At 34.4% G+C, this 140,843-nt stretch overlaps 15 protein-coding genes and 1 pseudogene across 27 annotated transcripts in view; 9 read left to right on the top strand and 7 right to left on the bottom strand.

Annotated features, from left to right (window-relative positions):
* Positions 1-4,540: 4,540 nt before the first annotated feature.
* On the top strand, positions 4,541-9,655 carry LOC100266220 (mitochondrial outer membrane protein porin 2). Its single transcript, XM_002279614.5, has 6 exons — positions 4,541-4,751; positions 4,840-4,907; positions 8,413-8,523; positions 8,612-8,698; positions 8,784-8,992; positions 9,069-9,655. The coding sequence occupies exons 1-6, from the start codon at positions 4,703-4,705 to the stop codon at positions 9,373-9,375; spliced, it is 831 nt and encodes a 276-aa protein (XP_002279650.2). The 5' UTR covers positions 4,541-4,702; the 3' UTR covers positions 9,376-9,655.
* A 2,824-nt stretch (positions 9,656-12,479) lies between these two features.
* LOC100242242 (large ribosomal subunit protein uL24z) lies at positions 12,480-13,218 on the bottom strand. The gene has a single exon (XM_002284419.5). It carries the CDS (start codon positions 13,092-13,094, stop codon positions 12,654-12,656), a length of 441 nt encoding a protein of 146 aa, XP_002284455.1. The 5' UTR covers positions 13,095-13,218; the 3' UTR covers positions 12,480-12,653.
* A 2,685-nt stretch (positions 13,219-15,903) lies between these two features.
* Positions 15,904-16,726, bottom strand: LOC100854153 (molybdate transporter 2-like; annotated as a pseudogene).
* Positions 16,727-21,502: 4,776 nt separating this feature from the next.
* Positions 21,503-24,224, top strand: LOC100261015 (BTB/POZ domain-containing protein At3g49900). The gene is made up of 4 exons (XM_002279635.5): positions 21,503-21,873; positions 22,001-22,070; positions 22,576-23,094; positions 23,386-24,224. The coding sequence occupies exons 1-4, from the start codon at positions 21,737-21,739 to the stop codon at positions 24,181-24,183; spliced, it is 1,524 nt and encodes a 507-aa protein (XP_002279671.2). The 5' UTR covers positions 21,503-21,736; the 3' UTR covers positions 24,184-24,224.
* A 6,631-nt stretch (positions 24,225-30,855) lies between these two features.
* Positions 30,856-36,328, top strand: LOC100264525 (adenylyl-sulfate kinase 3). 4 transcript variants are annotated; one of them, XM_002284440.5, is made up of 7 exons: positions 30,856-31,372; positions 31,647-31,766; positions 32,579-32,728; positions 32,806-32,924; positions 33,054-33,138; positions 33,721-33,767; positions 34,584-34,976. In XM_002284440.5, exons 1-7 carry the CDS (start codon positions 31,168-31,170, stop codon positions 34,680-34,682), a joined length of 825 nt encoding a protein of 274 aa, XP_002284476.3. In that variant the 5' UTR covers positions 30,856-31,167; the 3' UTR covers positions 34,683-34,976. The 4 variants fall into 4 exon arrangements, with proteins under 4 accessions (XP_002284476.3, XP_059594640.1, XP_010652708.2 ...); XM_059738657.1 differs by lacking the exon at positions 34,584-34,976 and adding an exon at positions 35,363-36,328 and having other exon boundaries at positions 30,861-31,372; XM_010654406.3 differs by having other exon boundaries at positions 30,861-31,372; positions 34,570-34,641.
* Positions 35,774-38,239, bottom strand: LOC100855004 (uncharacterized). The gene is made up of 4 exons (XM_003632439.4): positions 38,030-38,239; positions 37,581-37,725; positions 37,408-37,478; positions 35,774-37,318 (listed from the first exon to the last, which is right to left on the bottom strand). The coding sequence occupies exons 1-4, from the start codon at positions 38,237-38,239 to the stop codon at positions 37,094-37,096; spliced, it is 651 nt and encodes a 216-aa protein (XP_003632487.1). The 3' UTR covers positions 35,774-37,093.
* A 339-nt stretch (positions 38,240-38,578) lies between these two features.
* Positions 38,579-48,953, top strand: LOC100241654 (peptidyl-prolyl cis-trans isomerase CYP65). Its single transcript, XM_002276803.5, has 11 exons — positions 38,579-38,706; positions 38,797-38,859; positions 38,975-39,078; positions 44,176-44,267; positions 44,374-44,463; positions 44,581-44,656; positions 44,739-45,112; positions 45,589-45,845; positions 45,975-46,263; positions 48,208-48,321; positions 48,435-48,953. Exons 1-11 carry the CDS (start codon positions 38,579-38,581, stop codon positions 48,639-48,641), a joined length of 1,794 nt encoding a protein of 597 aa, XP_002276839.3. The 3' UTR covers positions 48,642-48,953.
* A 2,687-nt stretch (positions 48,954-51,640) lies between these two features.
* LOC100263197 (protein SHORT-ROOT) lies at positions 51,641-54,275 on the top strand. Its single transcript, XM_059738656.1, has one exon. It carries the CDS (start codon positions 52,544-52,546, stop codon positions 54,026-54,028), a length of 1,485 nt encoding a protein of 494 aa, XP_059594639.1. The 5' UTR covers positions 51,641-52,543; the 3' UTR covers positions 54,029-54,275.
* A 4,975-nt stretch (positions 54,276-59,250) lies between these two features.
* On the bottom strand, positions 59,251-71,743 carry LOC100854050 (uncharacterized). Of its 2 annotated transcripts, none has more exons than XM_019221361.2 (3): positions 71,260-71,743; positions 70,022-70,609; positions 59,251-60,354 (listed from the first exon to the last, which is right to left on the bottom strand). In XM_019221361.2, exons 2-3 carry the CDS (start codon positions 70,577-70,579, stop codon positions 59,503-59,505), a joined length of 1,410 nt encoding a protein of 469 aa, XP_019076906.2. In that variant the 5' UTR covers positions 70,580-70,609; positions 71,260-71,743; the 3' UTR covers positions 59,251-59,502. The 2 variants fall into 2 exon arrangements, with proteins under 2 accessions (XP_019076906.2, XP_010652702.2); XM_010654400.3 differs by having other exon boundaries at positions 70,022-70,527.
* Positions 71,744-73,246: 1,503 nt separating this feature from the next.
* On the bottom strand, positions 73,247-76,840 carry LOC100855167 (uncharacterized). The gene is made up of 9 exons (XM_003635382.4): positions 76,379-76,840; positions 75,932-76,116; positions 75,269-75,544; positions 75,112-75,170; positions 74,825-74,861; positions 74,546-74,617; positions 74,313-74,463; positions 74,051-74,215; positions 73,247-73,743 (listed from the first exon to the last, which is right to left on the bottom strand). The coding sequence occupies exons 1-9, from the start codon at positions 76,562-76,564 to the stop codon at positions 73,342-73,344; spliced, it is 1,533 nt and encodes a 510-aa protein (XP_003635430.2). The 5' UTR covers positions 76,565-76,840; the 3' UTR covers positions 73,247-73,341.
* Positions 76,841-81,561: 4,721 nt separating this feature from the next.
* On the top strand, positions 81,562-97,937 carry LOC104878586 (pentatricopeptide repeat-containing protein At5g67570, chloroplastic). The gene is made up of 15 exons (XM_059738655.1): positions 81,562-82,078; positions 84,020-84,101; positions 84,193-84,225; positions 84,338-84,459; positions 87,738-87,899; positions 88,046-88,136; positions 90,300-90,691; positions 90,834-91,031; positions 91,968-92,049; positions 92,147-92,338; positions 92,438-92,551; positions 94,245-94,338; positions 94,415-94,572; positions 95,760-96,197; positions 96,967-97,937. The coding sequence occupies exons 1-15, from the start codon at positions 82,041-82,043 to the stop codon at positions 97,759-97,761; spliced, it is 2,991 nt and encodes a 996-aa protein (XP_059594638.1). The 5' UTR covers positions 81,562-82,040; the 3' UTR covers positions 97,762-97,937.
* A 372-nt stretch (positions 97,938-98,309) lies between these two features.
* On the top strand, positions 98,310-99,333 carry LOC100260435 (uncharacterized). Its single transcript, XM_002271446.5, has one exon. The coding sequence runs from the start codon at positions 98,605-98,607 to the stop codon at positions 99,100-99,102; it is 498 nt and encodes a 165-aa protein (XP_002271482.1). The 5' UTR covers positions 98,310-98,604; the 3' UTR covers positions 99,103-99,333.
* Positions 99,334-101,975: 2,642 nt separating this feature from the next.
* LOC100854718 (telomere repeat-binding factor 1) lies at positions 101,976-108,203 on the bottom strand. 7 transcript variants are annotated; one of them, XM_059738652.1, is made up of 7 exons: positions 108,079-108,203; positions 106,966-107,137; positions 106,443-106,657; positions 104,998-105,082; positions 104,346-104,429; positions 103,540-103,889; positions 101,976-102,348 (listed from the first exon to the last, which is right to left on the bottom strand). In XM_059738652.1, coding segments are annotated over exons 2-7 (885 nt in total). In that variant the 5' UTR covers positions 107,116-107,137; positions 108,079-108,203; the 3' UTR covers positions 101,976-102,347. The 7 variants fall into 7 exon arrangements, with proteins under 7 accessions (XP_059594635.1, XP_059594636.1, XP_059594631.1 ...); XM_059738653.1 differs by having other exon boundaries at positions 106,966-107,133; XM_059738648.1 differs by having other exon boundaries at positions 106,966-107,133; positions 107,880-108,197.
* An 820-nt stretch (positions 108,204-109,023) lies between these two features.
* LOC100250742 (NADH dehydrogenase [ubiquinone] iron-sulfur protein 4, mitochondrial-like) lies at positions 109,024-116,028 on the top strand. 2 transcript variants are annotated; one of them, XM_002265668.5, is made up of 5 exons: positions 109,024-109,329; positions 110,918-111,006; positions 114,164-114,293; positions 114,782-114,811; positions 115,749-116,028. In XM_002265668.5, the coding sequence occupies exons 1-5, from the start codon at positions 109,171-109,173 to the stop codon at positions 115,803-115,805; spliced, it is 465 nt and encodes a 154-aa protein (XP_002265704.1). In that variant the 5' UTR covers positions 109,024-109,170; the 3' UTR covers positions 115,806-116,028. The 2 variants fall into 2 exon arrangements, with proteins under 2 accessions (XP_002265704.1, XP_059594629.1); XM_059738646.1 differs by having other exon boundaries at positions 109,107-109,329; positions 114,782-116,028.
* Positions 116,029-116,906: 878 nt separating this feature from the next.
* On the bottom strand, positions 116,907-130,154 carry LOC100854039 (probable amino-acid acetyltransferase NAGS1, chloroplastic). 2 transcript variants are annotated; one of them, XM_059738643.1, is made up of 11 exons: positions 129,607-130,154; positions 128,586-128,867; positions 127,934-128,021; positions 127,596-127,804; positions 127,345-127,496; positions 126,172-126,625; positions 125,121-125,218; positions 123,552-123,663; positions 123,214-123,373; positions 117,835-117,907; positions 116,907-117,179 (listed from the first exon to the last, which is right to left on the bottom strand). In XM_059738643.1, the coding sequence occupies exons 1-11, from the start codon at positions 129,934-129,936 to the stop codon at positions 117,029-117,031; spliced, it is 2,109 nt and encodes a 702-aa protein (XP_059594626.1). In that variant the 5' UTR covers positions 129,937-130,154; the 3' UTR covers positions 116,907-117,028. The 2 variants fall into 2 exon arrangements, with proteins under 2 accessions (XP_059594626.1, XP_059594627.1); XM_059738644.1 differs by lacking the exon at positions 128,586-128,867.
* Positions 130,155-138,223: 8,069 nt separating this feature from the next.
* The window catches only part of LOC100245611 (T-complex protein 1 subunit eta), a 9,451-nt gene continuing 6,831 nt past the window's right edge, over positions 138,224-140,843 (top strand). The window contains exons 1-4 of the mRNA XM_002265964.4: positions 138,224-138,504; positions 138,639-138,899; positions 139,687-139,812; positions 139,897-140,100. Coding sequence (XP_002266000.2) covers positions 138,490-138,504; positions 138,639-138,899; positions 139,687-139,812; positions 139,897-140,100 — 606 coding nt within the window. The 5' untranslated portion in view covers positions 138,224-138,489. The remainder of the gene's footprint in view (positions 138,505-138,638; positions 138,900-139,686; positions 139,813-139,896; positions 140,101-140,843) is intronic.

Below are 140,843 nucleotides of genomic sequence, written 5' to 3'. Positions count from 1 at the left end.
AAAATTTGTTTTGATTTGATACCACTCTCACACCTTGCACTGAAAACAATGTTTTACCCTTAAATGCCCAGTCAACTATTGGGGCTCAACGTATTTCTATGAATAATTTTTTAAGAAATTCAAATTTTCATTGAACTTTTTGTAATCACTTAACAAATTTGAGATCAAATTAAAGAAACTAAAAGGAATTATTTTATTTTGACATTTTCACAAATATATAAATTAATTTAATTTATGGACTAAAGAGAAAATGATAGAATCTTCATAATTAATTTAAACTTACGAGAAATTAAATCTATCGTATAACTTAAATTTGTTACAAATAAAATAATGTATGTTATTTGAAAGCACATAAAAGAAAAAGACATGTATCTTCTATTGAATAAAGAAATATGGATTTTGATCATTAAACTAAAATTATTAAAAAAAAAAAAAGTGAATTTGATGGTTGGAAAATAAATATAAGAGTTCATCTAAAGGATAAGATGAAAATTATTTAAATTCGATTGCCAAAATTTTTTAAATATTTATTTTAATTAAAAAATAAAATTTTAAGAGAATAGAGAAAATTATATATGATCCTCCGAGGCTCCTAAATTTTCAAAATAATTCAAAAAGGCAAAAGGTACATGTTTATAGCTCTTTCAAACTTTGTCCAACTCTTAGAAGTTCATTTAAAAATTTATAAAACTTACTTTAAAAAAGATTTAAGACCTTTTTTAAAGAAGATTTCAAAGCATCTTTAGAACTTTAAGGGAAAAAAAAATGACTACCTTTTTTAAAGAAGATTTCGAAGCATCTTTGAATATTTGATGCTTTAAGTATGTGGTTGTATTTGGTTATGGGAAAGTATAAAGGAAAGAAAAAAAAATATTATGAAAAATAATTTTTTCATGTTTGGTTGTATTATAAAAAATATTAAAAAAAACGTATATAATTAAAATTAATTAGAAATTTATGTATTTTTAAATTATTTTGTCTTTATGTGAAAAAAGAAAAAAAATTAAATGAGTTTGAAGTAACATATAAAAATGATTTATCGAACTTTAAATTTATTTTTTATTTTACTTCACTTTTTTAGTTATACTTTTTCTTTATTTTCTTTCCCTTACATTTTCCCTTAAATTTTTTAAGAACCAAACATAACCTTCAATTTTAAAAAATGTATTTGTATTATTAAGAATTTTCAAAGTTTCAAGCTTGATATCCAAATTTGTTAAAAAAAAAAAAAAAAACTTCTCATATTCATTATCAAGCTACTCAAGCCCTAAATCAACATTATTTAAGGGTCTAAGTAACGTCAAAACCAAATTCAATTCAAAACTGAAATCACCTCAAGGTTTAGGTCATATTAAGACCCTAAGTCAAGCAAGAAACCAAGTTGTCCTAAGTCTAAAGTCATACAAAGGCCCAACTCAAATTAAGGTATTGATCAAATCATAAGCCATGTCAGGCCCAAGTTACCCAAAGCCTAGTCACACTAAGGCCCAACTAAAGTTAAAACTAATTCACCCAGAAGCCCAAGTTAGGCAAGGCCCAATTAAACCAAGGCTCTACCCAAGTTGAGGGATAAGTCAAGTCAGAACTTATGTCAGGTTGGCCCAATTCAAGTTAATACTCAAGTCACATCAAACCAAAGTCTAAACTACACTCAGGGTTATAACCCCAAAGCTTTAATACACTTTTCGATCATAAATTAGTCAGTTATAAGCCATGACATGGTCTAATTTTTCACAAATAAAATAATGTCACGTAATAGATAGCCCATAAATAAAAGAAAGATAAATTGCCTTTCGGCTAAATAAAAAAAAAACAAGATTTTTGGTAATTGTATAACTATACAAATAAATAAAATGATGAATTTGATAATTAAAAAAATTATAAATTTTCATGAAAAATATTAATTGAAAACTACCTAAATCTGGTATTTTAAATTTCTGTAAATATTAATTTTAATTAAAAATATTTGATTATTTAAATATGATTTTTAAAAAATTTGTAAATATTAATTTTAATGAAAGTATAAATATTTTTTTATAAACTTTTCATTTGAGATTAAGTTACAATCCAAATATGAAGGAAAAATAATTGAAAATGACTAAAAATATCCTTTGAAATATTGAATTTTTTATTTTTAATAATAGAAAATTATCCCTGATTTGGTAGCTACTTTTTTAAATAGTTTTGAAAAATAATTTTTGAAAATAATTTTATAATATTTTATAAAATGAATGTTTGCTTTGAAAGGTAAAATATTTTTAATTTATTTTTTATATTTAAAAATTAATTTTTATATTTAATTATTCTTTATATTTATATAATTATTTTTTAAAACAACTCCACACAACCCAAGGCAACTATCAGCAGGAGATCCTTATAGAGACAGCACCTCACAACCCAGGTAAGTCACAAAAAATTTCCTTTTATGATTTCATTTGTTACTAACAACCCTTAAGCGTCAAAGATCTTGTGGCTTTCAGAGGACCATTCTAGTTTGTTACTTTGCAAATGTTCAATTGAAGGGACCCACAAAAAGACCTACTCAGGGCAACAATGGTTTGGCTAATGGAAAGACGGGAGCCTGCCTTGAATGGATAATTGAACTCAATTAGCTAAAATTTTGGGAAGTGTATTAAATTTCTAATTAATAATTTTTTTTGTAAAGAATATTGTATAAAATATTTTATAGGTTGACATATTATTGTAATATTATATTTTTTTATAAAATAAATAACGTTATTATAAATATTTGAAGTCATGAGATAAATATGAATTTTTAGAGATTATAGAAGATTGAAAGAGATGTGACGAAGAATAAAAGATACTTAATAGAGCAAAAGAGTTCGTGGTTTAGGATGTGGATATAAAAAGTGAGAAAATATAAGATGGTTCGATAACCCAATAATTATATATGATTTTGTCATTTGTAATGTTCTTTATGATATAATGAAAAAATTATCTCTCATTTATAGATGTAGATATGGTTGACTGAATAATGTTAAAACCTCATATACATATGTATTGATTATTTTATTTTTATGTTGTTGAATTAATATGTTTGTGTTAAAAGCTTTTGTTGGCGTAAGACTCAATGCTTTATAAGCAACATGCTCCAAGAAAGCTTTGAATCAAAGTTCATGTTTTTAAGATTTTTTTGCAATGGAAGGTGGAAGTGCTTTGAAATAGGATTTTTTTTTTTTAAATTATTTAGTCTTATAATTTTGTTTAGAAAAAAAATAAAAATTCATCCAGTTTATTTTAAAATGCATTCAAATCTTAAATTGGATGAAGCATATGACCTCAACAAATTGAGGAAAACTAGCTTTTTCAAGTATGTGTTAAAGATTAAATAGTTTTCAAAAATTCAAAACCAAGAGTAGGTTAGTTGATCACTTGATCGTTGAGCAAGAAAATGAAGGATTGATTGGTAGTGTATATTAATCTTGTAATTGGTTAAAGAGAACCTTAACTCACTAAGATACCAAATTGATTATCTCACTAACAATCCCTTACTAAATGTAATGATTTGATCAATCAATGAATTGATCTTAACCAAGGTATGAAATATCGGTAAATTGGATATATTGATATTTGAATTTTAGTGGATATATTGTAAATATATAAAAAAAATATTGGTAAATATTGTGATAAAAACATCAATCAAAACAGAAATGAAATGACTAAAAATTAATGAAAATACTTAAAAGACTTAAAAAAAAAATGATAAGAAAAATAACAATTATTTTATAAATGTAATTGACATGAGTATGATTAAAGATAATATTTATCAAATATTTATAAAAAAAAAAGCTTAATTTCCTTTAATGTATTTACATTCATTTATTTTTAAAATTAAAAAAATATTTTTATTAAAACACGTTTTATTACATTTTAAATAAAAACCTAAATTAATTTATATAAAATATTTTATTTACGATTTAATTTCTAAAATTTCATTAACAAATATGTAGTGACAACTTTTCTATTAACGTTACTTTATTTAAATAATTAAAATTATTAATAATTTATCTTATCAAATTAATTTTAATTTATAAAATTTTAGAACTTCATTAGTTATTTTTTATATTTTAGAAAAATTTGAGTAAAATTATATTTTTAATATTTAAAATAAAACATTTAAAATTAAATAAAATTAAAAAGATAAATATAAAAAAGTTAAGAGTAGAGTGATAGTAATTTTTTGAAATGAGATTAAGGAGATAAATGTGAAAAATAGTTAAAAATAAAAGGATAATATAAAATAAAATGATAATATAAATTTAAAATAAAAGATAACTTTTATTTTATTTTATTTTAAAAAAACAGGATATATATATAAAAAAAATGGCGTTTTTTGAAAAGTCCTAAAAAAAAGTGGCGATTTTTTTTTAAAAAAAATTGCCCATTTTTTGTCGCCGCACCACGCGCGTCGTCCCACGCTCAATTTGATCGCCGATTTTTCGATTTTCTGTAGGTATAGTTTACCGCCACACGATGCAGCCCCTCCATTTAAATCCACGGTCGACATTTCGGCTGTCACCACAACCGCTCACAGCCAACTTTTACACTCGGCTTTCGCAATTTTGGTGGTGACCACGAAAAAAAGAAATACGAAAATTCTTCGCATCTCTCTCCTCTTCCCACCTCCTACCTCCAATCTTCCCATTGCGGCATTCGGATACTCCCCTTCCTTTCTGCAAACATGAGCAAGGGACCAGGACTCTTCGCCGATATAGGGAAGAAAGCCAAAGGTAGTCATTCTACTCGCACATGTTCTGAAATATCTGGTGCTCATATTTGATTTGATTGTGAAACCCTAGTTTCTTAATTTGATTGTAGATCTTCTCACGAGGGATTACATCTCCGATCAGAAATTCACCGTCTCCACATACAGCGATACGGGAGTGGTAGGGATTGAATCTCTAACGATCTATCTCCGTGTTATTTTTTTTTTTCTTTTCTAAATATTGTTTTGAAGATGCCTAGACCAATAGTTTAGGGTTTGACGGACAATTATGACGGTAGTTTTGGATCGCATTGGGATCGACTATTTTTTGCGTAGACTGTGCATTTAATTTCAATAAACTGTAATGGCAGGAGTTATGATTTAACTTTTAGCTGAATTTGAAAGAAGGTGTGTTAGTGCTTTTAGTCTCGATAAGATCTTGTGACCTTTAACCTGTTTCCTGTGTAAATGTTTCATTCTCATTTATTAGGAATCGTCATTCTTGTAAGAATTGATGATAAATTTGCTTAGGTTGGAGTGGTCGCTGTTTTTGGCTTATGGTTGATTTCGAGGTATGATGTTGATTTGGAAAACCAGGTTGTATATGCATTCTTATAATGATGGATTGTATAGACATTGGAAGAATCAAGAATTAGTATAGAGGCTTTAGTGGAAGTTGAAAGTGGAATAGATTGTATGAATATTCAATTATTTAATTTATTTTTGTGTTTATGTGATGTCACTCAATTGGATTCTTAAATTATTTAGCTTTACAAAGTTTGATGTTGTGTATAAGTAATCAAGTTTGAAGGCTATCTGTTGATGTGTTTTCATTTAAAAATAATCTAGAATTTGACAAGCCTGTTTGATTAAAATGACAAGTTGAAGGTGCAATTTTTTTTTTCTTTCCTATTTTTTTTTTTGGGTTAATGCCTAAGCATGACAAAGTGTATAGGTTGAAGCCTTTTTCTTGATTTGAAAAAGGGATGTCTGGTTTCATCCAATGTGCGACAGGGTTAAAGTGAACCATGTTGAAATTGTTCACTTGAGAAACTTATTAATTATTTGAGAAAATGAACATGTGCCTTTTTGTGGCTTGTTCATTACAAAACAAAGAAGTTTCCCCTCTGCAACAAACCTGAGCCTACAATACTGGATTGTTTTGATATGGAAGATGGAGGGGAATATGATTGTGCTCTTTATAACATTCTTTTGTAGTGAAGGAGAAAATATGTCGGGGGAACTGAATCACTGTGCCATAATTTACCACTACCATCCTATAGGTTTAGGGAATAAGGAAATGTTGATTAGATCAACTGACATTGTCAAGGAAATTTTGTGATGTAGTTTTGAGAAGCATGCTATGATACCCGGACTCTCCAATTGCACCTTGTGTAATTGTGTCAACACAATGTGAGTGTGAGAGCCTTGTTGGATACTCCTACTTTGCTTCAGATGTGACTATTTGGTTTTGATCGATTTATATTTCCATTTCAACTTCCTTAGCAAGGATAAAAGAGAAAAGGAGAGTTTTTATCAAAGATGTCTTTATTTTTTTTATTGATTTCTAGTTGATTTTGTTTTCCCATTATTATGTTGTAGCCAAGTGTTTACATCCATCATTGAGATACATCTTAGCTAAGTCTCCATATCCTAAAATTTGTAGGTGTGAAGGATTAGACACCTAGACATTTGCCTATACTTGGCACTAATAGGTTACAAAAAATTACTATTATTATTATTTGGTAATATTAGGAGTACAAAGGAAGGGATAGGGCTAAGCAACACATTAGTATTATCATTGTAATTTTTCTTGGTTTGATTTGCTATAGAGAAATAAAGATGGCCTCCCTTCCAAACCCTTGAGATGAAACCATGTTGCCCATAACAATGGAGTGGGATGAACAAATGGACAATGCTTCTAACTAATGTTTGAGTTAATTTTTAGTTTCCCAACTAAAGAGGATTTTATAAGACAACTATAGAACCATACTCTTTATGGCATCGGAAATGATCGTAACTGGATGTTAATGAAATGGACAAGTTGACCACTTGTTGAGATAATGCAATCATATACATCAGAATGCCAGATTTGTAGTTGTAAAGCTATCAAGGAACCAGAAAGCACATTCTGATCCATTGCAATTGGACATGACAGCTGTAGGATTTGTTGCTGAATATTCTTGGGATGCAGTTGGTTTTTTCTAGAGTCAATTAGGGAGCTTCTGTTGTGCTGAAAGATTCAAGGCTTGGATAAGTGGATGAGGAAGGCTTAGTGAGTGGCACCCCTTTGCCTATTTTGGTGCATTTGGAGAGAGCATAATGATCAAACTTATAGTGAAAAAGAGCATTCAGATCAAAAGCCAATTTCATCAAGTTCCTTTTAAAGTAATCGAGGTCCTTGCTAGGGTTGACTATTATATGTTGCTAGACTTCATTTGTAGTCTAAATTGTGGATAGATGGACATAGTTTTGCTGTTTGTTGGAGGGGTATGTATTTTCTTCTTTCTTTGGTCCCTTTTATATACCACCATATAGAAATGGTGCTTCCCCTTTTGTTTGGTGCCTTCTATATGACTTTATGTTTATCCATGAAAGCAGAAGTAAAAAAAAAGTCCCATAGTTGTAAGGAATTATGGAATTGAGTAGTTGGTATATGCTATCAGGACATAGGAGAAGAGTGGGTATATAAAAAATGTGCTTTTTTTCTTGTTATTCATTGGGAAACCTTTTTGGAACTCTGTTGTTATGTAGTGAGATTTTAGATGGATTCTCTATAGGAAAGAAATATGTGGCTTTTGATATGGTAATGTATTTATTTTCCCTGCAGGAATTTTGATATTCCTTTGTTACAAAATCTTTAGGCCACATTTGTAGCATGCCAGAGTTTCAAAATTGTGTGTTTAGGATCTGTGCAAGACAGGCATGGTTGCAGGTGTCTACAGGGCAGTTGTGTTTATTAATGGTGAAATGTTCCAGACATGTTAATAAATAATCTACCACTGAGATTGAGCAAGAAACCTTGAAGTTCAATTTGTACGTTCCAGACATGTTTATTCTTTTGTATGTAATCTTTGGTCTTGGGTCAAGATTTCTTTAGTTTTGAGCCCTTCTTCTCTTGTAAGTTTTTTAGACTAGTTAGGCTCTAAGTAAGGGAAGTTGGTGTGTTGCTTTCCTTTCCCCTTAGGGGTGTGTCTTTGGGCTTGTTTGTATACTCCCTGTATACTTGGAGGGCACTGTTTTTGGTGCTTCCTCTTTTCGTTTAATATACTTCCTTTTTATCTATCAAAAAAAAAAAAAGAAAGAAACCTTGAAGTTCAATTTGTACACCCTGCTCAATAGACTAAGTAATTTTTTTGATGAAGCTCTAATTCCAAATCAGTGCACATGTAGCCATTTCCATTTTCCATAGTGTACAATAGTTTTGTTCTTTCTTAGTGCAAATATTAGTTATACTACTATTTCACCTGTTGTTATTTGTATCATTTATCACACCTAATGGTATTTATTAATCTCTAATATACAAAATTTAACTTTTGGTCCTTAAATTTGGTATTAATGGTTTTGGGCTCATGCTTGCTTCCTGACAACATTTGGTGGCGGTTGTGACTGTCATCTATTTGTATTTTTTATCCTGTGCAATGTGAACTGGGAGCAACAACTGAATGCCAACTACTGTTCTTTAGGCCATCACATCAACTGCAGTGAAGAAAGGAGGACTCTCAACTGGCGATGTAGCAGTGCAATACAAATACAAAAATTCTGTCATTGATGTAAAAGCTGACACAGGGTCAAATGTAGGTCACTTGGTTTATCGGTTTTAAAATTTTTACTAAGAGTTTTTGTGTCTGCAATAAGCATCTTCTGCTTTCATTGTTATGGCAGATCAATACAACCCTTACATTCACAGAGATTATTCCATCCACTAAGACTATTGCCTCATTCAAATTTCCTGATTACAATTCTGGCAAGGTACAAATCATCCTCTATGCTAGGTGAGATTTTATATACATATGTTGAGTTTTTACGTTCTTATGTTTGCCATTTGTTTATGCAGCTGGAGGTTCAGTACTTCCATGATCATGCAACACTCACTACATCAGTTGCATTGAATCAGTCACCAGCAGTTGATCTTTCAGTCACCATTGGTACCCCAAGCATTGCTTTTGGTGCAGAGGCTGGTTATGATACTACATCTGGTTGTTTTACAAAGTATACTGCTGGCATTAGTGTGGCAAAACCAGATTCTTGTGCATCAATAATTCTGTAAGCCCCCATCCTCTCTGGATGTTCATCTCTCTCTGAAATAGTAGTATAGATTTTAACACTGGCTCTCTCTCAGCGGTGACAAGGGAGACACCATAAGGGCATCATATGTGCACCACCTGGATTCACTAAAGAAGAGTGCTGCAGTGGGAGAAATTAGTAGAAGATTTTCCACAAATGATAATACATTTACAGTAGGAGGGTCTTATGCAATTGACCCCCTAACAAACGTGAAAGCAAAGCTCAATAATCACGGCAATCTCGGGGCTCTCTTGCAGCATGAGATCATACCAAAGTCAATACTGACTCTCTCTGGCGAGTTTGACACCAAGGCGCTGGACAAAACTCCTAGGTTTGGGCTGGCCCTTGCTCTCAAGCCTTGAGTGGTTTTCTGCTGTTGGAGTATTCTGTCGTTTGAAGTCCATACCCTTTTTATTTTTCAGTGGCGCCTGAAAGGGAGCTCTTAATAAATAATTCCACAATATATTCATTTCTAGGTTTTGGATTGTGGATGGATTGTATTTTTGTTCAGGCCTCCTACTTGTGGTCTTTTTTTCCTCGTTTTCTCATCATTTTGACATAGATGCAACATTTTCTTACCCTCCAGTGGAGGATTGTTGGAGAGTGGTAGTGCCAAATTTATTGGAGACTGCTTTATTGCAATGTGCCAGAACATTTTGTTTTGATCGTGATCTGCAGGATTCTCAATGTGAGAGTTATTTCGAAAATATTAGTAATCTCATATATATATATATAATGATATTTGGATTTTATCAATATATCAGGAAATATTGAGAGGTATTTTGACAAAAAATAAAATTGATGAGACAAAATTAGATCCAAATGCTGAGAAAAATTTTAAGAAATGATAGAAGAAATAATAATAGATATTTAAAAATTATTTTATTAAAAAAATTAATATATGTAGGATATAATTTCTTATAGTTAATGTTATGGAATTTTGTAAACATATATTTATTATTAAGTTCTATTAAATATTGTTTAACAATAATATTTATATTTATATTTTTTATATTTTATCATCATGTAAATGATATAAAAAAAAGTCACTAATTTTTATATTTTTGATAATCAATTAAGTAAAATTAAAAAATAAAATAATTAAAATATATTTATTTCTTAAAATATTTTTTTAATATCTTGTTTTTATAATGAAATTAAATACATGCATTTGTGCATTTTTAATTTTATGTGTGAATCTGCCCTAGTGTTTAATGTAAACTTTTTGCCTTCGGTTCGATTCTCCCTTCTTCAAAGTGCAAATCAACTTTTAGTTTTTAAGGTTTAATGTAAATTTTTGACTTGGGTTCGAGTCGCGCCCTTCTGCAAAGTGCAACTAGTAAGAGGAGTGGAGTGAATAGGGTTCCACTAAGCATGTGAATAGTGAGGGGTCCTTAAATGAGAAATTTTCATGATTTTCCTCAAAAAATACCCATTTTTCTAAAAAAATAAAGATCGCAATATCGCTGATATTTCACAATAATGCGATTTTTTCCGATTATTTTTTCCTACTATCGAGTTTTTGGACGAAATATCAATGATAGTTTCGACATTTCAAACCTTGTTATTTTCGGAGTAAATGTCTGCCCCAAACTGATTTGGTTAAGTTTCATGTTTCAATTGGCACTCTTTGGTGTTTTACCGTTTACAGAACGAAATCACAGTATCCATAGATGACTGAAGCTATAAGTTTTACTCCTCTGTCAGGGGTGACCAACCCAATAGCCTTATATTTAAGAACAAATTTAATTCTTTGTTCTCTGCAAAATGGTTTACCTTCAAATACACGTTCTCCAATTTGCGTCGATCGCAAAACGGTTCACTTCCGTTCACCTGTGAGTCATCATCTTACCAGTAAAGATACGTGCATTAGTGTCCAGTTCACCAATGAGTCAAAGTATAAGAAGCTCTTCCAATGAAGAATATTGGGTTAAACCCAGCAACTGGTTAAATAATAACACTTTGCCCCCAAAGCTCATAGTCAGTCAAATAAGAATAGAATGCCTTGCCCCCACAAACCTCATATTCGAAGTCCCAAAATTCAATACTTTGCCCCGTAACTTTAAACAACAATTTACCACCAAGTTTGCTTGTTAAACAACAACAATTTGAATAAAGACAATCAAAATATCACTTTGTAAATGGATCTGAAAATCACAAATTTCAGACATATATCTCTCGAAATAAGAAAATCAAACTTCTCTAAAATCTAAAATAAAAAATCAATACAATTGGCCAATTAAGAAACTCCACTTCAAAAATGTCCGTTTGAAGCTAGTTTTATCCAAATTTAAACTAATGTACAAAACAGAGTAATCCTTTTTATAATCATGGAGGGCTGAATTCAAACTTGCTTCCAGAACAGAGCAATCCTTTTTATAATCATGGAGGGTTCATAAATGATGTCGAAGTACTATTCTTCAACAAACTAGAGGGATTAAAGTGTCAAACTTCAAATATAAGGTAACAAAGTGCAAAACATGTTGAGGGATGAAGTGTTAGATTTTGAATACAAGGGAACAAAAGAATACAAAGGAACAATAGTATAAAACATGTAAAAGGTTGAGGGGTTATAACCAAACATAATTTATTCTAAGCTCTGACCTTTATTAAATTTAACATTCATGAAGCGCATGTTTCCAGTTGATTGACCGGAATCCTGTCAAGGGATATGTATTTCTTTTGGTTTCTTTTCTATGATTATTTCACCCACCATTTCACACCTCAAATTAACAGAAGGGGAGCTTCATGAGAGATCAATCCATGAAGGTACTTCCTATTTGGATTCCTGCACTATTATTTCTATTTCTCGGTATGAATGAGCGCACACCTGGTTTTGACCATCAGTCTTTTATGTGTGCTTGGTCTCATCCTTCAAAACAAAAGAAAAGAAAAGAAAGGAAAAAGCTTTTGAAGAGTTCAAAAAACATGTTAGTTTTGGATAGTTTTTATTTTCTAGAGGAAAATTTGTTGCTCAAACAGCATGCCCTTACAGTTGCAATTATACATATATAACCAGACTCTGCAAAGCAAAGCATAATCCTCGGTTGTAAAGTCCAACCAATAAATGAAAACCGATAGTCAGTAAGCCTCACCTTATTTGATTGTATGATCAAGAAAATGTACCTTACAACCTCACCAGACGGGAGTCCAAACACTCACAGGTGAAGTGAGATTCAGCCATCTAGGGCAATGCATAGAACAAACACAAACTTGATTATGTGTTCCCACGTCTTCCATTTTGGAATTTGAGGAAAATACTTACAAACAAGTATTTCCTAACTCTAAGAAAGGATTACAGGCAGATGCATAGCATATTACAGGCAGATGGAACCCAAAACAAAAGGCCTTTGTTTGGATTCAGGAATGAATAGGATATTAAAGGCTCCCTGTTAGTTAATATATCGCACGGAAAAAGAAGCTAAACAAATCCATTTGCTAATTGAGAATGCTAGGCACAATATCATACCATAAAGAAGTAGGAACATTCCATTAAGGTATCATAAAATCCATATTTTGGCAGAGAAAACGTCTGAACCTCAACTTATAATGCAAAATCCTCAAAATAAACCATCCAAACAAAACATGATAAAGAGCATCTAAGACAGAAACCTGTTACAAAAAGACAAAAACGAACCGATCAATCGACGCTCTGCATGATATCCTCCGCGGTGAACTTGGTGCCCTTGTCCTTGTCGGCGGCCGCGCGACCCTTGGCCTTGCGATCGAGGAGTGACTTGCGGTCCTTGTCGAGGCGTAGCTTTGTGATCACGACCTTGGAAGGATTGATGCCGACGTTGACGGTGGATCCGTTAACCTTCTCGCGAGTGATCCGCTCGACATGGATGACCCATTTCCGGCGGTAAACTTGAACGACTTTCCCCTCACGGCCCTTGAAGGTTCCCCGAACGACCTGGACCTCGTCGTCCTTGCGAATGGGCATGGAGCGAGCGTTGTACTTGCTGCGGAGGTCGGTGGAGAGTGGTGCGCTCATCAGCACTCGCCGGACACTCGACGGCGCCGTGAAGTGAGCCTTCCGACTCTTCCGGCGGGAGCTTGAAACCCTCGGATTGTACTTCATCTTGGTCCCTCGCCTCTCTCTGCAACACCAAGTGACGGCAACCAGAAGGGTTATTAGGGTTAGGGTTTCTGGATATTTATAGCGGTGGGTTTTGTTTCACGAAGTGCTCAACGACGTCGTTTATATGGACAAAGGAAAAACGACTTCGTTTTATTAATATTTTAAAACGAGATTGCTTGGATTAGTAATTCAAAAACGACGTCGTTTGGATTTAATACCAATTAAAACAGGCACAATCAATACCCAAATAAAAAAATGAAAATTCATATTAAATGGCAGTGAATTATGAAACATTTTTCTGATGAAATCTTTGATAGATTTGATGAAAAAAAAAGGTCTAAAATATTTGATAGAAATAAAAACATGTTAAAAAAATTATCATGATTTGTAATTTTCATATTATTAACAATCAATTAAATTATTCTTAAAAGTAAAATAATCACAATTCATTTACTTGTTAAAATTTTAATTCAATATTTTATTTTTCTCATGGATATTTATTTATATATGTGTATTTGTTAAAATAATTTAATTAAAACTAAAGCCTATGTATAAAATATATATAGTTAAGTTCATGTATGACTTGTAGGGCCAAAATACCTTCTTGGCTTGCATCTCTTGGAATGCCCAGGAGGCCTAGGTTCGATCGTTGAAAATCAAGTCTTAAATTACATTTGAAAAGTATTTTTTATTTTATTTTTAAAAATGAGTTTAGAAAAGTTAAAAACAAATAAAAAAATAAAAAATATAATGAACTGCTTTTAATTTTGTAGATATTATCCAGATTATATCCAAGAGATTTTTACAGCTTTAAAACGCGATTATATGATTAAGGAATCTCGTACATGTATAATGTTACAAAATTTTCCTCCTATACAATATATATGAGCTCATCTTAACCACATAAACGTATTTTTAAAGTCATATATTAGGTTTAAAGTGAATAATATTTATATGGTTTAAAGTGGGTGTTTAGAAATATTATTGAAGTCAATATGACCCAATGTGAATCTTTGTTTATTCAACTTTACAAAAAGTGTTTATTTACCTAACATTACATTTATATGGGATACAACGAGGATGTTGTATTTATATGACGATATTTATAATATCTTATATCAGATAAGGAAAGAAGTTTATGATATTATATATGTATGAATTTTGTTTAATGATGTAAAAACCGATTTAGTATTGTTAAGTAATTACAAGTGTGATAGAACATTTTAATACACCATTTTAACCAAAAATGGGTCGTACCATTTTAAAAAAAAATTAATTATATATTTTATGAAATTAGAACCTAGTAAATGTTATACACTAAAAAAAATCGATGTTAATGCTACTGATTTTGGTTTAAAAGCAAAAAAAAAATAAATAAAAATTTAAAGCACAGAGAATTAAATCTTGTTTGAGAATATTTAAAAAAATAGTTTTTAAGAATCATTCTTGAAAATATTGATAAATTATTTTCAATAACAAAGTTGTGTTTGAGAATTCACATATGAAAATTAGTTTTCTCAATAACTTATGTAGAATATAAAAGTTTCAAAATATAATTTATATTTTTTTTGTTGAAAAGTGTCTAAAATTCCTAATTAGTATATATTCATTTTTTTATAAAAAAATATTGTATACAATATTTTCTATATTGATATGTCTGTATAATTTTACATTTTTCTTATAGAATAAATAAAATTATTAGCAATATTTTTATAAATATTTTAGGTCATGAAGGGAAAAGGTTATGAGATAAAAAATGAACTTATAAAGTTTATACAAGGTGGATAAAGATGTGAGGAAGAATATGAGACATTTGGTGGAGTAAGAGACTCGTGGTTCATGGTTAAAGTATAAATATAAGGGGTGAGGAAATATGAGATGTATTGAGAACTCAATAATTGTATTTGGTTTATGTCATTTATAATATTCCCTATAGTATAGTAGAATAATTCTTTCTTATTTGTGGATATAGACATGATTTATCGAATCACATTAAAAGTCCATGTATCTTTGTATGAATTGTCTTACCTTTGTATTCTTAAATTAACATTGTTTGTATTAAAACTTTCGTCGACACAACAATAGCATTAAATCTCAAGTTAAAAAGAATAAAGTACATGAGATAATGATAAAAGAAATTTTAGTTGAAGGTAAAGTAAAAAACATAAATAGAGGGAACGATCATGAGATAAAGGTGGAGTTGTAAAAACTACACAAGATGAATAGAAATGTAAGGAAGATGAGAGATAATCGATGAAGTAAGAGAATTGTGGTTTAGAGTGTAGACATAAGGAATTATAAAATATGAGATATTTGAAAACTCGATAGTTGTATCTGATTTCTGTCCCTTGTAATATTCTTTATGATATAGTGAAATAATTTTATCTCAATTGTGGACGTAGACATGATTGGTCGAACTATATTAAAACTTCTTGTATCTTTATGTGGATTATTTTATTTTTGTGTTATTAAACTAACATTGTTTACATTACAATTTCCATTGGCATAACAAATTGGTATCATAGTTTATAATGAATATTTTTATAAGAGCTAAAGGCTATGTTTGGTTCCCGGAAAATGCAAGAGAAATAAAATTGGAAGGAAAGAAAAAGGTAAAGAAAGTAATATAAATTTTTTCGCTTGTTTGGTTATCCATGAAAAATTCAAGGGAAAAAAAATTATTTTCTTTTGTTTGGTTAACTATGAAAAAGAAGTCAAGGAAAAATAAAAGGAAAATAAATTCAATAATTTGTCTGGTTATCAATTTATAGAATAATAAAATAAATTTTATATTCTTATTTTCTAAAAATCAGAGGAAGAACCCAATTTTCCAATCTTCCCAGAGATGGATTCTAGATGGACCAAATCGAAGATCCTTCACAATTGAAGGGTCTCGAATAAAGCAAAGCACCAAGCCTAGTATAAAAACAATTAAAGCAGTTGGAATTGACGACATAATCCGCAATCTCCGTCGCACACGATGACAAGAGCGATTCACAGAATCATTTTATTCTTCATGAACACCCAAGGAGATAGCTTCATCGCCAAAATCACCAGAACCAGTGACCAAGACCAAGAACAGAATAGAGAAAAGGGCAAGTGCGATTTTGTCGAGGTCGAGCCAATTTCTAGGTGGATCGGATTTTCCGGAGGAAAAGTCCTGGTTGTAACGGATGTATTTGATGGCGGAGAAGGCGAAGGCGAGGCCCTAGGAAAGCTGGACGCCGCGGACGATGGGGAGGGGGATGAAGCGGTAGAGGAGGGACATGAGGCCAGTGGTGCCAAAGATGAAGAGGGTGGCGGCAATGGAGAGACCCGCGACAACGATTTGGGGGAGGGAGAGGAGGGGTTCGGAGATGGCAACGGTAGCGATGGACTTCATGGGCTGGATAGGCATTGGGATGCTAAAGAGAAAGTCGGTGGAGATGTTGTATAGAGCCGTGAAGATGAGGGTTGTGGAGAAGTCCAGGTGGTTGACCAATGTGAGAGTTAGGACGATGGGTATGTAGGTGCCCAGGTTGCCCACAAAGCCCCCGAGCTCAACAGAGAGTGGTTTTGAGACGGAGGGAGCTAAACCACCGCCGACTGGGGCGGAGGAGAGGGGTGGTGGTGGAAGGTGTGTTGTCAGCCATGAAGGCAGCGCAGTCAAAGTGTAGCAAAGGACTGAGTTTGTGAAGAGCGCAATCGGTGAATAGCCCGATAAATTTTCCCTAACTTTTTCCTTCTCTTTTTCTCTTATTTTTCTCATTATTTTTTAAGAAAAATAGTAGGGAAAATATCATGATATGTTCCATCATATTTTCCTTTATATTTTTTTTCCATCATATTTTCCATGTAATCCAAACTAAAGAAAATAATTTTCCACATGATTTTTTTTTTTCCTTTCCTTAGCATTTTACGGGAATCAAACATAGCCAAAGAGAATAGGGTATACAAGAGGATAACAAAATGATTTTTTGTTGTATCATAGTTTATGATGAATATTTTTGGAAGAGCCATAGAAAATACACTGTACAAGAAGATGGCAAAAAGAATTTTTATTGAAAGTGAATCCCTTATATCATGGAGAGATCCAAGGTGAAAATGGTTGAAAAGTGTCACAAGTTCTTAAGTAATATAAATTTATTTTTGTAAATAATATTATATAAAATGAGAAAATAAAGGTTTTGCTTAATTAAGAAAAACACCTAAAAGGGGGGAGGGGGCGGTGAATTGAGTTTTTTAAAAACTTTTTCAACACAACAAGTTCAAGCATAATATAATAAAAAAAATAAAGAGATAGAGTTAGAGAATTCAAATTCGGATTTTATAGTGGTTCGATACTTCCTTGCCTATGTCCACTCTCCTCAATCTCCTAACTGAGTGAGGGTTCCACTAATTTGAAATTTCAACCAAGCTTCCAATCTTTTTACACTTGGATTCCGACTCCAATGGGCTCTTACACAATATCTTCAAGATTCAAACCTTTTGAAGGCTTTAACACTTAGTTTTTACAAGAATGAATCCCTCAACCTAGCTTAAAGATAGCTCAAATACAAAACAAAGTTAGGATAACTCACAAGGGTGCACTAAAAGATATGCAAGTGACGATTTAATGCACTAAGAAAGAAATTAGAGCTTTCAGGCCAAGAACAAGTAGGTAGACAATTGATTGCAAATGTTCTTTATGTTATGAATGAAGTGGAGCTCTCAATTTATAGGTTTCTAAGCTTGGGAGCCAAAAACAGCAAAAGACAACCTCAACCAGTCGAGCTAGGGGTTGACTGGTTCACTAGCCGTTGGAGCATTTAATGTTTTGGCAGGTTATCGTTGCCTCAACCGGAGGTCGACCAGACCTTGACCGGGAATGGGTGAACCTCAACCGGGAAGAGGAAGCTACTGGATGAGAGAGAGTGTTTTTGGCACTCCTCGACCGGACCTCGACTGGACAAGGGTAACCGGTTGACTGGTTTCCCAACCGGTTGAGCCGGTTGGCCAAAACCTCGACCGATTTAGCCTTTTGGCCCCGAAAACCTATCCTTTTCAATTCCTTTCTTTTCTAACACTTAGGCAAGGTCTTTAGGTGAATTAATATGCCAATTTTAAAACGTTTTGCCTAAGGTACATTTGATAAAACTCGGGTTTTAATTAAATCAGAATTTTAAAGGATAAACCAAGTTTTCAAAGATGCATGAAACGGTATGAAAATCCTAAGTGCACCCATGCATTCTTTTTACATTTGTTTCCTATGATCAAAAGTTTTCCAAAAGCTCAATCTTGTATCAATTTGGTCATTTGATGAATTTTCGAATTTATACCTGAGATTCTTTACCATTCAAATCAATTAGTCACTTAACCATGATTTATTATCATCAAAACCCGATCAGGAGAACCCTTGGGTTAACATAAAATATTTCCTAAATTGATATGTTATTATAATTTTAGATTTCCTTATAGAATAAGGAAGACTATCGGGTCATGAGATGAAAATAAGCTTATAAAGATTATATAAGATGGATAACAATGTGAAGACATATGGTGGGTATTCGTGGTTTTAGTGGGAAAATGATGTTTGGGAAACTCAATAGTTACATTTGGTTTTCGTATTTTATATAATATAATACAATGATTTTATTTCATTCCTGAATGTAAGCATAATTAACTGAACCACGTTAAAACCCATATGCCTTTGTGTAGATTTTTATGTATTTAAATTAACATTATTTATATTAAAGCTTTTTAATTGATATCGAGAACAATATTACAAAAAATAACTAAAAATGCTTTAAATTTGTTCTTAAAAACACACATTCTCAAAACATATTTTTAAAAACTGTTGTCCTTAAGAAAATTTTCAAAACGTGTTTTCTAAATTTAAAAATATATTTTTTTATTTTAAAGAACAAAAATATTTTCAAAGACAATGATTAAACATATTCTTAGTTTTCTTATAATACATTACAATCGTTTTTTTATATTTGACATTGAATATAATTAAATTACTCTTAAATGTTCTAAACTTCATAAGGACAAACAAAGAATGGAGGATGAAGAGTTATAAATGGTTTACATCTTTTAAAATAGAAATATTTGGTTAAAATGGACTAAATAATTCCTAAATTGTGAATCTAACCATTTCCACATATTTTTTCTTAAAAAATAACCAATTGTTAACATAAATGTCTTTTGTCATTTCAAGTATTTACATATAGATTTTAAAAGAGAGAGTTATTTTTATAAGAAAATAATAAGTTCATTTTTGTCCAAATAAGGTAAAAAAAAGGGTAAAAGGTTAAATTTCAAAAATTGAGTTTTCAAAGACCTTTTAATCAAATAACCTTTTAAATTATTAAATGCTCTAAACTTAAAAAAAGACTGAGCAAAAAAGTGAGGATGAATCTCTTTCTAACTTTCATTTTTTCGGAAAACAAGATAATTTTTTAAAAATAACTTCCAAAAATAAAATTTTATTTAAGAACTCTAATATGAAGAATAAATTTCTCAATTTATTCTCCATAAAAAAATACTATACGCTTGTCACTTATATTCAATACAAAAGTTTTCAAAATATTTTTTATATTTTCAATTGTTATTCACTGTAGTCTACAAAACACAACTCAAAAGACCTCAAATTTATTTCAAAACAAACCCTCAAAAAATTGTTTCTATAAAAAAAAATTTGTCAAATGTATTTTTTAAGTAAATTATTATATGTTTTGAATAATATAAAACTATTTTTAAGCATAGTTTCTAAATTTGTCCTTGGCTTTGTTATAATATTTTTCTTTTCTTTTTTTTCTTTCCTCTTTTAAAAATTATATCAACTACGCATTTGTAAAGTTAGAATCAATTAAACATTTTACACTTCAAAGGAATCGGTGTTAGCACTATATTTGAGTTAAATGATATTCATTTTGTTGATGAAGATGGGACAATGGTTTTTTATATGGTTATGATCAAAAAATTTTTTCCTATTAGGCCAATTTAAAATTATTTAATTTTTATATAATAGAGGAAAATAAAGGAAATAAATTTGAAAAAGCATATAAAATAATTTATTAATTTTAAGTTTATTTTTTACTTTGTTTTTTTTTTTTTTTTTTTCACTTTTCTTCTCTATTTTTTTTTTCCAATTTTTCTAGAATAAAAAATAGCCTTTATGTATTAATTTTTTAGACTTAAATAGTTAGACCTGTTATTTCTAACTACAAACAACTATAACCATTTATTGAAAATTATTAGACATTAATTGATATTGATTTTGTTGATGAAAAACAAAAAGGGTGAAATTATTTTTTATAATCGGTTTTTGTTATGTTAGACATGATTACAATTTTAAACCATTATAATCATAACCCACTTAACTATTTATACCAAGCTATTAGAACCATTCATAGATCTAAATGTTAGAACAATTTATAAAGTATAAGGAGTTATCATTTTTATAAATAAGTATCTTTAATTATTTATATGATGTTCCACATTAGATGAGGGAAAAATTTTCTCACATTATATAAGTATGAACTTCTTTTAATAATGTAAATGTGTTTTATAGTTATGAGGTCCCTTGGACCCAAAGTGGACAATATTTACATGATTGAAAGGTACAATATTTGAATTAATAGATAATATTTTCTTTTGTATTTGTATGAATTGAAATTATTACATTTCAAATTCCTTCCTACTTCCTTCCAAGGAAAATCCCGAAGTGGATCTCTGTCAAACTTATCCATGTGGTTATGCATTCTTTGAATAGAAATCTATTTTTTTAAAAGATCCAAAACATTTGTGCTTTGGTGGGTCTCTGAGACCCTTTTGATAACCTATGTTGTGTTGAAGGGATATCTATATGATCCGATAGATTGAGTGAAGCTCACAGTAGCAATCATAGGTCCTATTTTAGTAGCTCATTTAGAAAAGGAATCAAATGAATCCATGCTGATTTTAAGCTTGTAATAAACTGACATTTTAAAAAATAATAAACAAAATTGACATAGCATCTGTATATTAAACAGAAAATCTGACTATTGATATATTTTTTCCACTGAAGCTAGATTCTTTAGTAAAGATTGGAAGACATGGCTAATCACTTTCAAAGCCAGCAATTGACTACTATGAACCATCTCTGCAAAAATACATCCTACATAAATAGAAAAAAAAAAAAGAAAAAAAAAAACAAAAAACTCATGAATATGTCATTACCCTTTCAGTTACTGGTTTGAATTATATTACCAAAATTTTTTATGAGTAGGTCAAACTCTTTAGGAAAAATGTTAAGTGAGGGGAGTAATGGAGAGGCTATAGAAAATGGAGTCAATATATATAAGGAAGTAATTGGTATTTTTTTTTTAATTTATTGAAATTAAGTAGTGGAAAATAATTAATGAGATGGTGGAGAAAAGGAGTGGAGCAGTATCCAAGAGAATTTTGGTAGGAATCCGTAAAGGATTTAGATTATGGAAAAGACTTGAGAAAGAGGAGTAATGGGTAGCATTTATGATTTCACATGGTGGCAATTAATGCCCTAAATATTTATAGCTGAATAGGGAATTTCTCACCCATCCAGAAACCCTAATTGGCAATAACAGCAGCAGTGAAAAAGGTTTGAAGACTCTGAGTGTGTGTCTTAGGGAAGAAGACGAAGAAGAAGGAGAAGAGAGGCCATGAAAGCTTGGAGGCATTTAGGGTTGGTGGAGACCATCTATGAGGAAGAACATGAAGATTCTTCCACCTCCACCCCTTCGCTCTCTCTCTCAATATCCTCTCCTCCTACACCTCTCCATGCCAGAGTGGAGGCATGGTAAATTTTCGTTTCTTTTTCCTTCCCCTTTTTCAAAAATAATTTTCCTGACTCGCTCTAATGTTCAAATCTTCTCTCTCTATCTCTCTTCTTTTTTTCCTTTTGAATTTGTTCATTTTCATATCAGGGCACTGGCCACAGGGTGTGAAACTGATGTCTTGATACATGTTCAGGGTTTATGTTTCCAACTGCACAAGGTATTTTTCTTTAATTCATCCCTGGGTCTTTGATCTACAATTTCTTTGTTTATTTTTATTTTTTTTGTTTTTTATTTTTTCCTTATGCTTCCATGAATTTCTCTTATTTTATACTATTTCTTGGGTGAAGGGTAGAAGCCGCCAACTGGGTTTTTATTTTCTATTTTTAATTAAAAAATATAATAAAAACAACACATCTTTTTCTTTTTGCTTTAGCTAAAATTAGAATTTTTATAATAATTTTTTCAAAAAATAATCTTGGGTAAAAGTACAATTATAGTGAAATATTGTGTAATAAAAAGAAATATTATTAAAAAATAAACACATGTTAAAATAACAACATGTTGACTATAAGTCTATAACCAAAATGAAATCTATCTATATTTAGAGTGACAATTTAATTAATTTCTCTGAATTAAAGGCCCCATTTTTGTAAAACATGAGCGGTGCTTTTCCGCAATTAATGAATTGAACAGGGGCATTTATTATATTTCCCTTTTTTTAGGATCCCCTCGCGTCAGGAAGCGCTTACCTGAAACGGGAGCTAACGGGCGTCGCCGAATTAACCCTGTCCCCGCCGTTAAACATAACGGCAGAAACGTTCACTCTCGTCATCGACTTCTGTTACGGCAGCAACCCGGTGATAACGCCTTTCAACGTCGGGGCTCTGAGAACGGCGGCGTCGCTGCTGGAGATGGCGGAGACGAACGGAGACGGTGTCGAGAACTTACAGCAGTTAGCGGAAACTTACTTCTGTAGTGCGGTGGCTGTGAACCGAGAGTACGCGTCGATAATTTTCCGATCGTGCCTGCAACTGCTTCCAGAAGCAGAAGAAACGGCGTTACTTGTCAGTAGATGTATTGAGGCGCTGAGTTCGATGGAAAACGGGGATGCCTTCCTGAGCTCTGTTGACGACGTTAAGACGGTGGGAATCGAGGATTTTCAAGTAGTTGCCGATTCAATGCATTGTCGGTTAACTCGGAGTCACGACATCCTGTATAAAATTGTCGATCTCTATGTTAAGGTAATTAAGCCAATTTATAAAATATTTTTAATTTTTTAAATAAGAAAAAAAAAAGATTTAAAAATAATAAGTTTTTTTTAATATATTTAATTTAATTTATTTTCTTTTAATATATAAAAATAAAAATTAAATAATTTTAAAATATAGAAAATTTTGGTTAATTTTATTTTTTTTTCCATATTTTCTAAAATAATTTTTTTTAGTATTTTTTTCTTTGGCAATTCCTGGAAAAATCATTGGCTTATTTTCCTGAGTGTTTTTCTCTTGCTTCTTGTTTAAATTTATTCACAGGAGCACAATGAGAAGATGAGCGAGGAACAGAAAAATCGAATTTGCAATGCAGTAAACTGCAACAAGCTGTCACCTGAGCTCCTCATGCATGTAGTGCAGAACCCTAGAATGCCATTGAGATTTATAATCCGAGCCATGTTGGTGGAGCAGTTCAACACCCGCTCCATTTTCTCCACCACCGCCCAACAGCAACCGCCACCGCTACCTCATCCCCGGCATCACGTCAGAGGCGACCTTGGCTCCATCACCCTCGGTGGAATCCTGCAGCGAGATGCAGCCCTTCGCCAGGTTGCCCAACTCAAAGACATAATGGGGGCCACAGTCACAAGAATCAAAAGCTTGGAGGAAGATCTCACGGCCATGAAGAAGACTCTGGAAGAGTCTGAGAAGCAGGCGAATGCATTGGGCTCGGTCCGGTCCGCGAGTTTCCGTTTGAGCTCAACCAATAAGATAGAAAGAGGGGAAAGGGGATCCATTTCTTCTGCAAGCTTCAGGTTTAGACTCAAAGGGGAGACCACGGTGGATGGAGTACTGTCTCCTCTCTCGGAAGGGCTCTTCAATGAAACTCCAACTCCAAGAACTAAGAAGAATCTCCGCGCAAGGCTGATGAAGGGATTAAAAAGCGCATTTCGGGTATCTACTAATACTTCTGCATCAAAAGGCAACAACATTGATGGTAAAACATCAAGCGGAATGGATGGAGATGGTTCAGGAGATGATGAAGAAGTTGGAAACGAACAGGTAATTGTTATGAAAGAGAGTCCACCTTCTCACAGGAGGAGCAGCTCCTTAGTGTAAAACACAGATTTTCTATATGTAGGTGTGATAAGTTGATCTTATATATTGTTCTCTGCTGCTCTCATAGGCTTACCAACCCCATAGCAAAAAAGGCATTGTCTGCAAACCAAATATGAAATGGGGTTGATGAATAATTTGAAATCTGAATAGAAGATGAAGGTTGATTGCCATTAGGCATGCATTAAGGGAAAAAAAAAGAGTTAACTTCATTTACCCTTAAAACTTTGACTAATCATAATTAAAGTGTATTTGATAGTTGCTTTAGAAAAGTTTGTATAAAAATTTTGGGTTTAATACACTTTACTCTCTCAATCTCTTATGTTTTGGTTACTCGTATTTAAAATCGAATATGTTGCACTCGAGCTTTTTAAATATCCACTTTGCCTTTTTCATTGCTCAATATTAGTTTCAATGGATGGAAATGTCCCATGTTACAAGTAACCAACTAATTAAGGGTAGATTTGTAAATTCTTAAATCCAAAAAGCCCCAAATAGCTCTCCCTCCCTTGTTCGTGTTCGTTCTTTCTCCGGAGCTCTAACCCTCATAAACCTTAGAAGCCCTCAATAACTAATGTAGGCATTAAAGGACCCATCCATCTGACATAACAATTTTTATAATTTTTGTACTTATACTATTATATAGAACATTTTTTATTTTTTATTTTTCAGTTTTTAAAATAATATTGTCAGATTCTAAGGATATCATGCACCATTTTTACAAAGATAGGCAAAGACATTTTCTATTTCTTGTTAATAATGTCTCTGTCATTTATCATCTCAATTTTGGCATAAATCTAGAATAAGGTTTTAATTAATCGTTACAACATGAAGTTGACTTGAACCCGCCTAAATTGTCCAAATTGGTGGAGGCCGACTTGGGATTACAACACGCGTAATGATAATTTTGTCACCTGCGACAAATTATTTTGAAAACAATATTAATTTTAACATATTTGATTTGAAAATCTCATTAATTAGGCAAATTATGTTAACATGCACAATTTATAAAATATGAAGAAAAAGAATACCTTAAAAATTAATTTTAATGGAGAATGCTTAGGGAAAATAATTTTCATTTCACACACTTGAATAACGTCTACCTTACATTATTTGAAAATGCCCTTCTATATATTTTGGTTTTAAAGTAACATTGTTTTGATCTTAAAGCAATATTATTTTGAGCTTAAAACATTTGTTGGTTGAATAATTTATCATCTTCATGTAAGTTAGACTGGTATGAGTGACAATTCATATATATATATATATAGATAGAGACATTTTCGAGTAATGTGAAGTAAATTCTGGTGCATGAAATAATTAAGAATTATTTTTCCCAAAATGCACTTCCCATGAAAATAACTTTTTTTGAGTTTCCTTTTCATTCATATTTTATAAATAATGCATATTTATATACTTCTCCCTAAGTTTTATTGTATTTGAATCATATATAATCATATTTGTATCATAATAATGTTAATGCATATAATCGGTTTAATAAATAGATCGTGTATAAGTTTAATTGCCCAATCTACCTAACTTATTTAATCAAGTGAACATGATTTGCTTAAAGTTCATTTAATTCATATAAATTTATTTATTATATAAATATAAATATAAATATAAATTAAATAATTATAATTATAAATATTATATATTTAAAAAATTAGATAACTAATTAGAGTAAAATTTTATATATTTCATTAATATAAAATATTAGAAATATTTTATGTTTAAAATATTAAATAAGCAAGTGTATATTAATTTATTTTATATGTTATAAATATATTATTATTGAAAATTAAATAATTAAGAGGTCAATGGACTTTTTTTTTGTTTTGTGTTTTTAAAAACATAAAATTAAAATAAAGAAAGAATTCTTTCAAACTTATCTTAAAAATTGTTTTAAAAAATAAAGGTGTTAAAAAAATTTTATTACCTCAAATTTTAAAAATTTTAAAAGTGATTTTTAAGTATATAGATAAGTTCATATTTTTTATATATAAAACTTACCATTTCTTATATAGAAATTACTACTATTTTTATTTATTTATTTAAATAAAAAATAGAAATTACTATTAGTTTTTATTTTTAAAAACAAAAAATAGAAAAAGTCCGTTCATATGAAATTAAAAGTTAAAAACCACTAAAAAGATATCTTAAAAATAGTATTTTTATAAATTTAAAATCTTAAAGAGGTTAAACGTGTGTTATAATCATATTAATAAATTAAAGTAATGCTAACTAATTATTTGTGTATGACAACCTAAAATCTTACATGGTGGAACTACCTAAAAGGGTGGTGAATAGTTAGTCCTTTAATATATGTAAAAAATTTAAAGTTCTATTGTTGGGATATAATTAATCAATAAAAGTAAAGAATATTCAATCCCACAAAAGACATAATATTTATACGAAAACCACTCACAAAACCTTTTAGAGACTTTGTAAATGTAAAAATCATAAGGTTAGCCAACTGCAAAGTTAAATCCATTTAATATGAAGAAATAAGTACACAATTTTACCTTAGGTGCTCTTTATTGGATTCCTCAATAACTCAAGGAGATGCAATCTTGCTACCATAAACTCAACGAATTTTGATTTTTCTTTGTAAGACTGTTGGGTCAAGTGAGTGATGACCTAAAGCTTAGGCGCATCCGTGTGAAATTGTATCATATGAGATATATATATATATATATGATAAAACTTAATGGTCTTAGACATGATTTAAAAATCTTATTTTGTAAAAAAAGAGAGTTAAGAAAACTTGAAGAACTTTAGAATCTAGTAACTTTGGGTAAATCCATTATAAAGCAAACCTAATTAAAGAAAACATCAAAGAAAAAGGGGTAAATTGAGCCATTGAAAACTTATAAAAAACTATTCAAATTAAACAATAATTGAAGTAAATAGGTAAATAGTAATGGGAAGAGAGATGCAAATGTCCCCCACGTCCACTCTTCTCAATCTTCCTTTTGAGTGAGGGTTCCACTAGCTAAGACTTTAAACCACACTTTCAATTTTGTATGCTTGAATTCATGACTCCAATGGACACTACACCCCTTTCAAGTTCAATAATAACTTGAAGTTTCAACCACTTAATATTTGATTGATAAATGAAGTCTTACAACTCTGAATCCTAGCACAAGTTCGGTTCAATATAAGAAAAAATTGGGATGAAATAAGACAGTGCATTAAATGGATTTGCAAGTGAAAGAATATATACACTTGAATTGAGAGTTTTGCATGAGAGAAAATGGTAGGTAAACATGCTAATATAAGTGTCATTTACCCAATAAATACATATAAGCTCTCCAATTTATATGTTTGAGGTTAAGAGAAAACAACCTTAGACACTTGAAATTGCAAAAATATGTTTGGACTAGTTGAGTTTTGATTGGAATGATTAACTAGTCCTTAGAGCATTTAATATACAATAGGTGATCATTTGTCCTTTTCAAGGTTCGATCGACCCTTGACCAAGAAAACTAGAAGCTCTACTAGTAGCACTAAGGTTTTGGAAGAGAGAGAGAGAAGATTTTAAACATACTTGTTCCGTTCTTGACTTGGAAAACCTAACATGTTTAACTGATTCCTAATTGATTCGATTCGTTCAGGGTTTTCTTGATTGATTGATCTTAAAACAATGCAATTTTTTTATTTTTTTTATTTTTAGTCTTAACTTTCCAATAACTTAAGCAATTTATTTAGAAACCTTTTATAGGGTATTTTTGAAAGATTTAAACTAAGGTTTCAATATGAAAAACATGTCCATTTAATTTTAAACATTTAAGCTTCTTTTTTAAGAAAAACTAACTATAAATGAATGTGTTGCAAGTGCATGAAAAATAATTTAATCCTAAATGCACTCAAAAGATTTATTTTACAAAAGTTCCTAGACCTTATGAATTTTCACAAATCCATCTCTTTCTGTCTTCTCTTCTTGTCTTTTGAATCTCTTCAAAGTATACTTTAGGAAGTCATCAATGAAACTTAGAACTTTACTTGATTTGAATTATTTGTAAGTCTAACTTTTATTTTGTAATTATCAACACTTAATTAGGAGAAACCTTGGATTAACATCTACTATTAAGTATTGGAGCTCCATTTAAAGCCATTTAAGCACCCTGATATAATTTTTCATTTTTCAACGCTAGTTACCCTATTTTTTTTCCCTTTTCTTTTTATATAGATTTTTAATTAAAATTATCTTCTATATTAGTTTATTTTTTATTTTTGTATAAGTCTACTCTATACCTTTTAAGTCATTATTTTCAATTAATTCAGTCACACTTATTCATATAAATTTTGGTGCAACCTTGAGTCTTTGTAGAATTAGAGGAAAATATGTAAATTCCAAAACTACAATGAATAAAACAAAATTGTCCACATAATTAAATAATATCAATGTCAATCAACTCAATTCATTTATTAAATATTAAATGAATCATATTTGGATTGAGTTAGATTTTCAGTATTTCTTACCCCTATTAAATTCAAGAAGATAAAGTTAAAAAATAAAAGTTATTGAGATTAAAATAATTATTTATTTTTCTTTAATTTTCTTTATTTACTTACTATTTCCTTTTCTTTAAAATTTTTGTCATCCCAACAAAGTCTTCAAAAAAAAGTTATCAAATGTAAAAGTACAATGTCAAAACATCAAGAAATAGAGTAAATATAAAAATAAATAAAAAATAAAAATTCAAGTTTTGATAAATAAAAGCCATTTTTAAATAATATTTTATGTTTAATATTAGCTCATGTTAAATCGGAGTTGCAGTCAAAATTTTTAAAAAATATTTAATATTATAGAATTTTATTAAACATTAAATAATTTTTGTACCTAAATTAAAATAAGATATTTAAAATATATATTTTTTATATTTATATTCAATTATTATTTAAATTACAAGTTTTTTTTTCTCTTTCATAAAATTACTCAAACAGAAAAAAAGGAATAAATTACTGATCAGCGGGCGCCATGTCAGCTTTCACTATAATTTCACCTTCATCTGTTTTCAACTCACCTACCCTAAAAAATTAGGTATTATCATCCTTCCATATACAAGTGGCAACCACGTGTGTCATATCCGAAATTAAAGTGACACTTAATAAATATTTAAAATTTTTTTAAATTATATAATATATTAAGTTAGTAGATTCTTACTATATTCTAACTTTTCTAACATATCCACCTAACTTAACTTTTATAATTTTGTAACACTTACCTGCCAGCTCATCATGCACATCGCGTTGGAACCCATGCAATTATTTGTGTTGTCAATAACTTTTATTAAAATAATATTTTATTTCATCCAACTCATTAATCGATATAACAATAGGTCCATAGTTATAATAAACTAATCAAACTTAAACAGTCCGTGTAGGAACCCATGCAATAATTTTGATTAAAATAATATTTTATTTATCTGCTCTTTTGTTTTATAATTTCATTTTGACATTCGAACTTATAATATCTGTAATTATTATATTTAAGGAATTCCATATGGGATTTGTCTTAAATTTGGGAGTGTTATCCCTTCATTTGGAAAAATTTCCTTTTAACGTATTTTTAAATTTTTTAGGATTAATTTATTAAAATGGATGAAAAGAGTTCAAATTTGTAAAATTAATCTCTTCCCTTTTTAAATTTGAAGTGTAACTCAATTTTGACATAAATACCCTTTAATATTTCTATTCTTTACATGTATTTTAAAATAAAAGGTTATTTTTGTAAGAACAAGTTGAGGACATTTTTGTCCAAAATGAATTTTTGATTGAAAAAAAGTGAAAGATTAGTTTTATAAAGAAGTACTCCTAAATAACATAAGCAATTTGAACAAACAATCATTCCTAATATTTTTTAAATTCCTATTTTTTAACTTTTAACTTTAAGCCAAATTAATATATATATTTTTTAACAAATAGGATATTTTTTTCTCTCCTTTTAAGGGGTTGGGTAAATTATAAAGATAAATTTGTAACGTATTTAAAGAAAACTAAAAAATTCATTTTAAACATAAGGGATTGATTAACAAATATGGATCTCTTGCTTTAAAAGAAACTAAAAAATTATTATACAACCAAATAAGTTATATAGTATAAATAGTTTTATTAATTTATATTTAAATTAATTTCTTTGTCTATAAAAACTAAAACTCATTTTTTATACCTTAATATTATTTTTATATTTTTATATCATTATTCATTTATATTAGAATTTGTAATAAGAAATATGTTAAAAAGACATTTTAGGGGTGGAGGAATGGGAAATGATGTGGTTGGTAATATTTTTTTTAATAGGTATTCAAAAAATACATTTTGATATTGTAATCAGACTTTTTCATTTGTATCATTTTGATTCATAATAATATTAATTGTTATGAATTACTCACTTTATCAAGAAAATCAAATAAACATGCATGGAGATAAACAAAAATAGTAGATTAGGCAAATAAAAGCGAATTTTAGAAAATAATATCTTTAATACCTAATAAAATGATCGTTACCATAAAAAATGATCGTTACCGTAAGCGATCCTCTAATTCTGTTTGTTCATATTTTTCAATAATACAATTGATTATTGATATGTTCAACCAAACAGGCGTTTAGCATCACGCTCCACAAAACGCGTGGTAGTCATTGAGGCAAGGTCTCATTCAAAAATAGTTCGCCATGTTGTAACCTCCGGAATGCCTCCTTGAATTCAGTGGAAACTTTTCGTGGAAGCGAAATTGGAATTAAGGATGGAGGAGAGATGAGAAATCGAATTTGCCACCCACCGTTCTTCTTCAATCCCGTTGTAGAAGCGTTCCGTCGGCTTCAGCAGCTCCAATTTTAAAACCGAAAACCGTTATGACAAAAAATCTCAGTCCGCTTTGCCATTACCCGCTATAAATGGGCTGCTATATCTTAGAGCATCTTTTTTTACATATTCCGCTTTGAGTTTCGTTCTTTCTTTCTTTCTCCTATTGACTCGGAAAGATGGCTGTGATTGGCGCGGCCCCGTGGAGGTTCTGTTCGTTCTCGGATTCAAAACTTGGATTTTCGGATTCCCTGTCGTCGCCGAGCGCCAAGTTTGTGAGGTGGAATGCGGTTCGGTTTGATGCAGTGAAGGCGAGATCGAGGCACGTGACGCCGATTAAGGCGGTGAAGGCGTTTGTCAGTGGCCAAGCTGATGGTGCTGGAGGTATTCTCACTTGCTCACTTTCTTTGTTTGATTGTGCTATGTTACTTTGAGCATCAAACTTGATGTAAGATTTGTCTGATTCTTGATGATCGATCGGAAGTTGTTGAAGTTCTTGGGGAAATTGATTTTGTGGAGATTATTAGATGCTTTTCTTGGTACGGAGCTCATTGAATATTTGCGCACGAATACTAATATTGTTATTTTCATCTGAGCATGGAATTCGGTATTACTTGGATCTGTTTAGGTTCTAATTTCTATTGATTGACATAACCAGGCAAAAATGGTATGTCGACAAACATTGTGTGGCATGAATGTTCTGTAGATAAACTCGAGAGGCAACGGCTACTTCAGCAGAAAGGATGTGTCATATGGATTACTGGCCTCAGTGGTTCAGGTTTGTTAATGTTGACTGTTTACCTGCGATTCCTGGTTTTATTGTTACTTGGCTTTGGGCTTCTGTGATATATGCTTTCCATGCGGAAGAACGCTGCTTTGATCGGCCAGATGGCCAGACATGGGAAACAGAAATGAAGGATGAAAGAGATGGGGAGATCACGAGAGGTATTAGGTGAAATTATGAAGGAGCACTAAAAACTCGTGCCCTAAATTCAATGCTTTGTTAATAGAAAAATTAAAGCTAGCATATTTATATGAATGGAAGAACTAGCAGATATCTCCCGTATAATTACATATTCTCATGGCCAAATATTGTGGTTTCTAATTCTCAGGATCCATATTTGTGACTTTACCGAAAGGTTTTCAGCAACCTGTCTACCTAACACAATCTCACTTTCTTTAGGCTTCAGACTAGTTGCAGAAGATACAGACCATGGCCATGGCACATGCAGGGTTATTTATAACTGATATGGTTACTTTGATTACAACTATTATGAAAGAATCCCCACCATCCCACCATCCCACCATCCCACCATCTCATTTTATTAGTAGAGTATGCATGGCGGCTTCATTTCTTTTTATCATTGTGCTTATGAAAATACGAAAGAGTCCTATAAATTTAGGTCCAAAGTCCAAATATGAGCCAAATTGGTCTGATACAAAGATTAAAATGGAATATTACTACTACTATTACCATTAAATTCTAGTAAGTTTTAGCCAGAGTAACTTACTCCTTTTACTACTAGTATTTCTTTTGTCTCTCTTAATAATCTCTCTTTTTTACTTAAACCATGGGGATCTAATTTTTAGGAAAAAGCACTTTGGCTTGTGCCTTGAGTCGAGCCTTGCACTCCAGGGGAAACCTAACTTACGTCCTTGATGGAGATAATGTTCGACATGGCCTAAACCGTGATCTTAGTTTTAGAGCAGAAGATCGTGCTGAAAACATACGAAGGATTGGTGATTATTGTTTTGGTCTTTTCATTTTTCTTTTTCTTTTGAAAGTCAATTAAATTCCACACCTCTGTGATTATTAGGGGAGGTAGCCAAGCTATTTTCGGACTCGGGTATTATTTGCATTGCTAGTTTGATATCTCCATACAGAAAGGATCGAGATGCTTGCCGTGCAATGTTGTCTGAAGGAAATTTTATTGAGGTATGTGCTCCTTACAGTTTGGACCATGAGTAGACAGGTTCATCACTACCACTAACAATGAGTTGACCTCGAAATTAGAGTAAGGTTCCCAATTTCTAGTAATAAACTGACAGGTTTTACCTTTCATAGGTGTTCATGGATATCCCCCTAGAGGTTTGTGAGGAAAGGGACCCGAAGGGTCTATACAAGCTTGCACGAGCTGGAAAAATAAGAGGTATCCTTTTTAGGAGTCCGTAAATAGAAAATTGGGATTCTGAATAATCATTGCTTTTCTTTCCTGTTTTATTGGATATTTTGGTCTGTAATCTTCAGTTTCCTAGGATCTCATGTTGATGATATATAACATAAGTTAAGGGTCTACCATTTGGAAATTCCGGGGACAGCCTTGTTCTTTTTATATGCTTGGCTTTAACGTGATTGTCATCATATGTCTTGGCTTTAACTGCAAATTGAAAAAGGTTTATCACACTAAGAGTACCGTGGTTCATAAAATTATATGTCTTGCTTGCACTCCTGAATAATTACTTAGGGTCAAATTGCAAGGCTACCAAATACCTAAAGTTGGTTCCATGAAAAAAAAAAAATGAACTTATCATTTTCTTTACTTTTTTTATTTTTCCTTTTTGCTAATATTAAAGCCTGCTTTCTCATTGATTGGCCTTGTTTGTAATAATGCTTATATTTCAATAGTGGATGGATTTATCATGTTGCTACTGCTTGTATCCACCTCCACTTGGGTAGTTGTCACAGTAAAGAATAGATGGGTTAAATGCTTGTTTACTTTGGATTTTTTCAGGTTTTACAGGGATTGATGATCCATATGAGCCACCATTGAATTGTGAGGTATTTCTTTTATATCCTTAGAGAAAATCTAGATATGCTTAACATTCTTGAACTTACAAAATCATGAACATGCACTAAAAGATATCTAGTTATGCTTTTAATAACATGAACAAGTTAGAAGACTCTGGTTTAAAAGAAATTTTAAGCATATTGTCACAATTTGCTTAAATGATCATCCATTGAGTTTATATATGAAAGTAGGAAGCTTTTGGAGCCTTATAGAGTAATCCACACTTGTACATAACTAGTGGAGGAGTATGGAACATTTTGGAGAAGTTTGGAGATGTCTACACATCTCTACACAAGGATGGAAGACAAGGGAAGTGTGTGAGGCATTGCAGAGAGTTTCAAATAACTCTTATATATAGCTTTGTAGCTTCATTGTGCATCCTATCTACCAAGTCGAGTAGTGTTGCTTAACATAACTAGCTAAGATGAAGGAAAGACTGATTTAGCAACATCAAGTGGCTTGAGGTGTCTAAATGCCGCATGTGAGTTTAGGAAAGGCCTAAGTCAGTGGCAATATTCTGACTAGATGGTTGGTCATGTGGTGAAAGAAATAGGAATTTCCCTGGTAAAAAATTTGCTAATAATTAATATGAAATTGTGTAGAATGGGGCTTTTCTGGTTTCCAACGACAATCTTTTATTCCTTTAGTCAAATAAATTTGAAACCCCTATTAGATTGAGGATACCAAGTTTTAATGTAGAGATATATTTCATAATTGATGGTTGTATTTTGTAGCTCATGAAAATTTTTTATTCCTTGATATTCATTTTAATAAAAAAGAATGTAAAAACAGATTTTATTTTGTAGGTAGTATTGCAACAGACTGGAGGAGACTATGCTTCCCCTAGTGATATGGCTAAAACAGTAATATCTTACTTGGAAGAGAAAGGTTACTTGAAGGCTTAATTTGTGGAGAAATTCCAGGATTCCTAGCTGTCAAAGCTTCTTCTGACCTGTCAAATGATATGTTGCAAGAATGGAAATTTACTCCATTAAGGACTCGTTTCCTGGCTTTGGAGTTGAAATTAATGTCAATGCTTCAGCATTTAATGTCACTGTTCATTGTTAGATGTTTTGAATGTTGTCTCATGTACTATGGCTTTCATTAGTTGGTCCACATAAAAATAGGGGAGTTCAGGGATAACAAATGTGTATGATTTGAATTTTAGCAATAAACTATTGGTTTATGATTTGATTTTAGTAATAAGTTTTTGGTCGTGTAATAAGATTTCTCAAATTTATGTAGAATGCTTAAACACACAACTCTTGCACTTGTAGAGAGGCAAGTGAGCCTATTTTACGATTTTGAACTGCCATGATATGATTTGTCTGCACTAACGTGGTCAGGCAACTTTAACTTATTTGCCTGGTGCATCTTATACATTCAGAACTGAGAATGGTTGAAGATGCTTCCAACATCTCCAGGACTTCACATAAAGCCATTCTTCAAAAACACATTATCCGAAAAGTTAAATTGAGTGGAGACTGACATTTAAGCTTAAAATAGTTATAAGCTGTTGCTGTATTTTTTCATTTGCTTCAAGATGATATGTCGCTGTATGTAGGCTCACTTGTTTGTCTAATAGGTAAAAGTCACATGACGAGAGTCCATAAGAGATGGGGCCGGTCAATTGTAAGAATGAGGATGAGCAGTTGCCAGCAAGAATATGGAGGTCAGATCTCCGTTTTTCAAGGAAATAAAAAGAAACCAAGACTAAACCGAAAGAACATCATGTAAAGAGGCTATTTTGTGACAGACAAGGAATCTAGGGATCCTCGACATGAGACCCTGTCAAATACCACCAGTTTATCCTCTTAAAATTTTGCTCAAATATCAGATTCATTAGGGTATAATAACAAAAAGCCTTTCAGTGGTAAAATCAGGTTCCAGTTTTCAGATATTTCTGGGGCTTAGACTTCACCTCTTACTGAGGTCAATGGAAAAGAGCTACACTGTTGAAGGCCGTAATACATTTCCTTCTAAAACTGGATGAAAGTAGCCACACCACAAGACATCTGAATTCAACCGCTGTGAGTAATAATATCAGATACAATATCCAGATCTGTTCAGCTAAGGCACAATGAACAGTAATCAAATGAAGGCACTCTTCATCAACGCCAAATGCTAAATCTGGCTAAAGATTGCCAAATAACTTGACAATCGAGCTTATAAGAAGAGAAGCAATAAGATTGAAAATCAAAGGAAGGCCACACCAAAGTCTCCGATACGGTGTCTATGTACGGACAAGAAACAAAACACAAGTGCCATGGTAACTGACCTTGCTGCAGCACTCACAGTCTCAAAAATGGTAGAGAACCTCCGCTCCTGCAGATCCCAAAGTGTGGTCACACACAGACCCAGAGCATCAACCACCATAGCCAATAACACTGCCATCTTCCACCAAGTCCACCGCCTCCCCCACCAAAATATGAATACCCAATATGAAAGCCTCAGATTCTAAAGCATACTGCCAGGAGAATAGGGTTTTTCCTGCCCAGTGCCCCCAAGGAAGTGAGGAATTCAGTGAGTTAAACTGTTTCTCACTTCTATCTCAGGACCGAAATTGGCTTATCCTCAATCATCATATGACAACTTGCACATAAAGAGAAACTCGGTTGCTTCCGCGTAGCTTCCTCTATAATATTCGTTGGTCCCACCATTTCAAAATTTACCACCCACTTCAAACTTCAAAGTTAAAGCTCCACCTCTAAATGCTTCTTGGTCGCCGCGCCCCTGCACCTTTCTTAGCCTTTCCGTTCTGGTGGCGTCCACTCCTGCACCTTTTGACGGAAAGAAAAGGATCATTTGGAAGCTCTAGTTCTTACAATTTTGAAATAAGCTACGCCCGTCGGCAGCCCAATATCTCACACCTTCATTTCCGATTACGGAATCCATGAGCAAGATAAACTTTTATATATATATATATATATATATATATATATATATATATATATATAGGAAAAAACGGCTCTCAGAGTATTATACGAAATGGGCATGCGATTCATCATTTGACATGGGAAACAAAATGAGAATTCGGATGCTTTACTGCAACCCTGCTTGCAATTATGAAAGTAAATCCACTAAGCATTGTACACAGTACTTCAAAGAGGGGCGATCAAAAAGGCTTTTGAATATTGGGCTAGCTTTTACTGATTTCAAATTACCACAAGGATAGCGTCTTTCAGCCTAACAATTTGCAACATTGGTCATCACATGGATGAGATAAACAATCAGAAAGGACCAATAGATGTGCTCCACATCAGATGACCTCTACATTTTGTCACTGCAGTAGCATGGTTTCTATGTCTCGAATTTGTTAACTTCTTCCCAACTTGATCTGCCTTTCTCGGGCAATTGAGGGTAGCCATCTCTCCCCCCTAGTTCTCTTCAGTTCTGCAACCCTTTCTTCCTCCCTTTTGGCTGCTGCTTTTGCTGCCGCATCTTTAGCTTCAAGTCTGGCTACTGATTTCTGACAAGCATCTCTTGCCGCTGCCATTATATCCACCCCATCAACAGCAACAGATCGGAGTTGCCCTCTAAACTGTGCAATACACCAATCCAAATAGCAATTAGGCAACATCAAATCTAGATAACGAATCAAGTAAATTGCCCATTGATGAAAGATCAAACCTTCTTTGATTTCTCGTCAATCTCATTCCCTGGAAGGATTCTTGGTCTCTTTCTTGGTTGTTGAATTTTATCTGGTACCAATGTGTAAATACATCACAAAATGGTCAGAAAGTGGAGATTGATCAACCAGTTTCCAAACGTAGTAAAAAAAATGTTTGATGAGTTTCACTTACCCATATGATCAAACACTATCCCTGGAGGAGCATGCTTGAACAACCGAATTCCACCTTCATTTGTCTTTTCGTTATCGGAGATATGAATGAGATCTTCCACCATCACTAAGGTGTTTTCTATGATGTCATCCAAAAGCTTTTGTGCCTGACATGGAGTTTGTTCATCAATAATTTATTCACACAATCACTAAGAAAATGATCAAACCCCAAAACTATAACTTCTCTAATTAGGATATAAAGATCATCTGGTTCCCAAAATCAGTTACATGGTTCACCAGACACAGATGATATAAAGATTATCATTCATTTTTTCTAAATCTAAAATAACAGACGTTTTGCTACTCAAATTTTAGCATCCCTCTACCGAGCTTCTCAAATCAACAGATTTGAGTGCAAATGTAAATCAACAATCAGGAAAATGTGATGGCGGAGGGAGATAGATATTTGACCTTGATTTGATAGTGCTTCAAATTTTGGGATTTCTGATTACTGTTTGTGCCATCCGTGGATACGGCTGAATCTTTGGAGGCAGCAGCGAAACCACTGCTGGTGGCAGTGGTGGTGGCGACGGCGGAAACTGAGTCGATGGCTGCTTTCCAATCAGCGTCACCGTCTTCCTCTCCGCTGCTACTGCAACTACCACTCCCCGGACCACCCATCCGCCACCACGGGCCAATCTCTCTCTTCCTCACTTCGCACAGAGAGGAATTCAAAACGCACCGTTTTAAGGAGACTATGTCGAAACGACGCCGTTTTCTCAACAAAAGTCATTAAAAATAAAATAGATTGCCCTATGTCAAAACGCATCGTTTTGGTTCAGCAGCACCGCCGTCGAGTGTCGGACCAACCCTCTGTCGCTCTCTCTCTCTCTCTCTCTCTCTCTCTCTCTCTCAACGAGCGCGGCGTACAACCAGAGGAACAGAGCCCTAGCTCCTTTGAATGAATTTAAAAAATCCATAGTTTATCTAATTGTCATCGCTATCTTCGCTGAATTCAAGATGGGGAAGAAACAACACAGCAAAGATCGCATGTTCATAACCAAAACGGAGTGGGCCACCGAATGGGGCGGCGCCAAATCCAAAAACGCCTCCGTCCCTTTCAAACGCCTCCCCTTCTACTGCTGCGCGTACGTCCCTCCCATCTCTCTCTACACTTATGCATCTACATATACCGAATTGTTTGTATTAATGTCTGTTTTCTTGTGATTTTGGTGTAGGGTCACGTTTACGCCGTTTGGGGATCCGGTGTGCACCAGCGATGGCACCGTCTTCGACATTATGTAATTGAATCAGAGTCACATTCAGTTTTAATTAGAGTGCCCTGTAGGAGAGGTTTTTCTGGACTTATGAATAACTAATATGGAGTATTTGGTTTGTTTTTGAGATTGGGTGCAGGAACATAATTCCGTACATTAGGAAGTTTGGTAAACATCCTGTTACTGGGGCTCCACTCAAGCAAGAGGATCTCATTCCACTTACTTTCCACAAGAATTCAGATGGTATATTTCCTTTTTCAATTTTTGTTTCTTGAAGTGTGTCAATTTTGACCTTAATAACTCCTTCTATGCTTTCACTTATCGGTTGTATTAGTGTTGAATGGGTAGGGTAAGGCATTGTTTAATTGATTTTTTTTTATAGGCAACCAAAAAGAAATATCTATAAATAAAGTGCCTGAAAAGAGCCGGCCATTTAACAAGGAAAGACTGACTCCCGTCTTCTGGATAGAGCAATAAAAAGCATGCTCAAGTATGAAGCGCAGTCTAACTGGAAAGAAAAGAGGTCAAACTGAGATTCTCACTTTAGGGAGTGAGCAAAGAACAGGATGGAATCCTGAGTGTTAGGCGTCAATTTCTGATTTGATGCTTTTGATGAACTGGGTGTAGAAGCCCTTCCTTTCACACTGAACCTTGAAAGCAACCTCCTTTGGGCTAATGAGTTGCTAGCCCTTCAGACCATAGTTTGAGTTCTTAAGGTTAGGTACCCAGGAACCAACCCATAGCCTTTGACGTCTAACATTCACATAGAAAGCTCATCTATGTATACCCTAGCCCAATCCAAGAAGACATACAACAGAAGTCTTGATCACTTGATCCGACTGTTCCACTCCTTCGAAAGACTTCCTATTTCTTTTGCTCCATATTGTCCAAAACAGGCATAAAAGAGTAGCCTTTCAAGTTCTCTTCCTCTTCTTCCCCCACAAAAGAACCATATCATCCCAAAAGATTGCCTCTAATGGAAGAGTGCATCACCCAAGCCACTCCAAACATAGAAAAAACCAACTGCCATAGGGTTATTGCTTTGGAGCAATGGAGAAGCAAATGATCAATCGACTCTTTGCCCTCTTTACACTTTTTGTATTTGTTAGGAACAAACTAACACCTTCTCATAAGCTGATCAAGAGTTAAAATTTTCCCCAAATAACTTTCCAAGTAAAGAAATTCACTTTTGTTGGCACCCATGAATTCCAAACAATACTTGCAGGGAAAGGCTCACTTCTTCTTTGGTTAAGGATGCATAGAAAGATTTGACTGTGAACTAGCCCTTGTTGCTTTTTTTCCAACCTAATTTGTCTTCTTCATTCCTTCTAATTGAGATTGATTGCAATTGCTAAAAAAAGATTTCCCCGCCTAATTCCTAGTCGTGGAATTGCCTGTGAAAGCGGGGACTCCACCAACCCCTCTCCACAACTGGTTCCCATATTTATGCTATTCGTGATGAACGGTTAGATAAAATAACTCCGAGAAAGGCTTTTCCAAAGAAGATTCATTGCACCATCTGTCTTTCTAGAATTTTACCTTGCCATTAAGTGAGAAGGCTATTGTGGCTTTAGCCTTGAGCCTATTAAGATTCATAACTCTTGAAGGCTATTAAGGCTTAAGCCTCAAATATTCAAAAGGTTTTAATGGGTTTAAGGCTTTTTTTTATGTATTTTATAAGATGTTCAAGCCTCAATGTTTAACGAATTTAATGAATTTTGCTTTTGTTAGGTCTTGGTATATATTTTAAAGTTTTTTCTTGAGTTTAAGACTAGGCTTAATGTGTACATAGATGATCATTTAATGATTATGATAAGATTTATTGATTGACTTAGATCCAATTAAGGAGAAGGAACTTGTTTTTTTTTGTTTTTGATTTTTTTTTTACTTGCCTACCGGTGCCTATTCAATATGCACACCAAAATATTGTATACATTGTGTATACTTTGGTGTGCTCTTTTCTTAAGTGTTGTTAATATGTATTCGATTTTGCCTTAGAAGAAAAAAAAAAAAAAAACTATGATTAAGCATTTATAAAGTAAAGGCTTGGTTGGCTATCAATTAATCCTTTAAATGGAGAGGGAATAAAGAGATTAGGAAGAAGAAAGACTAGTATAATTGATAGATGAAGAAGAAGAATGCTTATGCATTAACATGGATATGGAGCATAATACAACAATTAGATATGATTATGATTCCATGGATGATCCTTACTAGTGATAGTGATGCTAGTGTTAAAGAAATTTTGATAAAGCCATGAAAGAGAGTTAGATTATAAAAGAAGGAAAGAGAAAACAATTAATTTGATTATTATGAATTTTATGGTTTTCTTATTGTTCAATTTTCATGTGATTTTTTAATTTTAATTTTAATTTTTTGAGATTTTTTCTTCTTCTTTTTCAGTATTATTTATTTATTTTTCTTGAATTTGAGGCTTACGTCTTGTTCCACTTCAATGCTTACATTTTGCCTCATTTGGGCAAAACTCCTGAAAACCGCCTTTAGCCTTTTAAAACATTTTTGCCAGTACCCTTGACGAGGAGATTTATATTTCTAAAAACTTTCCACTCATTTCTAATAGCCCTCATCAACCCCACCCCTCATAGTTGTTCCTCACCTCCCTTAAGCACTACCCCCTTCTCCTATCCCATACTTCCTTAATTTGACCTATTTCCACTATAGCTCTCTCTTGGAAGTGAATTTCCAACTCCATTTACCAAGGAGAGCCTTGTTAAGAGCGTGGAGATTTTTAATGCCAAACACTCCATCCTCTTTTTGTCGAAACAAATGGTAGACCAATTAACCAAATAAGATTTTTTCTCTCGCATCCCTTCATCCCAAAGGAAATCCCTTTGAATCTACTTAAAACTTAAGCTCACTCGCCTTGAAATTGCAAAAGTAGACATGAAATAAATTGACAAACTTAACAACATGCTTTTGATCAAGGTGAGTCTCCCCTTTCTTTTGATAAATATTGTCTCTTCCATAATACTTACTTTTTGTATAACCTCTTCTCTACTAAATTGCATACCCTTACTAATTTGTGAGGAGCACCCAACGACAAACCCAAGTATGTAGTAGGTAGGCTCTGAACCTTATGACCTAACATCAAGGCTAGACCTTTCACATTTGTGATTTCTCCTATGAAAATTAGCTATTCTCCATATTTATCTTGAACCAAATATTACCTTAAACCATGTGAAAATGTAGCTTAGATATTCCAATTGCTCTTAGGTGTATCATAGAAAATTAGGGCATAGTCAACGAACAACAAATGGGACACTTCCATTCTCTTTCCACCTTTGTCAACATTTGACTAAGAACCTCCATAGCCAAAATGAAAAGATAAGGTGAGAGAGGATCTCCTTACCTCAACCCCTTGAGCTTTAGAAAACACCGAATGGGACCTCATTGACTCAAATAGAGAATTTCATCGTGGAAATGCACCATTTGATCCATCTCACCCAATGTTAGTCAAAACACATTTTCTCCAAGACTACTCTCAAGAAGTCCTAATTTGCATGGTCATATGCATTGTTGTTAACTTGCAAAATGTATCATGTATTGTATATCATAAGTTTGTGGGAAAATATGAATGTAGAGAAAATATGAATGCATGTACATATATATTAGAAACATGAAATGTAATATAACCCTTGAGGCTTGGCTCAAGTGGTAAAGGGATGGGGAGAGTTTGTGGGAGGTTCTAGGTTCAAGTCCCATTGAGGATAAAAAATTACCTATTAAAAAAAAAAAAAAGAATAATATATAACAAATTTTGTGAAAAATAGTAGGATTCAAAGATTTTAAATTATCATACCATACGAAACATTGAATATTAGAGTTTTAAAAAATTCAATTGAACAAAATATGAGTTCAATATATATGTTCATTACAAAATTGATAAAAACAAACTTTTAAATTTTTTTGATGTCGTGAGGAAAACCCTTTTTGTAAACACATTGTTGTCAGTTTAGGGGAGTTAGACTCTTCCAACCAAAGCGAAGTCTGGCAGTTGGTTCCACGAGAGAGTTGCATCTGTCGGATGGTCTCTCTAATAAGCTAACCAGTTTTGGTAGCTTTGTGGGGATGCTAGTGGTAGGTTTTGAAAACAAGATTATCTCCCTGTTGAGGAAGATGGATGCAAGGAGAAGGCATGGTGGCAGGCCATCGAGGTGGAAAAGGAAGCCAAACACGTCGTCCCGTTTTGACAGGGAGATTTGGAAGTTGGAGTGTTCGGTTAATTACAATAGGTCTCCTATGTTAGTTAGGGGCAAGGGGAGGAGCAATGGGGAACAAACTGTTGTTCAGTGAGGAGTTCAAGTTGAGTCAATTTTTTGGATGGTAAGCAAGGGGGCTTGAGAGTTGGCAGGGTAAAACTGGTTTTCCGGATGTGATGGGGATGGATGGTTTTCCTTCTTGTTCTCTTTGTGTTTCTTCCATGGTGTGTTTTATATACTTTTATATACTACATGTGTATGCTGTTGTGCCCTTTCCTAGGGCTTTTAATATATTCTCGCATTTTACCCTTAAAAAAAATCATTAAATCATTCTAATGTAAATTCTCCAATATTACGTACAGAACGAACAAAAAGCAGTTGTCCAGTTCCCTTTTATTTTCATTCCTTGGAAATGAGAATAAAAATATCAAGTTCTATGTGGGTAAGAAATATCCTCAATTCTCAGGGGATCTCAGGAAAGCAACACTTCTGAAGGTTAATGCAACTGAAACATAATATTGTCATACGTTGATGTAAAATAATCCTTCAAAAGTTGAGATACCCCATAAACCAAACTATCTTAGTTGTTCTTCATGGAGAAACAAATGTATCAATTAAGAAAGAAGTGCAAGGAAAACCTTACTTTTTCAAAGCATATCATATTTGGTTACATCTATGACATCATGAAAATTACCAGTATTGTGTTACAAGAAACTTATACCAGTGAGTGTGGATTCTGGAATGGTGTTGTGACTTATAATAAAGCTGATTTTTTTTTTAAGATACTTTATCTTTGCGATGGATTAAGCTTAAATAATATTGGAGGAAACTCTATGACGGTTAAATTACCTTCTAATTATTCTAGCTTTGCATTGATCTAGTGTTGCTTCTTACAGTTTTTGGTTATTCTCTGCCATATGGATATATTAACATATCTATTGTTTTTTTTTTTTTTCTCAAGTATTTTTCTTCTTGTGTTCTAAAACCCATTCATAGCGGGGGGGTCATGGTCCTCACCAGAAGTTTAAAATTCATTTTTTTTATATACCATTGTTAATTCACTAGATATTCCACATATTGGCATGATTAATTGCTAGACCTTCTCTCACTTATTCTGCAGGAGAATATCATTGCCCGGTGCTGAATAAAGTTTTCACTGAATTTACACACATAGTTGCTGTAAAGACTACAGGAAATGTGTTCTGTTATGAGGTTTGTTTTTCATTGATTGTCAAAAGTGGCCATGTCGCTTTATAATTTTTTGTTGCGCAGAGGTATTTAATCTGTGTACATTTCATCTTTTGTTTCTGCTCAATAGGCAATCAAAGAATTAAACCTCAAAACCAAGAACTGGAAGGAGCTCCTCACCGATGAACCATTCACTAGAGAAGACCTCATAACAATTCAGGTATTAAGTAGTTTTGAGTTACATCTTCCTGTTTGGCTATTTTGAAAGAGTGTTAGTAATTTCCACCAGCATGATTTTTCAAAACTGCCCTTTTCTCTGAAAGTACATGCTCTGCAGAATCCCAATGCACTTGACAGCAAGGCTCTCTTGGACTTTGATCATGTAAAAAATAGCTTGAAACTTGATGATGAAGGTGAAGTATTGTCTATACCACCCTTGTGGGATCAGAAGTAGAATTGTTCTTCTATAATTATGACTTCTTTTCTCTTTTCCAGAACTAAAAAAGATGGGTTTGGATCCAACCCATGGGATAAATGTGAAAGGGGATATGAAGCAAATGCTAGAGGAGCTTGGAACTGAGAAAGCAAGGCAAACCGCCCTTCATGGGGGAGGTGGCAACAAGGCACAAAATGAAAGAGCGGCCGCGCTGGCTGCCATTCTAGCTGCAAGATCACGCATTAAAGAGGAATCTGAGTCAGATAAGAATGGAGAGGGTAAAACCGGCCAGACTTTCAGTATTGTGGATGCTGCATCTGCCTCAGTTCATGGAAGAAGTGCTGCTGCAGCAAAAGCCACATCATCTGATAAAACTGCTGCTCGTATAGCTATGCACATGGCTGGTGAGAGGGCCCCTGTGAATGCAAAGATGGTTAGTTTGCCTAACTTAAAACCTCTTCCAGAGACAAACATGCCTACATGTTTATAGCAAAATTCCCCAGAGGCATGATCACTAAAAATTTATCACCAAGTGATTATTTTTCCCTTTTCATCAATAGGAGGGGATGCCATTTATTTATTTGTAGGAATGTATATTTTGGCCTGCATTCATTTATCTCTAGGGTAAACACTTCCATGTAGGAAATAATGCATATGATTTACTATTTTGATTTTGTCCTGAAAAAGAGTAAAAATGAGGGTATGATAATTGCTGTTGTTGCTCTCTATGGCTTTTGATTGAAGTAGTAAGGTGTACTGAATTTGAATGATTTTAGTAATGAACTTGTAAGCTTAGAGGTCAAAGATTTCAACTTTTTCTTTGGTAAAGGAAAAATAAGTAGAAATATCACAACTAGAAGGTGCTGTGTTCGGTTTTAACATGACTCATCATTCTTCTTGCTAACTTAGGTAAAAAGCCGTTTCACCACTGGTGCTGCTTCAAGATCCTTCACCTCCACCTCTTATGATCCTGTCACAAAAAATGAATTTGAATATATCAAAGTCGAGAAGAATCCTACCAAGAAAGGCTATGTTCAGCTGCACACAACACACGGTGATTTGAACATTGAGCTTCATTGTGATATAACTCCCAGGGCATGTGAGAACTTCATCACTCTCTGTGAACGTGGCTATTATAATGGGATAGCTTTTCATAGAAACATTCGGTATGGTTACAGCTACTTCATTTCAATCCAATAAGTTCAATATTTCTTTTTGATTAACTATCATTTCTGATGTTGAAGAGCTCTGAGTTATTTCTGATGTTGAGAGATACTGTTCTCCACTTTGTGTAGGAATTTTATGATTCAAGGTGGTGATCCAACTGGCACTGGGAGTGGGGGAGAATCTATATGGGGAAAACCGTTCAAAGATGAGCTGAACTCCAAGTTGCTTCACTCTGGAAGGGGTGTTGTTAGCATGGCAAACAGTGGGCCCCACACAAATGGGTCCCAATTTTTTATCCTATACAAATCTGCAAATCATTTGAATTTCAAACATACAGTTTTTGGTGGAGTTGTTGGTGGCTTGATGACACTATCAGCAATGGAAAAGGTTCCTGTTGATGACAATGATAGGCCCCTGGTAAGCATTACGATTGGTTTTCTTCATTTTAGAATTATTTCAATATTGAAATTAAAATTGCTTGGCATCTTAATATCTAGCAACTGAGTGATGCTTCCTGTCTCTGATGAAAGCATTGTGTTGTTAATGTAAATTATTTCTTTAAGCAAGCAGGATTTCTCTTCTAATAATTTTAGTATTGTTCTTTTATTTTCAATTTGCCATTCCACTACATATTGGAAGAGTAGTGTATAGAAAGCCATGGTGTCGTGTAACTGAGTTACACAAACTTGAAGAGTTGAGTTCAAATGAGTTTCAGTTTGTCATAATTTTGTCCACATACGTGCAATTTTGTGCATGCACATGTGCCTACATTGTTTTTGGAATGTATGATTTCATGAATTAGTAGTAAAGTTGTTCATGAATCTCGTTGCAGTCGTGTGGTTCATTTATCTTGATTGTTATGTGTGCTGGAATATTTACCTTGAAATGTGAGATTGTGAAGATCATGACTTAATTTTAGATGTTATCATGACTAAGAGCACTTCCTTTAAATTAGTGATAAGCTGCAACACAATTAGATTTGGTGCAACTTGATATTAAACCTAGACTGAACTGAGAATCCAGACCATCAATCCAAGATCTAACAATGAGCACAAGGAATTTAACCAATGTATGCACACATAATGCCTCTTCTAATTGTGGATTCACTGATTCTTCAACCTGGTAGCAACATGACCTTCACTTGATTACCAATGTGTCAACTAAGTGCCAGTCCACTTTTTTATTTTTCTTTGGAAGAAAGAAAAAGGAAAAAAGCACCAAGACCGACCCACTTAAATTGTGGTTGGGTCAGCCAGGTCTCACTGTGGATTGAATCAAGTTGCAACTCTGCTTTGCAGCAGTCTCACCTATATAACCTGTCTTAGATGGACTAACTCTCAGATGTAGGTACGCATCTAGGTGTCACATTGTCCAGATGGCTGTATAACCTGAATTCCATTTTTTCTCATTCTACATTCTGAGCCAAATCAAAATACTAAACTATCTCGTCAGTCTAAAGTTAGTTATAATGAATGAATAGGAACTTGTTCTTGTTTGTCAATCTAAAGCTGGTTATGATGAATAGGAACTTGTTCTCGTTTTTCTTTGCCAGACATGCCTGTTGAACACACTGTTGATCAATAGGCATGTTGGACACATGTAATACCATCTCTTGTCATTCAATATTTGTCATGGGTAGTTCACATGCTTTGAAGCGTTTATGTGATATAGCATGTAACCAGACCATCATCCTTCTCTTTTGCAGCTGTTTTTGTGCATATATTTCTCATGTCTTTATGAATAAGTAAACATGAATCTTGATTCGCATGAAAAATAGCAGCAGAACATGTTAATTCGCTTATCTAAGAACTTGTTGATTGCCTATCAAAAAAGAACTTGTTAATTTGTACATTGTCTCTCCAAGCAACCTTACCTGCATGCTAAACTAGAGAGAAAATGACACTATAGCAATCACCTCCAGAGATGGTGTGCTTTACTTTATTGGAAACAACTGTCATGTTGCATTCAAAGTAGGACTTTGACATGCTGTAGTTTAAAAGAAAATGCAGGGTTTATGGTTGTTATCGATCATACATGAGTTATAATCATTGTCCTCAATCTCATAGTAAAAAAGAGTTCAACCAATGTGAAGTTAAGACTTGTTATCTGGAAATTTTTTTACTAAGCAGAAGTTTGCAATGTAGATATAATTGATTTTCTACTTGACAGCCTATATAATTCCCCTGTTTTCCACCTGATTTTCTGTATCAGTTTGCAGCTTGGTTACTTTCGTTATTTTGTTATGGTGTTCCTACTGTGTATGTTCTTTTTATATGGGGTTCCTTGTTCAAGCTGTTTCTAAACAGCTAAGACTGAGTTGTAACCTTTTATGATTGTTCTTTTTTGCCGTAATTTGTGCAGGAAGAGATTAAAATAACTGGTGTAACAGTATTTGTCAATCCTTACACTGAACCTGATGCTGAAGAAGAGGAAGAGAAAACCAAAGATGGGAAGAATGCCGAGGATGAAGAAAATGTTAGTTTCTGAACCCTCAAATTGAGGAGTGGGACCTTTTGTTCCCGTTTTTTTTTTACCCTTTTCCTTTCAATTCTTGAGTAATCACATGGATTGTTGTTGATACATTTCAGGATAAGGTTGGGGCATGGTTTAGCAATCCAGGTACAGGAACAGCAGAGCCTGGAGATGTAGGTGGTGGTGTTGGGAAGTACTTGAAGGCAAGGACTGGTCAAGCTGAACATGCTGCTGCTGACACTGGTTTGCAGGCAATGACTGTGGCAAAGAAAAGGAAATTGGGCGGCCCAACTGCAGAATTTAAGGACTTTTCTGCCTGGTAAGATTCACCCAATATCTTGTATCATACCTGCAGACATGGAAATGCTATTTAGCAGTGTCAGCCACCACTGTAACATACTCACTGGAGGGGGAGAAAAATCAGAATCAGGAAGAAGAGCATTTGGAACTGATTTGTACAATACATATATTTATTTGTAGGTTGTACAAACAGATGTAATCAATCAGAAGTATTTTGAGAAATGTTTTGGGCAAATGCAGATTTATTCATTCATCCTCCCACATAGTGAACCTTCATATTATGTATTGGTGTTTTTGATCTGATGGTCAAGGATCACAAGTCACATTCACAATCATTAGAAGCTTTTTTTTTTTTCTTTTTTTTTGAAGTACTCTATAGTAATAGTGGTTCAGGCTTTTCTGGATAAGCTGCACTTTAAATGGAAGTGTCTCCATAGAACATCACTTAAACATGTCATGTTCATGCACACATTTAAATTAATTTTCTAGATTGAAGCAGCCACCAGGTCCTTTCTGGAGCTTATGGTAGCCGCATCCTCAGTTAATAAGACAGTCCCTATTGGCCCCCGAGGCACTGCTCAGGCAGCTAGGGTTGGGGTGGGGATGGCCTTTCAGGCATGCTCAGGTGACAAGATTGGAGTGGGGATTGGCCCATGAGGCATGCTCAGATGACATGATTGAGGTGGGGATGGGCAGGTTCCAACCTTAATTCCGTATAACAGTTGATAAAAAATAGAGTACCAGAGCATATAATTTTACTTTTCTTGTATGGCATTGATGCATGCATTGGGTATCTTGCTCAATGGTGAGTCTGCTGTCTCTCCTAAGCAGTGTGGATTCAAGTTGGTGAATCGTTATTTGAAATCCACCTAGCTGATGAAGCCATGCTAAGAATCCTGCAGGCTCCCCCTAGTCGAGTTTGGAAGGTAATTTGATGTGGGAATGTAAGCTCGCAAGGGTAAATTCAGGAACCAATGATGGGACTGGGCAAAAATTTGTCTTGGAATTCAGCATTGGGTCATTCTATTCTCTGTTGTTGAGGTTTGATCCAAACCACAGCCAGAAGAGGCCAAATGTTTATCATCAACAAATGTATGTATTGTTCTCACTCCCTTATGATAGTGTTTTGTTTTTCCCCAAATGGCAATGTACCATTCCCGAGGGAGCGTTGCATTGCCGATTCCTTAGTCCTTGGGTAATTCCAAGGAAGATATGTCAAAGCGATTGGGAATCCACTTTTTTGCACTCTCTGGGAACATTTGATAGAGGCTGGGAAGAAATCCCAGCCTCTTTTGTCACCACATCCGACCTCCCCACCAGATTTTTGCTTCACTTTAACGTTTGTGTATACTTTGTGGATCAAACGATACAAATAAAGCAGAACTTCTAAGACACATTTGAAGTTTGATTACGAGTAAACGCGATTATTTTCCATTTATGACCACAACATAGAATTGGTTGGTTCCAAAGATACCCTGATACAAGCATGCATTGTTTCCATCATTTTACTGATGGTCACATAGGCCCATAAAAGAAAGTTGGCAGGAACTTCTTTTACATTATGATCTCCAGCTAAAATCTGCACCCTGAATCAACAGGTGATAGGATCATATGGTCGGTGTATAACCACACATTGGGCTCCACCAATTCAAACGTTTTTAGACTTTTATGGATCCACCACTTAAAGTGAGGGGATTGGTTGCTTTTTATTGACGTACAAGCACCTCCCTGTTGCGAGTCATCTCTCCCACCACACGAGTTTCATACCCTTTATGCCTTTTGCTCGTACCCGAAAATTTACTGTTCCTTCCCGTTAACTTCGCAGAATCTTCCCGCCGACACACCCCCACTTTGATGTGACATTGTTGCTAATCCGTATCTATAAACCCATGCCCATGGCCCAATAATTCCCACCAAAACTACAATCCTTCGTCCTAAAACAGCTCCAAATTCTAATATTCTTTTCTATGATCCTTGAAACGAAAATTGGGATTCTATGTATCTTGTGTGGGCACAAGGAGCGGAGCCATCAAATACATTGTCAACTTGATTTCATGAGAAGCTCATCTGTCTGAAAACATAAACATTTCTCAAATCGCAATCACCTTCCTACTTCTCTTTTGATTAGAATATTTTATTTAACTAAATCCACCTTATGTGGAAGCATGACAAGTTGTCACCTCCATGGATAGAACATCTTGTTCCCAGACAAAATTTATGTATAATATATAGTGGTTGATTCCAAAATTTAAGTAGCAAACTTGGACCCACAAATCCATTGAACCTCCCTTGATTGAAGCTTTTGGAAGTCTCTATCTCAAGACTTTTAGTTAAGGAATTAATTAAGGGGGTGTTTGATTTTGAATGGAACAAATCATAGAGATATAAATTAATTATAGTTTTGCTAGTGGGGTTGGACCTCTTCTATGGATTTTTTCATGAAATTCTTCTTGGGAAGCGGGTGACCAAAATGGCCTGTCTTAAGGCATTCCGTAACTGTTGGGTTTATTTGGATTGGAGATGGCAACCAACATGCTCTCTCCCATCTAATTGCTGGCCACAATGATGGCCACCAAGAGTACTATTGCCTACAGCCCTGTTTTCAAGTCTCAACAAGGGACAAGAATATCCACCAAGGAATTTTCTGTAATGATTGATGAAGGAAACCAAGGATAAGAACAAAACCAGAAAACTCCGGTAGACCAAGTTTCATGTTGTACTCACACACCCACCTTAGGCATAAAGACGAAATGAATAAGAATATTTGATTAATTTAATTGCCAATTTCAAAGGAAAGATGAGGAAACACGGCAAACCATCCAATCAACAAAACATTAAAAAACAAATGGCACCACTGACTAGGAAAAAAAAAAATTGAACCAACAACAACAGGATTGAGTCTTGTGCAGGAAATGAAATTGGGGTTGGGGCAGAAATAGAATGATAATGAAGGAGCTTGGGTAGGAAGATGAGGTGAGGTGAAAGAGTTAAGTGAAGTGTGGTAATGGAGGAAAGGGCAGGCCTGGTGGTGCTTGGAGTGATGAGTGCGTTTATAAACTATGATAAATGAGAGTGGGGGAAAAAGTGAAGAGCATGCCCTAGATTTTGGAGAAGGGTACATATTGGTCTTAGGATAGAAGAATATAAAATGAGGCGAAGCATATGGGTTAATGCAATAGTATAGAACAGGAAAAAGTGGGGGGAATTTTGGCAGAGTTTGGAGAGGGATTAGGAAGCAAAGTGAGTGAATGGGTTGTGTTGGGGGTGGTGGGTGGTTTGATGATGATGATGCACGCCGGCAGCTTTTCTGACGTCTCTCTCTCCTCTCTCCTCTCTCCTCTCTCTCTTTCTCTCTCTCCCCCTTCCCAAACCCATTTGGCACGCCTGCTCCCACTCAAAAACCCCTGCTCCTTCTCCCTGAAAATTGAAAAGCTAATCCACCACTAAAAACCCATCTGATGATCTAGACCCTGTTATCTTTTCTCACTCTTTGCATCTTTTGTCAGACAGTATTCTATTTCTAAACACAAGCTAGTTCAGGCCACCTTCCATGTTTTAACAGAAAAACCTATATCAGTCAATCCCCTCATAAATTGCCAAAAGGAATACCTAGAAAAAGAATACCACAAGACACCACCCCCACCCCCCCGCTCCAAAACCATAAACCCACCACTCCATTCCTCATCGATTACACCAAAAGAAAAGCAAAATTTTACTCTCCTAGATTCCTCCCTGCTCCCTCTCTCTCTCTCTCTCTCATCATATTATGTGTAAAAACCCAGCCAGCTAAAATCCAACTTCAAGATCCTGCTTTAATCATTCTCCTTCCAAATTCGCTGTTAAAAACACAATCACCCATCTCCTTGTGTGCCAGCACCTACCAGGTTCTCATTCAAGGGTTATTTTGATGTGGGTCTGTGGTTAAATGGATACCTTGTTTAGACTAGTCAGTCTTCAATCCGATCAATCCTACAACTCCAGTAGAACTTCTAGCAGCTCTAGATCTTCTAGACAAAACCATCACCACCACCACCAAGAAGACGAAGAATGCTTCAACTTTTTCATGGATGAAGAAGACTTCTCTTCTTCTTCTTCCAAGCACTACTATCCTTATCAGCAACAAACCCATCCTTCCACCACCACCACCCCCACCACCACCAACACCAGCACTCCTACTCATCATGCCTTTGAGCCCACCGAATTCTCTTTCTCCCCTGCCCGTGATCTCCACCTAGAATTCAACTCTTCTGCTTCCGGCAAGTGGGCTTCCGAAATCCTCCTGGAGACAGCACGAGCCATCGCTGATAAGAACAGCGCTCGCGTTCAACAACTCATGTGGATGCTCAACGAGCTTAGCTCTCCTTATGGCGACACCGATCAGAAGCTCGCTGCTTACTTCCTTCAAGCCTTGTTTAGCCGCATGACCGACTCGGGTGAGAGGTGTTACCGGACTTTAATATCCGCATCGGAGAAGACTTGCTCATTCGAATCCACCAGAAAAATGGTATTGAAATTTCAAGAGGTGAGCCCTTGGACCACGTTTGGACATGTAGCTTGTAATGGTGCAATCATGGAAGCTCTTGAAGGCGAGAGCAAGCTCCATATAATTGATATAAGCAACACCTACTGCACTCAGTGGCCCACCTTGCTCGAAGCCCTAGCCACCCGCACTGACGAGACCCCTCACCTCCGTCTCACCACCGTCGTCACAAGCAAAGCCGGCACCGGAGGGATGGCACCAGTGCAAAAACTGATGAAAGAGATTGGAAACAGAATGGAAAAGTTCGCTAGGCTCATGGGTGTGCCCTTCAAATTCAACGTACTGCACCACTCCGGCGACCTATCCCATCTGAATTTAGCAGAATTGGACATCAAAGACGACGAGGCACTCGCCGTAAACTGCGTCGGCGCGTTGCACTCAGTCACCGCAGTTGGTAACCGCCGAGACATCGTCGTATCATCTTTCCGGAGATTGCATCCGAGGATCATCACCGTCGTGGAAGAAGAAGCTGATCTCGATGTGGGCGTGGATGGGTTCGACTTCGTCAAAGGTTTTCAGGAATGCTTAAGATGGTTTAGGGTTTACTTGGAGTCATTAGACGAGAGCTTCCCACGCACTAGCAACGAGCGCCTCATGCTCGAACGCGCCGCCGGACGCGCAATCGTCGACCTGGTGGCTTGCCCGCCGTCGGAGTCGATCGAACGGCGCGAGACGGCCACGCGCTGGTCTCAGCGGCTCCATGCAAGCGGGTTCTCTCCGGTGTCGTTTAGCGATGAAGTATGCGATGACGTACGTGCTCTCCTGAGGAGATACAAGGAGGGTTGGTCAATGACACAGTCCTCCGACGCCGGAATATTCCTCTCATGGAAAGACCAGCCGGTGGTGTGGACCAGTGCATGGAAACCTTGATCCACCATCACCACTCTCACACGCATAGAGTTTGATTCCCACGTGTATGGTTTTTTTTTCTTTTTTTCCTTTTTTTGTGGTGGCACGTGCATGGCATGGAGTTTGTGGGTGTGTTAGGATGGAAATTGCTTGAATTGAATAGAGAATTGAAGTAATATATTCTCATTCCTCTTTATTACCACTTGTGATTAATTGTCTTTAATATTATGAAGAAGAAATAGGCAATGCTTTTGAATTCCTTTTATTATTATTATGTAAATCAAACCCATGCATGTGGCATTTTTACATAGAAGTACGAGATAAAGTGAGCACTCAACCACCAAAGCTTTTCTTATTTAAGGTGGGTGGCTTTGATCTTGAATGTTTGGGTTAAAAAAGGGTCCTAAATATCAAGTGGATTAAGGTGAGATTAGCTAAAACACTCTAGAAAAAGGGTCGTTATCCAATTGGGGCATGGAATCATAGGACGGCCACTGGGTCGGGGTTGTGGTTGGGGAATCTAGCAAAAAGTGGGTTTGTTCATTAGCGGTATGAGGGTGTTAGTGGCGAGCACGCCGTGAGATATGGGTCTTTTGCTTTATTTAAATCCAAAGGGGAAAAGAGATCATGTATGGATGAATTGAAAGAGGAGTGAGGAGAGGTGCAAATGCATAAAGGTGGAAATTCTTGAGGGGGTTTCCATGGCCCCCACCACTACCAGCAAACTCTTTCATGGGGGTGTAGTAACGTTAAGGAGTGGGTACTTTTAGTTTTTGGTCCACGTAAAAATTTAAAAGAGAGCAAGAGAGAGAAATAAAGGATTATGTGTAGTGGGAACTCCTTTTCAGAGCTTTACATCTTCATCTTTTGACGAGACTTGCCTCCTCCACCATAGCCATCCCCACTCCCCTTTCCACGCCTTCTTTTTCTTTCTTTAACCTCTTTCTCTTTTCTTTTACGTGTGTGTGTTTTTCAATTGGGTCCAATCCCCACTTTGCCTTTTTCTTCTAAGCCCCGGTTTCTCTTTAATAATCCTGACCACGACGACCCCCTGTCTCCTCTATTTTTAATTCCATTCCCACACCCCATGGCTTCTGCGGCATCATTTTTTCTTTTAATATTAAAGTGCTTTTATGTATCAAACGAATTACATGAGTGTTTAAGCAGTCAAAAGATTTGCACCAAACGCGATCCAATTAATGCATGTACCAATGTGGGCTTGTTTAAAGGCAAAATACCACCAACTTTAGCAAGACATGGCCCCTACTTCCGACTAATTTGTCCAAATCAAAGACTTGGTGCAAGTCAGAGTAGTTACCCATCTCATCTCATGTGGGGTGGAGCCTCTATAATTTATTCTTTATAGACACCCATTCATTTTTGTTGGGTGTGCTACACAACAGGGGCTGGTTTCAGATACACGTAACAGAATTATAAATTAAGAAAAAGAGTTAACCACTCCTCAATGGGTCATGAATCATGAGATGATATTGAGTCGTTGTCTGATTGAGTCATAGAGGCACTTTGGTGGGTAGTAGGGGACCAAATTTGCTAAGGCACTCATTAAAAAAAATGTGCAGAGTGCGTGGCTCTCATCTTCAATAGGTTTGACCCAATAAGCCAACCCTCCGGGGCCCAACTCACTTCTAGTTTATTGGCCAATCTTGCTCGATCCCAACTCAATTTCCATTCAAATCTGCCACACAACTGTCTTGTCCTGTCTTTAACCCCCACCCCACCTTTTTTTTTTTCCTTTTGAATAGTGCTTTACAGCCTTCACTTAGAAGTGGTTTTTGCAGTAAATCGTTTTTGAGAGAACTGTTGGCAGGAATAGCAATTTTTTTTCAGTGATGCCATTGGCCCGAAGTCCATGTTGTGGGTGTGGAGTCAGGAGTTCTTTGCATAGACAAATGAGAAAAGAGATGGTTTCTACTGAGAAAATTGGTTTTAGATGTGAGTTAGCTAACGTAGGCAACTGGCAGAGGTCACCAGCTCCAGTGGCTCTATTATAGCTATAAAATTCAGCTTAGACCAAATACTATCTGTGTTTTATTAAGGCGAGGACCACCTAATGATTTGGATCTTTTGAAGATTGGGGGGACTGGCCTTTTTATGCTTCTGCTCTTGGATCATATGCAATTATAGCCTGATCAATATTGTAAATCTAAACATTTGGTTGTTTTGGTAGGTTGGTGAAGAGGAAAAAGTTCTTCAGAGAAAAACAGAAAGATCGGTCCCTACTTCATTTTCTCAGTGCTTCTAAGGGTGTCTCAAGCATGATTGATTTTCTACTTTTTCAAGTGATAGTCTATGTAACTTGTTACATGTTATTTTTGGGTGCACTTATTTGATCTGAACTCTCTTGATTTAGGTATTAATATGGCCTTACCTTTCAGTGTTGATCAAAGTTTGACTTTTCTTTTCTTTTTCTTAGGTTTTTTTAGGTGATGACTATTTTCGACTTATTATCTATGAGATTCCCTTTTAGGTGGTTAGTGTGACACTGTGACTTCACCTACCATATGTTATTTTTAAGATTCCTTTTTCAAGTGATATTTGCACATATGGTATCTTCATATTACCTAGGTTGAGCTAGTTTTCAAGGGTAAATGAGGCATCTTCAACTTCATTGTACTCTGTATAATAGGGATGTTAAATCGGATTGCTTTTGGTGCCTTTTTTGAGTGCTCTTGAGGATCATACTTTTTAATGGACTTGAAATTAGATTCTTTTTCTCTCCTTGGAGAATAGCAACCCATTTTTGGAGCTTTATGAAGGTAAAACAAATATTTTCCCCTTTTTCATGGATCTTTTTATCTGTTATAATTGAAATACTAAAACCTAAATAGGTGACAATTTTGGTCAATAAAAACTAAAAATAGAATTATTATGACTTTTATAGTATTTATAGTATCGTTATCAAGAACTGGTTTATTGAAATTGTCAAAACTAGGTAAAAAAAATATATTGTTTTTTTTATCTAATTTAAAATGGTGTCAAATTGGAGTATCTCGTGTTGAAATTGATTTCAACATGCATTTCGACATGAAAAGTTAGAGATTTCAATATGAAAGGGTGCATTTCAAACTTCATTTTGATAGAAAAATATGTGGAAATGGCCATGCAATTTTGAATTGGTTATAATTTCTTCATTTAAGCTCTAATTCATGCATTGTTTGAGGCATTGGATTCCTAATTTTTTGAGCATCAAAATAATATATGTCTTGTCCAAAATTTATTTTGAGAAGTCTTTCAAAATTTATATCAATGTACAAGTGTGTGCAATTGCCAACTTTTGAACTCCACTTCTCATATTGAACTTTAAGATATGACTTCCACTCTTTTTTTTCTTGTGTTTGCTTGTCCTCTATCTCTCTTCATACCTTTATTTCTCATATCTCATGTTATACATTACTTCATTTGCATTTTTTGAAACTTTCATCATGTTTCACGCTCTTAGGGCTCCTTTGAGGCATATTTAGCCTCTTCTCTACCTTGACTAAAAGCGGCTATTGCAATTGGCATCATTTTCACTTCTTAAACCTATAATTTATCACAAGATATACGTTAGACCCATGATTAGGGTATTAGCAAAAGTTCAAGTTAAGTTGAGTGAGTTGAGTCTTTATATTGCATATTTCAATCTCCATAAGTACCATTAGAGCAAAATTTGCGGCTCTAATCATTCACCCATTGATCTTTCTTTTAGGGGCAATGCTTTGGGTGATTCTTTTAAGGGTGGTACCTCATCTACTTCCACTAAGGTTAACGAAGTTGTTGATAAAGCAATAAGTGACACACCTAAGTTGACACATGTTGGTTTTCCTTTAGAAAAAGTATGTCATGTTTCTTTGAAGACCAGGACTCATGCCTTTCACCTAATCTTGCAAAGGTCATGTCAATCCCTCCATCTCCTATTGCATTCAAAAGTAAGTCTAAGTTAAGAGGCAACTTTTTGTCTACCGTTTAGTTACTAGGCCTTCCATGTTTCCTAAATTCCTAAGCTGTGTTTCATTTGTTTGATGTGGTATGTATAAGCAAGTTCACTGTGTTATGTTACCAAGTAGTTCCTTGTTACTTTTTATTGGTTGCTTTACTACTTGTCTACTCATTATTTACCTCTTTTTCTTTAGCCAACAAGTATTCTATGGATGTGTGCCTATGCATAGCTCTCTATTTAATCTAAATAGGAATGTGGGGATAAATCAAGAATATGCCTTCACAAATTAGTTGATTAGCTCAAGATATAGCGTGTGCGCAAATGCCACTAGATAGTGGGAAAAGGACACCCAAAGTTCTACGATTGGAGCTACTTTAAGCCAAGTTTAGAGAGGTTGGATTATTGAAGAAGATTGTGGTGCTAGAGAAGTCTTCAAAGAAGATAGTGTCTGTATGGGAGTCCCTTTTTATCGTCACTAATTAACAGAATGAAGAACTGAAAAATTGTTGGAAGAGACTCATAGGATCAAGGAGTCTTATGAAGACAACTAATTCAAGCTTCAAGAGGAGCACTCTCGGGAAGCAAACGTGACTGCCTTCAAGGATTTCAAATATTTGATAACGAATTCAAGTATCTAGGACAAGCATAATCAAAATGAGAGCTACGCTTCAAGATGGGTAGAGGCACACTTGAAAATTGGAATTAAGTCTTGTGATCCCCCCAACTTTGGTTCCAAAAGTTGTTTTGAAGGCTCATGAGGATAATACCTGGTGAATTCAATGTTGGAGTGTTCATATAGTATTAGTTTGTGGCTCTGTTTCTCTTGACTTGAGTTGATGATGCAAGATTAGTAAGGAGTTTGGTTGTTCCATCTTCTTCCCAAGTAACTTATGCTTCTCTTGCTTTTAAGAACACATTTCTGTTTTAGCGGGCTTTGTGTTCCCTTACTACTTGTTGAACCATCGATCACAAATAAGAAGTGGTGTAAAAAAGTAGAACATAGAACCCAAGTTGTTTAGTCTCAGGTCCTAAGGTTGTACTTTCGCATTAATGGTTCCAAGATCACAGGATTTGCCATAAAAACTTCAAAACCTCCATGAATGGTTGTGAAACTCAATGACACCTTGGCTTAAGTATTCGGATTGATGATAATCCATTCCAGAGAACTCATCACCTTATTTGTGCAATTTTTTTTCTGTTGCGAGAGGGTGGTTTCAGGTTAACAAAGCCTGTAAATTGACCGTGGCATGTGGTCACATTGCCAGATCATAAAGCTGCAGAATTAATTTACAAATTAAAAGCATGATTAATTGAAAGGTTAATTAAAAGCAAAAAAAAATCATTGTAAGGGTAATACTTCTAAAGAATTCACCCTTTCGCAAAACTAATATTATGGGGAGTTCACTGGGAGCACTTTGAGACTGAACATTCTAACCCAAGTTACTGTACTCTGACGTCCAAGAGAATGTTTTGAATTACAGAGACACAACAGCAGCAGCAACCAGTGAAAGAATTAACCAAAGAGCCTTTTCATATATATGATACAACCCCTACTTTATTTCTGTTCCCTCCAACCATAAGGAAGTCTCCACCTTCTATGCCAATAAATTGACACTCTTGACCATAATGGGAACCCAAAATTGTACTCAAGAGGGTGATCAGCCGCTCCCCCAACTGTTAGAGGCAACCATACATACCTGGAATCCCTCAAGTCAGCTGGATTCCATCGATCTGCCATGAATATAAACGAGCCTGTGATCCCTGGCAAAGGAACCACAAATGTACTCTGAGCAAAAAATGTTGTAAGCCGGAAAATTTTATTCCCTCCAATGCATGGGTTTCCCATTGTTTCCCATGGCCCCATGATTGACTCAGCTGCATGGGCTAGTGCCTCATTTGGTGCCCACCCCGTGCAGCCTGATGTGATCATGTAGTAAGTCCCCTGGTGCTTGAACAAAGCTGGTGCTTCCCTGTGCTGTCCCACAAGAATCCTTCTCATGACATGTGTCACATCGAGATAATCTTGGTTAAGTGGTCCTATGTGAAGTTCACTGTTGTCCTCAGAGGAGTATATGAGATATGCTACACCATCTTCATCCCTGAAGAGAGTCATGTCCCTGCTGTCAAATCCATGGGGTCGTTTACTGTAGAGATAATCAAATGGACCTGTGGGTGAATCACTTATGGCAACGCCAACTGCAGCTTTGGTGTAGTTGGTATCATCAACATGCATCCACATTACATACTTTCCCGTTCGATCATTGTAAATGACTTTTGGCCTCTCAAGCACATTGGATTTGTGGAGATCATGGGCTTCATCTGTTTCTTCTGCAGCCAGCACGATGCCCTCAAATTTCCATGCCCACAAGTCCTTGGAAGAATAACAACCAACTCCAATAATGTCAACCTGAATGAAAGGGAGTTAGATATTTCAATTAGAAAGCTCCAAGCCCCAATCAGATCACATGTTCTTGATGATAAAATAGCAAGCTATATTCTGTACCAAAAAGTGCAAGGGAAAAATAAAATGGTTAACAGATTATGCAAACAGAGCACTAGTGCAGTCTCTGAATCTTACTATAATAGAACCTCTGAGAAAAATGAACTATGGAATATGTATTCATGTCAGAAACATGTCTTGTAAAATTCATGATAATGACCTCAAAATGCCAAAAAGTAAATCAATGTTTCTTTGCTACATGAGTCGGTTGTATGTGTGTTTATACACGAGCATGCATGTGAAACCAGTTGTTTTTGTTTTTCTCATTTCATGAAATCTACCAAAAGTTGTGCAAGGTGAGTACTTTCACCAGATTTTCAGTTTTCAACAACAGTATTCGGTTTCTCAATGAAAACTGTGATACTCTTCAATTTATTTCTCTATCAACATTGTCATGTGAGATTCTCCATTTTTCTTATGAATGTTGCAGTGGGACCACATAATTAGACGTCAATCTCCCAATCTAAACTACAGTGTAGGCAGCCTTTATAGTCCATAGCTTCCTTTATAGATGGTCAAAGTTCACAACAGAATAAATATGATCTTGAAACAAAAACTACCTGGTTCATAATCAGATACCACATTTAGTAAGGAATTTAGTCAGTAAAGCAACTTAATTCAATCACCAAATTCCTTGCAACTCTCTCCTAATAAATGGTACACAGAAAATGTAGAGATTGGATTTTGTTTTCTTATTTAACAACACTAACAGATTGTGGTTCAATAGAATTCTACTGTTACCCATCTCAACACCAAAAACATTTTCAGATCCTGCTCCTGCATAATATAGCTTCAGATGACTCCCCTTCCTCTCACAATACTCCCAATCTGATCATCAAGTATTTCTCATAAGATTCGTCCATTAATTTACTCCATCAACTGACATTGAACAGACTTCTCTTCCATGAAAGAAAAAAGGGATTGTAGCCTTGCCCTTTTTCCAAAATTTATCAATGGTTTTCTTGCACAAAGCTCTCCTCATATCAAATCCATTGCCCATGACTCCATAGGAACCACCAGCATCCTTTTTACCCTTATTCAGAACTAAATCCTAAACATGATTATATAATCCTTCTGGTGTCAGTTACACAATCATCCAGATCCATGCTAAGAACAGTACAAAAATCAATGCCATGACATAATAAGTACTTTAGTAAATGTTCTGATGACAACAGCTAAAACAAAGAAGGCCGCAAGCCTAAAACAGAGAGCATTTTTTTGCACAAAAGATAAGCAGAGTCCTCCTTTATAATAGAGAATATCATTTGTATTAGTGCTTCCTTAGGTGTGGAGCCATGAACAACCCACTTCTCATCACACTGAAGTAGCCATGGTTGTTCCAGCTGGTAGATAGTTTGTACAACTTTGCCTAGGTTGGCTAGCCATTTACACAGCAAGCAGTTTATGCCAAGCCAAAAATAAAAATTATCAATATGGCAAACTGCAGGACTCAAAGACATGTTCCAGAACTTCATAGAAGATAGGTATGTGTGCTGGCAAGCTTGGCATTGAACAGTGGGCAGAATCCTGCCTCGTGCACATATTAATCCAAAAAAATTTAGTCCAAATGCAGGAAAACATATTGATCCATCCTTCTTTCCCCTTTTGCAAGTTTCTTGGATAAAACAGAATAGACCCACTAGATTTCCAGGTTTTACAGCCAAATTCCAGTTTCTAACAAATAATTTCCATTTTCACCTAAACAAAATGATAGTTTCGGCATCAGACAAAAATCTGAAAATTGAGGCTTACTGCAGCAGCAGGTAGACATAACTGACTCTCTTAGACTCTAAGCCACCTGTCCCTTCTAAAAGGTTGCAAGCAGGTAATGAACTTTATCATCATTTAGTTCATGAATCCATTTTTTTTACCATAGAAGGGGATGGAACACTTCATTTTCTCTCACACTTGCAAACAGCATTAGCAATTACACATTTGCCAAATTGAATCCTCCATTAGAGTAATAACACATGTGGAGTGAATTTCCATGTCAATTATGTAAAGCTTTTCATTAAACAAACACTCTCTTCCACTAATCTAACCTTGAAGATAATGACCTGAACCAAACTCTCATAGATAAACTTGAACTCTTTAAAATCAACTTGAGAGGGACATTGCAAGCATTTTTTTTTTCGATAAATAAACACATATATTAGCAAAAGGCAAAACGCCGCAAAGCATACAGGGAGTATACGGGGCGACGAGGGCCTCTCAACAAAAGACAAAAGACAAAAGAAACAAAAAACCCACCAACCCTTAACTGGAGGCTAACTACTCCAAGAAGCCTATAAGGTAGCGAGACTCCGCACCACTATACAATTTAGCCCACCCCCACACATTACAAACAAAAGAATTCTTAACTTTCTGAATAGCTAACTCCTCCCCCCCCCCCTTGAAAGCTAATTTATTCCTCTCCTTCCAAACCGTCCAAAAAATAAATAACGAAATGGATCTCCATATTTTCTCCCTCTTTTTACCCACAAACGAACCCTTCCAGCTAAGAACCACCTCCTTTACAGATTCTGGAAAGACCCACTGGGCACCAAACAAACTCAGAACAATCCCCCACAACACTCTAGCCACTGTACAATGAATAAGAAGATGATTTACATTTTCCTCATCACTACCACATAAAAAACAATGATTAGGAAGCTGTCATCCTCTCTTTTGAAGCCTATCAAGGGTAAGAGCCCTCCCCCAAGTAGCTTCCCACGCAAAGAACGCTAGCTTAGAAGGAACGTTCTCCATCCAAATGCCCTTTTTAGGAAACGTGGATACACTAGGGCTGATCAGCAAACCATACGCTTCCTTAACACCAAACTTCCCCTTTTTTCCTCCCTTCCACAATGCCGAGTCTTCCTCCAATGTAATTCTTTGACTCCTTAAGATTTGGAGTAATTCACCTACCATGTTCAGCTCCCAATCATTGAAGCCTCTAATGAACCTTAGATTCCACCCTCCTTGACCAGAATTCTGGTCCCACATATCCCTCACTGTGGCGTTCCTTTGGGCAGCCACAGTGAAGAGTTGAGGGAACCTCCGAGACAGCTCCACATCCCCACACCAAGGGTCCTCCCAAAACCTAATTCTGGTGCCTTTTCCCACCTTAAAAGTCATATTATCCCAGCACCAATCAGCTTCTTTCAAGATCTCCTTCCAAACCCCAACACCAAACGCCCCATTTGCCTTTTTAGTCCTCCACCCAAATTCCTCTTGCCCATATTTTGCCACAAGAACTCGTTTCCACATCTGTCCTTGGCCCAAGCAAATATCCACACCCATTTTCCAAGCAAAGCTTTGTTCAAGGGGGCTAACTTCCTCAAACCAAGCCCTCCCTCCTCCTTACCCACACACACCCTCTCCCAATTGACTAGGTGGGCTTTTCTTTCCGTACTTCCCCCTCCCCACAAGAAATCTCTTTGCAACTTTTCTAGCCTTCTTGCCACTGTCCTAGGCATAGGGAAAATGGACAATTGATAAAGCGGCATGCTAGCCAAACTGCTCTTTATGAGGGTGATTCTACCACCCTTGGAGATGTATTTCCATTTCCAAAGGGCCAATTTCCACCTCATCCTTTCCTCCACCCCATCCCACACACAAGAGGCTTTATTAGGCGCACCCAAGGGTAGCCCCAGGTAAGTTGATGGCAACTGACCTACCTTGCAACCCAACTCCACAGCCATCTCAAGGATCTCTTCCACCTCCCTTACTCGAATAATTTCGCTTTTAGCCAGATTTATTCTCAGCCCGATTTATTCTCAGCCCTGAGACGGCTTCAAACCAACATAGAATCCAGCTCAAATACGTCATGTTATCTTTCCTAGCCTCACAAAGGGGCATTGCAAGCATTGTAATACTATGTCATCCAAGAACAGGTTAAGTTGCTCATCTGATCTGTTCAAGGTGCAATAGCTAGTTATGTACCACCTTATGGTGTAAATCTTGTTTTTTGGTCCACTTGCTTGATTTTAAAAGGTGAAACTGTGGGATGAGTTTTGAGTCCCATGCAGCAATAGGGAACATTGCTTGAAATATCCTTTGAAGATATTTCAAGAGAAGAGAAAAGACTTATTTTAATGCCCAAACCTTAATTTGGGCCACCAATAATGATTTAAGTTCCTCTTGGGACTTACCACAAACAGTTTATGGTTAAATGAGTTTTTTTGTTAAGTTTCTATTTTAGGTAGTGATTTACACTGTGTTAAGTTTTTATTTATTTTAATCTTCTTGTTATATTGAAAAATCTTTTATCTTTTTAGTTTCTAAATAATATTCCTTTTTTGTATTTATTCCTATACTTGTAAGGAAAGATAAGAAATTAGGAAAATTGTCCAACTAGAGAAGAGTCATAAGAGTCTATATATACCCATGCAAATATTTTTAAAATAGGGACCAAGAATTTTAATAAGATATTTCAGCATCTATTATGCTCTGTTTGAAGGTGTCATTGCCTTTGTCCCAAATGTGATTGCCTAGAAATTTGTAAATGTAATTACCTAGAAGCCTTGGTGTGATTATTCAATACCTTTTTTTTTCTAAGTGAGATTGCTTTGGAACCCTAGGTATAATTGCCTAAGAACCTTAGTATGATTATTAAAAATGTTCTTTTCTTTTGTCTTTTGTCTTCTTTGATCTGTTGTCCAATTATAGAACCAAGAATAACTTCTATCTTGATGGAATTGTTGATGAGTGTTAACTTTATATTTAGAGATTTCTATGTTAGGTTTCAGATTTGATTCTAGTTGACCCTTTTATTTTATGGATTTTTTAAATTTCCATAAGCAAGGAGTAGATTCGTAGTTGTCATATTTAGCTCCTTGATTGTAGGGATTTTAATCACTATTATTACTATAAGTTAGGAACAAATTGTAGGGATTTGTTTTAAATTCTTCCTTGTATAAGCTCTTTACTCATACAGATCAAAGTAAAAATTTTAAGGCAATATCCTTTTCCTAATCTTTGTGGTGCATATGCTCATCTTCGGCATGAGAAGCATCATCAGGCTACTATGCTTGCAAGTGTCTCACAAGAAAGTTTAGCCTTCAAGTATTGTTCAAGCTCCAACTGCACTAGTTATCTCTAACCCTAGGAAAGCTGGAAATAAGAAGTCTCTACTTTTGTACTCACTACACATTGCAATAGGACATGGCATGCCCGAGAAACATGTTTCATGCTAAAAGGATATATCCATAATGGTTTTGTAAGAAAGACTTTTTAACTCAAATTCTAGAGCACATCATACATCCTCTAATGCACAATCACATTCCACAGCCCAACCACAATATTCTCAAGTCCAAGAAGATCAAATAAATGAGATTGCTCAAAGGTTATCCTTGAAAGATGCTTCTTGTAACTTAGCCAATATAGGTAAATATGGATTTGCCTTAAGCACCTCCCGTCATCATTCTTTTAAGTCATTTTGGATTATAGATTCAGGAACTACAGATCATACAATGCATGAATCTAGTCTTTTTTCTTCCTATAACACTTATTCTAGTACAAAAAATGTCAAAATGGAAAATGGATCTTTTGCTAGTGTGTTGGGGAATCATTCTTCCAATTTCTCCTACGTCACTCTCTACAATCTTATATGTTCTATGTCTATCTAGTAACTTATTATCCATTACCCACATTACTAAGGCTCTAAAGTGTTCCATAACTTTCTTTGAAACTCATTATGTCTTTGAGAATCTTCTTATGGGAGTGAAGATTGGTCTTGGTAGAGAGAGAGATGGTCTATACTACTTGGATATGAATTGACAAGATTTGGATGGACAAGCAAAACAAGTAGTGGGATTGCCAACATTAAAAGAACAAATTTGGTTATGGCACAAAAGATTAGGACATCCCTCATTTAGCTATTTGCACAAGTTGTTTCTATCCTTATTTTCCAAAGTTCAAGTTTCTAATTTTCATTGTGATAGTTGTGCGTTAACCAAACATCATCAAACTTCCTTTCCTTCAAATTTTAATAAAAGTTTGCTTCCTCGATTATTCATAATGATGTTTATTCCACCTTTAAGTCCTTTCATCAAATGGTTCTTACTCAATTTAACACTAAAAGTTCTATGATCAGATGATAGAGCGGAGTACTCAATAAGGGTTCAAGTGTCTATTTCCAATCTCATGACATTATTCGTCAAACTTCATGTGTTGATATACCCAAATATAATGGTGTAGCCGAGCATAAGAATCCTCATCTTTTAGAGGTTGCTAGATCCTTACTCTTTGCCATGAATGTTCAAAAGTTTTTTAATTTTGAACCCCTCTACCTTGTCCAAAACACATACTATTCCATCTTGTCCTCATATCCCCCCTAAAGCGTTTGGTTGTGTTTGTTATGTTCATATCCATAAACAACATAGGAGTAAGCTTGACCCAAGGACACACAAGTGTAATTTTTTTAAGGTCCTCAGCTATAAAAAAGGCATACAAATGCGGCCACCCACCTTAAAAAAAGATGCTTATTTCCATTGATGTTACTTTTGTTGAAGATCATGGTTACTATTCAGGGGGAGAGAAGTCTTAGGATCTACCACTATGTTCCACTAGTATATCATCATCTAAAAATTCTCTCACGAGGATTTCTTAAGCCATATGGATTGGTATATTCAAGAAGGAAGAAGACTAAACTAACTTAGCCACCTCTTGATCAACCTAATGACCAATTAGATGCTCCTAGAATGGGTAATCCTAAGGTTATTCCTTCTCCTACACTCTCTATTGATACTTCTATTAAAGAGTTAACTCAATTAAATCTTGAGAGCAAAACTTGTTATCCTTCTACAAAGTGAAAACCATCCTCTCATTATGGTTTTGCAAATTGTACTGTTAAATACCCTATCTCTCATTATATGTCTTTACATTATTTATCTCCATCTTATAAAACATTTGGAAATTAATCATCCTTCTTGTCTATTCCTAATGAGTTATAAGAAGCTATTGGCAGCCCTAAGTGGAAAGCTACCATGATTGAAGAAATGGAAGCATTAGAAAATTTATACGAAATGAGATGGTGATTGCAAGTGGGTGTTCATAGTGAAACATAAGGCAAATGATTCTATGGAGAGATTCAAAGAAAGATTAGTGGTTAAAGGTTATACACAGATGTATCGGGTAGATTATAAAGAAACTTTTGCACCAATGGCAAAGATAAATACCATTTGAGTTCTCTTATCCTTAGTTGTAAACCTAAATTGGGCCCTTCCACAGTTTGATGTGAAGAATGCATTTTTTCAAGGAGATCTAGAAGAAGTATAAATGGACTTTCCTCTTAGCTTTGTTAACCCAACAAAAGGGGGTAAGGTATGTAGATTAAGAAAGTCCTCATATGGATTGAAGCAATCATCTAAAGCTTGGTTTGGTATATTTACTCGGGCTATGAAGAATTACTGATACCATCAAAGCCACTTTGATCACAATCTTTTTCTCAAACAAGTACTTGAAAGGAAGATTGCCACCCGGGGCATGTGTATTGATAATATTGTGGAGATAGATAATGATAGTGAGGAGATAAGTAAACTAAAAACATAGCCTATAAAATAAGGAAGAAAAAGAAGAAGTAAACTAAACACATATTTGGTAGCAGAAATTGAGAACAAATACCTTGCCACTCTACAATATTTTCTAGGTATTGAAGTTGCAATGTCGAAGAAGGGGGTATTCTTAAAGAAAATATTTTGGACTTGATTGATGAAATCAAAATGTTGACTTGTAAGCCCAATTGATATTCCTATTGAACAAAATCACAGGTTAAAGATAAAAACCCAAAGGATATACTAGTAGACAAAGTGCAATACAGAAGTTTGGTCAGGAAGCTACTATTCTTGACTTATACTTGCCCTAACATAACGTTTGCAGTGAGTGTGGTAAGTTAGTTCATGCATGCTCCTTATGAAACACACATGTTGGTTGCACATAGGATTTTCAAGTATTTAAAATCTGCTCCTGGGAAAATTTTGCTATTTTCTAAACATGGTCATTTGAAAGTAAAGGGATATACAGATATTAATTGGGCAAAATATGTAATAGATTGAAGATCAACTTTAAGGTACAACGCACTTGTGGAAGAGAATTTAGCCATATGGCATAGCAAGAACCAATCTGTTGTGGCTAGATCAAGTGTTGAAGCAGAATTTAGCCTATGACTCATGATCTATGTGAGATGTTATTATTGAAGTCCTTATTAAAGGAGTTGAACTTCAGTTCTAAGAGTCCATTGAAGCTTTTCAATGATAACAAAGTTGCTATTAGCATAGCCCAAAATCTGATTCAGCATGATCATACTAAATATGTTGAACTGGATTGACACTTTATCAAGGAGAAGTTGACTAAATGATTAATTTGTACTCCTTTTGTGAAGACAGGGGTTCAGCTTGGAGATATTTTAACAAAGGGGGTGTCAAACAAGACTTTCAAGAGTAATACTTGACAAGTTAAGCATTCAAGACACCTATGCTCCAACTTTAAGGGGAGTGTTAACTATATATTCAGAGATTTCCATCCTTATATTTTTATATCAGCTTTCAGATTTGATTCTAAGATACCCTTTATTTAAGGGACTAATTATTTTAATTTCCATAGTTGTAGTTGTCATATATAGCTCCTTGATTGTAGGAATTTAATTATTATTACTATAAGTCAGGAAATGATTCTAAGGATTTGTTTTATATTCTTTCTTGTACAAATTTTTTTCTTTTCTTATATGTATTATGCAATCTATGAAGTAAAGAAACAGAAAAATTCTCTCCAAACCAACAGGAATTTATATTATCCTACATCAAATGCTTGGCCACTCATCTCTTTGTACTACCAAGCATGCTTTAGAACATAGAATTCTGAATAATTGAGAAACAAAAATACAAAAAACCAAGCATATGTAAGGCTGAATGTCTATTTGATAATAAACAAATAGGTAAATAACCAATGAATAAATTTGTGAAAGTTAGTGGTAGCACTAGCTGAGGACAAGATGAAAGAAAGTTGCCTAAGGTGCTTTAGCAACACCAAAAGGAACAAGAACCAAGGTGGTGCGAACAAAACAAGATGCCCTCTGACTTATCACTGGAAATGGCCCTAGACAATTTAATGGTGACAAGGGATGCACATAGATGACTCCCAGCAGTTAAGACTTTAGGTCCTTGTTGATTTAAGTGTGAGCATGCAGACACATTAAGGAGAAAAAAAGATCATTCAAGAGGAATAGGGAAATAAAACAGCATCAGCACTAAAGACAATAATTCTATGGTTTACACTAGATGTGGAGCGTAGCAAGATCTATCCACTACTGCAGAGTTACCTGTCCCAATCTATGACCACTTATTGTCCAAGTTTACATTCTGTGAAGAGAAGTAAATCATGAATACCAAGGAGAAGTAAAGAACAATATCAACTACCTATTTCCAATGGATGTAAAAACAATGCATACAGGTTACAGCATGAAAACATAGGCTAAACAAAGAAAGTTCTGAGAAGCATTAACACTTATATTCAAGTTCAAGCAAAAATTTGAGAAATAGTCCTTTTCCCCTGGATTCAGAACATGACATCATATATTCAAATTGAGAAAACTTACCCGTGCTGCTGCTTTCTTATGAGCATGGTAGGTGGACCCATCTTTATACTCTCCATACCAATAGTACATCCTCGATCTCTTATCGTATAGAATACCACCTCCATGAGCTTGAATAGGATCTCCATCAGTATCTAACCAAATCCTTCCTGGATAGTAGCAGAAGCTATCATTCCCTGCTTCCTGCATTGGATCTATGGCAGTTTTCTGATCAGGAAAGAACAAGTGTCTGATTTGAGAAGACTCGTCAAGAAATTCATCAATCAAGGTGGTAGGCCGCTTAGGTCTCCGCTTTGCAGCCCTTGGAGATCGTTTTCCTTTTGGTGGAGGAATTTGGATATTCTCCTCTTCCACCTGCTCAAGTTCACGGAGTAGTGGGTGGTGGTGACTCATTTGCAATTGGCTATGTCCTCCAGCCCCATCTTTGTGACGACTGAGGGAGTAAAAATGGATCATGAGAAGGAATCCCACAAGGCTCCACACCATGACAGACAATGAACATCTGCTTCCTGCATTGCAACGGAAAGTGGTTGGTTTCCTGTATTTGTTCCTCATCCTCATTTTCTCTTCCAGTTTATCTCCAAGACAAAGCTGCAGTTAAGAAAATGCAACCCATGGAGATCCAATACGACCCGACCAAAAGTCATAACCATACTAATCTAGGTTTTATGAAGAGAGAAAAATTTTAAATTTCATGAAATAAATAAGTACATAACAAAATGAAGATAGCCACATTGAGCACAAAAAATTCCGAAAATAAGTTAAGATGCAATTTATGGTTGGTATACCATACAAACTTTCTAGTAAAAAAATAAAATCAATTAGCAATTATTCAATTCAGGTTTCCAAATGCAACCGAGTCCCCACATCATATTCAGTGGAGAATCTAAAAGAACGTAAAACTAAAGAAAAACAATCAGGGCATTGATGCCAAAGCATGAACCTACTTGAATACAAAACCCTTCTGCATATTAGACCATCATTCCCATCACCCATAATTGAATTCTATTATGTGTTAACACAGCAGAAGCTCGGATTAAGACTAAGAAAACCAACACACACATCACTCATAATCAAATATAAACCCTCAGAATCCAACCCCACACCACAGATCCATCCCAAAACCCATTAACATAGCTCCAAACCCCAATCAGCAATCAACCCAACATACAGACTCTAAAACAAACAAAAATTGAACAAACCCAGAAAATCAAACAATACCCAGAATCGAAAACGCTTACCTGACATCAAACGAATCATGCCTGGGCCAAAACTCCGAGAGATGAATTTTCTGCCAATATTTCTCGATCCACCATATAGTAGCAACTCAGCAATCCAACAAAATCTCCAGCTCACTTCACTACACTATTTCTAAAAATTAATTTAACAGAGAAATCATACAGAATAATAACAATAATAACAACAATTGTTGGGCTTCTGATACAGTGTCTACAAGAACAGCAGAAAAGAAGAGAGAAAATGGATCAGAGGTTGAGATGTTATGGACGATTGTGATGATGATGGTGACTTGGAACCAAAGACCCCCTCTCTCTTCTGGGACTTTCGGAAGATTTATAATGACGTGATTCCGCCCTTCAATTGCACCGAATTCCCAGCTTTTACCACAAAATTTGAAGACAAATCACTTAAATTAAAACATCATCCGCTCCCCTTCTCGGGCACACAACATTCGGCTTACTAAATATTTGCAAATAAAAAATTAAAGCATGACTTAAAAAAAAAAAAAATTAAATTATTTCCTTCCCCTTCATTTTGTTACATTTCACAGCTGTAACTGGCCTCACTGTCACAACAACAGAAAATAAAAAATTCAAGAAAATATAAATCCTGAACTTTCGGTCAATTTATTTTTTATAGGTCAAAGATTTTGTTTTAAGCAAAAAAAATTTGGTATCTTTTCTTATACTTTTGTTAAATGTAGTCCATGTCTGCTATTTAACCTTTCACCTAATCCATGGCTTGAACCTTTACTCCTTTTGTTAAATAATTAAAATTAAACTTTCAAATCCACATTATTATTATTCTTTGTTTTTAATTGGTTCTTGGATTGGAACCACTTCTTAAAATATTGTCATTAATCATGGGGTTTTAAGTAAAATTATGGATTAAACAATTGATCTTCCTACTCCTCTATTCATATGTTGGTAATGAGTCAAACATGACTTCATAGATGGGGAAAACCAATCCGGTCAACCTATCAGGTTAGTTGCTCAGATGACCAACTCAATTTTGTCTCTCAAGTTACCTAAATGTAAGGAGCATGTTGGACAAAAATGCTCGAGGACTCTTTGAATTTCATTTTCCAATTTGGACCGACAATTTTCCTTTTCTAAGTCTCCTCTATCTTGCATGATGGGACCAAGGGAAGAGAGTTTTGAAATTAACCAAAGAAATGTAAATAGTTTACAAATTAAAAGACAATGTCTTAGTCAAAGAGTCTCCAATCCAATGCTATTGATCCAGGTCCTTAACACAATGGTTGACAGAGCTCTATCTCTTAACTCATATTCCAATAGAAAAAATGGGAATAGAACATCAATTCAATTTTCATTCATTAATATGTTTGAATATAAGGAAAAATTTTATTGTTACAAAAATCAAATCCTATTTCCATTAGGATTTTGACTTATTTGGTCTATATGATATTATGATTCACCTTTAAGGATATGTATGATGTATAAGGACAAAAATGAATAATAAAGAAAGGATGAAATAAATTCTTTTCCAACATATGAAATGAAATTGACATTTTTTTTTCCAACATTTCAAATATGGTTTTAGGGTAATGTTAAATAACGCTTAGGTTTGAGTTACCTTCTTAAATTTGTGCCCAATCCCAATGCTTTGTTTGGTTATCTTTATGCTATTTTTTCTTCCCTTTTTCTATTTTTAAATAGCCGTTGATTGTTCACATCACATGGATGATGATGTGCGAAAGTTCATGGTAATTGCTGATGGCCCAAATTTCAAAAAAATGCATGGAGTGGTCCATGGAAGGAGGAGACGTGGCTTTCTTTTGTGTTGATAACTAAAATGTGATGCCCCCATGTGGTTTGGGTGAACCCCCCACCCAAAATGAAATGAATACCAAACCAACTTATTGTGCTTTTTAACTAAACTTGGGTGAACTGGTGTACTTCAGTACTTCACAATGATGCTCATCTTCTGCTCACTGTCTTTGTCATTATGGTAATTGAAGCCCAAGAATAAAAAGGTAAAATGATTTACATTTCTCTTATGTACATTTACAGGTGTGGTCTTTGAGTTTCTTGTACAAACATTTTATCTAACTCTATATTTTTCTATGTGTAAATTTCCTCTGATCTGGGTGTCCTACGATTTTCCTGTGTAGGGTTGGGGATGATGGAACACATGGAGAAACATCTTCCCCTTTCCTGAAAAGCTTTTACTACCCAAGTTAATACTAAAAGCAACATGACAATGGAAAGAGAGAGCATTGACGCCCATAGCAACCGAATGGAAACCTTGAATGGACTGCACTGATGGGCAACAACTTCAGAGAAGGCGTTCCTCACAAAGGAGCAGGTGGTCAGGCTCTGCAAATCAGGAAATATATTCAGCAAATCCTGGATGGAATCACTATAAGCCCAAGCCTTGTCGTAAGTGTCTTCAGGAAGGAATTTTCCTACTCCTTTGCATGTTCCGTTAGAATATTCGTTGTAACAGGTGAACTTTTCAAGGACCTACACATGAATTTTCAGCGGAAAATCTCTTGGATCAATGTCCAAACACCAACTTTCTAAATCTAATAATTAGGAATTTGCTAATTTCATTTTATCATAAGATGCATAACAAGTTTTTGGCAAGACTTTGCTAATGTCTTGTTCTTTGCAAGTATGCCTTTTGTAGGGATTCTCTTTGAATCATGAGTTGATCGCCTATCTGTTTGGGTCTTTCCAGAATCAAATGCAATGCAAGGATTGGGCTGATTAGAAGCGAAGCTAAGTTAGAATTCCTATTCCATACATCATGATCAGTTAGTTCACTTACATTTGGTAATTCGCTGATTGGCAATGCGTCCTTTGGGCACTTTTCTGGAATGTAGCTGTAGTTAGGCGGACCGGAGAAAGGGTTACAAATCTCAGAAAATCCTAATAAATTTTCCAGACGAAATACTTGAAGCAACTCGTGTAACTCTTTTACTTTTGAATTCAACTGCATGCCACAGAAACATACTCATCACATGACATGAAACATTTCAGGCCTCTTCATATATCATAGTGTATGTATTAGACTACTAGTCTAGTACTACCTCATCTATGAAGTTATAGACGGTATAGCTGATTTCCACTAAGGCTTTATTTGAATTTGATGAACCCCCACATGGTAGCATTGAATTTAGACTATTGTTATGAGGGCTTTGATCAAAATCCTCCAAAGCTGAACACGTATCATCTCCAAGGCTGCATATATAAACATGGAACATGAATGGGGTTCTTCAGTCCAGAAAATATGGAGCAGTGAGAGCGAGAGAGTCTTACTCACGTGTGGAGGAAGTAGTCAATACCGGTTAGAACCCAACATAGAGTTGTTAAGATCCAGCAGAAAAAAATTATCCTGAAGAAGCAGAGGGTATTTCAGTAGGAATTATTAGTGTTTGCTAGTCAAAAGAAGAGAATGAAAGTAAGAATCCGTCAGGAAGTGCTTCTAACCCTTCTAGTACTCGAAAATGTTTATCAAAAGAATTGTTTTCAAGGAGTAGAAAGACTAAAAACACTTCGAATCACTATCAAACAAGCTCTAAATTACTGAGAAATTACTTACATGATAAATCCGGGGTGCCAATGCAACAAGAGCAGAACTGAGCCAAAGCAGCAATCCATTAGTCTAATCAAGTTGGTTTTAGCTACATGTTTGTCAGGATCATGCAGATAGGCTTGAGGGGAAAATAAGGAAAAAAAAAAAAACTAGTGGTAGCAGTTGATGGTTCATTGAAAGATCAGGTATCAAACATAAAAATATTCAAAAATTGGTAATCAGTCTTTGGATTTGGTCAGGAACAATTGCTCTCATGCTTCTAAGCAACTTTCACTCAAAGGAATGCAACTTACCTAGTGCAGCAACCAAGAGTACCAAGTTGAGAGCTAATACCCCCAGATGTACCAGGTACCTATCAACACAAAAAAAAACCCGAAAAGGAAACACAACTATGGCTTTTAATAAATTCAATTACTGCCAAGTTATTGACAATGGGAGGTAGATTCTTACGAAGTTTTAATTGCTAACTCAATTTCATCCCCATCCTTGTTAACAAAGTCTTGGATGGTTTTTGATTCCCTTCCAAGCTGATGGGCTGTCAGATTCAAGCGAGCACTTGTGGTTGGATCATAAGGAAGTAAAATGTTTTGCATTTGTTCCATTGTTTTTGATACTTCTCGGATAGTTTTGTGAGCATCTCCACCTACTCCAACAATGGCTTCCTTCATCTTCCTCATTCTGTGAAAGGATCTCTGGTTTGCAGCAAGGGCAATACTGGCTGCTACTCTGCAAATAATAGTGCATGCCCACGTAAAATTAGAATTAGTAACTCCTTTATACCATATGTTTATACTCAACTAGTGTTTTTCAAGAATTAATTTGATATTTCTCGTGTTTATGATTAAATTATTCATGATCCCTTCAAAGCAGAAATGATCGATTTTACTTCCACTAGTCAAAATGGTGTCCTTCCAAATACATTTCAACTCCAATTTTTAAGGTAATATTTCCATTGAAAATTGACAGATGCATAGAGACATATTCATCAAAAGCATTAATTACACAAACTATCTAACCAAATCCAATGTGTTGCTTAAAAACAAACAAGTGTATGGAATGCATGTAGTCATTATCCATGGAAGTGAAAGAATGTATAAGAGCTCAGGGACTTACATGGCAAGAGAGGTGAGCAGAAGAACTAGAAAGAACGTGAACAAATAGTAAGAATTCGAATGCTTTATGATTGTCGGAGAGCTGCAACATAGACTCCTCACAACCATGAAAATCCCAAAGCCCAACCCACATAACACCCAAACTCCTGCAGTTGCGTAGCCATGGACGCCTGTAAATACTGCAGACTGAAATTTGAGGGAAAAAAAAAGTACTAGTCAATGCCAAGTTTTTCAGTCTTTCTTGAAAAAAAATACTAAAGAAATTCTCTCAAATGAGCCACTCATAGACAAGACATCAAACTTACAAACCCATAAATTCTTATTTCTATACAGTGATAGCTAGAAGTGTTATAATGACAAAGAAAAACAGAGCAGTAAGAGTATCAAATTCAATCTCAAAATTGGGTCATTGTTTTTCTATACTGAGATGTTAAGAAATGAAACATACAGCCCAGTAATGCTTGTTTCGAATGTCGTAGCCCCCCCTATAGTGCTTGAAGTGATGCAGAGGGTCGATTCTGTTAAAGCTCTGTTCTGGAACAGAGGACCCGAACACCGTGGGCTTGGGTGAAAACACAGATGTCGAAACCAGAAGGAGAATAAAAGGAAGAAGAACCCCATTTGAAATGGACATTACAGAAGGCGTTTAGATTTTCCCACAAAGAAAAGGTCATTGCTATATGGACTACAACATGAAAATGAAGCAAACTTTAGGAAAGGAAGGAGAGAAAAGAGAGAGAGAAGACTTGGAGAGTAAGGTAAGAATAGCTTGTGGCTCTGGTTTTGCGAAATTCAGTGATGGGCGAAAGAAGAATGAAGAGAGGAGAAACGAATCGAGGGCCGAAATACACGGCTGCCCAAATTCAAGGAATTGACTGTTTTTTGCTTCATGCCTTTCTCCGTAAGCCTCTCCTTTGATCAGTGATCTTTCCTTTTTTTGCATGCGCCAATGCTCTATTGCTTTTCAAATATTTTTTCCTTTGTGTTTTTGTTTATTGGACCCTTTTAGGCTTTTATTCTTCCTTTTCACACCTCTATTCTTTGAGTATGATTGTCTTGAATCCAACTTCTCCATGACACTGCTCTGCAACGGAGGAAATTTTCTATCTTCTCACTTTTTTTTTTTAGTTTTGAAAATATAGGTGGAGTAAGGGTGTTTATATGACTAATATTCACCTATGGAATATTTGACAAGGAGTGAAAGTTGTAGAGCATTATTAATTTAGAAATTAGAATATTATTGCCTTTTTTGAAAATATGTATTTGAAGGAATAATAATTTATTTGCATTTTAGAAGAAAAAGAAGACCCTTGTTTTCCTTGTAAGAAGGAAGTTTTTGTGGGATTAAAAGTTTTAAAATATTATCAAATAAATTTACTTCGGAAATATTATTCTCACCATTTTAATTCTTTCCCTTTTTTTTTTCTTCCATTTTTTTCTCCTTTTACACCGTCAATATAAAAATTATGTTTGAAGACTTATACGATTTCTAGAATAGAGAAAGACTTATTATCTACATCAAATACTTTTTTTATTTAAGCATAATGAATAATACTTATGTTTAATTTGAAAAGTGTTTTCTAAAATAGTTCTCAGAATCATTTTTAAGAATAATTTTTAAAAATTGTTTTTGATGTTTTGTAATAGGAAAGTTTGTTTGAAAATTTGTATTATTTTTAACCCATTTTTCATATTTTTAAATATGTTTTAAAAATAACTTTTATGTATTGTGCTTTATTTTTAATGATTCTTAATATTTGTATAATTTTTTTAAAACAAACAATCATAGAAAACAAATGAAACAACTGAAATAACTAAAAGATTGTATATAAAAACACCATGTTATCTATTAAAAAAAAAAAACTCTTCTTTTGTTTTATGGTTATCAAATATGTGTGTGTATTTTGTAGAGAATAAAAAATCATTTTCGAAAATAGTTATTAAACAATATAAAATACTTTTCAATCAAATTTTATGAGAAGTTCTTTGAAGACTCCTATATTAAATTTCTTGATAAGGTACATGGTGACATAATTTATTTTATTTTTGGTCAATTTTTTATGTTATTAAAATATCATTCTATTATATTTTTCATTATTGATACATTTTTCATTATTTAAATTTTTTTTATTTATCACTTATTTTTAAAAAAAAAAATTATATGCATTAAAGAAACTAAAATATTTGACTTTTTGTTAAATGCTAAAATTAATTTTTTGAGACAACTAAATCTCAATATGACTCTAGCCCTATATTAATTCTTAATACTTAACAAAAATAAAATAATAAAAAAATAACTTAATACTTAATATTATTAAATTATATTTAGGATTAAGTTAAATTAAGTTATATTTAGATTTAAGTAAATAAAAAAAATGACAAACACCACCTTAGGTTATATTTGTTATTTGAAAATAATTTATTAAAAGAATATAAATATAATAAAATTTTATTCTTCAAAAATGTTATTTTTCATTTTCTTTTAATAAACAAATAAGAAGTAAAAGAACCTCTTCTAGTAATATCAACGTCAATATGGTAAAAAATAATTATATTTTTAAGTAATTGTGAATTTTAATCATGTTATGATTCTTTTATATTCCTCCATCAACACCTATAAGTTTTTTTCTTAATATAATAATCTTATTAAATTTAGATTTTAAATAAATAAAGAATGAAACTTAAGTGACTAGTTTGAAATATTCCTTGACCATTTGTAGTATTATGGGAAGACATACAGAATATATATATAAAAATAAATAAATATTTGCTATGATTTATATACACCTCATTAATAAAAGATTTAAAAAAAAATCATATTTGCATCATTATTATACTTTATATATTTATAAGATAGTTAAACTATAATTATTGAACTACTATTTTTTTTATAAAAAAAAAAAAAGAGCTTGTAGGGTTTAATATATATATATCATACTCCTTAACACTCTCTCTCACGTGTGACTCCATAACCAGATGTGGAGAGTTACCATGGCTTAAATCCATGACTTCCTGCTAAACCAAATTTCTTAAAATGTTTTACGAACAAATATGAGTTGATGTACCTAAAGAACGATTAACTAATACCACAATTGTTAAATCTAAAACATGCATGATGTGTAATAACTTGATGTTTCAATAAGATAGTAAGATATGCTTGAGGTATTGTAGACATGTTGGCTCAAAAGATATATTCCCTATAGGTGAAAATGACGTAAGAAAATGTATATGCATACAAAGATTGACACTCTCAAAGAGGTTATACCCATTTAGAAAATGATAAGAATGATTTATTAGTCTAAAATTGATTAAATAAATAACACTTGAAAAAACACAAGTTCACCTTGAAAATGCACAAATTGGACAAATGGCAATAGAAGAGGAACAGCTTGAGCAATAACTCTTAAAGAGGTATGAGTACTTAAAAAGTAAAAAAATATTTATTAGTTATGTTAATATCAAGAGACAGATACTATCAAATACTGTTGTCATGATCAATATATCTTCCTTCTAGATGACCCTTAACATATAAGGAATAATAAAATTTCAAATTGCAAGAATGTCAATATGAAATACTTTCCCAAAATAGAAAAAAGCAATTGAAATAATATTGAACTTGTCTATAGAAGCATTAGGACTTGAAATCTGACACTCAAAATGTAAGTTTGGTTGGATACAAATGAACTTAAAGTTCAATATTTAAATCTGTAAATTCTAATAAATATAAATAGTTTAAAGTTCAATGCTCGAAGATGTAAAAATTGTTAGTTACAAATGAGTTATTTTATGATAGTGTAAGCAAAAATTATAACATTTTATTTCCTATAGATACCTTATATCAACTCTTGTGATAACTAAATCATATGGTTAATAACCCCTAAAGGATTTGAGATACACTTTATTATACAACTATAATATATTTTCATAAATATGTTAAAATCTCTAAAAGATTTAAACTGTATGAAAAACCCAATTGTTTGAAAAATTACGATGTTTGAAGTAACAATTGAATATCTAATATCACATTTTACTCTTGAAGAGTTTATTGAGGATGAATAATTATTAATGAAGATACATAAGAAAGTCAAAAAAATGTTTTCATATAGACATATCACATTCCCTGAATTTTCTAAAGAAAATAATGAAGAAATATTTAGTCTAGAAGTATATTATCTCAGTCTTATTAGTGTCTTCATATACCTTGCAAATCGTATATGATTAGATATAACATTCAATGTTAGCTTGCTTGCAAGATACAGTTTCACACCAAGATATAGTTTTGCACCAGCTTGAAGACATTTGAATTGAGTCAAACATGTACTTAGAATATTTTCGTGGAAAAACCAACATGAGTTTATTTTATTTGAAATGAGGAAAATCCTAGTTGTTTGGATATGCGAATGTTAGCTATTTTTTTAAACCCCCACAAAGCTTGATCTCAAAAAGAAGATACAACAATGTTATAGAGATCAATTAAGTAAATAATGATAATCACCTCTTCAAATTATGAAGAGAATCCGTGATTCATGAAACAAGTTGTGAATATGGCTAAAGTTGATGATCCAACATATTTGGGAAATTGTGTGGGCCACCCTTCATTAAAGATAATTTGATCAAATTATATGAAAATAATGTTATTTGTATTTCACAAATTAAAGGAGGTGATAAAATTAAATTTATCTCCCCCAAATTCTTTTATATCTATGAGTTTCAATAGAATAATATAATTGGTGTTCCACATATCTAATCATGTGATAATTTGGTAGTTATATTTACAAAAGTATCATAACTACCACATTCAAAAAAGTTAAGATACAATATGGAGTGCGATGATTAAAAGATCTATAATTGAAGTATTGATGAAAGCATAATTATATCTACACGAGGAAAACATACAAATATGAATAAACTATACATATATTTTTTGTTTCTTCATTCAAATTTTGTCCTATTGAATTTTATAGGTAGATTTTTAACAAGGCAATTATAATGATTAAATCCTTCAAAAAAAATTATATATTTTTTTTCTTTAATAAGATTTTTTCAATTGTTTTTTTTCTTGGTAAAGTCACATTTCTATAAATATCCAAAAGGAAATATTATAAAATAAAGAGTTTGCTACGAAAATAAATCAAGGTGGATGGATGATAATGATTATGGATACCTAATGGAATAAAAATATTATTCCCACCGTTTTAATTTCTTTATTTCTTCTTCATTTTCTTTTCTTTTACCCCATAAAGTATACTTTTAAAACTCAAAGAACCCACTCTTTGTTTGCTGGATTGAACGGAGGAACAATTTCTACGAACCATCATATCAAATTTGCAATGTGGCTAAGCTCTTCTGTTATCCATCCAAAGCTTTACCATAAATAGAGAAAGAACTAACCTCAAAATTTAGGTAGCCCAGGCCCAGATCAGTTTTTTTTGTAACAAATCACCCAACGGTCCTCTGAACCCATCGTACATTCCCTATCAGTTTGGAATTCTTGAAACTTTACAACATGCGATGCCTGCACGTATATTTATATTTAAAAAAAAAAAAAAAAAAAAGACAATAAAAAGGGGCGACGTATTAAATTAATGGGCCGTGATCTTCAAATAAATTCTCATAGGCCCAGTCCAGCTCATAGTGGGCTGGGCAAGGCTAGGTCAGTGTCGGAGAGCGTGGAGTGAACTGGCAAATCCCCATCCGCACACCTCAGACGTCCGTGTCGATCACTCGCTTGAAACGGGAGTGGGACTCCGAGTCCCTCCTCCCACCCTTTCGACTCCTCTAAGAACCCCATGGAATCTTCGTATCGGGTAAAACAGCCTAAAGCCTAAACATAGAAGGCAGCAGAATTTGCGAAATCCAGAGTGGGTTGGGTTGGTAAATAAGGGCCAGATCCAGGGCTTTTATAATTCTCAAATCTCGCATTCGGATACTGTAATCATAATCATCTCTTTTTTTCTTACTGCGTACATCTTCATATTTCCGCACGGATACTGTAATCCACGGCGAGGGCTGAAACGAAGGTTCCTCACAGCTCAAATCCAGGCAATAGACTTCTTACAGCTCTCTCTCTCTCTCTCTCGTTTGTGGAGTTCTCTGGAGTCTGATCGTCCATGGGATTGTGGGAGGCTTTCCTCAATTGGCTTCGCAGGTGAGCTCTTTTGTTTCTCTGATCGATTTCTGATCGGCCGCGTTGGTTTTTGTTTGTTTTGGAAGAATTTGATTCGAGGTTGATTTTTTATTTTGCTTTTCTATTTTGAATTTATTTATTTTTGTACATTTAAGTGTGTGTCTTGGATTGGAGGTAATCTGCATTCATGTTCTTGGACTTGATGGTCCTTGTGGACTTGGTTTGGTTAACAGAACGCTTCAGAATTGCCTGGATTGTTGTCGTTTTGGAAGCATTTCCCTTCCATTTTTCCTTAGTTTCCCTCGGAGAATCATCCACAGGGTTAAAGAAAGATTGTTAGGGTTCCAGAATGACTCTTTTAGTTAAAATTTGTTGTGTTGTTTGGCAAGGGATTTGTTTTCTACTTTAGGTTTTGGTTTTGTTTTGTTGTGGCGGCGGGAGAGGTCTCTTATTTTTGTGGTTGTTACTAGTTTTCATTGGGTGAATTGTTGAATTGAAATAAGAGCATGAGTTTGTGGACAGGTAATAGAATAATGGAGGTGGTTGCCATTATGGTTCTGTTTATTGTTTTATCTGTGTGGGAATGGTATTTGCTGTGATGATGTTAGTCACATAGATAAAGACATGGGGTTTAGAAGTGCTTAAGAGTCAAAAAGTGATAAAGTAAAGAAGAAAGGAGGAGAAAGGTTAGTGGTTACAGCAAAGGAATCTATGCTTGATAATAGCATTTCCTGCGTGAAGGGTACTGAATCTACAATACAGACACCTCTTCAGTAGATGCGAAGAACTCAGTGTTAGGTCAATGCAAAAGTCAGTATCTTGCTCCTGCATGATGAAGATTATGTGCTATTTTTTAACTGATGCAAGCATGTTTCGCAACTATGGGTGTGATCCCATACTTAGGAAAGGTGAAGAAGAGATTGTATCAGGAAAGACAATTAATTGATGGATCCCTTTGATGAATTCAATGTTTGTGTTCTATATATAGTTTTAAATACTGGACTCATTAATGAATTACTGTTTTAATAAATTTTTATAGGTTTTAAGTCCAATCATTAGAATTATCAAAGATTATGGATGCGGACAATTTTTCACCTTGTTATCCATACATTGAATCTTATCATAGCCCTTACTTTTATGCATCAATAGTAGTTACTACTTAAGAGATGAGCAAATAAAGTTCAATTGTTGTCATGTAATTGCCTTTTTTCATACCATTCCAAGTGCAGACGTGGTGTGTTTTGCTCTGATATTCTCATTTGCTATGATAAAATGTAACTTGAGGGACTATCAAATTGTTATCCTTCTTGTATTTTCCCTGGCTTTCTCTTGGTGAACTTCAACAAAGACTAAAAAAGTATCAATATACTCGCCAAATTGGTTTTTGCATCAATTTGAACTTGATAAAGAAGTGCCTTTAAAGCCATACTACTCATGGAAACTTCCATGGGATGACTCATGTCTTAATTACATCCTAGTGATGTCTTAATTACATCCTAGTGACAAACAACTTCTTACCCTTCCAAAAATACACTTTAGCCATAGGGACCATGTTAAGAAAAAGTCTGGTCTGTTGTAGTTGAGCTCCAAATATAGAAAGAAAAGGGAAAAGAACAATTTCATCCATCCAAACACATGTACTCATGTTCTACACCATGCTAAAAAAAGTAAAAAATTGTTCTTGTAGAGTGCTCCTTCAAAGTATAGGTCAAAAGGGCAACAAACAACTTGCAGACATTCAAGTATGCTTAGAACAATTGTTTTCTATGCTCAGTAAATGGTCAACTGTAAAAATTTTCAAGAAAGATGTGACTCAAACTTTAGGAGCTTGCAATATTGTGGAAACAACTATCCTTACCTGATCACATATTATGACAATGTTTTATTTTCTTTATGTCTTTATTCATTCTCTTATTCCCTTTTCTTAATATGTAGCTCATTCTATTGCTTATATGATCGCAGCCTCTTTTTCAAGCAGGAAATGGAGCTTTCTTTGATAGGACTTCAGAATGCTGGGAAAACATCACTTGTTAATGTTGTTGCAGTAAGTAAATAATCATGTATGTCATTCTCTAATGGTCCTTTCCCATTTATTTGGGGCTAATGCTGACACATTGGAAACTGTATTGTTTTAGACTGGTGGATATAGTGAAGACATGATTCCTACGGTGAGTTTTCTTAGAAAGGGTTCTTACTTTCTTTTAGGATTCAATGTCCTTCTTAACATACCTGTTTCTCTGGGAAGTGATATGAACATATGGCATTACACTTGATCTTCAGGTAGGATTCAACATGAGGAAAGTAACTAAAGGGAACGTCACGATAAAATTGTGGGATCTTGGAGGTCAGCCTAGGTTTCGCACTATGTGGGAGAGATACTGCCGTGCAGTTTCTGCTATTGTGTATGGAACTGTTCCCCCATCTTATTTTGAATCATAGTTTTAGAACCAATATTAATGAGCTGCTTAGCTGTTCCTCTGTGCGTGCTCGTGCTAACTAACTTTTTTTCATGGCCACTTCTTGTTTGACACTCCCAATATTGCTGATTTTTTAGAATATCTTTTAGTCTAGTGTAGATGTTAATGATTTAATTCACTAGCTGCATCGAATTTTTAATTGATTTTTATAGTTAGTTTTTTGGACGACTCTCCCTCGCATTTGCCTTAGAAGTGGGCAGACAAAACCCATTGTCAAAATTTGAAGTTTCAATGACAGTTGATTCATGTCATAGATTGTCAAATTTTTAGACCTTGTTTATTTTCATGATTTCTTTTCATCTTAATGTGGAGGATAATTATAATAAATTAATAATTGATATAATAAATTGACTTTAAAATTCACGTTATAGTTATTTGGAAACTGTCTATTGCTTCAGAAGTTTTGGACACGAATGATGTGTTGTCCTTTAAGGATGTTTGTCTCCTAGAACCTTTTTTTGATAACTGGAAAGGCATTTTCTTTCTTTTCTTGTCCTCTTTTGGAATAGTCCATCTTCTGTTACTGGTATACATGTAACATGTTCATTCTTGATCATTATTCTTAAACTTTTGACTTCCTATAGGATATTCCTTTGGGTGTTTGCTACAAAAGCCCTTATCATTTAAGCTATTTGTAAATAATGCCCTACCTTTAGAGATTTTGGGTTCTCATCCATAAATTTGGTGAATATTTGCCATACTAAGATTTTGGGTTCCTTGGGGTGAGATTTCTTCACTTTTTTGGTCTATTGAAGATCATTAGAAGATGATTCTGGTTTTAAGATTTATTGAGTAGTTGGCTTATGGTAAAAAGTTAGGGTGGGGATGAAGGTACTTCCAGGTTTTATTCCATGTAACAGTGAAAAGACAAAAAAATTACCTAAAAATTCTTGTGTAATTAGGAAATCTAGAGGAAAAAAAATACATGTAATTTTCTCAATGGTTTTTGGAAAATTTAGATGTTTTAACAATTAGTAAATATTTGAAAAAATATTTTGTTTGAAATCTAGAAAAATTTTGGAACTTTCATGAAATAAGGCTAGGCTGATAAAATTCAAATTATGGAAACCTCAAAGAAAAAAAATTTAAGAATTGGGAATTGTTATTGAATTCTTTTAATGATCAAATTTAGGCATTTGAATTATCTTCCCAAAACTTTTGTGAATTGAAGATTGTGCAGTCAGTATAATGAAAACTGATTGTGTTTAGGAATCAAAACATGAACATATAATTAGTCCCATGGGTTGAATATATACTATGAAACTTGCGAATGGTATCAATCAAATGTCCATGCACACTCTTATCCTTTTCCTTCGGTTTTTAACTTTATTACAAAAGGGCTCAAATTATCAAATAAAAGAGTCCTGAAATACTTCTCCAATAGGCTAAACAGCATGGCATGTGGTTTTTTGTAAAATTAGAAGTATTTGTGCACTGTGTCTGTTTGAAAAATTTGTTTAGGGAACGCAATGTTATTCAATTATCAACTTGCCCTAGAAAATTAGTGGTGCCTTTGATTTCACATGCATCTAGAGGATGTATTTCATCCTTTCAAACAAAATAATGGTTTGTCTGATAGCAGAAATGAGAACTGTTTTCTGTTTTTTGAAAAAAAACAAAAAAGAATGAGAAGAAGAAAATCACACTGACATTGTAACATGTTGGTTAACACATTTTTGAAAATTGATTTCAAAAATATTTTCTAAAAATTGCTTATTTTTAAAAACATGCAGAACTTGTTTTTCACATATTAAAAAATGAAAGCATCGTTGCAATTGTACGTGATCCAAAAACCAACATGTTCATCACTTTTGTTTGTAAATGAAAATGTTTATTAACCAAATAGGTTCTAAGACCCTTGTTGTTCTTACTTGTCTTTTGAGTTCTATTCCTTGTTTTTTTTCCTTCTCCCTTATAGTCAGTCAGTAGAATTGAACTCACGATATCAACTTCATAGTTGTCAGACATCATCACTAAGCCAAGATACTGGTGGTGTGTGTTTGTGAGTTATCATTAGCTTAAATCCTTACAACACCTGCTAATCTGGTTTACAAATTGGTTCTACTGGAAGTTGTATGATTGGAAACCTAAGTATTGTGATTGGAGCACTACCAGAGACCACATGACAGGAGTAATAAGAGGATCAAAGTTGCAAACCTAGTTAAATTAGCAAAATGGCTGAATTAAGTGCTTTTCTCTGAATCATTTTGATTATTATAATTAAACTTTTCTTATGAATAAGGAATCCAGCTAACCCTACTTGTTTACTGTATGAAGCACTAAAATGCAAAACAGGTGAAGATATAGTATTCAAGCTTGTTGACTTGAACCTGATCCTTGGTCCAATCTCCTACATGCTCTATGGGCTGCTTTAGCTGGCATCTTCATTTTCTTTTGGGAAATGTTAAACAGAAGAGAGTGTTTAATATTTGGTCCAGATGTCAATTTTGTCAAGTGCCTAGCTGGGTCCAAATTGGGTCAACTGGCCCCGGTTCAATGGGCAACCAATCGGTTGTCTTATTAAGGCTTTTTGCAAATTATTTGAAGGAATGCTCGTTTTTCCTTGATCTGTTGGATTATGGATATAAGCAATAATGAATTAAGAATTTTTTATTTTAAAATGTGGATTTCAAGTTTCATTGGCATTCATCTCTTGGCCAGTTCTCATGGCACTATTAGTGCTGAGGAAGTATGTTTTACAGAACTGATCAACCCAACAGGATTGTCCAGATTCAAAATTTTTAATTGATTCAAGTAGTTTGATCTGATGGAGAAGTGCAACATGTTTAAATAATTCTATTGTAACCAATGCAGATCCAGATTTGGGGTTCTGTAAGGGGGTGGACTGGTAATTTAAATGTCCTCCACTTTTGCATTAATTGGCTGCATACAAAAGCTCAAACCCTTTTTTTTTTTTATGCTTGATAGCCTGAGATGGCACCATTGCGCCAAAGTTTGGCCAAAAATAGTTTCGTCTTTCAGATCAATGGAATTAATGATGATTTTTCATGTGATGTTCACTTTTTAGTGTTAATGAAGTGTTTATGCATTAGGGTCCTTGTTTCTGAATAAATTGATAATTTGTGATTATAAAACATTTTATTTCTTGCTTACCCAAATCAAGTTTCCCAGTGGTTCAGTGTAATATTTAGTTGACCTTGCAATTACTTAACCAAGTTGTCTGAACCTGATCTCTCTTGCAGTTATGTGGTTGATGCTGCTGATCCAGATAACATTGGCATCTCAAAAAGTGAACTCCATGATCTGCTGAGCAAACCCTCACTGAATGGTATTCCTTTGCTGGTACTGGGAAACAAAATCGACAAGCCAGGAGCTCTGTCCAAACACGCTTTGACTGAAGAAATGTAAGTGGACGCTCTTTCACTTCCATGACCTGGAACCTTTCTTGACCAAATTTAAAAACTCCATGGTGAATGCTGTATCAGTATCCATAGCCTGGTTTTCAATATGTGCATTGTTTTGGTAATGAGAACACCATTATGCTTTGCAGGGGACTCAAATCAATTACTGACAGAGAAGTATGCTGCTTCATGATCTCTTGCAAGAATTCTACCAACATTGATTCTGTTATTGATTGGCTTGTAAAGCATTCCAAATCTAAGAGCTGAGAAGGGTTTTTCTCTCTTCCTGTATTCTGGTTTCTCTTTGTTGAAATTTCTGAATGATTTGTTTCTGGGTTGTTGGTGGTGAGATTCACTGGTCTAACTCTATTGCTGATTGTTTTACATTTGTCTTATTTTCTTTAAAGCTGCTATATACTGTACATTAGACTATGTCCTTTGTAATTGATGATTTCAGGGTTTTTTTTTCATGGTTTTAATGATCAGAATTTGGCTGCTTCTCATGTTTGCAGTAGTATTCAATTTGAGTAAAGATAGAGAAGGGTTGACTGTTATAAAAACCGGCTGCTGGATGTACTTTATAGCACGTGCCATTATGGAAAAGAATTCTAAGAATAAAGGCACTTCATAAGAAATAGCATGTGCGTGATGTTATGCATCGTTGGTTTTTTCGGATTCAGGTTTGAAACCATCTAACCTTTTCTACCCATGGCTGCCATGTTACATGGATGCTTCCGTGATGAGTTGTTAGTTCGAATAATTATTTTTAGTGTATTTTGTGGAATAAATTTTAAGCTCATGAATTTTTTTAAATTAGGAATAAAATTTCTTTTATATTTTTTATTTTTCTAATTTTTATTATCAAATTTAAAAAGAGATAACAAATAAATTATCAAACAAAATGTATTTTGTCCGTTTCTATATCTCCCAACACATCATGGATGTCTGACGTGTCTAGTTTGAACCAACAACAAGAAAATCGTTTTATTTTTTTTTTTTGCCAATAATTTTTTTTTTCATTTGTAACTTTTTTCTTCCTCGATTTCTATAATATAAAATTTATAATAGACAAAGGCATTAAAATCTTTGCTAACAAAGAAATCCATGTCAATGAGAAAAAAAAAAAAAAGACAAGGAAAATGATTGGAGATGTAGTGCAAAGGCTTCCTTACCCGTAAATAGTACTCTTGGTGTTAAGAATGCGAAAAAATAAAAATATCACGGTTAGTGTTTGGGTTTAAAAATTGATGGGATGAAAAATAAGGGCATGTTTGGTTGTTGTTTTTTGTTCTTAAAAATAAGAAACACTAAAAGCATGTTTGAAGAAAGGAGTGTGTTTTTATTTTTTGTGTTTCTCGTTTTCTCAAAAATTATTTTTTAAAATAATAAAAAGATGTTTTTATTATTTTTTTTTTATTCAAATAACATATTGTTCTTTATATTTTCTTTTCCTTCTTTTTGTATTTTCCTAACTATTTTTTGTATTTTCACGAAAGTGAGTTTCATCCGACCATCATGCCCCCACCTCCAAATATTTTCTTCTTCTTTAAATTATTGAAATTAATATACTTACAAATGATTACAAAATCATTTTTGTTTAAGAAAATCATAATTATTGTAAAATTTTCAAAAAATAATATTTAAAAAAAAATTAAATGAATTGTATATATAAAAATTATTTATATATTTATGATATCAAGTTAATTAAAAAATAACACTTTATTAATTAAAAAAAACTTTCAAACATGTTTTTTTTATTAACTCAATCAAACATGTTTTCTTACAATATAATCTGTTTTCCAAAATTCAGTTTTCAAATACAATTTTTTTTTTAAATGCCAAAAACTATTCTTAGAAAATGTTATTAAAAACTGTTTTACATAAAATTTAAAAAAAAAACAGTAATCAAATAGACCCTTACGCTCTATTTGATATTGAAAAATAATTTTTGAAAATTGTTTTTTAATATTTTAAATATTTATATAATTATTTTTTTAAATAGTTATTAAAAAATAAATTAAAATAATAAAAATATAATTAAAATATATTTTTTAAAAATATTGTGTTTTTTGTCCTTAAAAATAAAAATAAAAAATAGTTTTTGGCCGTGACTTTTCCAAATTTTTTGTTTTCGAGAAGGAAAAGCGTTTTAAAAAACAGTTTCCAGCCCTTAAAGCCCTTTCGGAAATATGGGTATTAGCAGACCCTCTCTTGAGTCTTAACCAAATAACCATTATCCATCGACGTATTAGGCCTGAGGGGGACGCCCTGCTTCTCCACTCATTCACCATGGAAGTGCCTCCTCCTACCGGAATCCCCACTCCCAATACCGAGAAAATTAAACGAAACCTCATCAGAAAGGGCGTATACCCAACTCCCAAAATCATCCATACTCTCCGCAAGAAAGAAATCCAAAAATCAATTCGCAAATCAAAGCGCTTGGCCAATCAAAACCAGTCCCCAACTGAAGATGAAGAAGTAAATGAAGAAGCTCATTTCCGAACCCTAAAGCGCGAATACACAAAGTTGTCCAAGGCTTTGATGGTTGGGAAGCCGTGGGAGAGACCTGGGTTCAAAGAGATTCTGAATGGGAGTGTGGAGTACGGTGGAGAGAGGCTGAAGAGAGAGCATTTGAGGGAGTTGAGCGAAATTCTTGAGAAGCGTGGTGAGGTCAGGTGGCTTTTGGATGATGATGTTGAAGTTGAACAAGGTTCTTCGGGGAATGAACGGAGAGGGTGGAGTCCGGCAAGGCGTCGCGGTGGAGATGCTGATGCTATTAGGTTTCTCGTTGATAGGTATCTTCTGTTTGGTTGCTTAGAAAGTTTAGGAAAAATGACAGAAAACGAATTTTTGAATATTCTGTTATTATTATTTTTATTTTTATTTTTTCCTCCTGGACTTGTTTTTGAGGCTGATAAAAGATAGTTTGTGACACAGGCTTACTGCTGCAGACATTACAATTAGAGATTGGAAGTTTTCCAGGGTAATGAAACAGTCTGGATTACAGTTCACAGAACGCCAGTTACTGAGAATTGTTGAAGAACTTGGTGCTCGAGGACACTGGAAGCATGCATTATCTGTTGTGGAATGGGTGTACACCGATAAGGATAAGGACAACAGACGGTATAAGAGCAGGTAATTTTTATTAGGTCTTATATCAATTATGATGGAAGAGTTAGAACTAGTGGAATTGATCTTTGGTTGGACAGATTTCAGTTTTGACAGAGAATGGGATCAGAAGAAGATCATATAAACAACTAAACAAGTGCCATACACAACATAAAAGAATTGCCCCTGGATTGATCTCATGTTTTGCAATGAACTTGCTTTGCGGCATAGAATTAGCCTCCCTCTTGGGCCAGTTTTGTAACTTAATAAAAAATTCCACCATATGTTTGTGGCTCTATCCTTGGATATGTCCATCCGTTAAACATGAACCCTTGTGATTTTAGATCAACACCCAAGCTTTGCCTGATGTTTGGATATAGGAATTTCCAAGACTAACTAGGTCATCTATATTTGGGTAAATCAAACCATTTCCAAATCAAATACTGGATATGAAACACCCAACACTAATACCATCTATATTTGTCTTTTCTAGTGGGGCCATATGGTAACCACTCAATTGATGGCCTGGACTTTAACTAGTGATAAATGTGTATGATTCTATGGAAGCCTTTCATGTATTCTGAAAAAAGGGTTGATATCTGCCTCTCCTGTAACCTCATAATGAAAACCAATCTGGTCATTTGGTATCATTTTCAAATTTCAACTATACTCATCTTAGTTTTGGGTTTTAACTTGCACCTTTTATTGGCAAAATTATTATCCTGGCAGCTATTTTTCTTTTCTAGAATGCTGACATGAGTGGTTTGATTTGGATAGTGTTTCTTCTCTAGTGCTTTTTTCTCATTCTAATTTACCATGATTCATTTATGAAAGTCTATCTTTTATTCTCATATTTTGTTCTTTTATCTGTATGTTTACTATAGAGAATGTTTAGTTCTAATGGTAGTTAATTGTGTTAAATTTATTTTTGTTGCCCTATAAGTAACTTTATCCTTCTTTTAGGTTTGTATACACTAAACTCTTAGCAGTTCTTGGGAAAGCAAAAAGGCCCCATGAAGCTCTTGACATTTTCAATTTGATGCGTGTAATGTCCAAATTCTTTTTCCTCCTCTTTCTAACAAGGTTCCTCATCTATAATTTGTGATATTTTTTTTATGGACTTTTAACTCCAAGCCATTCAGGGTGACTGCCATATATACCCAGATATGGCTGCATACCACAGTGTTGCTGTTACCCTTGGTCAAGCCGGTCTTCTGAAAGAATTGCTGAACATTATTGAATGCATGAGGCAGAAACCTCCAAAAAGAATAAAAAATATGTGCCGGAAGAACTGGAATGCACTCCTTGAACCTGATGTGGTTATATTTAATGCTGTAAGAGAGCATTACTACTTTTTGCAGCCCACTTAAAATTCACTGTATATATTGTTAAGCATATTGACGAAAGTAACCACTCTCTCACATTGGTACCAGGTACTGAATGCTTGTGTTCCAACCCAACAATGGAAGGGTGTGTCTTGGGTGTTTAAGCAGTTGAGAAAGTGTAGTCTGAAGCCTAATGGAGCAACTTATGGACTTGCAATGGAGGTAACAACTAGATCATGACATCTATTCCCACACTATATTTTGAGCATGAGTCTCTTTCTCTTTAGAGGTGAGTATGTGTCTTGTTTTTGTGGCCTTAGGCCTGGCTCAAGTGGTAAAGGGATGGGAAGGGTTTGTGGGAGGTCCTAGGTTCAAGTCCGAATGGGGACAAAAATTTATCTATAAAAAAGCAAAAAAAAAGTCACTTTTTTTGTCAAATCTAGGTTTGAAGTCATTTAATATGGTTTAGAGGCTAAAAGCAGGAAAAAATAGAATAGATATTTTAGGTGTTATCATATGTTCCTAGATTTACTTCATGTGCTACCAGTTCTATTATTTGTATTGCCGGCACCATAATGCTGATCCCAAAACTCTAGAATTCATATTTTTTAAGAGGGTTCTTCAGATATTATTATCCGAAAAATGGGTGTTGGGGTTGATTGTCTTGGGGTCATTTTGGAGATGTCACAGATATGATGTTCATTACTTTCAAAGGTTTGGGATGAGTCCCAGAGGCAGAGTACTTTTGCAAGGAGCCATGCTCCCAAAATCTTTACTATTTGGTTGGAGAGATCTTAGGATCTTTGGGGACAAGATGAGGGCCACCTGAGTCTTTGTGGGATGTCATGCACTATCTCACTTTTTGGGGGGAGTTCTGTTTCAATAGAGTTGCTGGCCATCTCCCTTAGCATTGATTATACTGAATTGGAAGGTGTGCAGAGGGAGCACTGCTAGCAGGAATAAGTAAGTAGTTAATGCAGTATGGGAACCCCACCTTTTGGGGGAATCCTGCTCAGTTGGGGATTTGAATATTCAGATATCGATAAGGCAGTATGATTAGGGGTTTTCCTAAATTAACAGGTTCTGGATTGGCAATAGAGGTTTTAAGATCTCTGCCTTGTTGGAAGGCTTGATGGTGATGAATTATATGTGGATAAGTAATTTTCAAGTGGAAGGGGATGCAGCAGTTATGACATGGATCTGTAATGGGGGAAAAGGGGCGCTTGGGAATGGGGTACATGACGTGGCAGATTTTAGATCTCTCAGGAGGGATGGGTTGCTCATTTTCATTGATGCCTGGTTCCACCAACCAGTAGCTAATCAGTTGGCAAACAAGAGGGCATTGGTGCAGGAGGCATTTGTTGGACACTTTCTTTGCCCCTAAGAATTTATCAATGTTTAGTTTCCTTGTTGGTATTCATGGTGTTGTAGGTTCATATTTCTTTGGGCTGACTTCAGGTGCTTGCTTGTAAATGTTTCCTTTTGTTTGCCTTGAAGGATAGTCCATCCTTCCTATATCCTTCCATTCTTTATGCTTTACAAATGTTTGTTCTTATTAGGAAAAAAATATTTTATGAACGTGATGTAAACTAAAAGTAAGTATCATGGCCAGAGCTTCCTCATGATTATGTCAAGAATGATATGTGATCTAAAGTGAAAAGAAAAAAATAAAATACTGTTGTTATTGTACCATTGCAGTTGTGTATCACATACACAAACTTAGATATCCATCACTTGATCATGCTTTGGTTTCTCATTTAATCCATCATAACCAATTGAAATCCTTTTGATGCTGTTTTATACTTGGGTAAATATGGGACTCATCTCTAGGGGGAAAAAGAATTCAACCTGCAGTTTATCATTTATCTTCAAATTGTATATTCATAGAACCTTACAGGAGTTTGCTTGTTGAAAGGTGATGCTGCAATCTGGAAAGTATGACCATGTCCACAGGTTCTTTGAAAAAATGAGAAGAAGTGGGGAAGCTCCAAAAGCCCTTACTTATAAAGGTAGTGTTTTTTGTTGCTGCCCAGAAAGGGTGTTGATATTTGATGGCTCATGCATCTTCAATCTGCAACCTTCCAGTTCTTGTCAGAGCCTTTTGGGAGGAAGGTAAAGTCAATGAAGCTGTTGAAGTCGTCAGGGATATGGAACGAAGGGGAGTGGTTGGAATTGCTAGTGTATATTATGAGCTAGCATGCTGCCTTTGCAACAACGGGAGGTGGCAAGATGCTATTGTGGAGGTAAACCTCTTTATATGTGAGTATGGATTTGGTATGGCTGGATTGCTTGGAGATGGTGTATTTGAACCATATGTTATGATTATTGCTTACTTAATTACCTTCTTGTTTGGAGCCTTTGCTAGCATTTATTAAATTTATTAAATTTTATCATTTAGAATTCCAAGAGTTGCTATCTTATGTTTACAAAAGGCATCGAAAAAACCAAGAGCATGTTTCACTTAACCACTGTAGTTGAGTTGTTTGTAATTTTGACAGAATTGGTTTATTGCAATGCCAGATCTTTCTCTCTCTTCTTGGCCTTTGGAAATTATGATTAATCTGACTTTAAGTATGAAGGATTGCCAAAGAATGAAACACTGGAAACATGATATTAATTTTGGATGTCTTGCTGAACACAGCAATTTCAATGCCTACAGTTGGCAGCAGTCTTCTTTCTTTCCTTTTTTTTTTGTCTCACTCTGCTGTTTTAAAATTGACACTTCTTATACCTCAAATTTTCTGTGCAATTTTTTATTATCGTTTCACTGGATTGTACTTTTGAAGGAATTTAATACTTTTGTGTTCCTTTCCATGGTGAAGGGAAGAAAGGCAAATAGTCGCACTATTAATTGTTTTGTGTGACAAATATTATTGCATTGAATACATACCCTCTATTTCGCCCATCAAAAAAAAAATTAATGCATTGAGCAAGATGGAGCTGGTTGGTTGGTCCCCAGTGTCCCAATCATTCTAAATGGTTGTGCTGCTGGTGGTGGAATTGCAAACCCCTGACCCCCAGAGAGTGTGCATGCTCAAGGAACTGTTCATTCTCCAAAAACTGCATTTGAAGAAAGTTAGATGCAGTCTTAAATATGAAAAGTGATATGTACATATGTCTCACAAGTTGGCTTGGAAATGGTGGACTCATTATCTATTGGTTGGTGTTTCACCAATTATGTTTCTGAATAATTTAATCTACTATATGATCTTGGTACTCAGGTTTGGTCCATGAATCCTATGACATCTGGATAATTTATTATTTTCTGCAACTGTGGTGGTCTAACATACATTTTTGTTATTTCTGAGAATTTTTGTTGTTACAAGGCAGAATGGTTTTCCCCCTTCCTGTTGCAGTCTCTATAGCTACCTCCTGTTTAATTATGTGTGGATAAGCAGGAAAGTTTATTTTCTTAAAAACATGCCTGCAGGTTGAGAAGCTGAAAAAACGTCCTCATAGTAAACCTTTGGAGGTTACATTCACTGGCATGATCACCTCTTCCATGGATGGTGGACATCTTGATGATTGTCTATCCATCTTTGAGCACATGAAATATCATTGCTCCCCCAACATCGGGACCATAAATGCCATGCTGAAAGTTTATGGACGGAATGATATGTTTTCTAAAGCTAAAGAGTTGTTTGAAGAAACCAAAAGATCTACATTTGCTTCTAATACATGCATGGATGATGGCAGTATTTCCCTCGTACCAGATTTGTACACATATAGCTCAATGCTCGAGGCATCTGCCAGTGCACACCAATGGGAGTTTTTTGAGTATGTCTACAAGGAGATGACTCTCTCTGGGTATCAGCTTGATCAAAGCAAACATGCATTGCTACTTGGAAAAGCCTCCAGAGCTGGGAAGGTATATATAGAATTTGTATTCTTTCGTTCTTTCTTTTTTTGGTTTAAATGACAAATACTAGAACTGTTAGTCCATGTTGCCTCTTTTACTAAATCTATTTAAAATGATTTTTCTGCTGGTATCTCCTAATGGCAAAAGGAGAGGATTTTGTTCTCCTCTAGTCATCAATTGCATCCAGTGATTTGACAATCAATTTATGGAACTCAAAATCTCAAAATGCACGAGTGTTCCTTTAAACCTTTGTGTAGCGCCTTATGCTTCTATTGTAAATTGTTTTTCTCAAATCTGACTGCATGAACAATGAGACTAGTTCTTTATGACACTATTGAATATTTTCTTATGGGGCTTATACAATGGGGCCTATCAAGAAAACAATGGGTCTATCTGGTTGAGGGATTAGGGCAGCCTTGAATAGGGGAAAGGAGGGAGTTTGTAAAATAGTTCTTGTTTCTTATGACCACCTGAAGCCTTGTTGGTTATCTGCCTTCTGCAATACTGATTGTTTCCAATTTGATTTGATCCAACTGCACATTCTTTTAGCAAAGTTGGGGGAAGACAGCCACTTCAATGTTCACCTCATCTTTAGTATTACTCGAAGTCACTGCCCTAATATTTTCTAAAAAGCTGGATTTTTTTTTTGTTATTGATCAGCTCATAAATTCCCATGTCATAAGTTGGGTGCCTGTTGTTCTTTTAAGATGTTGAATGATCCCAAATCATGGGTGGATAATTTTAAACATAAATTTGCTTCCTTCTGCTTTCTTTGTAGTGGCATCTGCTGGAGCATGCATTTGACACAATTTTGGAAGCTGGAGAAATTCCTCATCCTTCTATCTTCACTGAAATGATATGTCAAGCTACCGCACAGCATAATTATGAAAGAGCAGTCACCCTCATCAACGCTATGGCTCATGCCCCATTTGTGGTCAGTGAAAAGCAATGGACAGATCTTTTTGTGACAGATGACAGGATCAGCAGGGTTAATTTAGAGAAACTATTGGATTCTCTCCATAATTGTGATGTAGCAGAGGAAGCCACCGTCTCAAACTTATACAAGTCACTGCAGTCTCTGTGTGGATCCGGAACATCAATGGACCAGAGTTCTGTTGCTTTTGGAGATGAAGCCATGATTAGAACACCCTTGAATGGCAATAGTGGAGAGCTTGATGACAACAAAAAGGTATTTTTTCAAAAGTTTTCTGCGGATGCTAGGGGTTCAGACCTTAGCCCTCATGAGAACCCTCCTGTTAAGAACAGTGATGTCACATTTGATATATTTTCTGTCAACCTCACCCGTAGTGAGGAAGAAGATGATGACACAGATGGAGAAGCCATCTCTGAAGCCTTTAATTATGCTTGTAATGGAGATGAAGTGGCATCAAATGAACCTAATACTTTAGATGGGAACTCAGAAGGCATTAACAAGATTGAACTCAACATGCGGGCTAAAGAAGATGATTCCCACGGATCCAACTTGCCCTCAGCAAATGAAATATTGGAAACTTGGAAGAAGAGCAGGGAAAGGGATGGTATTTTCTTCCCCTTTCAACTGGGCCAGAAGTAAGGCGCCAGACAAACTGACTGGGATCTTCGGTAGCAATATCCATATGTAATCTTGCAACTACTAATATACGACAGATTGTTGATATGGCATTCACCATTGGTCTGTACAAAAGTTAGTATGTCAATATACTGCAAAGAAGAAGCATTTATTAGATTGAAGCACACATCTTTGCTCTATGCTGCTAACTGGTTTGTACCTGGAATGCAGATGTGCATCTTAAATTAAGACTCCAATGCATATATTGTTAGAAACAGAAATACTTCAGGACCCCTGATTATTTTCTTTCCAGAATTACATGCAGCGGGGATCATTTGCAGGATCCAAAATGGTAACAGACACTTCCCCGCTCAGGCAAGGTTGCATTTCATTGCAGCGCTGCCTACAGTCAGGATTTTTTATAATTTTACTTTTAATAATAATATCATTTACAAGATATGTAAATTATAAAATTAAATAATTTTGTATAATAAATTTAAATTCAATATATAAAAATGATTATTAGTTATTATTTATAAATATAATATTATAAAAATACGATGGACACGCTATATCTTCCTTTTCTATGATCATGAGTGAAGAATCTGAAGACAAGACTCCATGTGACAAACAGAACGACGTCGTTCCCTTAGAGTGAGAGACCGATTTATTAGCAATCGCAGCATTGTTGGTATTCTGGGAGGGGGATTTGGCCCCCAGGGGAAGGCATAGACTCTGAGTTGATGAAACGACGTCGCTTAGTGAGGAGACCAATCGAATCGCTAGATTAGCCTGGCTCCCACCTTTTACAGGTGAAACCAAAACCCTAAACCCCGCTACTGAAACGATAAAACTTGATCTCCCAAAATGCATTCCATTACCACAAGGATCCCTTACAAAACCCTAGTTAGACCCTTGTTCTTTGCCCAGTCTCGCAATCTTTGCTCTGCTTCTGCAACCACGCAGAAGCTCGAAAGAATCGCCGACGAGCTTCTCGACCTCACGAAGCTCGAAAGGTACGACTACTCCATCCTTTTCAGGCTCAAACTTGGCCTCAACAAGTACGGTCCCGCCGTGTCTGGTCTGGCGTCTGCCGATTCTGCGTCCGCCGGATCCGGGTCTGCCCCCGCAGACGCCAAAGCTGCTGAGAAGACGGCTTTCGACATCAAGCTGGAGAAGTTCGATGCTGCTGCCAAAATCAAGATCATCAAGGAAGTTAGGACTTTTACTGATCTGGGATTGAAAGAAGCCAAAGACTTGGTGGAGAAAGCCCCGGTTGTTTTGAAGAAAGGGGTTACTAAAGAGGAGGGTAATCCCATTGTTGAGAAGCTCAAGGAGTTGGGAGCCACTGTGGTATTGGAATAACTTCTGTTGTTTCACATGTTGGAAATGCTTTATGGAATTGCATCTCGCATATGCTCAGCAGCATGCCATATGATTCTTCTTTCGAAAAATTAGGATTATTTATACGCCATCATCTTTGATGCAGAAGCAATTTGTCTAATTTGTTGAGAAAGGTAGCATTACTCTTTTGTTAATGTAGAATAATCTTTTATCACAATGATAAATGAATTTGTTGATGAGCGGTTTTGGCAATGTTTATGTCAGCATTTTTTTTTCCTGGGAAACTGGTTTGTGTTGCCGGGAGCAATGAAATTTGGAAGGTGAATTGGGTGACTTTATGATCAATGCAATGCTTCTTATTGCTGTTCTTATGTCTACTGAAAGTCAAAATGGTATATTTTTCAAGTTTGACAAGAGTGCTAAGCAGTAACTCAATAGTTTGGGATGCAAACACCTTGTTTCTGTAGCCAACAGACACATATAGCAGTAAGCTTGTTTCATCCTTTGTGCTCACAGGAGTTTGATTCATCCTCTGATGTTATGACCAGTGATCCAAGGGTTCTTGATTGTCTTCTGTTGTTATGACCCAAAGGTTCTTGAATTGCTAGAATTATGGAATGATTATTTAATGTCCTCACTTTAGATGTTAGGGTTAAGGGGGAAAAAAGAAAAGAAAAGAAAAGAAAAGAAAATTAGAGAAGAGTTGATAAAGAACTAAACAAATTTAATTTTCCACGCATTTTTCAACTTTATCTTTAGAAATCATATCCATCTCATTTTAGAACATTGCTTTAAATCCTGAGGTCAGCTCTCATAGTTGTTCTTTATTAGACAAATTTCTGGTGCTTGACTTCCAATGCTGAAGCACCTGTTTTGCATCTGCTTTGGCTGTTATTTTGACCACTAATATATCGATATTTGCCTTAAACACTACATGGAAATCTTTAAATGTTGGTTTTTCCTCGTCTCAAGTGAGGGGTACCCTTTTGAGTTGGAATGGGTCATTTGTAGGAAAGAAGCTAAAAAAGCTTGGAAAGGTGCTTCTTTATGCTTATTTTAGATAGTATGGAGGGAGGGAAGTAGGAGAGCATTTGAGAATATTGAGGGTCGGGGTGCCTGCAGGAGATCGCTCCTTGTCCATGGTGGACTTTGTAGAGTGGTTAGGCTCTAACTTAGGTGTGGTTGCTGTTTTTTGCATTCAGGCCTTGGTTTTTGGCCGATTTAACATCTTTGTATATATTGTATATATTTTTATACTCCTCTTTAGGTGCTGTTAATACAATTGATATTTTACCTATCAGAAAAACAAAAAACAAACAAGGTGAGCTTTGTATCTCCCCTGATGTTTATTCTGATCTCAACATTTTCTCTGTTCAACCTTTTTCAAACTTTTGGTAGGTACTACATATATTTAGCTGATTTTGAAATGCATGTTGTCTTAAGTATCTTAACTGGAAACTACTGTGGCATTGTGGGAAATCAGCTAAGGCAGGATTCTAATCGATCATATATTGTCTTGGTGATTCTATAGTATAAAATGTTACATGAGCTTTGAGGCTGGTAGTTGCCAATAACACTTGCATTTGTAACTTTTAGCAATTGGGAAGTTAAAAAATGAAAAATAAGGAAAAGACATAGAGCGCTTTTTTTCCCCTCTCTTATCAACTGGGAAATTAAAAAGGAGAAATAAGGGAAAAAAAAAAAACAACCAACTTCAAAAGTGCCCTTAACCTAATTCAGGATGTTTCTGTTGAGAGTTATTTAGGTCTTTGGTCTGAAATGAGTCCTAGGCTACTTAAGTTCCCTTCTTTTATTGTTCATTTGCTAGACGCAAGCTGATGCTAGGGGAGGATGGAGTACTCATGCTTTAGACTTTTAAATGCTGAATTGTAAATACAATTTTGGAGAGTTTGTAGACGGGAAAATCACTGACGCCGGCTACTTCTCCTTCCCATGTAAGTGGTTTGGTACGACAGAGCTCCATAACAACATCAGTCTGATTTACCACCTCTTGAAACCACTTGAATGCTTCTTTCAGGCCAGATGGTTGTTCTAAAGACAGTTACACCTGTATAGCTTCCTGTTGATTATATTCTTGGTCAAGCCTAGATGTCACTGAAAATCTTGTGAGAGAACATTCAGAACTTCTCCAATCCATGTCATGAGTTAATTTGTAGCCAACATATTAATTTCGGTATAAATGAAACTCCACAAAATATTAATTAGGCATTGCAAGGGTTCGAAATGAGGACCTTTTGCACCCAGTGGGAGAACAGTACCAATAGAAGGGATGCTCTATTTTTGGATCTCTGGGTGAGATTAAACATGCTGATCAGTGATCACAAAAAAAATTAAAGCGACTGTGATCTCCAGTAGGCCTTTTGTGTCTACTTGATCAGGTTTGAACACCTGAGATTTGTTGCATTTGTATGCTCCATGTATGCTTATATATGTACACGCCTTCTGGTCCATATGCATGCTTACATATAACTTGGTTATCACGATTTGAAGTTAGGTGCCATCACCTAATTCCTCTTTTTTTCTTTTTTCTTTTTAATCTTTTTTTCTCTTTTTTTCTTTTTTTGTTTTTAGGAAAAACAAGAGAATATATATTAAAAATTTAAAAGCAAACCATCAGTTAAGTGAGCTGCTGGTGAAGCCCCTTATGCTTGGTGTCCCTTACCTGGGTTATCTTGGCATTCAACTGATCTGAAGTTCATGTGCTTCAGTCTCAAGTGAAATTGAAATGAGAAAATGATGAACCCCACCCAAGTCAGATTTATCTTTAATTTGAAGACACATTCACTCTTTGCGCATCCCACAGGAGAGAGTGGCATCATTGTTACATTTATAAAGAGCTGCTGACCACAAGGAAATATTGCTACCGGAATCCATTCCAAAAATTGCATTTTGTGTTATTCATTCTTTCCTCAGATCAAATAACAGTCAGGGAGAGGTGGAGCATATATTCAACTTGGCATCTGAAGGTTTCGATTTCTATTTCTTTGGCTAGTCCCTCTTTTTTTTACTTCACTACAAAATCCTCAAAATCAATGAACCTACTATGGCTTCCAGCCAGCAAAAAACCTCAAGAGAAAGCACATTTTGACAGGATAATTTTGCATTTTGTCACATTCACAAGCCTAACAATATTTACAGCTATAAAACATGTTGCAAGAGCTAATGCCGCACTTTGATGCTCATCAGAGTCCTAATGCACGGTTCCATTCCAATGATCCAAACAGCCAGATTTGATGTTTCTACCATCTGCACATGTTTGCAAAAATGTGAAACAAAAATATCAATAAGTACAACTACACACTTGTTCCATTACATGCACTAAAGAAACCTTGATACAGTGTGACACCGGCATTTTGTGGTAACTAACATTATAGTTAGATCTGGCTAAAAATTAGGGGAGGATGAAAAAATTTTCAAATTGGGATTAAGGTGCTAATATGTGCCATGAATAATTTGCCTGAAAGAATTTAGCACGGTAGTATAGTGGAGAAAGAAGAGCTATGGATTGCAACAAATTCAGCAAGAAATTCAGAAATTAAAGGTCAACAGACGAGAAATGAAATGGTGAAAACACAATGTATATGAGAAAATGAGAAACATGTGTTGCATTCTGAATTTTATTTTGTTTAACTCGAGAGTGTTGGAGAAAAGGGAGAGAGAGAGAGAGTAATCAGTGATAAAATGACTCTGATTCACTACACTAAATTGTACATGATAAAATCAGGTAATGCACACTTGATGGAGTACCATGTAAAACAGAACATTTTCAGAACACACAGCAAGTTTTATTAGATTGCCTCATCTCCAGTCAGAAAAAGGTGAAGTCATATATAGCAATGGTTGTACTGTAGAAGATTTGAGAAGTATTAAATGAATAAAAGTTTCACACATCAAGCATGATTTGCAAATAGAAATTTGTTCGAGATACTGGCCAAATCAGAAAGTTTAACTAGCAGGAAGAAATCTTAAATTTTCAGACAAAATAAGGGAAATAAAACTATCTAGGAAGTTAGGCTTTCATACAGGTGGCCCCCAAGTGTGGAGCAACACTGATCGTGTCCAGTCAACTGACAGCATAGATCATTTAGTCTTATGCTTCATGAGGATAATCCTAAAATAGGGATTTCTATAGTCAAATCCAAATGGATTGTTTTTTTTTTTGGTGACAGGCAAAGAAAGGTATATATAATATATTAACAAAAAAGTACACGGGACAGACACAAGAGGCAACCAAATGGTTAGATTAAAGACCAGTTGGGTTGAAAAAAAAAAAGACCCTATGTATTCCATATCTTGGTGAAGCTTCTCAAACAACCTACTGAAGATAAGAGTACCATGAGTCTCATGATGCAGGAGCAGCATCATAAGGAAAAGACACAAATCTATGAAATCTAATAAAGGACCTGAAAAAGATAAGTGTTAGAAGAGACTTTTCACCAGGTTCGAAGTGTTCTGCATTTCAAAGCCTTAAATGCTGCTTCTGCAAAAACATGTGCTGCTTCTGCTTCAGCTTCCGCTTCCTCCGCCTCTCTTGCTGCTTCTTCAGCCTCAGCAATGGCAGCTTCTGCCTCAGCAACTGCTCGTGCAGCAGCAGCAGCAGCTTCATGAGCAGTCATACTCCTCATCTTCACCAGCTCTGCATCAATCTGAGATTTAGTAAGGATTTTGATGTCACCCTTATCTGCTTTTGAAGAATCCTTTTGCTTTCCCTCCTCAAATGGCATGGTAGAGCTTCTTCTCACTACAGGAGGCATCAAACTTGTTGCAATCCTGTAGTTACCCTTTACCTATCAATTCAAACAACAGAATTATTTTCCAGGTCAATATAATGATTCAACAAAATTGAACTTTCTTGGATGTTGTCACTCCCATCTCTGTGCTGTTCATTCATTAGTCTAGTAAAATTCTACTTACTATAAGAGAATATGCATACACATACCAAGGAACCAAAAAACACACATCGTTAACTTGATAGGCACCATTTGATTTGCAATAACTAAATAAATAAATAGATAACAAATAAATCGGCTCCATAGGTAAAGTGCACAAAGATAACTCTTTCTGAATCCTCTTCACATTTTAAATACGATTATGACTTCTATCTTCACTTCCTAGTTGAATTTTGATATTTTCAGGCTTGAACACATAAATCTTCACATTCAATTTAGCTTCACAGATTCCTCACATGTTAAAGTTGACGTTTTCTGCTAGTATGTTCCACTGATGCTCATAGGATTAATTACCTTAGTTAACTTGCCATTTGCTACCAAAAGCTTTAATTTTGTTGACAGCAGCTTTTTGAAGTTTGGAGGTGCCAAATAATGCTCCTAAAAATGAAAACCAATGATGTCAGAACCAGTGCAAACAAAATGAGATACAACTAAAACAAACCATCCATGGCAAGTGTTTCTATAATCTTTATACCTGATTTAGTTTTAAACAGGGTGTGATTTCAAAATGGTTTTCTCAAAAAGATTGACAACATGTCAAAATGAAAATTGATGAGAGTAAAAATCAAGTCATTTATAACAACTAGAAACTATAGTGAAAAAATCATCCAGAGTGCCAAGTCCTAACTAGTTGGAATTGGAATATATACATATGTAAGCATTAGTGATACAGCAGTCTACACTCTTGGGAAAAAAAAAATATTCTGTAGGCAGATATCATTGATTTTTAAGCTTATAACTACAGAAAATGAGGAAAAACATTGTTATGTAATAGCAGAAGACATTGGGCATATACACACATACATGTAGTAGAAGCAAGACTTATTATAAAGTAATGCATAAGCATTAGAACCATTCAAGTAGCACTGCAGTTTGATTACTTAATTATATATTTCTGCCAACATCAAAGATTTCTAAAATAACTGATATATGTGAGCTAGAATACCTCAATGTACATAGCTATAGCAGTCTTGTTAGAACCACTAGGGTCCTTTAAATTAGTTATAGCCTCCAATATGTGACTGTCCAACCTGTATATGAGCAAGAAAGGAATTTCCAACAAGATTTGTTAATAATCACACAAAAGAAAAAAAAAAAGATGGCATGGCTTGCAACACAATTTTCTTTAAGGATAAAAGAATTCATTGTATTAATAAGAAAGGAATGATGCACAATATGTAAATCAAAGGAGAAAAAGAAACATATATAAAAAATTAGAAAACAAAAAGGATAAAACAAAAGTGAGTAGTAAAAGTTCATGAACTACGAAACAAAATTCAATCTAAGCATGTTTCTAGATAAAAGGTAGCACTTGATTTTCCCAACTGAAAAATAACGCAAACAACTCAAACAAGGTAACAATAAACTATAAAGCATAGACCCCTGTCATCAAATGAAGTGATAAGAGGAAAATATAACCTTCTAGAAGAGCACCCCGAGGTTTGGGTCCCCATGGAGAGTCCTAAGGGCTTGGCCATGGAAGGTTTCTCGGTTATCAAAAAAAAAAAAAAGACAGACAATAGCAATGATTTAAGGATAGCATGAATAATTGCATGACATCTGGTTCATATACAGTGACAGCAATTTCTTCTCATTGCTTATAAATGTGCTTTCCAGTGATGCTTGCATATGGGGTCACAAAAAATAATGATGTAGGAAAATCACAATGATACTGGGGTTCATTAACTCTTATTTGCTTGTCCACTATAATATCATAAATTTTCCAGACTTGTACCAAAACATCTTCCCACCACTACTTGGCCAATTTTTCAAAAAAAATGTACATTCCAGTTAAGTAAAAACATGTGCATGGCATATAATGTCACAACAAACAACGCTTTAAAAAAGTCACAGTGATACTGGGGTTCTCTTTTGTACACTGCAATCCCACAAAAATTTCCTGAGTTAAACCAAGAAAACTAGCCACCACTCCATGGGAAAACTTTCAAAAATCTCTAAGCCAGTAAAAGATTGGGAATGGATTCTAGAACCGAGAGATCTTACCACCAACACTTCACCAAACTTTTATAATGATCCAATCCGGTAAAAGATTGAGGATGAGGAAGTAGAAGAAGAAGAAGAGACAGACAAAGAAAGATCAAATGTCAGAATTATAGATGCTACCAAGTACCAAATAATTAGTTAGGACGATCCTACTATTATTGACTCAATGATCTTTAATCTCCAACTCACGTTTACAGGAAAGAAGGAGCTTTGAGATGTCTCAAGTTCTTAAGACTCGGTGTAATCTCCAAAACTAATTCATTGTTGTTGGAGTAAAAGGATCCTGCTCCTTTTCACTCTCCAATTCCAAATTAAGAAAAAGACCATGCAAGAGCATGTCACCACTCTAAATAATAAAAAGGCCAGATGTTGAGAAGTAACTATAACCTTGTAATTCCCTTTTTTGGACCATCAATGCGCAATGGTCCACGTGAAATTGCAAGAGGCTTAGCATCAAGTATCTCTTCACCGCTCTGAACTACAGTGCTCAAAGCCATAGCCTCCTCATGATGTTTAGGGGTTGTTTGATTCTTAAGGGCAAGCTTAGCTCTATGTCGAGACCCCAATCCACTTGCCATGACATTCATATTTCTCCATTTATCCTGTCCAGAATAAGAAGCATGCACATCAATACACCAGAACATATGGTAATACAGGCAAGCAAATTTAACACACAGCCCCTATCTTGATATTTAGGTATGCAACAAAGACACAATCTAGCAAACAAATTCTACATCTTTAAGTTGACAATTTACTGATATTTAGGTATGCAACAATGACATTCAAATTTAACACACAGCCCCTACCTTGATATTTAGGTATGCAACAAAGACACAATCTAGCAAACAAATTCTACATCTTTAAGTTGACAATTTACTGATATAACCCACAGAGGTTCAGAATGGAATACCTTGAGATCCACGTTTGACCGCAAATGCAAGATGGTGCTAAACTCTGGGTCCATAAGTATTGTGCGCCATTTTCCTGCCCCATGCTTAATTACACCAGCTTTGAGGGCTGCTTCTTCTTCTGATGTCCACTTCTGCTTTGGAGCACCCATCAACAAGAGTCCCAAAACCTTTCTTGAAAATAGGAAGATGAAAGGGAAAAATAAAACAAAAAAGAGTCAAATCCTGCTCCCATCAACAAGACCAGCCAATAACTTATGCTCAAACACCAAAGAATACTTCATCCCAAATCCTGCTCCAAAACTGCAAGAAGCATAAAGCCATACGATTGGACAAGGTGCCATACCAATCCCAGCAATTAAGCCTTTAGAAAGACAAAAATATCATACATATTATATATGCAGATACACAAATTAAACGAAAGTACATTTTTTTAAGGCTCCAGATCTTAATAAGTGGTGTTACCCAGAAAATTAAACTAAAGTAGATATACTATGGATTTTGAAATTTAAATTGTGGATTTCTTGCAACATCTCTCATGCTTTCCTATAGGAATCTTTATCCTCTCACTCAGTCTCTCTGTTTCCTGCATTAATTTCTCTTCCCTTCAAAACAAATGTTGGCAAAACATACATAGAGCGTGAAGCCAAAAGAAACAAGGAATGAAACAACCCGTTTCACGAACCCCAAAAGAAAGCCATACGAAAACCACTCACATTGCATAGCTCTCAAATCCCAAATCTCAGAACCACCATTGGCAGAGCAAAAATCAAGTAGAAAGCCAGACGCTAATCCATTTTCAAATAAAAACGAAAAACTACACCAATTCGATTCCTTTTCAAATTAACTCGATTCAATTGTTAGGGTTTTGTCAAAACATGAAATTCACGTTCTATCAGAGGATTACAATTCACACCTTTGCTCGCCAACAAGATCCCCCAACACCACCACAGAATTTCAACAAAAGCATGTGAAATTCAACATGGAAATTAAAACATGAGAACTGATCATCATCGTCGTCGTCATCTTTCCATACGATCAGCAGAAAAAAGGAGCTGAATTTATCCCTGAGGGGTCACAGTGAGAAAGAAATTGAGGGGAAACGGAGAAGATACCTGAGCAAAGGCACCAAAGGGAGGTTTATAGGATGTGAATTTCACGTGCAAATCACGGGCCAACTCCGCTTCATGTTATACGTTGTTCAGCCCTAGGTGAGATAGTTGAAATTATGGAAATTCGCTTTTTATTTTTATTTTATTTATTTATTTTATTATTTATTGGCTCCTTCATTGTACATCAGACCGTACAAATGCCCTTTCCTTTAACTGAAATTACGTTGAAAAACCTTGTTTTAAATTCAAATTGTTATATTTTTTTAGAGGGACAAAAAAAGAAAAATAAACCATTTTATGAAAAAATTTCAATTCAAGATGATGAATTTTAGTTGGAATTTTTTTTTTTATAAGTCTTTAATACTTTTCATGCAGACCCAAATCTTGACATGTTAACCGTTCTATAATAACCAATAGAAATAAGATTCGAATTCAGAGACATGTAAGTTTTAATTGGACTTTGATAGTATATATTTTATTTTATTAGATAATGAATTTAAAATAAAGTTGGAAATACATATATTAAAATTATTACAGCTAAATTAACTTTAAAATGGATTACAAATTTTGAAAATATTTTAAAAATTGGTACATTAAAAATAATTTTCAAATTTATATTTAAAAATGATAAAATTTACTATGCTTATAATCCTTGGCAAAGCAAAAAGTTTTAAACTTTTTTATTTTGGACTAGCAATTAAAGACTATTTAATTAAAAAGGTTAAAATCATTCCCAATTTATAAAATTAATCGTCATTTTTTTCACCTTAAAAGTATCGGTTTAGATAGAAATAACTTTTTTTTCTCAAATTTTTTTTTTATATAGATATGTAAATAATCAAAATATTGAAGGGCATTTATGTAAAAAATGGTTAAGAAAGGGAAAGATTAATTTTATAAAGTGAGATTTTTTCGTCCTTTCAATAGATTAATACAACAATTAAAAGGCAAATTTCCATTTATAGAAATAAAAATTAACGAGGGGTGAAGTTGTAATTTTGTAAAAATAAAAATGAATAAACTTTATAGTTATTTTGTTGAAGTGGAAGATCCACATTTAGGGCAGGGGATTGGGGTTTGAGTCAGTGATTGAAAATGGCGAAGTCACTGCAACGGCTATGGAGCCATGGTGGGAGTCTGCGTTCTGCTTTTGCTCCAATGTCAAGACCTTTCTCTGCTGATGCTTTGGTGGAAATCAAACCGGGCGAGATCGGCATGGTCTCTGGTATACCCGAAGAGCACCTTCGAAGGAGGGTATGCTTCTCATTTCTTATTCCTCTTCAATTCTTTTATGTGGCACGTTTGTTTGATTTTCCAATATACGCTGAAAGTAATAATCGATTCACGAGAATCACAATATATGATGGATCCAAGCAATTAGGCTTGTCATCTCGGGTTCCCTTTAGTTCTCGGTTGGTAATTATTCTAGGGAAGTGATTAAGGTTTCGATGTTGACGCTAATGCTTTGGTTCGTAGGGAATTAGGGCCTCATTTGGATTTAAGAACACTATGGCCATGATTGGTACAAGGAATTAAGGTTGGTAATGGACATCTCATTCATTTTCTCATGCATTCCTATGTTTGGATAATGGGAATGGAATAAAAAGTGATTTCCGTAGGATCCCATTCATAAGTGGGATTTCAATTCATCTTCAAGGTGTCCGCATAGAAAATGACATTATTTTGTCGCGACATTTCCATTAGGTTTTTATGATTAATTTTTATTTATTAAGTAAATATTATTTTTCTAATCTAAAGCATCTTACTTGGTTTTCTCAATCAAGATAAGGTAATTTGAGGAGCTATTGAAACTATTCCAAAGTTGATGATTTCGTTCTAGCTAGGGCAATAGCAGGGTAAGAGAGAAGTTTACGCTCTCCAACTAAGAAGCGCTCACCTCCTAATAGAAGAGATAACATAAGAATGACTAGCATACGTGGACAATGTAAGCAGTTGATCAATTGAGACTACTTATAGTCCGCTAACTAGGAGAAAGAGAAGCACTAGGATGAGAAGATATAACTTGATTCCCTGTGATTTACAACCACCCTCCCATTGGAACTCAAAGAGGATAAGAAGGGATTTGAAGCTTACAGTCCTAAATGTTGCATATCACATAGAGGTGTATGCTTTTAGCAACACGAATTCATTCAATTTTCTAGATCCTATCTTTCCCCTTGTAAGATTGGGTTACTTTTTCATAATTTTTGAAACAATGTTGCCGCCTTGTCAGAACATTTTAAAAACATAAAAATTAGTTGGATTTCTGTTATTACCATGCAATTTGCACAGAGGCCAATCCCTCTCACATTGAGTGTAATATGATCTATCAATTAATGAGTAAGAACTGTGATTTGTTGATACATAAGCTATGAGTTTTGAGGTTTGACCTAGTCATTTTTCTCCCTCTTACTATAAGAAAGTTTGAGTAGGAGCTGAGGATATGGTGCTGGGTCTTTAAATTTATGTTCAAAGATAAATGCTGCTACAAATGTATTTATCATATATTTTACCAACTCTATGCACCCCAGTGACATTACACAGCTTTGACCAAATGGAGAATGCAGAAGTGAGAAGTGGTGGTGTCATTGCTGTTCCACGCTTCACTCTAGATCCTTTAATGGTCGTTGTGCTGCAATTGCACTCCAATGATGTCAATTTTAGAGTTTTTATGGCTTTAGTAATTTACACTTTGTAGCTTATCTCATTGGTTTTTTTTACCCCTTAGTTTAGGCATGTAAGTTATCTACTACTGTTTAATGCATTCACTTATTGTGATAATTTTATTGTGCATGCAATTCATTGTTAAGAATAATCCTTACTCGACTTACATGTATGGCAGGTTGTAATTTTCTCACCTGCTAGAACTGCAACTCAACAAGGATCAGGAAAAGTTGGGAGGTGGAAAATCAATTTTATGTCAACTCAAAAGTATGCTAAGTTGCTTTACTTTTCCTATTTTAAGAAGTTATTTGAGGATTATCATTTTATTCATACAATCCATTCATTTATTCATTTCTTTTTCTGCAGTATGGTTTGACTTTTTTATTGTGGGTAGGCATTTACAGCATATGCTTTAACCTATGCTGTAAGACTGTGCACTATTCTCATTTTATTCCTAAATTGATACATATGGAACAATTGAATGGCAACCTCACCCTATGTACTGCATTCTTTTTATTTTATCTATGGCATGGTAGCTGTATGACATCTGTGATTATCTTAGACATATCTTTTTAAGCAGCTATTTTTTTAATTATCATGTCTGTCCCGGGAGTTTAGTAGTTCATTAAGGAACGACAGAGAAATAGTGAATGATGATGGATGGGTATTAGACGAGTAAACTTGATGGAGTGCTATTGATTCACCACCATTTGGTAGATCTTTTCCAACACACATACTGCCTCTCAAAATGCTCTACCAATGGGTCTATACTCTAGATGACTTGAATAAAGCTCCCGGCAGTAAACCCAAGAAGGCGATAACGAACCCACTTTCCCCCAAGAATGGGTGATAACAAACCCACTTTGCCCCCAAGGATGGAGCCCCAAAGACACATTCTCTGCTAAAACTGTCTTGCTCTTATCTAAATTAACTTTTCGGTTTAAGCTGCTTTTAGAAACTGCGCTTAATGTACAAGTGCCACACAAAAGAGTCATTGAAAAATAAGAATGTCATCAACAAATAGCGGGTGAGATATCTCCTCCCCGTTGCCACCTTTCTACCCACTCAAAAGCCCTTAATAGAACCACCATCCATGGCCCTTGAAAAGACACAATTCAAGACCTCTATCACCAAAATAAATAGATAGGGAGAGCATCGGTTTCCTTGGAAGGGTCCTTAAGATATATTATGATGGATTTTATCAAATTGTTCATCCTTTCTGTAGTTTGTTAATCATAAGTGTGTCTAAATTTATTGTGTACTATTAATTAACTCTCAAATTTAATTATGAATGTCTCAAACCTTGTGAATAATTCCTTAAAATTTCAAATTTTAATTAATTCCTCTAAATAATATAACGACAACATAGCTTAAAATGCATGGTTTTTATTGAGGAACAACCCAAATTTTTAGTGTAATTCTCTATTCTAGCCAATGGGATCTTGTTAGGGTTTTTCTAGAGTTCAAGGGGTTTGAGGTATGGAGTGGAGGCACATGGTTGGATTTTGAGGAGGGTAAAAGAAAAGGGCTTCATCTCGAGGCTTTAAGCGGGCAGAAGAGTTAGGGAGGAAAGGGAAGTGCTTCATTTGTTATTTTGTTGACAACACCCAAATTTTTTGCTATACTAATCAAGAATAGTTAAAGCATCTAAGCTAGGCATTCATGTGGTTTGAGACTATATCCAACTTAAAAATAAATGTGGAGAAAAGTAAACTAATATCAATAGGAGAATTGAAAATGTGGAAGAACTAGCTTTTGTGTTGGACTAAAAGTAGGGAACCTACCCACCACATACTTTGGCCTTCCTTTGAGATCTCCTCACAAATCAATAAGGGTGTGGGATGCGATGAAGGAGAGATTTCAGAGAAGGTTTGCTTTGTGAAAGAGGCAATACCTTTCGAAAAGAGGGAGACTTTCCTTGATCAAGAACATTGTCAGTCTTCCAATTTATTTTATGTCTCTGTTCGCCATTTCAAGAAAAGTGAGCTTAAGACAAGAGAAGATCAAAAGGGATATCCTTTGGAGAGTGGGGGAGCTTGAGAAAAAACTCAATTTGGTAAATTGGTCTATTGTCTATTTGAACAAAAAGAATGAAGATCTTGGCATCAGAAATCTTCACACTCTAAATTAGGCTCTCCTTGGAAAATGAAGTCAAAGATTCACTATAAGAGAGTTCTTTTGGAAATAGGTCATAGCAGGAAATTTTAGAGTAGATGAAGGGGAATATTGTTTAAGGGTTGTGAGAGATAACCATGGGATGGGGTTGTGGAAGGCTATTAGAATCAAATGGGAGATCTTTAGAAGTAGATTTCAATTCATAGTGTGTAATGGTAAAAGTGTAAATTTTTTAAGAAAATAGTTGGTGCGGAGGAAGTTCTTTAGAAGAGTCCTTATTGGCGCTATTCTCTATAGCCATTCATTAAGACACTTGGTTAGTAGAGTGTGAGAGTAGGTTCAGGAGGGAGGCTAGTGGAACCTCTGCTTTCATAGACAATTCCATGATTGGGAGTTGGAAGGAGTGGAAGCTTTTTATAGAGACTGGAAACATGCTCAATCAGAAGGGATGAGGATAGATTAAGTTGGAAAGAAACTAAATGTGACAAGTTCTTTGCCAAATCTTTCTACACTTCCTTAGTCGGGGAAGAAATGAGTCTTTCCCTGCAAGCATGGTTTGGAACTCATGGGTACCAATGACAGTAGGTTTCTTTGCTTGGCAAGTTGTCTGGGAAAGGATTTTAACACTTGATTAGCTTAGAAGGAGAGGATGGATTTTTGTTGAATAGATGTTCATGTGCAAAAGGGAAGAGTCAACTAATCACAAGCTTCTTCATGCTTCCCAAGCAAGAATCTTGTGGCAATTGAATTTTTTCTCTTTTTGGAGTGGCCTGGGTTATGCATTCCTCAGTAAGAGAAAATCTCAAGTTGGCAGTTTCTTTTATAGGGAAGAAGCGAATGAAATCTTAGAGGGCGGCTCTTTTGTGTTTGTTTTGGGCATTATGGAAGAAAAAAATAGGTCATTTGAACATGCAAAACAGTTGGATCAAATGATCAAATCTTGCTTTATGTGTATGTTTTTTTTATTTGACTAGAATATACATTAATGGTTGTTCATTGACTATGATAGGCTTTGTAGATTGGTTGAGCTCCAAGTAAGGGGAAGGAGGTTGTTTTTTGATCTCTCGCCCTTTTTGCTTGCTTGTTGACGCTTCTTGTATTTATCATATGTACTTTGATGTGTCCTTTTTCAAGTGATTTTAATAAATCTTCTTGTTTTGCCTATCTATCCCTAACTCTTTCTCTCTCTCTCTCTCTTTCTCTCTGTCCCTTCCTAAGAAATCTTCCTGTGCCCTTATAGTTTCTGTGCCCAAACTCATGACCGTAATTACATGATTGATTGTTTCTTATCACTGGCATACTACTGTAGGTGGGAAAATCCATTGATGGGCTGGACATCCACAGGGGACCCATACGCTAATGTTGGTGATGCAGGTTTGGGTTTTGATAGTGAAGAAGCTGCCAAGGCATTTGCTGAGAAACATGGTTGGGAATATACGGTATGTATTGGTTAGTTTTCTTATTTTCCTCCCGAGTTGAGTTTGCTCAAGAAATTCGGTCTGTTAATCCTGAGTATTCTTAGTCTTGATTGTTTGTCAGTTTATTTACTTTTTATGATGCAACAGCATTTTTAGGTAAATTTAATGTCTTGTATTTTATAGATTGTTAAGCTACAAATTAATCCAAAAGCCTAGGATTTTAGCCTTTGCGGTACTTTTTTAACTAGGCATCTCATACAGGATGCCAAACTTCCATTTCTCCATTTACAATTTTTTTTTAACCTTTTCTTGATCTAAGTAAGAGTTTAATGCCTTTCAATTTTTAAATAATTTTTTCCACGAATAAATAAATAAGTTTTCTCACATGTTTATGTTGTAGTAGGTCATCATCGATTCGAGTTCTCAAACCATTAGATGAATGATCTTTGTGATTATTCCCCTCCTTGTTACTTCAATTTTTCTCACTATTGACCTCAATTTCTGTGCAGGTTAAGAAGCGCCAAACACCCTTATTGAAGGTTCGTTTCTTTCTCCATCTGCTATTTGCATGGCAGTGTCATTTCAGGGTTTTATTATTATTATTTGTCTTCACTCAGTGTAGTATTGATCATGAATCATGATAGACTTTCATTAATTTGAAATCAAGACAGTTGGCACTGGCTGATGTTTCTGGATAACTGTAACCAGCCTTCAACTTCTCAGGAGGACCTGCAAACTCCTACAATTGCTAGCCACTTGTTCTAATAGTGGCTATCCTTATGTTTCTGGACTGCAACTTTCTTAGAAATAGGGGAGTACATAACGATTCATAGACTTTCATTAATTTGAAATCACGGCTGTTAGGCAACAGCTGATGTTTCCGGATAACCTTAACCACCCCTGAACTTCTCAGAAGGACCTGCTAACTCTATGTTTATGGACTGCAACTTTCTTAGAAATTGGGGGGTTACATATGTTATTGGTTCATCTGTCAATTCATGGATGATGTGCATCATGAAGTCTTGTTGTGTTGACTGATAGGGCTCTATTCCTCACAACCCGAATGGAACATTTAGGGGGCATACTCTATTGATCTTCCACATCCTTGTGACCTTTTGGCATGCCAATTTTTATTTTTATTTTTTCTCAGGAATAAGTTTTGCAGGATGATATCTACAATTTCCTGTCCTCAGTGCTTATAGAGAATGCATAATTCAAAATGTTGAATTTTCGTGAACCATGCATGTATGTGGGGTGTCTAAACCACGCACTGTAAGACAAGTTTTCTATTGCTGGGTCTGTCTTTGCTGCCTCTTTAGCTTATCCACTCCACGGTTCAAGAATATATCCTGCATAGAGCCAAAGGACGCAAATTAAATCCACAAAATGTGGGAGATGCACTGTCTGTTATCTGTTTGATTACTGCGATATCCAGCATAGCTCTTCAAATGTGTGACTGGTTTGTTCCTGTTACAGACTAAGGCATATGCAGACAACTTCAAGTGGAAGGGACCTCCCAAAACTGAGGACTGATTTTATTTCCTGTTCCCATTCATCAAGCACATATCATGGCAGAGGTTATGCAATTTGCCTTAAGTTTTCTTTGTTCATTTTGGGGAGGAGGTTTTCTATTCCTTTCAAGAATATTATGAGTCCCCAAGGAATTCCCTTCATTATAATGAATAAATGGGACTGATGGGGTGAACCATGTTTTCCTCTCTCAATTATGATAAAATGACAGTTCATTTCAGTTGCACTATTGTGATGTTTGGCTACTCTATTCCTCTCTGGGTTTTTCTTTTGAAGGAACCTACATTTTCATTCTTCTGTCATACTTCGCTTTGCCTTTTCGCTTGGCTGTGTGCCTTGCTTAGAACTTAAATTGTTCATAATCACATTTGGGATAAGGTGCATATTCCCTGCTATTTACAGTGTCAATGCTAAGAATACCAGCAAATTGTCCTGCCGCTGTACCAACTCTGCTCAGCGGCTCTGCTCAATATAGAAAATTGAAAATCTGCTGTCCTACAATCACAGGGCTTGAATATTTGCTTCTGTGCTCAAGAAGGGTATAGAGACTGGTGTTTCTTCCAAGACAATTCCAATCTTTAGTCTCACAACTAATTGAAAAGTCGTACTATCCATGGAAAACAAGTTTCTGGAATCCACACTGCTTTATAATCTACATAAAATGACTACTTAATCTTATGCTACTCCTTTTGCTTCACCATATGGACAGTAAATTCGAGTGCTACACGGATTGAGTTGCAAATTCCAACACTTGCATTAAGCGGCAGCTGCCCAGTTCAGATTTTTCCGAATGTTGGATTGTCTCTTCCTTTTTGTATTGAAATTTAATTTCCTTTTAGTTGCATCCATAACAGTTACCAACCTAACCTACAATAGATAAATACTGTATATGATTCCAGTAAAAAACTGACACTCCCCAATGAAAATAGAAGGCCTCCTCAAAGGCAGGACAAGATTATATACCTACAAAAAATCATTTGGAAATGCCTCCTAGCTTACATCCTCCTAGTAATTTAACAATAAGCTACCTTATGATAAAGTTTAACGGTATTGCTTATTTGGATGGCTATGACCAAGGGAAAAAAGAAAAAATGAATGCACGAGTCAGTCCCAAGAACTCAAAACATGCTGCAGAGCCACCGTGAAGAGAATACATGCAATCAATTCTGCTTCTTACATATGATATTTTCTAAGAAAAATTAATTGGGCTGTCTGTATCCCGTGTTCTAATTAAATGCCCTAGCAACAGAAATCCCACTCATGTCAGGTTGCAGCTTCTTGGTGTAATACTTAGATTTGCGAGACAGATTGATCTTTTTCCTCCTTTCCTCAGGTATTGATTCAATGGAGCATTCTGAGAAACCACGCCTCACAAACCTGTAAATGACATTTATAAACAGTAAGCAAGCATTAAATTAGTTAGGCTGACTATGAGCTATAAGTAATCAAAATAGTAAACATATCCCATCTCCACAAGGGGATGTCGGGTCACACATGGAATTGAAATCTTTCCATTCTGTTTTCAGTTGCACCTGAATGCATAAATCCATCCATCCTTTGGAATGGAATTATCACAATTTATAATTGGAGCCACTTCAAAATAGAAACTAATTTAAAAGATAAAAACCAAATCTGGAAATAACCTCATTCCTTGAAATCATGAAATGATGATAAAAGATAAAAACTACTGTAGTACTCCATGACAATTTTGCAAAATGGGAAACGAAGGGCATAGCTTCTCATAGAAGTGAGCTCATTTGTGGAAGTAAACCATGAGAAAAGAAAGGATATAGCTTTTCAAAGAAGCAAGCCTTTGAATGAACATATATGTTGGTACAATCCCAGGCAATTCTAACTGTGAATGGAGCACACTCTAAATTAATTCCACAAGCACAAATCGACTCTTTTTAGGAATAAAAACTGGAGTATTCTACACAGGCTACATTGGCTAGAAAGTACCGGAGGTTGATACAATAACTATTAATATATCATATCTTACATGTATGTAACCTATTGGAGGTGACATACATACCAATCTGCAGTACGAGTTGTAAGCAGGAAAAGCATCTCCAATCCCATGGAAGCTGACTTCTTCTCAACATAATCTGCAGTTATTCGATTCCAAACAGGTGATTACTTTTCAAAATCCAATTCAGTTAACTGAAAATGCATTTACAATAATGAATTAATATCATCTTGTCCCATAAAACCATTTTGTACTTTTTCCAAATTTTAGAAAGCATAGTCTTAAAAAAATATTCTTAGCAATGCACTAGAAAGAAAAAGGCTATATGCAGTGAAGAGCTGCAGTGTTTCAATCAGTAGAATACTTTGCTTGAAACGAGTTCAGGGCATAAGAGGTGTCCCCATAGTGTTGAGTATCTCAAACTTTTCTATTTGGTTTAGTAATGAAACATTTAAAGCATGCAGGCTATATCCAGTGAGAAGAAACATAATCATTTAACTTTATCCACATTAACTTTTCTTTTTTTTCTTTTTTTTATCAGAAATGACATAAATATTATATTAATAATAGTAAAGGTATAAGAGAAGGATGAGAGGCCCTTCCCTCAAAATAAAGAATCTAATCAAAGTAAGAAGACACCCCTCTATACAAAACCATACACAAAGATAACCCCCAACTATCTCAAACTTTTAAATCATAAACTGCAAGCCAATTCAATTGTATAACACTAAGAGGAACTCCTCTAAAAGCAATAGTACAAGAGGCCCATAGAGAGGAATAGAAGTGAAGTAAATCCCATAACATCCCTTCTGATCTCCTCTTATCTTAAAAAATCATAGCGTTTCTCTCTTACCACACAATCCACAATAAGGTGAGGCAAGCAATTTGCCAAAATGTCTTGGCTCTGATTGAATGCCCTAAACCTCTAAAAGCAATAATCATCATGTCTCAAATACTCCTAGGTGGAACCCAATCCAACCTTGCTGGATTGAAGAGCTTGTACCATAGCCCAATAGTTAATGGGCAATGTAGAAAAAGGTGGTCAATTGATTCTCCATTTCCTTTGCATAAAACGCACCACTCAGGACAAAGGGATTTGTCATTGGTGTTTACCTTCCTATGTGCTACTAACCAAGCAAGGGCCTTAACCTTTGAAGGGGCTTTTGATCTCCCTAAAAACTTGGCCAAAAGGAATAAGACGAGATTTGAGAAATTAGACAAGACCAAAAAAAAAAAGATTTAACAGTAAACAAGCCTGAGGAGGACATAGACCAAGTTTTTAAATTTGCCACAGAAGAAGATAAATGCATTGAACTAAGGGAGAACATGAGTCTTTGAAAGAGTTGAATTTCTACATCAGTGAGATTGTGGCAAAAGTTAAAATTCCAAGAGAGCGGATAAGAATTGTCAAAGACAACTGAAACGGTGAGGTTTTTCATATAAATAACTCTATAAAGACCAGGGAAATGTGAACACAAAGGTTGTTACGAAAGATCTTCCCAAAAACGGATTCTTTACCCATTCCCCACCACAAGACGGATATATGGGGAGAAATCCTAAAAAAACTTGTGCAATAGCCTTCCAAGTACATCTTTGTGACCATCTAACCACCATGTTGACATCTCATCCATTAGGATATGTCTTATAAATACTTGCAATAACCTGATGCCAAAGACCACTACTTTCCCTAGAGAACCTCCATAGCCACTTCCTTAAAAGAGCATGATTACTCAAGGAAGTCTTCCCAAATCTCAAACCTCCCAACTCCTTTGGCCTACAAATAACATCCCAATTCAAGGAAGTCTTCACATTAACTTATCTATTATCCTCTAAGTTCTAATGAAAATAAGAACATAGATTTCTTTGGATGAAAATCTAAAGTGTAGCCTTGTCTAGTACTGAAATATGTTACAAAGATGAGAATATGATTTGTTCCTTCCTACAAACATTTGCTCTAAGGAAGGACCTTCAGAATTCATGCTACATCCTCATACTTCTGGTTTAATAGAATTCAAAAAGAGGGAAAAATACTTCTTTCAAATTCTATTCAGCAAATATAAGTGTTGTCAAAAGCAAAAAGCGATGTCTAGGTGATAGGACTCCTCTTACCATACGGCGAAAGATGAAAAATAAGGCAATAACCTGACTATAGTAAGGCAATAAAGAAAATACATATATTTACCCATTTGATACTAAAACCAATATAAGCATCGTCTTAAAAAAATCAACACTATTAGCTTTTCATCCCTCATGGTGTCTTATAAGAAACATCATATTAATTAGATAAATTCATCTTTGTTCAAATGCATATTCTAATTTTCCAAACATTCAAAAATTAGAATAAAAAACAAAATAAGAGAGTGAACATCCTAGAGAGCTTGAGGCATCCTCATCATAGTCATATTTGCGAAACCAAGGTTTGGTTAATCTCAATTTTGATGATAACAAAATAAAGTTTAGAATTGATGTTTCATCTTGAGTGTGACTAAGTAAGATGATTTCCAATTACAACGACTAAGTAAGATGAAAAATAAGGCAATAACCTGACTATAGTAAGGCACTAAAGAAAATACATATATTTACCCATTCGATACTAAAACCAATATAAGCATCGTCTTAAAAAATCAACACTATTAGCTTTTCATCCCTCATGGTGTCTTATAAGAAACATCATATTAATTAGATAAATTCATCTTTGTTCAAATGCATGTTCTAATTTTCCAAACATTCAAAAATTAGAATTAAAAACAAAATAAGAGAGTGAACATCCTAGAGAGCTTGAGGCATCCTCATCATAGTCATATTTGCGAAACCAAGGTTTGGTTAATCTCAATTTTGATGATAACAAAATAAAGTTTAGAATTGATGTTTCATCTTGAGTGTGACTAAGTAAGATGATTTCCAATTACAACGACAAATCAAGTCAAAGGAAAATGAAGAAGAATAAGACCTCAAAGAGAAGAGCTTTTGAGACTTTGTCTAGGATCTCTTTGTAAGGTTATTGGTGCATTAAGATCATGAATCTTAATTTTATTCATGCACCTAAAATCATCCAAAAGTTGAATTACTTTAAAATCTTTTATATTTAGATGATTTCATATTTTCAATTAAAACCTCAAGTCAAATTCTTTGTAATCTTCTCTGAAGGGTTGCACAAGTTTATTAAGGTTTCAGACCTCAAAATCGGATTATTTAAGCACTTCACACTGCAAACTGACAAGGAGCCAAGGAACCGATTGAGCCTATTGGGCTCGACCAATCAAGGTGCATTTTGCACCATCTATTTTCTAGTAGCTAGTGCTCAGCCGATTGAGCTTTTGGCTCGTCCGATTGAGGTTTAGTTAAGGACCAATCAAGGGTGGATTAAGCCTCAAAAAGCCCAAAGGTTACCTGCAGAGTATTTATTTCCCAACAACTAGTGAACCAATCGAATTGGTTGTTTGACCAACCAACCCCTTAACTTGCCTAACGGCTAGTTTAGGCTTCCAAACCCTATAAAAAGGCTCCAATTTTTTATTGTTTTAAATAAAAAGAATTCTAAATCTTTTATGAACATTATTGAGCCTTGGGCGAGTTTTTTTTAGTACAACTTGTTTCCAAACTTGCATATCCATTAGTACACCTCAATCCTTGTGTATCTTGTATCTATTTGAGCTTAAACTTGTATGAGGATTTTTTAAGTTTAATTTTATATCTTTCTTGTAACCTTTGTGAGCTAAACTCGAGTGTGGGTATCACTTAGTGTTTGCTAAGTGTAGGGTATCACTTGGGAAGTTCACGAGTGACGCATTTCTTGAGGAATTTTGTAGTGTTCATTAGAGCTGATGAATCTAATAGTAAAACTTGAAGGCTTGTGTTAGAAGCCTTGATATAGTGAAACATCAAGCTTGGGATTGAAGTTAGAAGAGATTGAATGTAAGCCTCTCTTTCCTACTCTCTTTATTTTATATGAAATTTTTTTTTCATTATATTTATTATATATTTGCATATAACTGTATTTTGCATTCATATAGTTTAAATTTGCAAAAAGATAACATCACCCTATTCACCCCTATTGTTGGGTGATTACCTTAAATTGACATAGCTAAAATCCTAACAATATTGAAATTAAAATTATCATTACTTCTATCAAAACTAGATTGATAGCCCTCCATCTCATTATCATTGTGATTGATAATATAATATTTAATCTTATACTCTATTTAATCTAATGTTAGGTAGAATTAAATTACAATCTTAAGTATGTTTAATCTTAACTTGTCAAAGGCGACCACCGCTTAGGCATCACATCTTTGAAGTCGCCTTGCCTGGTTCTTAAGAGAACTTTTATCTACCTTGCCTCACCCAATGGCCTAGGCAACCCAAGTGATCACCTTTGGAAACACCAACTTATATTAAACAATTTTCACAGTTTTATATCTTGAATGCATATATATCCTAGGTCAATCAGTCAAACCACCATAAGCCTTACTAGAACTCATTTCTGAGTCCAGCTTTTTTTTTATATATACTTTTTTTCCCTTATGTAAAGTATATAAATAAAAATGCTCCATTGTTTCTTAACTTTGTAAATTAATATAACAAGCTCCATAAGTTTTACATTTATGCCCTCCCCAACATTCCTTGCAGTTCTTCTGCAAAAAAATTCCGACACCCAAGAAAATTTAATCAAATTAAATGGATGCAATCATCCTAGTGTTGTTATAGTGACTTAATCCCTGTTTAGCTCTATTCATAGTTGATCTAACAAGTTTGTTCATTGGATTGAGGATTCACATTCTTTGCAAAAACCAACCCACACATGCCACATTCCTATGGCAAGAAGTGATTGCATCATCAAGAGAGCAGTGGTGGTTGACATGTTAACACAATTGGCTTTTCTTCCAGGAGGTTCAATCTATTATTGTTGGGAAACATAGCCACAACTGATACCTATTGAAATTAGTTTCTTCTGATCTAAATCTCTATATATAATTTGCATAAAAAAGAAACAAACTTAAATTAACAGGGGGGAGAGATCTAGCAGGAGAGGAGCAGAACAAATGGAAAAAATATAAGGAAAAAAAATGCAAAATACTAGCTGCGTGGAAAAGCAGAGAGAGAAATATAAAGCACCAGTCCATATAAATTCTTTGGCAAGCAAAAGGGAAAATCTAAGTTCTGTTTTTTTATTCAACTACGCTATATCAATAAAGTTTACACATTCAAATATAAGGAGAAAAGCATGCACTCTTTTTTAAGGCATACCTAACTTATTCAAGCTTCTAAAGAGTTTTCAATAAGAGAGATATCGCTAACTAGTTGCATTCTATCTCTTTCATTTTCAACCACAATTGTTTTTTTGGATAGACAATGGACTATACTATAATGAACTTGTTTCATGTACCAAATTTCTTAGAAATTGCTGCACAAACGCAGTACTACAAAAATATTCACATATCATACCAAGTAATTTGTCTCCCTGTCCTTGTCCACGGCATTCTGAAGAAACAGCAATGGCAGCAACCTCTCCACACTTTTCTTTAAAGTAGGGGAAGAGAGCAGCACAAGCAATGATATGACCTTCTCTCTCAACAACAATGAATGATTCCAATGTCTTAAGTATCTAAGAACACAAACGAAGTCACATATACAACAGTTTATTAACTCAGCTGTGAAAAAGACAATGCCAAAGCACTGGCAGTATAAGACCAGTTTAGTGTAACAGAGGAAAACTAACAAGCATTTCACAAATAATAGAGCTCAATGCATGTCTGAATAAAAATAGAAACAGCAGTGCAGACCTCTTCATCAGTCCTCCGGATCAATGTGCCTGATTCTTCTAAAGGTTGGATTATTTGTTTTATTCCAGGGAGATCTGTCACCCTAGCCATCCGGGTTCCTTCATAAACATCGCTGAAAAGAGTAGAGTGAAATTTTATTGACCAAGTTCATAATAAAGTGGATAAAATATAAAACATGAATCAATGTCAGCAACATCACCACATTAATCTAATAATTTTCTTTTTTGGGGTTTTAGGGATAGCCAGCTGCATATGTTTGGTTTCACCATTTCCCTCCATTTAGGATTATTAACTTTTGGCAAAGTTGATTATCTATATCTGGGTAAGTATTGTTCAACATAGTCGACCTCCTAGAACTATATAAATCCATGTGGCAGCTTTACATATTAATCTTACTCTCTTAAAAATCATTTTAAATCTATTCAGAATAACAACATGCTCCCCCAGGTTCACATTGACGAATTAATTAAGTTCTATAACTAGTTCATCCAACTCTATGGAGAACACACTGATATTAACAAGAAACCCAGTAGTTTACTGCAGTTATCATACATCTAAATAAATTTAAACATAAAAAATAAATAAATAATAATAATAATAATAATAAAAATAAAAAGCAATGAACCAAGTGCCATTCACAAATCTTGCAATTGATTATGAAACTGATCAGTGCTTCAATATCAGGAAGAGGTGTGCCTGAGAGTTTAAATCCATCATTGAACATAGAGATTGGGACATGCTGAATTGATAAACTATATCAAGGGGAAAAAGTTGCAAAAAAGGGAAGTGGTAAGAAAGTTCTATCATAAGGAAAGCCCACCAAACATTCTTTAACACTGAACATTTTTTTCCTCCAAGTTCTACTGACTAGGCTTAGAATGTAATTTGAGATAGTCTCTATTTAAAGCCCAAAAAGAACCCACTAATTAAAATTATGTGCCCACCCGACAACCTAAAGCTAAAAGACATGCTTATGCAAAAACTGCAGGATAGATGATTGTATTTCCTGTTTATTATTTTGCATACAACAATCCTGTGGGCAGGGTGTGAACTTCATTCCTTCCAACAAGATCCAATGCAGGACAACTAACAAACTTGCACCAGCTAACACAACTAAGTTATTTCAATAACGTAAAAGTCAATGTTGTTTTTACTGTTACAAAACATCATTTTTCTTTCACGTATGTTTCTTGCTAACAACCTGTACACTAAGAATTTTCTTCCCTCTTTAAAAGCATCTGTGCACCTTGGTTCATCATGTGCAAATATTTAAATTCTTTATAAATAATAAAAAAAAATTGAAATTTTGGTGATCAGAAAATTGAAATGAAGTATATCTATCACAGTTAGAATGGAGTAATTAAACCCATAACACATTCCCAACCCAAGTTGAGAACCAGAAGGTTGAAATCCATTTCTCCCAATACCTTGATGGCTATTGTTATTGAACCATTCTCATCTCAGTAAAGGCAGATCAGGGAAAGTTAGGTAATAATCCGACTCGTAGCCATCATCAGTCACCATATATTGAATCAACATGTAGACATTATAAATCACATTGTTGCATACCTAGCCACCATTGTCCCCATTCCATCTCTTTGAAACAATTCCAATAATAGAACTCCACCAATAGTGCCATCTAATAAATGAACTCGTTGAACACCTCCCTGACAGAAAGCAAAAAATATGGTTGGAAGAGTGATTGAAGCTCTAAAAAGCATTAAAAAAATTGCAGTTCAAATTATTCAGGACATCATTTGAAAAACTTCATAATTAAGATCAAGCCATGTCAAGGCACTTAGACTACTGATAGTGTTTGTGCAACAAATTCATAGTATTTGGGCACCTTCTGATATAACCAACTTGATTATTACAGCCATTTAGTAGTTGAAAATATGCAATACGAAAACAGAAAGAACAGGCGCTGCTTTGAAGTCCAACAATTTACAGTCATCAAAGAAAGGCATAAATTGAACAAAATTTTACATAAGACAGCAAGTGTATTTCTGATCTTCATCCTTTCACTGAACCAAACTGTAATTCTACAACACTTGACTCATTTAAATCAACATTGATTATGAAATTATACCTTATCACCAACTTCAGCAGTACAAAGCTTATTTCTAACTAGATCTTAAGATCATCATGCCTATGCAATGATAAAGGCTGAAGAGAAAGAGCACAATTTTCAATAAAAAGAAGGCTCTAATCTTGTATATCTTGAGAATCTTCTACCAGACTAACATAAACACAGATCATAAGAAAAGGTAGCAAGAGACAATTAACAAGAGACATCCCTTTAAACAAATATAAGAATTGGCACCTTCCACCTAATTTAAATGCTGCAACAAATTGCAAATAGAATGTAAACTCAGAGCACTATAAATCAGTAAACAAAAAAAGGGATTCCTCATTGATCATTACTACTCATGTTCAGATCATATGTTGCAGTCCATTCTAATGGAAACCAAACAAATGACTAACTAAAGTAGCAATTGCTCTTACAACTAAACAACAACAAAATGGAGGGGACAATAAAAGATAACCTTTTACGTATGTAAATGGATATCTGGTAAAGTGGATACAAATAAAAGAGAATATCTGTTGATAATAGACTCACTCTGCAAACAAATGCTGCAGCAGCCAATTCTGAAAGGAAACCATTTAATCGACTGAGCCGCTCTTGACCTCCAATAGCAAAACCCTGCTCACCAGACCATAGTCCATTCCCATTGTCAAAACCAACACCATTCTGAAATGTGGCACTATACATTTCACTAGAACCCTTCCCATTCTGTGGAGAAGTCAAAGCTCCATTAGAATCACTATGCTCAAAATAAGCAAGATCTTCTTCACCAACAGCTTTATAAGCAAGATCTTCTTCATCAACAGCTTTCACATAATTAGCAGCTATTTCACTCTGCTTAGCTCGTTTACGAATCAAGGTGTCAGCATCTTGAAGAGTTAAAAAACGAATAAGGCGCTCATTCTCATCCAGAATTGGACCGTCTATAACGCAAATAAGTTTTTCAGCTCCAATAGCCAAGGCACAGGCTGTGGCGACTTCATATGTGCTGCAATTTATAAAAGCACAAAGCATTAGTTTTGAAGCTTTAAGCACTCACAAAAATTCCCACTTGAAATTCAAACCAAAACCCTTTCACTTTCAGGTGCAGTTGGGGACAAGGAAAATGAACTCAACATAATGTAATGTCAAAATACAACATGACATGAGCATTGAAGGATCAAGTAGACACGAAACTATTACACTTGGAAAGAGGTGTTACATAAGCTCAAAACTCTCTCCATCCTTCCCAACTGTAATGTGAATATAGCCTATGTATCTCTTCATCCTTCACATATGGCCCTTACCCACACATGAAAATGCAGATAACCAGCATAGACAAATAAACGAATAAACAAATAGACAAAGGTTTGAAAGCAGGACCTCTAAGAACCAAAATTTTTAAGGCATGTTAAACAATCACAAGCCCTAAAAAGGTTTAAACTGTGTAGGGGAAGGACCAATAATGCACATCAAGCTAAGAAATAGGACAAAAAGTAATGTGGATAGAAGTGGCATGAAGCAAATTGCAATAGTGAGAAGAACGATGAATCAACCAAGACCAAGGAATGAAAAGCCCATAGACAATGTCTAAATGGTCATACAAAAGAGGAGTGGTCTATAAGTTACAGAGGACCAAAGCAACACTCCATCATCCATAGAAAACATTAACAATCAGATCAGACAAAGCCAAACTAAAGGATACCTAATAAAAGCTACATAGCATACTTGCAATTTAAAACTTCTCCAGAACTGGAATAGCCCAGATTGCTTAGTATGACTATACAACTGGCATCAAGCCTTTCACGTATGCGAGAAACATCTACTCTCTTCACTAAACCTGTTGCTCCATAATCAATGCCTTCCACAACTCCTCTTCTCTGCCAACAAGTTAACAGAACCAGTTAAACTTGCAGTTGAAATTTTCAATATCATGCCTGAAAACGATAAGCATTATCATTGAACAACAACAACCCTACCTTAGCTGCAAGAAAGTTACCACTGGCAACACTGACACCAACATCATGCCAGCGACTATTACCACCATGACGACGAATGCTACATATGGAGGGTCCAGGAGAAAGCATAGCTTCTATCATTATACGAATTCTCCCAGCTGCTTCCATTGCTGCCTCCAGAGAAGCAGAGTCGGTAATTCTGTATTGACCAACATACTTGGGCTCACTTCCTGCAAGAAGAATATATCAGGTTAATTGCTATCCAAAGCACTCCGATCAGCTGGAAAATACCATCTTGAGAAACATATATAAGAATTTAGCAATGACAAAAAGTGGTAAAAAAAAAAGGTTCCAATTACCTCTCTCAGCCAAAAGCTTGTCAATCTGCACATGGGTCCCAGGAACGAGAACAAATCTAATTCCCAGGCCATGAAGGAGAGAGATATCCTGCAAACAAATGTCTTCAAGCTGGTAAACAAAATTTAAGCTTGAAATGTAGGGGAATTAAGTTTAAAATGTAATCCTAAAGGAAAAAACAACAGAGAGACAAGCAGTAATAGCTCAAAAGCTCTTCGTATCCTCCAAAAAAAGTGAAAGGAAACAAAAGTCCCAAAAAGAAAAGGAAAGCGTAAGAATGGAATCTGTTTTTGTGCATTTTTCTTCCCGAATAAAATTTTTAACAACAGCTGTACAGTCATTAAAAATAAATTATCATAGATTTATTTAAACAGTTCTCTAAAACTTTTTAGAATTAAATCACAATCAACATCTTGAACCGTCAACTCCACGAACACAATTCCTGCTCTTTAAACAAATGGGGGATAGGCAACAATCTCCTTTCACCAATAAGCATGTTATGATTCCTTAGTTCCCAACATACAAAAGAAAAGCATATCTGAATATTGATTATCGCCTCTCCGAACCAACTCTCCAAATCGCTTTTGTGAAACTAAATAACAGTTTACTCATCCAAACTAAATTAACAGGGAAAAAAATTCACGGGAAACGTGCCTTCAGTATGGGTTCCAAGTAGGGACTGGCGACGATTTCACCAGAAATAATGACAACAAACGTCCCGCCCCTATGCGCGCGAAAATACGGCCACGCCTCCCGAAACCACCGCACAAACTGCTCATTCTTTTCAGGAACACTTTCTTCGCCGCCACCATCATTCTCAGCTTCGCCTAAAACATTGCATTTCACCGAAGCTCTCTCCTGCCCCGAACATAACACTTTCATTGATCCAAACCTTCGAGAACCACGGCCAGAACTCCAAACACAGTGTTGAATCGGCTGCCATTTGTGGCGAAGAGGAACGTTAAGATGGCAATTTTGCAGAGCAATCCAAGAGGCTGAACAAGAAGCTACCGCGGCCATTGAGAGGAGAAAAAGACAGGGAAGAAACCCTAATTCTACCAGGCAAAAAAGAAAAAGAAAAAATATCAAGAAGCCGCCATTGTCGAGCGGGCAATTGCGAAATGGACCATTCCCGTTGAGGCGTCGACCCACGGGTCAAAAAGGCGATGCAATTGCAATCATGCTAAATCCAGTGTGTTGCGAGATTTTCATTCCACTGACGTGGCGTATTTTGCATCCTTGTCTCAGCATCGACCGTTCGTTTTCATCGGTTAATCTTGACCGCACAACATATTTCACTAAAATATTCCATATGCTTTGAACATATTCCATATTACCATCATTGACTCCCCATCTATTATTCCCAGTTTGAAACAAAATTCTGCTGGCCCAGATATGATTTTAAAATTCAAGCTAGCTTTAGGAATTACGATGCTCGTTCCATAAATTTCGAGTTGGTTGAGAAGCTGGGGGACGGACTATTTCTTTTGACCAATCATGCCAAATATAAGAGTGACACATATGGCAACTTCATTACTATGGGTCTATTTAGTGTTTGAACTTCATCATTAAGGGTTTATTTAGTCGAGTGCTTTCTTCCAAAAGAAAAACAAGAGCGTTGTTATCATCAGAGATTGGTTAGTTTCACAGTTCAAACAGTGGGGGAGAAAGAAACCTTGAGAATGGAATGGAAGCCAGGACTCTGGATAACTTCCCCGGAAATCACCACAACAAATGTACTCCCTCTGTGAGCATGAAGATAGGGATGAGCTCCGCGCACCCACGTCACGTACTCCTCGTTTTGCTTTGAAATTTTGCATCCCCGGTATCCACCATTTCTCGCCTCGGACTCCCAATTGCAGCCCCTCACCACCAAATATTTTCTCTTCGTTGTTCCCGTTTTCGACTGTGAACGAACCCTTCTGGTGCAAGGAAGCCATGTCTCAGATGTCGTTTCTCCATGGTTTTGCAGGTAAGTCCATAGCCTTGATGTGGAAGAAGCCATGATTGTCAACCAAAGAGTCAAAGACAGAAGGAAATAGAACGTGGCGAAACGCTGCAGTTTCGAGATGGATGGACGATGTGGAAAAGACAGGAATATAGAGTCATAGAGAGCAGGTTGTGGGCCACACTTACAAGGGTAGACACTGAAAATTCAGTTTATCACTGTGACCCCTTTGATTGAGGCTGTATTCCGGGAAAATTAATTGGGAGGTTGAACCATACAATCAAACAAGTGGAATCCTCTACACTTTTTACCATCGGGGCAAAAGTAATTTGCTAAGCCTCCTAGCGAACATTCTGACAAACAAGGAAAATTTTTAGTCGTAAATACCTCTCCATATATTAAGCTAATCGACGTGTAAGCTTTCCATAAAAATAAGACTTCTTAAAGTTTCTCCAATGTCACATAAAAAGTTCGGGATGACATCAAAACACGTTTTTCTGGAAAGGATGAGTTGTTTAATCTCAACCGTGTTAACCAAAATATGGAAACTTTGGCTGTTCAAAAATCTTCCCATGTCTTCATGTCATAATATCAAGCTAATTGATGAGGAGATGACCAGGTTTTGATTGATGACACCAAAAGTTGGGTTAGGAGATGATCATTTGTGGGTTTTTGGATAATATAGATGATCCCAACTTCTTTTGTGATCACATTCATAGTTATCGGATTAGATCAATGTCTATTTTTGTAACAGTCCTCCATAGATCATTGTCTACTTTTGTAACAGTCCTCCAAATGATCATGACTTGAAAATTGGAGTAGAATATTTTTGTAAAGATCGTAATCATATTGAAGAAGAAAAGTGGGCAAACAATAAAGAATAACTCACAAAAACAAAAAATAATATTCACTCCAATCAAAAGTTTAATATATTATTGTTAAATTAAGTTAAAAGATTATAAATATTAAGGGGTTAAACTTACCTCTGAAGCCTATTTACGAAAGATAATGTAATTCTAAAATCTAAATATCCCATTACAAACCATTGAACAAAAGTTGTGAATAAATGTATTTGATCAAAAAGTGTGAATCAACGTAAATAGACAAAAGGTGAAAACAAATGTGATCAACTTCAAGATATAAACTAATATTGATAATAAAACTTTTATTTCAATTTTAACACGTACCGTCCCTTGTTTGACGCTCTTATATTAAAATGTATAGAACCTAATTATCATCTTAAGAGTGATCACCCTTATAGATTCATTCTAAGCAAAAACATTACGTGGATTGACCTTCATCGTAAAATTGATGTGAAATAGTGAGAATGGTGGTAAAATAAATCTCAAACATAATAATAATAATGATAATAATAAATATCTAAAATGAAGATAAATAATTATGTGCAGAGTCTAGTTGTCACTTAATGTTAATGACATAACAAGTAAAAAATACATTTAAAAAAAATATTTATATGACTCATTAAAAAATACATATATTTTAATTTATTTTTAAATAAATTAATATAATATTGATTTAAAAATTTTAAGGTTCTTTTTTTCCATATAATTTCTTCTTAATGAATCGAAACCTACTTTTCCTTTTTTATTTTACTTTAGAGAAAATCTTTCATGACTGTAAGTGAATATAACTCTTACTTTAAGAGTGAACCATTATAAATTATGTATATTTTTACACTTTTATTTTTTGTATTTATTTATTGTTGCTTTCAAAAATAGGATTAAGGTGTTCCACTTTTCCCTTTCTATTTTATTTTAGTGAAAATTTTCCATGACTGTAAGTGAACGTAAGTCTCCTATTAGAAGTGAACCATTATAAATTATGTATATTCTTATACTTTAATTTTTTTGTCTTTATTTATTGTCGCTTTCAAAAATAGGATTAAGGTGTTTTCGCCTTTAGCGTCTTATCACATTTAAATTATCTTTAGTAGTTGAAGGGAGACAAATGTTAGTGTCCACATGGATTCAAAATCCCTTATTCAAAACGACAAATGTAATGCCCCAAACCCAAATTAGGGGTAAAATCGTAATTTAAAAAATATTAATTAATTAAAGTAATTTAATAAGGATAAAAAGGTTTTTTCGTATTTAAAACCCCTATATATAAATTATATCTTTTCTATATTCTCTATTCAAAAAACCATTTTACACGGAGAACAAAAAAATCAGAGAGCATAAGATTGAAGGTTTGAAGGTTTAGGGTTTGAAGATCAAATTTTCACGTAAGATTTTTAATCTTTAAATTAATATTTTAATTTTCGTTAATTAGTTTTAAACACTTAAGATATTATTTGGAATATCTCAATTTTGATTAAAGTTTGTTTAATTAATTTATAGGTCAAAAAGATTAAAAATTTTATAAACATAGTTTAATTTATTAGTGGAGATCAATAAATTTGATTATTCAAATGAATAGATCTAGATTTAAAAAAAAAAAAAATTATATAGTTTTGGATGTGAAAATTACATAAAATTTTGAGTATGAAGGTTAAAAGTTTCGACTTTAGAGAGAGAAAAAAAAATGATGAAAGAAACATAGAAAGGATTTGACATGTTGAAAAAAAAATGGGGTATTTGTTAAGTTTCGGTAGGAGATTTAAATAATAATAATAATAGTTTAATGCAAATAAATATTCTTAAAAAAATTATTTTAGATAAGTTAGAAAAAAAGAAATAAATTATTGTTTAGGAAGTTGAAAATAATATTGGATGGTAATAATATTAATATAAGAAATTAATTAGGATCCCTAATACTAAATAAAATATTTTTAGGATTTTCAAATTTACATGTTTGGATAAATAATCAATAATCAATATTGTGTATGATATTATATTAGGTGAAAAAGAAATTATTCAGAGTTAAATACTTCAAGATTTTGAGTGCTTCTTCAAGGTAAGGGAAATTAACGCAAATTTTTACATAATAAAATAATTTCCTTTTTATATTGTATTTTGAAAAGTGTAAAAATATTATTTTTATCTTTTTGCATGGATCAAATATGTGTTTTGTATAGAAATTATATTTTAGAATCTTCTTTTTTATTTATGAAAAGTGAAAATTTTTGGAGATATGATATTTGGTTTTGCAAGTTTGAATTAATGAAATAAAGTGTTTGACTCTGGTTCCTATGACCTTAGTCAATGAGTTATAATTGTTGACATTTTTATGGCTCTAATCAACGGGTTATAATAGTTGATATTATATGGCCCTAGTCAACGGGTTATAATTGTTGACTTTTGTTTTGTTCACCTTAAATAGAACAAATTTGAAACTAACCACTTATTTGTGAAATCTCACATAATTGGACACCATTTGTTATTTGATAATCAAAGTAAAGATATTTTGAATGTATTTTATTTGGTTTTGATGAAAAATTGCTTTTGAATGAATACGAGAAAGTTTTGTTGACAAGTTTGAATATATTAGTATTTCGAACTCAAAAGTTTTTTATGAAAATAAGTATATGTTATATATCCTATTTGCAAATATGATTGAAAATGTTTGATCCATGAAACTGCATTGATGTTCCTTATTAAGCTTTAAGCTCATGCCCCTTCGATGATAATTTTCAGGTACTCTAAGTTCAAGCAAGAAGTGATGGCTAGGTTTGAGAATTTTTATTTGTTAGAATTTTGGTTCAAACTTTATGTTTTGACATTTTTAGATGTTAAAATTTATTTATTGTTTAAATTATTTGAATTTGGAGTTATTTGAACAATAACACTCTGATTGATGTGTTAGTTTTTTTTAAGTTAATACTTGGAGATTTTAGAATTTTGTCATACTATTCTGAACAGGAATTTGGTAATTAGTAAATTTTCAATTACAATATGAATGTTTGTGTCGTTTCCACTTTGAGCCTTTGGGTTTGAGGTGTGAAATGACCGTCATGTCATTGGATTGGGTTTTGGGGCGTGACAACAAATAAGGAATCACACCATGGAATGTGACATTTTTTTAATTTCGTAAGAAGAAAACGAGATAATAAATATCAAAATTAATTTCATTTATTTTTCTTAATGTTTTAGATAAATATACTTAACTTTTGTGATTTAAAATTTTATCAAATATATCGTTTATGATTTTTATTTTGTAAGAATCTGCATCAAATCATATAAATATTGTCTGCTCTAGACCCGAAGTGGCTTTCATGATTTTAAAACCCTCTACATGGTTAAGAGAAATCTCTACATATAAGGCATCATAAACTTTCTCCTTTATCTAACGTGAGATGTTTGTTTTTTTTGGTTTTTTACTTAATTTTAAATAAAACTTTAATGATTAATAGTATTAAGTATTAGGATGTTTGTATTTTTTAATATTTTATTTTTATTAAACATTAAAAAGTAAAAGAAAACCATCAAGTTAATTTGTCCATTTAAAAAAATAATAATAATTTTTTCTATTAAGTAAAAAGTTTATAATATATACTACCTATAAAAGTATGAGTTGTTTTTTATTTTTTTATTTCTATAAATACTTTTATCAATGCTAATAATTTAGTTGAATTTTAATTACTTTATGTAACAACAGTCATTCATTAAATTATCACTGAGAACCTAAAAGGTAATTCAAAATTTTTAATTTAAAGTTTTAATTACTTGACTTATCATCCCGAACCTAAAAAGTAATTAAAAAATTTTAATTTAAAATTTTAATTACCTAACTTAACAAAAATTTATATGTTCATAACTTTATTTTGATTTTATATTCAAATTCAATACTTTATCTTAATTTTACACTCAAATTCAATTTTGAAACTACATTGAATAAACTATAAGGGGGTGTTTGGTACACAGGAATAGGGAGTGAGAATAGACATCTCATTCCTTTTCTCCCTTATTCCTATATTTGGATAAATGTTAAGAAGACGGAAATGAAATAAAAAATTATTCCGACATAATGCAAATCCGACTTATGAGTCGGATTTGCATTCATTAAAAGTAGGTGGTATTCTGATTCATTAAACCTATTTGATAATATAAAATAACCTAAATTACTATTTTACCCTCTTATCTTGTTCTTCAAACCCGATATTTATATTTTTTGTAAAGGTAGAGATCCATTCATCATCCACTTCTTATCTTCTTTGCAAAGCTAGAGACCCACTCATCATCCAATTATCTACAACAAGTGATTCTTCCAAATTGAATCAACTAAACCTTCCACGATATTTAAAAAAAAAAAAAACAATTTCTAATTTATAGGGTTTTGGATGTTCATTTTGATTGTTGGATTTGGGATTCGTCATTGTTTGCTGCAACTAGGTTCTGAAAACTCCCTTCTACATCTTTGATTAGGTTTACCTTATTTTCTCTTTCTTCTTCTACTTCTTTATATGTGTTTCTTCTTCTCTATAAATCGATTAATTTTTTTTATTAATTTATGTTTGGAATCTTTGATGTTTCTTTATATTGTATTAATGGAAACTAGAGAGAAAAATTGAAATGGTTGGAAAAAATTTTTTCGATTTCACGTGTTTACAATATTGAAAATTTTTAATGGTTAAGAAAAAAATAAAAAAGAAAAAAACAAACAAAAACAAAACTTTTGGTTTTTTTTCCCCTTTGTTTATTATTATCGGCGTCTTCCTTTCCTAATTAAAGCTATGGATTCTGCCGTCTCGCAAAAAATCTGCTGCGTTTCCGGCTCATTTTGGAACTTTAGCATGGGCCACAGTGAAGATCTCTTCATATCATTGCTATTTAACAGTAAACAAACCATTAAAATAATATTTGAATATTTATGCATTAGGGTTATACGATTTTTTATGGTTAATTTTTTATTTATTGAGTATATATATATATATTTTATAGTCTTATTATTTAATAACAAAAAACCTCTCAAATTTTATTTTATTAAAATAAAAGTAAAAATAAAAAAATATTTTAAATTATATGTAAGGATATTATTGTAAATTTATTTCTTTTTCATTTCCATTCCTATTATTATCAAACATTGGAATGGAAACAAATAATCATTCCAATCTTGCATTCCTAAGTTCATCCAAATGTTAGAAATGGAATCATCAAATTCATTCTATTCCACTAAGAAATAGGAAAGGAAACAAAATATTCATTTCCATTTTCTATTCCGACGTACTAAACACCCCCTAAAGGAAAATGTTAGGCCCTGATTGGGAAATGTTTTCAAAAAAGGTTTTCTGTTTTTTTTTTATTTAAAAAAAACACGTTTAACAACCAGAAACTATTTTATGTTTTTTGTTATCATAAACACTCTAAATGATCCCAACTTCTTTTGTGATCACATTCATAGTTGTCGGGTTAGATCATTGTCTAATTTTGTAACAGTTCTCCAAATAATAATGACTTGAAAATTGGAGTAGAATATTTTTGTTAAGATCATAATCATATTGAAGAAGAAAAGTGGATAAACAATAAAGAATAACTCACAAAAACAAAAACAAAAAATAATATTCACTCCAATCAAAAGTTTAATATATTATTGTTAAATTAAGTTAAAATATTAGAAATATTCAGAGGTTAAACTTACCTCTAAAACCCATAAACAGAAGATAATGTAATTCTAAAATCTAAATATCCCATTGCAAATATTCGATCAAAAGTTGTGAATAAATGTATTTGACCAAAAAGTGTGAATCAGCGCAAATAGACAAAAGGTGAAAACAAATGTGAACAACTTCAATGTGCAAACTAATATTATAATAAAACATTTATTTCAATTTTAATATCGTCCCTTGTTTGGGGCTCTTATGTTAAAATATGTAGAATCTAAATATTATCTTGAGAGTGATCGCCCTTAAATAAATCGCAAATATAATAATAATAAAATATCTAAAAGGAAGATAAATAATTACTTAGAGGAGTCTAGTTGTCAATTAATGTTAATAATATGACAAGTAAAAAGGATATTTAAAAAAATAATTATATGACTTATTAAATAATACACGTATTTCAAATTATTTTTAAATAAATGAATATAACGTTGATTTAAAAAATTTAGGGTTTTTTTCCATATATTTTCATAATTTTTCATTTTTTATTTTATCTTAACCATTATAATGTTTATCAGTCTCAACCATTGATTTTTATTTATTTATAATATGTATAGAAAGAAGTTTGGTTATGATATCATCGTAGAGTGTTTTTCCAATTTCAAATTTAGAATTGAGATGGACAATTAGGGTTTGTTTGGAAGTATGTCACAAATTAGTTTTTTTATTATTTATTCTTCTTAATAACAAATTTAAAGTATTTTAAATAAGATTTTAGTGTGTTTTGAAAAAGTAAATAAGATGTCTTTAATACTTATATTTATTATTAATTTTTTGTTCTTTATCACAACCTATCTTTCATTTCTTCAATGAAATATTTTTTTTTAATTACACGAAACTTTTTACTTTTTTATAATTATAATAGTGGTTTTTATTTATTTTGAAATATTTAAATCTTTTAAACTTTTATATTTAATTAAGTAACCGTGAATTGATAATAACACTTATCATATTATAGATAATTACTGAATAAAAAGTTTTGTCATTCATTTACATTATTTATTTAAACAAAAATAAATTTTATTAAAAAAATTACAACTTTATTTTAAAAAATTAAGATTATGACATAAAATTTACCAAAATGATAAAAATTTTTTTATTGAGATTTTAATTCTTTTGATTTTTTAAAATATTTTTAAAACAAATCTTATTTTTCCTTCATATATTTTGTTCGATTGATTGCATGATTTGATATATTATATATTTTTAAAACAAATTTAAAAAAATATTTTTTAACAATATAATATAAGTCAATAATTTTCTCATAAGAATTTTTAATTTTAATACAAATTTTTTATTTTATTTTATGAAAACCAATCATTAATTTTTTATCTACTCTCCACTTTTTTCATTCAAAAATGTCTTAAAGTTATAAATTTTATTATATTTAAAACACACTATTAATATAATTAATGTTATAGCTTCAACTCTTCCGACGAGTTTCATGGATTAAGTGTATTTAGATAAAATTAAATGAAATTAATCATAAATATTATATTGATTATGAATATTAAGAGATAATGAGATTTTAAATAGTTATCATACAATATAATTACTAATATTTTTATTTTGTAAGACACATTTTAAATGATATTTCAATTGGTACATAGTATTTTTTTAATTGTTTTTCTTTTAATACATTTATAAATTTTTTAATTGTTTTACTTGTAGATATAAAATTAATTCTGTTACTTTAAAGTGTATTTTTAGTTATAATTCTATAATAAGAAGTTATATCTGAAATTAACATGTATTTATTTATTTTTATTTTAGGGTCCTTTTAAAATTTTTTAAATTTGGAAGAAGCCTCCAGAAACAGGGAAAGAAAGTGGTACACTATCTAAAACGACGTCGTCTTCACGTTTTAGGGGTTATCGTCCTCTTCCCGCAAACCCTAAAACCTTTGAATCACTAGATCCACAACCGTCCACAAAGCCCTCGATCTTTCTCGTGCAACCAAGAAGCGTAGCCCTAGTTTTCTCTCTTTAGCGTCTCTTGCCAGTTTGCTTTCTCTTTTTCCCTCTAGTTTCGCTCTATCCTTGTTGGTCACTATGGCAGCTATGCTGGTAATCTCTTGCTCTCGTTCTCGTTCTCGCTCTCAATCTTTTTCTTCTTTTTTCCTTTTTATTTTGCTACTGACTGTCACTAACCATTACCATTTCTGTTTCGACTTTGGTGATGGAAACGTCGACAACAACAGCAACCTCAGATCATTCTACTGAAGGAAGGGACAGACACATCGCAAGGGAAGGCTCAGTTGGTGAGCAACATAAGTGCGTGTACGGTGGTAGCGGATGTAGTGAGAACAACCCTAGGTCCGAGGGGTATGGACAAGCTTATTCACGATGACAAGGGAAACACCACCATTTCCAATGATGGTGCTACCATTATGAAGCTTCTTGACATTGTTCATCCGGCCGCTAAGATCCTCGTTGATATTGCCAAGTCCCAAGACTCCGAGGTCTTGTTGTAGTTCTCTTGATTTATTTACTTATTTTTTTAATATGGTTTTGCCAGTGATTAGTGTGCTTTCACTTTCGGGAGTCTCAGAAAATTGTTTAATTTTGTTTTGGAAATCAAGACGCTACTATGAAACCCCAGTTCTGAAAAATTAACCAAGATTAAAACTCAGATTCAGCTGATCTTAATTTAGCTTAGTTGAGGCCTGAGGGGGATTTTTTGTTTGTAATGTTGATGTCGTTCTGTTACAATACTTCCTTAGCAACCAAACAGAGCATGCCCTATTTCTTGTATATTAGATCGTTAATGTTTTTGGCCTTGTTTGCCTAGATGGGTTGAATTTCTTGTATGTGTTTACTGAAACAGATCTAAAATGAATTGGATTTAGACATTTAATTTCAGTCCAGATCATTTCATCACTTTGGTATTTCTTTTATTTATCTGAAGAAATTTGTTAGCTTAATGGTGTTTTCTGATGGACTTCACGAGCATAGAAATACCCTGTAGCAATGTTACCTGCAATTGGCTCCATTTTAGGAATTTGTGTGTGTATATGTAATGTTTTAGATTTGAATTTTGAGGTCCTGGTCCTGGATAGACCCTTAATCCTATGGGCCAGCACATTTGCTTCTGTGTAGGCTAAAACTCTCTTTCTTTCTCTCTTTACACACATGCATACATACATGCATAACTTTTTGAAGTGTTAGGAAACATTGGCAATATATTTCATTGTTTGGGATTGAGCTATCATGGTTGATTCTTTGGTTCAACATGGATCTGCTATGCAGGTTGGTGATGGAACTACTACCGTGGTTCTGCTTGCAGGCGAGTTTTTAAAGGAGGCAAAGCCTTTTATTGAGGATGGGGTCCACCCCCAAAATTTAATTCGGAGTTATCGGACTGCATCTTATTTGGTAAATGATTTGGATTTATTCTTGTCTCTGTGTAGGGTCGAGATGTTAGACCTAATCCTTTTGCATCTTGAATATTACTGATAGGCAATCGAGAAGATCAAAGAACTTGCTGTTAGCATAGAGGGGAAAAGTCTAGAAGAAAAGAAAAGCTTATTAGCTAAATGTGCTGCTACAACGCTGTCTTCAAAGCTCATTGGTGGAGAAAAGGAGTTCTTTGCATCTATGGTTGTAGATTCTGTCATTGCAATTGGAAATGATGATAGGCTAAATATGATTGGAATCAAGAAGGTATACCAGTTTGTCAGAATCCTGTTCAATTATCATACCATGGTTGAGGATTCTAGCTTATCCAAATAAACATGGACTCTTGGCATCATTACCAATATTTTGAACTTTATATGGAGGGTTTATGTTAAAATGTGTCTGATTTATCATTTATATGAAGACAAAATCAAAGAACTTGAGAGATTCTTTAATTATTTTGCATGATGAACTCACCAATTATGATGGTATTTTGTGTCCATTGAATATTTTAATCATCCCATATTTATTTTTACCCACTGAGTCTATATTTGTGAGCATTCTTGATACATATTTGAAGTGTAACAGGTGTGATTGTGTGTTCTAGCACTAATGAACACTCTTCCTGCCAAGATAATTAGAAAAATATTACCATTATGATTGTTATATTTTTTTTTTTTATTTCTCTGTTATATGGACATCACATCCTTTTATATTTGTCTTGTTGGTGGTTTACATTTTTAATAAACTTATTTCTGATAAAAGCTTCTCTGGCCACAGCTGCTAAGGGTGAAGAAAACTTAGGGATTTCTATCAAGTGCCTCATTTTGAAGACCTTTCTCTATTAGAATAAGTTCGGTTTAGAGCCACATTGTCTGTGCTTTAAAATTGGTCTGTAATGGCAGCCAAATTTAAGCAATTTAGTTGAACCTCTGATAAAGGTTTCCAATGCATATGGCCCCCTAACTTTTAAATTTAATAATTTTATTTCATGCATATTCTTATAAAAT

Source organism: Vitis vinifera, chromosome 7 (genome assembly GCF_030704535.1).
Source record: "Vitis vinifera cultivar Pinot Noir 40024 chromosome 7, ASM3070453v1".
NCBI lineage: Eukaryota > Viridiplantae > Streptophyta > Magnoliopsida > Vitales > Vitaceae > Vitis > Vitis vinifera.
The sequence above is the reverse complement of the archived record's forward strand: the minus strand, read 5'-3'. Positions and strand labels throughout refer to the sequence as shown.

What these genes read in the sequence shown, in the direction of transcription:
- LOC100855167 (XM_003635382.4), bottom strand. Translation starts at nt 76,564, where the DNA reads ATGTCCATTTCAAATGGGGTTCTTCTTCCTTTTATTCTCCTTCTGGTT. An exon ending in GAAACAAGCATTACTGGGCT is followed by an intron (nt 76,117 to 76,378) that starts GTATGTTTCATT and finishes CTCAAATTTCAG; the next exon opens with TCTGCAGTATTTACAGGCGT. An exon ending in CAATCAGCGAATTACCAAAT is followed by an intron (nt 73,744 to 74,050) that starts GTAAGTGAACTA and finishes ATTCATGTGTAG; the next exon opens with GTCCTTGAAAAGTTCACCTG.
- LOC100242242 (XM_002284419.5), bottom strand. Translation starts at nt 13,094, where the DNA reads ATGAAGTACAATCCGAGGGTTTCAAGCTCCCGCCGGAAGAGTCGGAAG.
- LOC104878586 (XM_059738655.1), top strand. Translation starts at nt 82,041, where the DNA reads ATGGGATTGTGGGAGGCTTTCCTCAATTGGCTTCGCAG. An exon ending in ATTCTGTTATTGATTGGCTT is followed by an intron (nt 88,137 to 90,299) that starts GTAAAGCATTCC and finishes ACTCTCCGCAAG; the next exon opens with AAAGAAATCCAAAAATCAAT. An exon ending in ACATTTTCAATTTGATGCGT is followed by an intron (nt 92,050 to 92,146) that starts GTAATGTCCAAA and finishes CAAGCCATTCAG; the next exon opens with GGTGACTGCCATATATACCC.
- LOC100854718 (XM_059738647.1), bottom strand. Translation starts at nt 107,933, where the DNA reads ATGCTTTTGTTGAAATTCTGTGGTGGTGTTGGGGGATCTTGTTGGCGA. An exon ending in GATCTTGTTGGCGAGCAAAG is followed by an intron (nt 107,134 to 107,879) that starts GTGTGAATTGTA and finishes TTTTCAAGAAAG; the next exon opens with GTTTTGGGACTCTTGTTGAT. An exon ending in CAAATGGCAAGTTAACTAAG is followed by an intron (nt 103,890 to 104,345) that starts GTAATTAATCCT and finishes TTGAATTGATAG; the next exon opens with GTAAAGGGTAACTACAGGAT.
- LOC100263197 (XM_059738656.1), top strand. Translation starts at nt 52,544, where the DNA reads ATGGATACCTTGTTTAGACTAGTCAGTCTTCAATCCGATCAATCCTAC.
- LOC100854050 (XM_019221361.2), bottom strand. Translation starts at nt 70,579, where the DNA reads ATGAGGATGAGGAACAAATACAGGAAACCAACCACTTTCCGTTGCAAT. An exon ending in ATAAGAAAGCAGCAGCACGG is followed by an intron (nt 60,355 to 70,021) that starts GTAAGTTTTCTC and finishes CCTTTCATTCAG; the next exon opens with GTTGACATTATTGGAGTTGG.
- LOC100266220 (XM_002279614.5), top strand. Translation starts at nt 4,703, where the DNA reads ATGAGCAAGGGACCAGGACTCTTCGCCGATATAGGGAAGAAAGCCAAA. An exon ending in CTGATTACAATTCTGGCAAG is followed by an intron (nt 8,699 to 8,783) that starts GTACAAATCATC and finishes TTGTTTATGCAG; the next exon opens with CTGGAGGTTCAGTACTTCCA. An exon ending in TCTTGTGCATCAATAATTCT is followed by an intron (nt 8,993 to 9,068) that starts GTAAGCCCCCAT and finishes GCTCTCTCTCAG; the next exon opens with CGGTGACAAGGGAGACACCA.
- LOC100250742 (XM_059738646.1), top strand. Translation starts at nt 109,171, where the DNA reads ATGGCGAAGTCACTGCAACGGCTATGGAGCCATGGTGGGAGTCTGCGT. An exon ending in AAGAGCACCTTCGAAGGAGG is followed by an intron (nt 109,330 to 110,917) that starts GTATGCTTCTCA and finishes CATGTATGGCAG; the next exon opens with GTTGTAATTTTCTCACCTGC. An exon ending in AACATGGTTGGGAATATACG is followed by an intron (nt 114,294 to 114,781) that starts GTATGTATTGGT and finishes ATTTCTGTGCAG; the next exon opens with GTTAAGAAGCGCCAAACACC.
- LOC100264525 (XM_002284440.5), top strand. Translation starts at nt 31,168, where the DNA reads ATGGCTGTGATTGGCGCGGCCCCGTGGAGGTTCTGTTCGTTCTCGGAT. An exon ending in TGAAAACATACGAAGGATTG is followed by an intron (nt 32,729 to 32,805) that starts GTGATTATTGTT and finishes TGTGATTATTAG; the next exon opens with GGGAGGTAGCCAAGCTATTT. An exon ending in CTGAAGGAAATTTTATTGAG is followed by an intron (nt 32,925 to 33,053) that starts GTATGTGCTCCT and finishes TACCTTTCATAG; the next exon opens with GTGTTCATGGATATCCCCCT.
- LOC100855004 (XM_003632439.4), bottom strand. Translation starts at nt 38,239, where the DNA reads ATGGGTGGTCCGGGGAGTGGTAGTTGCAGTAGCAGCGGAGAGGAAGAC. An exon ending in GATAGTGTTTGATCATATGG is followed by an intron (nt 37,479 to 37,580) that starts GTAAGTGAAACT and finishes CATTGGTACCAG; the next exon opens with ATAAAATTCAACAACCAAGA. An exon ending in TTGACGAGAAATCAAAGAAG is followed by an intron (nt 37,319 to 37,407) that starts GTTTGATCTTTC and finishes TGTATTGCACAG; the next exon opens with TTTAGAGGGCAACTCCGATC.
- LOC100260435 (XM_002271446.5), top strand. Translation starts at nt 98,605, where the DNA reads ATGCATTCCATTACCACAAGGATCCCTTACAAAACCCTAGTTAGACCC.
- LOC100261015 (XM_002279635.5), top strand. Translation starts at nt 21,737, where the DNA reads ATGAAAGCTTGGAGGCATTTAGGGTTGGTGGAGACCATCTATGAGGAA. An exon ending in CATGCCAGAGTGGAGGCATG is followed by an intron (nt 21,874 to 22,000) that starts GTAAATTTTCGT and finishes TTTTCATATCAG; the next exon opens with GGCACTGGCCACAGGGTGTG. An exon ending in TTGTCGATCTCTATGTTAAG is followed by an intron (nt 23,095 to 23,385) that starts GTAATTAAGCCA and finishes ATTTATTCACAG; the next exon opens with GAGCACAATGAGAAGATGAG.
- LOC100854039 (XM_059738643.1), bottom strand. Translation starts at nt 129,936, where the DNA reads ATGGCTTCTTCCACATCAAGGCTATGGACTTACCTGCAAAACCATGGA. An exon ending in GGAGAAGTTTTAAATTGCAA is followed by an intron (nt 126,626 to 127,344) that starts GTATGCTATGTA and finishes TATAAATTGCAG; the next exon opens with CACATATGAAGTCGCCACAG. An exon ending in ATGGGGACAATGGTGGCTAG is followed by an intron (nt 123,664 to 125,120) that starts GTATGCAACAAT and finishes TACTCTTTTCAG; the next exon opens with CGATGTTTATGAAGGAACCC.
- LOC100241654 (XM_002276803.5), top strand. Translation starts at nt 38,579, where the DNA reads ATGGGGAAGAAACAACACAGCAAAGATCGCATGTTCATAACCAAAACG. An exon ending in GGCACCGTCTTCGACATTAT is followed by an intron (nt 38,860 to 38,974) that starts GTAATTGAATCA and finishes GATTGGGTGCAG; the next exon opens with GAACATAATTCCGTACATTA. An exon ending in CCCCTGTGAATGCAAAGATG is followed by an intron (nt 45,113 to 45,588) that starts GTTAGTTTGCCT and finishes TTGCTAACTTAG; the next exon opens with GTAAAAAGCCGTTTCACCAC.